The following is a 144,179-nucleotide window of genomic DNA, read 5'->3' as shown; positions in this document are numbered from 1 at the left end:
TCCTCCAATCGGGAAATCTGCGATCTGGCTCTTGATTTGGTCGATAAGGTTCCCATCGACCATTCTGGTTACGGCTCAGTCCTCTGTTACCTCCGCCTCTATTAAAATTCCGAGTTCTCCAAAAAGTGTCTGGTTTAGTGTCATTCTTGGTCTCAATGGTTCGCACTTTGAAATTCTTATTGGGAAGTTCTTTACCTTTGAAGTCCTCTTTATTTCTCCAGAAGTCGGGATCATCGTATATTTCAAAATCCTTGAGGAAGCTGGTTAATTCGTCGACTGTTCTGGGAGAGTGCGCAAGGCAGAGATTTCTAGTTCGATAAGGTAGCTGACCTATGATTAAATTCAGCACCTCGCTCTCGCTGAAGTTGTCACTTAGATTCCTATAGGCGGCGTAAATGCTCCAAGCGAAGCTCTCCATATTTTCATGTACGGGACGGGAATATCTTCTATTTCATATTGCAGTTAATTGTCTCTGCTTAGCCTTCTCGGAGGCAAACTCTTCTTTAAACTTTATGCAGAAATCAGCATAGCTAGCAAAACTGTGTATGTTACCTGCCAGCCAATGTTCAGCTTTACCTGTGAATACTCTAGGTAGCAATTCAAGTCTGTAATTGTCAGGTACTTGCATGAGCTCGAAGCTTACATTGAGCTCACGAAGATATTTCTCAGCTGACTGAGCTTCCATATCGCCCTTGAACTTGGGGATGTGTGCGATGTCAGCCATTCTAGGCATCTTAAATTCGGTTCTTCGCCGAGGAAATGTACCGTCGGAGCTATCTGCTTCTCTAGGCCGCTTACGCTTATCTGATTGAATGGTTTCCAGATAGAAAGGATTCTGCACCACTCTAGGAGGTTCATAAGAGGCTGCTTCAGGATTCAAACTTCTATCCCGTTCAATGGAATCTGGGAGAACATCAGAAGGGACTCCCGGTTGTAGCTGCAACCGTTCAATTTTATCTTGCAGTTCGCCTACTCTTCTGACTATAGACCCAGTCTGCTCATGTATTTCTTGCCGAAGATATACTTCCAATTTCTGTGTCTCTCCGCGAAGAGAGTTCACCTTTTTCGCCGGTTGCTTTGGCCATCGTTTCTGCAGCTACTTTCTGTTCTTGGACTGCCTTCTCCATAACTACAGCCTGCTCACTCGGAGTCTTTACTGCTGAACTTATGGTTTCTACAGATGCTTCTATTTGCTTCACTCTATCTGGTTCTTCACTTCCGCTTTCCGTCGTAGACTGGGCTACCAATTGTAGACAGGTATCTAAATTTTTCTCCATTTCACCACGCCAGGCAGCTAAAGGTTCTAATTGTTCTTCCACTACTTTCACTACTTCCAGCTGACAAGAGATTCTAATTTTCTCTAATTCCTTCCTAAGACTTTCTAACTGGTCTGTCTTATGTTGGGAGAAAAGAGTCTGTAATTCTGCTCTGCTTCTTTCAGCTTCTTGCTGTCTTCTCTCATTCTCCTCTTCTTTCTCTTTCATTCTCTTTTCTTCCTGACTTTCAACCAACGCACGGAGAATTTCTAACTCCCTTTCTCTCTTTTGCTCTGCTTCTTGTTTTTCAATTTCTCTTTTCTCTTCTGCTTCTCGTTTTTCAATTTCTCTTTTCTCTTCTGCTTCTCGTTTTTCAATTTCTCTTTTCTCTTCTGCTTCTCGTTTTTCAATTTCTCTTTTCTCTTCTGCTTGTCGTTTTTCAATTTCTCTTTTCTTTTCAAGAGACTCTATTAGCGACCTAAATTCTTGTGTCTCTAGTTTTCTTTTAGCTTCTTCTTCTGCTTTCTCAAGTGCCTTTTTAGCTTCTTCTTCAGCTTTTTCATGAAGCCTTTTCTCCTCCATAGACTCCACTACTTGTCTTAGCTCCATTACCTCTTTCTTTCTAGCTCTCTCTAATTGAGCCATATGGCCTCCTCGATGGCGCAGTGGTAGCGTCGTCGCCTTGTAATAAAGGGGTCCCGGGTTCGATACCCGGTGGAGGCACAAGTGGTTCGGATCCCACTTTAAACTGTAGGTCCAGCCTTACTGTGCATAAAGTGGACTTAAAACACTAACTCAAACCAAACCTAATTGAGCCATATCTTTCTTTCTCTGCTTCTCTTCCTCTACTCTTTCCTTTCGTCTATGTTCTTCTTCCTCCGCTTTCTCTTTCTTTCTCTCTTCTTTATCTCTCATCAGCCATTCTAATAACCAATGGTCTGATGGGGTCGTACTAGGAGCACTTGGTTCTTGTCCGAAAGCAATCAAGGGTCCTGATGAGCAAGTCTTGCATCTAGACTCTGCAGTGGACACTGAGGTCTCTTCTTGCCCCTCACATCTCCAATGGAACTTCTGGAGACATTGGCAACACTGGAAATACTCCATCTCTCCTCCGGTATCCTCACAGCATCTGAACCCAGTCTCTTCATCTACGGTTTTCCTCCCTCTGCTTCTTAAGTTCATACTTGACGCGTCCCTTTCCATTTTGGCACACCGTCTATGGTTTCTTCCACTACCGACACTATATCTTCACCTTCGTGAATTCTTTGGACGAACACTAACACTGACACTTATGAGCCCTTTCTAGTCCTTGTAGCTAATAGGCTCCCACTGGCTTGCTGGTTTCAGTCTTTACAATCTCTCGGGCCCCACGTTAAGGCGCCAAAAACTTTATGCAACGTCCACCCACGCAGTGCTCAGCACCACGGCGCAGGAGTACTGGTACTGGCTGCGTTCAACACGCTTAACACTGCAGTTGGGTGGTCGGCAAAAGTTTACTCTTATGTGCTAACTGATTCAGTCGTAGTACAAAGTCTCAGAAATATCTCAGGGCTTGCTGGGTGTAAGGAAAGACTAAACCAGGTTTATATATAGATGTAACAGTTTATTATAATACTATCACAAGGATGTCCGTTAGCACACTTACACACGTGTCTTGACTCTTACCCTTACCACTCACGTGCATTTACCACTACCACCTTTAGACTCGAAGAGATAAGGGGGGAGCAGGGAACATCCAACTCATTCCTCGCAGTGAGGCGCCAATGGGGAGTATGGGGACCTAATTTTATTTAGGGCCTGGTCGCCGCAGTCGTCACGGGTTCCCCTGAAAGAGAGAGTGGGTTGTCTGGAAACCCAACGCCACACTACCCTGGCGGGGTGCCGCAGGTTGATAGGGGAAGGAAACCTCTCGCAGCAAGCGGAGCGATTCCTCTCACTCTAAAGTGGAGTTGTTCTCTCTCGCCAATAAGCGGAGTGGGGTATCTCTCACTCGAAAGTGGAGTGGGTTCTCTTGCCAAAGGCAGAGTTCAACCTCTCTCGCTGGAAGGCGGAGTGCGGCTTCTCTCGCCCGCAGGCGGAGGACAACTTCTCTTGGGTGTTTGGCCTCTCGCAAGAGCGGAGTGCAACTTCCTTCCTTCCTTCCTTCTTAAAGATGCTTGGACTCTCGCAAGAGCGGAGTTATCCTTCTTCCAGGTCCGTTGGTAAGAGAGATCTTATCGGGAGCCGACCAGAAAGCCAACTGAACTGCGGGCCTCGCTGCGCTGGCTTTATACTCGCGGTGGCGCATGGGTGGTGAAAATAGTAACTACAAGTACGCGTTGCTAACTCATTTTTTTACATATTGCAACCTTCGTACTGAGAAACATCCAAGAAGTGACATCAAGAAAACACTAGTGGGAAAATCACTAGATGCACGGGTCAAATATAAACTAAAACTGTGTGCATTCAGACAATACAATTAATAAAGAGCCTCGCAGGACTTTGCAACGAATTGAACAGAGTAAATGACAATAAATGATAACATTTACCAAATACAACGACCACGCAGGGTCTAATAATGAGCGAAGTTAATAAACGTAGAGGTGGATCCGTTAACATTTACAGAATACAGCGACCACGCAGGGTCAAATAATAATAAGCGAAACTAATAAACGTAGAGGTGGATCCGTTAACACATTTAAACATTTAGCATGTATTCTTCATCCATACATTCTTAACAAAATATATTATTGCGACCACGCAGGGTCGTTACAGCGTATTTCTTGCATTTTTTTTCTTCCAGAAGGCCAAGGGCACCTGCAAGGGGGTAAGGGGTTTGCACATCGAGTTACACCATCTATGGTGAGTGCACAGTGTTTACAATTAAAGAAACAAATATTCTTCCATGCGTGCATGTACACTAAACGTTATAAAGTATGTATTTAATCAGCGCAATGCTTTTGTACCTAAAACCACTTAATACGAAACATTATTCCTCTCGGTTGAATAGTTATCGTCCTTTAAAAATGTGAAGTGATACATTCATGGGCGTGTATATAGTTCACGTAAGTCAACTTTTGGTATGAGTAGGGTTGCTATATTTCATAAGTGAAAATCCGGAACACTGCTGACCAGAAGCTTGTTGGGGAGCGGAGGGGGGGGGGGGGTTGCTGGACCCGACAAAGTTGTGTGTATGTACATATCAATTTACACTTCTTAAAAAAACAAAACAGAAATCCACTTCGAAGTATATCATTAATCTTTCAATTCCTTTTCGGCGGCATAATGAACGAAGCTGCTATCTCACAATGTCAAAACTTTATTTGAGAACTGCGGACTGAACAGTGCGGGCACCCAAGCACTGACTGTTTACAGTAAACAGCTTACTATGCAATGGAAGATATTTGCAACTGAAATTCAGTGCTGCTAGCAGACGGCGGAGCTGTTGTGAAGTGAAATATCTTTGCAGCATCTTCTTCTAACTCGATAACTCTTTTATTATTGAGAGGGAGCGGTTCAATGTACAGTTAGATTGTTTAGTAAACTTAGCATTTTAATATTACGCATTTAAATGTAAAGTTCAGGAAATATAGTTTTAATAATTTCTTCTTTCCCACTCGATTCCAGGACATTTGTGCATCCCGAAGAAACTATTCGGAACACCAGGATAAATGATATCATTCCGGGATTGTCCTCAAAATCCGGAACGTATAGCAGGCCTAGGTATGATTATGCTATCATCAGAATCCAATCTATCCGCAGGCCATCCAATATTTTGACACACTGTTCCAATGAATGAGGGATAGCCATTTCACATTTTTTGGAATAAGTTGTTGCCATTCTGCAATGTGTTGACTGTGTTCAGACAAACGTGAGTTCAGTTCTACTACAAGATGGTCCAATAATAGACAACGAAGGTTTACCTTGCAATATTGTTTGTGCTCTCAGCTGGCCATTATTCCCTCAGATTTGACGGCTGGGTGTTCTAGGTCTCTTCATTTCTTCATCATAGTCTCTAAGTAGTTTCTCTGCTTTGGAATAAATTTCATTAAAGTTCTCAGAACTCTTTCTTAGTTCTTTTTTTAAAAATATCTCTATTAGAATACTGACATGTTTACAGTACTGAACAGTCCACCTTCTGAGGTATCCAACATAATCTTTCACTGCATGAAAACAATTTGGTTAGAACAAATTAAGATATTTCAAACTCCCTACAGGTTACACAGTGAAGAAACTGAAGAGCTTGCTGAAATATTTCTACTAGTAAATTGTGTCCTCCTCCGTGGCCGTGCCGTCTAAGGCGCTGTGCTTTGGTCTCCGACTGCGGGATGGGATGGGTTCGAGTCCGCCTGGGCTCAGTCTCTAGGGTCTCGGCCTGTGTATAGGACCGGTGGCAACCCACCATCGTGAGGAAATTGGGGAGGTTCGAGTGAGTAGCGTAATCCGGTGTTGGAAAATATCTCACGTCACCCCATTACGGGTTGAAGAAATCCACACCTCAAGGTAGGATTGTGGGAGGGGAGATAGGCCAAGGCTGTCGAGCCACGGATTATTATTATTATTGTAAAGTCTGTGAAGTTACTACAATTAGTGAATACAATTCCACGTCACGCTACTTAGTATTGATACTTTTCTGTCCATCTTGTGTCAAACAACTTAGGAATGTTACGGTGTTTCTCTGATTTTCTTGCCCTGCGTTTTTAAAAACCAAATTCCTTTAAGATGACTCGAGGGGGAAAAATATAACTGATTTTGGCAGTCCTAATGCAGTTCCTTATCGCAGAAATTCCGAAACTATGAGGAAATTGCAGACATTTCGTCTGCAGTCCCATCTGGTGTGTGGAATTACGTACGGAATTACGTATGTAATTTCGTTCCCATCCGTATCCCGTCCTTTAGGTTTCCAATTTGGGAGAATAAAATAAGTCCGAAGAAATTTTTATGAACAAGCGGATAAAACAGGATATCTGGTAATTTTACCGAACCAAAAGGTGGCGGGTTGGACTCGTTGAACCCCCCCCCCCCCCTTAAATACGCCCATGGATACATAAGTTACATCTCACGCGGCCGCTATTACACCTGCATTCTCGTGACCTAGAGGTCGCTTTTCGATAATCGATTTCAATAGCGTGCTCTGATTGATCGACAGTCAGACTTGGTTCGTGTTAATTAGAACCAATCCTAAATAGAAATTATTTGACCGAACCTTGGATCCAATGAGAATAATGGCGTTGCGTCGGCTACGTGGCGTTGCCTCTGACGTCATTTCCTTCTAAGAGTCCAATTCAAGGACTTGTTCATGATTTATTTTATCGTGTACAAGGCACTTAAATTAAAGAAGTTGTAAAGGAGCAAATGACATGGTGCCCTATTAAATCAGTATTGTTTGTAGTTTGCAATAATTTGGATCTGAAAACTTTCTTTCTCGCTTCGCTCGCAATGGGGTCTATTTACCGGATGTTTACATTTCTGTGCTTCCTTGGCGCGGGCGGGAACTTTACTTCCAGTTTTCAATAGAATAACATGGAGTTCAAATATGCAAAGGCAGTGTCTTAAGAAAAGGCGACAATCATTGTGTGGCTTTTGGTTTCAACATGAGGTTGGGAACAAATATTTTTTCTCGGGTATCTATGCATAGTTTTCAGACAAATCCGATACGATAAAACCAGTAGATTCAGGCAGTAAAGCGAAAAGACTGGACATAAACACGAGGGAATAGGCTCTAAAGTCGACACTACATCACCGGAGTAATTCAAATGAAAATATTTTACGTGTTTTGAAAATCATAATTCTCTAACGCACATGTGTTGACTATATTTAAAAATTGGAACTGTTTATATTCATCCAGAATTCCAAAAATTATAATTTTATAATTTAATGTAATAAATGTAAACTTCGTTAGTAAAATTTTACTAACTTCTTTTAGTCTTTTCTTGAACGACAGTTGCAAAAGTTAATAATAAAATACAATAACTGTGCATTTCAGTATTGTAACTTGTGCTGGATATACACTCGAATAGCATTAATAAATAAATAATAATAATAAATTTAGAATAAAATTTGTTTATTTCATTAGTTTAGTAAATATTTATTGTATAACATTTATAACAGTTGTAATTATTATTATTATTATTATTATTATTATTTCTACTATTCTACTTTTATTACTGGCCTTTAACCCCTACAAAAATTTCTGACGACGCTCTCTTCAACACATATGATAATACTCGTATTAAATGGGCTGTGTTTGACTGCACAATGTCGAAAATTATACATTTTACTGTTGTAAAATTGAAGTATTTCAATGTTTATAATTTATGTAAGCTTTATTTCAACCTGCAGAAGGATTAACACGAAACTGTTGGTAGAAGATCAACATTGTCTTGGAAAGGACTACTATTTTTCCGTAAATCTTCATCCAAAGGATTCGGGAAATTGCCAATCTTTTTTAGGTACCTTTGTTTCTCTATATCACTCAAAAAATTCAAGTGATCCATTTTGTATCCGATCTTTTATAAGAAAATAAACTCGGTGACGATCTGTATTCCACTTGTTTACATTGGAAAATTGCCCAAACCCGAAGTTCTTTCCCCGCCATCTATAATCGAATTGTCTGATTGATTATTTTTTGTTTACTCAGGAATAACCCCCATATCATTGTTTTCTGTAATGCATTGTAAATTACCAGAGTGAGAAGTAAGACCAAATATGTACTTCAGACTGTTGCTGTTAAACAGTTTTGTCTTAAATGCATGAACAATTGTTTTTAGAAATAGGAGCGTAGACATTTGAAAGAAAAGTTATATCATTTTTGTTCTTGGTTTGTTATGAGGTGGATGAATTGATTATGTAATGTATTTAAAAAATATATGTCATATACGTATATGTGTATTACAGAAACTTTGAATACGTACACAATTTAGTGTTAACATATTGCATATGTATTTTCTTACTTTACGTCGATCCATGTTGCATGTGTGTAGAACATAAGTTGAACATGAAAATTTTGCATGTCATATGTACAAAAATAATTATATTCAGAATGCATTCATCATGCATTTTCTGTCTTTTAAAAATACAGTTTGTGGCTTGTTTTCCATTATTAGCTAATGTGAAATTGAACGTGTTGAAAAAATATTTCAAATCCTTTATTTCAACACGAATGCTATAGCACTGACTTCTAGCCCCTTTTTGCACGATTTACGGGGATAATGACGTCTTTGATACTACTACTACTACTAATACTACTAATAATACTAATATTGGCACGTTAATCATGGTACTTGCCACTGTTTTATTTAATCAGGATTAGTAATTTTTTTACTTATACCTGCAACCATATGCGTGCTACTTCATACTGCATTACTGTGGCTAGTGTTACATATTTATACCGAGTGTAACCAACTTTTAAAAAAATACCTTTGTTTGTATATGTGTGTGAGCATATGTGAAGATATTAAACTCCCATAAAGGATTATGCGAAAAAGTACAGTATATAAACAGAACATGAGAATCAATTATCAATCAAGAGTTACATATAAAGTATGTTATGTTACATAATTATACAGGGTGTCATTTTAATCGCCCCCACGGACCACGGAAACGTGTAGAGGACATGAAAACAAACAACTTTTCTCCGTAACATTTTTCTCGTTGGTGCGTCGTTTCGGCGCTACAGTCGTTCAAAAAAGCCCGTATTGCCGCCTGAATGCTGGCAACCACACACAACATTTGATTGCATTTGTGACGTCATATCCCGTCGTGAAGCGATGCGTTCCAGGGTTGCCACGAACACACATATTCTGTGAAAAATGACATAGCTACAATCAGCCACATTATGTACCGTAAAATTAAACGAGAAAACACGTTCTGTAACCTACCAGGAAGTAAATAAACGATACTAAAAATGGTAGAATGAAAATCGAATTCAAGTAAAAGTGGTCATATCGAATTTTGTCTCAGCTTACATGTTAGATATTTGCAAATGTAGTTACCAAGTTGGCATCTACAATTTAGTCTTATACACTTCGTCCTTCTGATACTAGTTGTCTGTGACACACTGAACAGATGACAAAGTAGAAATGATAGAACTCAAAATTCCAAAGGTAAGCAATCCATAGGTAAATATAATGTATGTGGCAAAAATGGTTGAAAATACAGGGATATAAGTAGTAGTAATACAAGCTCTCCGACGACTGTGTTTATCTATGCACCGGATACACATGTAATACAGTGCGTTCATTTCGATCTGCAGCCGAGAGATCGGGAGAAACGTGGCGGCGGCGCTGACGGAGATGCCGACATTTGAGGCCTGTCATGCCCGCTTATTTTTGTGGACATCTTGCAAAACGAGCACTAACCTGTGTTATAACACGCAAAAGTTCTTCTGTAATTCTTCCAAGTTCCACCCTTATATACACAAATAAATACGCTTTAGAAATTATATTAAGAGCCACAGATAATACTCTGTAAAACATTTTAATCATAGTTTTGACCAGTAACGTCCTGCTTAAGTTTATATCCTTGAAAGAGTTTTGTGTCGATGGGGATCGTTTGGAGGTTTCGAATGTGCAACACTGTATCAAGATTACGCTGCAGACGAACCGTTAAAAGCTAATGGTGTTCGTGAGCTTCCTTGCAATCCGAAATCTCCTAGCTCAAGTTTTTTGTTCCTTCGCGACTACAGAGCTGTGAATATAGTGGCAGGCAGATGTAAACCAAGAGCGTGTTAATTTCGTACTGTGCGTAAGAGTGTTATTCTTGGTTACTTGCCGTTACTTGTTTGTGTTATTGCAGTGTGTATGTGTGTTGTGTCAGTGAGACGATTGGAATGCCAGCCGCAAGGTCCACGTTAGAACAAAGATTTTTTATGTATGACACGTACGTGAAAACAGACTCGTGTCGAGAAGTGTGTAGGCAATTTGTACATAAATTCCCAGGCATTTCACCTCCACACAGAGATACGGTTAGACATCTTGTCCTTAAATTACGAGAAACTGGATCGTTAAATTTTAAAACGCCTAAGCAAAAACGACGGATTCTAACTGAAGCAAAACTCGATGATATTGGTGCAGCTTTAGAACGTTCTCCAAACAAACCTCTACGCCGTGTTTCACAAGAGCTGGGCGTGTCAAAATCATCGGCACATTCAGCCACTAAGCTACTAAAATTAATACCGTACTCTTATAACACAGGTTAGTGCTTGTTTTGCAATATTTATATAAATGTCTGCATACGTCCATAAAAATAAGCGGGCATTACAGGCCGCAAATGTCGGCACCTCCGTCAGCGCCGCCCGCCACGTTTCTCCCGATCTCTCGGCTGCAGATCGAAATGGACGCACGGTAGTTTGCAACTGTGAACAGGACAGTTCATTCGCTACTGAATCATCATTACATTGTTACTGTGGTTGTACGTGTTTTAGCCGAAATGTAACAACGTGAACCTCGGATACTTCCCTTATCAGCACAAAAGTACCACATGGCATCTGGACACAAACCTGTAGATATCAACCTTGCAACGAGATTTGCAAATATTTGACATGAAGCTGGGCGTAAACAGCCACATCTAAACAGCCACATGTAAGTTGTAAGTCCAATGAAATTTATTGTTGTTGATATTTGATATGTAGGCTGAGACAAAATCCGATTTTGACACTTCATTTTGAATACGATTTTTTACCATTCTCATATCGTTGGTTCACTTCTCCCTCCCCGGAGATGACTGCTGATCTTCTGGCTGGTAGGCTATGATGTTCGGTCTTCTGGACGCGTTTCTAGCTTCATTTTACAGCTAATAATATGGTTGGTAGTTTGTCATTTTTCACAAAATTTGTGTGTTCCTTGCATCCCTGCGGCGTGCCGTTTCGCCGCAGGAAATGACGTCACAGATAAGATCAAATGTTGTGCTGGGTTGCCAGCATCCAGGCGGCAAAACGGTATTTTTTGAACGGTTGTAGCGTCGAATCGAAGCACCAACGAGAAAAATGTTACTGAGAAAAGTTGTTTGTTTTGATGTCCGAATCTGGGTTCCGTGAGCGCCATTAAAATGACACCCTGTATAATCCCCCTCCATGTGGAACTGCCTTGACGAGGCAAGGGGGCTTAGTAGGGAGGGCATTATCATCTCATCATTTCATTCATTCTTCATATCCATATCTCACGTTTTCATCATTCCATCATGTCATTCATCTCCATCCCTTTGACCTCCCTATAACTAAGGGTCCTGCTAGAGGAGACAACCTCGATAAAAAAAACCTATCCCAATGTGTTTGTTTCACGTGCCGATGGGACAGTGTTAGCTGCAGGGTAGTTGCAGTCGCGAAGGTGGCCACAGGGATTTAGGCTTGGTCCTTGCATAGCCTTCATTTTGGGGGGTAGGCCTTCGTCGACATAGAGGGCGTGTCGAGGCTACAGTTTATGGACCCTCCTTAGAAAAACTTACTGTTTCTGGGAACAAAATCACCTTCTAACGAGGGAAAACCCCCAAAGCGTCGGAGACTTTGAGCCCGACAAGTTTATTGGAAAAGACAAGTAACGTCACGTCAGTGCCACGTTACCTTGTAATTAGCATTGTCGAAAAGACAGATAGTAACGATGAATTTGCCAACACAAAGAAAAGTGGAGCAACTTTAAAGGACCTATCACCGTTCCTTATCAAAAAGCAAGTGAACTATGACTATGCCGCTGGAAGTGATGTCCCTGATATAAAAAAACTGCGCAACGGAATCCAGAGAAGTACAGATCGCCAGACTAACAACCTCCTTAAGCTTAGAACATTGGACGACTTTCCTATTCAGGTCGAACCTCAACGTCAACTGAACAGTTGTAAAGGTGTCAATCACCATTTGAATCTGTTGAACGCCACTGAGGAGAAACTCCTTCAAGAGCTACCAAATCAACTTGTCACCGCAGTGCAGCGAATAAAGACGCGAAAGTCCAGAGAACTTTTACCAACTGCTTCACTTATACTCACTTTTCAAACGACTACTCTTCTCGGTAAGGTACGGGCTGGTTATTACAGCCTGAATGTCTGACCGTACAACTCCAACCCGATGCGGTGCTTCAAATGTCAACACTTTGGGTACACTCAACCTTCCTGCAAGGCCACTACTGCCATATGTGGCAAATGCAGTGAGCCCGATCATGGGACAAAGCTATGCTCATCTGGACCCAAATGCGTTAACTGCAAAGGCGAGCACCCAGTCTGGCATCGTGATTGCCCAACCTTCTAAGAGGAAAAGAAGATCCGTCAGTTGGTCGTCGTAGAGAAAATCTCTGCTGGTGAAGCAAAACGTCGTCTCCGTGAAAGTGTATGCACTACTTTACCTGTGCTATTCGCTAGAGCTGTTTCTAATGCTCTTGCCCGTCGCAGTATTGGCGTTCAAACCAGCGACATGTCCACGCAGACAACAACGCTTCGCGAAGTAGCTCGCCTCGCTTCGAGGAAGCCAGCAGCCTCTACTTGCTCCAAAGCTGCCAAGCGGGCGCTGAAAGCACCCGCCACCACTTCCCTTTCACCATCCCCTTCGCTCTCTGTGACATGATAGTGAACGAAGCCGCGGATGAGGAATTTACAAAGGTGACAGGGATATCGAATAGAGTACGCCTTAGAAGGTCAAGCTAATCCTTACATCATGGCCTCTTGTCTCCAATGGAACCTTAGCGGTTTCCGCACGCACATTGAAGAACTGCAACTTTTAATCTCTGAATTTGACCCTGCCCTTAGTTCCCTCCAAGAGACACATTTTCGCCCAAACGAATCAGTGATTCTAAATAGGTACACGCTTTACCGCACCGACAAGCTTCCTGAGGGTCGTCGTGCACACGGTGGTGTAGCGGTCGGTATTCGAGACTCCATCCACTCGACGCCACACATTTCTCACCACTCCACTCCATGCTGTAGTCGTGCGAGTATATTTACCGGAACCGATTACCATCTGCTGCGTGTACATAACAAGGGAGGAGCGTTTCTCTCTTGAGGATCTTCGCTCTTTATACGACCAACTACCTACCCCTCTGGTTCTTCTGGGCTATTTTAATTCGTACCACCGTCTATGGGGATCAGTTCGTACAGAGCCCCGGGGTCAGATTCTACAAGAATTCCGTCAGGTGTCCGAGTTAGTACTCCTGAACGATGGTACTACCACATAATTCAGCCCATCTTGTGGGACGTATTCCGCACTGGATTTGTCTTCTTGCAGTCCCAGTCTGGCTCCAACTCTTTCTTGGAGCGTCCTTAGCGATCTATGTGGGAGTGATCATTTTCATTTACATCTCGTTTTTGACCATCTTCAGGGATGAACAGAACACCTTCCTCACTGACATCTCAGTCGAGATTACTAGGGTGTTTTCGAACAAGCACTGCAAGTTGATATCGATCTTGCGTCGACTTTGCCACCTATCTTCGCCCTTAACCACTTCGTTTCCCGTGCCCTTGATGCCGCACATGCTTCGATCCCACATCCCAGTGGACCTGCGAAGTGTCGTACAGTCCCCTGGTGGTCTGTGGAAATTAATGCAGCCATCAAAGACAGCGATAGGGCTCTCGATCGTTTCAACAGAAGCCACACTGCCCCGAACTTTGAGCAGTTTCGCATGTGTCCGCCAGCTGATTCGAGCAAGTAAGAAGGCATGCTGGGTCTAACACGTGTCTTCTCTGACGAAGCAGGTAGGCTTCGTCGAAAACCGTTTGGACCAAAGTACGTCGAATCCAGAGAGGTACATCGACTCCTCCACTGAGTGCACTACAACATGACGGCACGTTAGTTACCGACTCTGGAGACATTGCAAATATTTTTACCACAGAGTTCTCGAATGCATCCAGCTCGGAGAATTACCAGCCACGTTTTCGCCGTGAGAATGAACGACCAGAACGATCTAAACTTGTTTTCCGAAGCAATAACACCGATCGCTACAACTCTCCATTTAGCAAATGGGAGTTCGATAAAGCGCCTCGGGATTCGAAGAACACAGCTCCTGGAGTGGACAGGATCCACTACGAGATGCTTCGTCATCTACCCCAGGCTGTTAAACATTTCCTTCTCACGGTCTTCAACAGGCTTTGGTTGGAGGATTCTTTCACCCGTCCTGGAAAGAGGATATTATTGTTCCCATGCTGAAACCAGGAAAAAATCGCACAGCCTTGAGTTACAGGTCCATTGTCTTAACTAACAGTGTGTGCAAATTGATGGAGTGCATAGTCAACAAGCACCTCACCTTGTTCTTGGAGGAGAACATCTTGATAAGCAACTATCAATGTGTATTTCACTCCAATCGTTCCACGCTGGATCATCTAGTTCATCTGAAAACGCATATTCAGGATGCATTCATCAATAAGGAACATTTAGTTGCCGTTTTCTTTGATCTCCAAAAGGCCTATGACATGACGTGCCGATTTGCTATTCTCAAGCAACTCCACTCTTGGGGTGTCCGTAGCCATATGGCGTACTTCGCCCAGAACTTATTGTCAGATAGATATTTCCGCGTACTTGTTGGGAACTCCTTTTCGGACATTCATTTATAGGAGAATGGTGTCCCGCAGGGCAGCGTACTTAGTGTGACACTGTTTGCCATAACAGTTGATAGTGTTATGGCAAACATTCTTGCTCCTGTACATGGTCTCCTCTATGTAAATGACCTGACAATATTTTGTCGCTCACGGAATCTCGCGTCAGCTTTTTGTTAACTCCAACAGACTATAAACCGTTTGGTTGCGTGGTCCTCCCAAACTGGTGTCACCTTCTCATCCGAGAAATCCGTGTTCGTCCACTTTTGTCGTGAACGTAGCTACCATCTTGATCCTGTCCTGTACATGGGAAGATCGCTCCTGCGTTTCGTGAACGAGGTTCTATTTCTCGGCCTCCTTTTCGATAAGAAATTAACCTGGCAATCCCATAAGTTCTCTTGTCTCCGAGTTCTCAACCTTCTACGCGTTTTATCTCATACTTCTTGGAGTGCTGATAAGAAGGTACTGCTCCGCCTGTACCGTTCACTTATTATGTCGAAGCTCGATTACGGATGTGTTGTCTATTCGTCTGCCCGTCCATCCCGGCTTCGAATTCTCGACACTGTTCATTATGCTGATATACGGGTGTGTACCGGTGCTTTCCGTACCAGTCCCGTTGAAAGTTTGTATGTCGAGGCATCTGATCTGTCGCTGCCTCAGCGAAGACAACGGCTTATTCTAAATTACTTCCTTCATCTTCGCTCGATGCTCTCGCATCCGTTTTATCATACAGTCTCCGACGAGAGAAGGCTGGGTGTGTACAGGCTACATCCTCGTGCCATGAGACCATTCGGTGTTCGTGCAGACAAGATCCTGTCAGCACTTGGTGTTGACAGTGATATTTCTGGCGTTTCTTCACTCATAGCGCCTCTCCCAACTTGAGAGTGTCCTGCACCTTGGATCGACATGTCACTTACTGCTCTTCCAAAGGCAGAAACACCAATGGTCGAGTACCAGCAGCGGTTTTTTAGAGCTTCGCTCTCAGAACCCCAATTTTAATATATTTTACACGGATGGGTCCAAATCTGCGGAATCAGTAGGATGCGCCTTTGTGGTGGACTCTGAAAGTCAGTCTCGTCCTACAGCCTGCCTGTTCCATCTACACGGCAGAACTGTACGCTGCCCTAAAGGCATTGGATTTCGCAGATATTCACGTTCTGAAGAAAGTCTCTGTATGCACAGATTCCACCAGACATCCCGTATGCAGCGTATCTTTCAACGGCTAGTGTCAATGCTGAAGCGTGCTTCTGTTGGATCCCTAGTGACGTGACCATCAAAAGGGAACGAAACAGCCGATGGTGCCACCTGCTGCCAGCAAGGGACCTTGAGAATGTTTTTTGCTGTTCCATTCTTAACACTTGGGATAGGAAAAGGGGGAACTAGCTTCGAACTATCAAGACCGTCACTGGTGCTTGACGTTCCTCGTCCCGTCCCTTGCGCCGAGAAGAAGTGATCTTAACGCGGCTCTGAATCGGACACAGCCGTCTAACGCATCGTAATTTGCTGCAATGACTGTACCCTCCGTTGTGTCGGACTTGCAACGTTGTTTTAATCACCTCAGAGAGAGTTTTAACCTTCCCAAGGACTTGTCATCCAGGTTGGGCAATGATGTCAGTGTTTTAGGCAACGTTGTTAGATTTTTGAGAAGAGCAGATCTCTTCCACTGTCTCTGAGGTAGTTATTAAACTATCCCTACCTTTTCTTAATGTGTTGCGTTTGTCCAAAGCAGGTCCATTTAGAACCTGCATTTTTTACCTTTGTTGAGGGGTTTTTTACACCCCCTTTTTTATCTTTTAAAATTTGAGATAAGGGTTTTAGATAAGATCTTCTCCGCATTCATTGAAGGGTGTAGAATGGCCTGATGTGCAGACACACCCAAAAAATTTATTCAATCAATTATATCGTTCCTTTACCTGTCAGGAATCACCTCCTGAAGTTTGTCCCTATAGTTTCTGTTCACCCTGTATATATCAAGCAATTTCATGTGTTGTAAATACAAAAAATGTTCGAAAAAAATATCGAATCCATGACTACAACACAAGACGAAATCAAAATTACTTCCAGGGACATAGTAGACTTAAGATGTAAAATTTATCACCCGTAAATGCTGGAATATTTTTTTACAATAAATTGCCAAATGCCATTAAATCTATTACTCCCCAAAATAAACAAACGCAGGCAATCAAAACCTACCTCACAAACAGAACCCTGTACAGTCATGGAAAAAAGTTCTTCCCCATAAGGCTTTAATAGGAGCAAGTAATGCAGGAGGGTAGGCAACACATATTGCACCCTTCGATGATCGGGTGATTTTGCCTGTCTTAACACCGAGAAATGTGTTCCACGCGAAGGTCAACATGACAGGAAAGCAAAGAGGGTCACGTGACTATTGGTTATGTGGAGTGTTGTGCTTCTCCACGTCCCCAGTTCTTGATCCACATTGCAGAAAAAGTAGAGCTGCATGCACTATATGAAAATAGGTTGTTTTCAACTACACGCTTAATTATGATTTTCCCAATTGTAAATCTATCAGACGTGTCTCCCGATTTAGTCGGGACAGTCTTTTACTTTGAATTCCTGTTTGTCATAGGCGTAACTTGACGGGAGCAGAAAGGGCATTTGTAACCCCCCCCAAAAAAATCAGGTTTCTTAAAGCTGCTAAAACAGGAATTAAATACTATGATTTGACGCGTCCAAAAAAAGTATTATATTGAAAGATTTTTCCCAAATACGTAGATAGAAATTTAATACTTTGAAAGTGTCTCAGATTTGTTTATTGTCACAACTTAGTGTGGCACAGGTCTACTACAAAAGTGGAATTTCGTAACAGAAATATGAACCCACTCCTTTTATTTCGTAGCCGATTTCATCTTGAAACTGAAATTAAGAATGTTAGTTAATAATGTCATTGGTAAACAATAAAAAAATGTGTTAGACCCAATTCTTTAATACCAGAGGCGAAGATATAGTACAAGCAATGCAAGCACTGCTTGCATTATTCGAATATCATTTAATGTACTTAATGTTTTAGCTTTATTTCGTTTCCATCGCACTCGATTTAGGGAAAAATTGCGGCCTCAAACTCCCTCAGCAGCTCTGTAGCAAGCACCAGCCTCAATGCTTGCGGCTGCTCTGCGGGAAAATAACGCACCTGAAGGAGTCACATGGCGAAGCTTGAAATTCGAGTGGAACCCGTCCACAACGCTTATACCAAAAGCTCTGCTTGCTGAGCTTGCGTTATTCCCGAAAATAGCCGAGCTCAACCGAAAGCAGAAGGATATAGTATTGCCACCAAAAACTAGGAGTAAAGAATATTTGTCTTCATGAACACGTAAATAAGATCGCGAATATAAAAATATTTCTTAGTCATAAAATAACCAAAATAAGTTATTATCATTGTTCTAAATTCCATATATATATATATAATTTTATATTACAATTTATTTTAGATTTCGCGAATTGTAAAACGCGTAAAAAAATGGATATTGGGAGTTCGGGCGAGATGGTAAAGGGCGGGGGTTTGTGTTTCCAGGAAGTGAGATGTCTGCACCCCAGAGTTTCCCCAGGTAGGGAGGGAAGATTCGACGAACCTTGGTCTGCAGCCTGTGTCCAGCTCGGTCCAGCTCAAATTACGTCAAAAGTGTTGACCGCACCAGTGTTTGCAACTGCCAAATTATTTACACAGTAATTCAAGTGAGCTGTTTCACAAATTTTACAACCACATTCAATAAATTGACTGCTTTTGAATAAAACTTGGGGTGAAAATAAAGCTATCTAAAAAGACCTCTCTACTGATATTTACACAGCACAATTAAATCGTATACATTGTACACATTATGAACACAAGAACATGTTATAAGTTTTATTATTATGACACAAGTGGTGCTCCCAGGATTTTTTGTAGTAGTCTCCTCATTTTGTCATCTTTTCCTGCCTTTGACTTTCCTTTTCTTAGGAATACTGGGCCAAAGGGGGGGCAACCCTCCCCCGGCCCCGCCTCTGTATGACACTTTATTACAAAGCCTTATGCCCTTCAATATAGGGAAAGGCAAAGGAACAAAAAAAAAAAAGCTAAAGTATGCAAGAATTACAGAATAACCATTTTTTGGCATGATTAAGCAAAATAGGCATTTATAGGCACTATAAAAATGCGTCTTTGGACTAGAATCACCATGAACGAACTATAAACATTATAGCCTATGTTTTACTGCAAAGGAATAAAAAAGGCAAATAGGCAAAATTCCGCACCCTATTCATTAGTATTATTCTCGTTGTTTCGCCCTCTGAGACTGCTGGAACGCATGTAGTCTGTTCAGTTCCTTTTCGATTGATTGATTTGCTTTATTTTACATCGCTTTCTTGCCACTTTTGGCTAATCGCGAAGATGGGTATGAGCGATCATATGATGATTTTCATGAAGGGACACTCACAAAAACACCATGTCCAGGCCGGGTTCGAATCCCGGACCGCTGGCGTTGTGCTAACCACTCCACCACGGAGGTCGACCAGTGCCTTTTCGAGTTATGCATACGCGATACAGACACGCATAGTGAGAACTTCGATTATTAAGTAATATTTACTTTCGTGAAATAACGAAGCGAAAGTGTAAATTCAACAATGATCTTGCAAGAAAATATCCAGCTTTTAAAGGATGGAAGAAGTGAATATGAGGTAAAGTGCATAAGGGGGCTGTCACCTTTCCCTGCTCTCGAAAGAGTGCTAGAAATGTTCGTGGCATTAAAATCATATTTCTCTACCCAATCTAAATTACGTAATATTTTAATTCGGTTTGTGAAAATATGTTAAATCGAATCTTGTTACATTTGCATTCACTTGAGGGGATATTTCATTCTAATATCAAAGAATTGGAAAATGTGTAAACTTCTGTGCTTCAAACTGTAGATATTCTTTGTCATTTGTTAAAGAACAGATTAGAAGATTGCTTTCTTTGCTTAAAGGTAAGAGGAGGTTATTGAAAGAGATCATCTGAAAAGTATCTGTGGACAAAGTGTTGGTAAGGTTGTTTTATTAATAATTAATAGTAGATGGTATCACCGCCAACGTCTGTCGCTATTTAATATTCGCAGTTTATTTGCACGTACTTATAATTAATTTGCACGTACTTAGAACTTATTTGCGCGTACTTAGAATTTATTAGCAAGTACTTAGAATACTTTACATTTATGTATTTGCATGTTTATAACTTTTTATGAATATATATTTATTTATTTTATGAAAAATATGTATATAGCAGGTAATTAGAGGTACTAAATGTTATGCATATGGTTTTATATTCATTACTGCAAAGTATGTAATGTATCAATCGATAATAATTAATGTTTATAATATTGAAAATAAGTTTTCTATGGTTTATGAACCGCTATGAACGGTGGTAATGGCTGTAGGTACAGGTTCAATTACGATTGGGGACGGTCCCGGTACTCGAACCCGAGATATGTAATATTATTAATTAGCACTATGTAATAATTGCATTATATTATGAAACACGATGGTGCAACACGCTAGACAGAATACTGTCTTAGAATCTCGACTCGGCTCTGATGCCAGACAGAGAATGAATTAATATTCAGCGCAGGTAGAGGAGAAAGGAATTTTGGGGAAGCGCGCTCAAGGTCAAATGACGTCACAACGTCAGAACAAAGAAGGAATCTGATTGACCAATCAGAGAACGCGTCGGTAGATTTTCAGAACCGGTTTTTTCAAGGTTAACCAGTACGCAATAACAGGGGAAAGCTATGCAATACTGTAGGGCAGGGGAGGGATTCAACCAGACAACAAAGAATGTCTGAGAATGCGCAGCAAGGGTCAAATCTCTGAAGCTATGCGGTTTCCGCCGCCAATTAATATTCCGCTCAGGTTTGCCTTCAAGGCACAGGACGCTTTAGCGCAGGTTTTTTTTATCTGTACTATGAAGAAGGGAGAGCTATTAGGGACGGGGGCCTACAGTTTTCACCATTTGCTTTTATCACGGGGTAACGAACCTAGGACCCTTTGATTATTGATTTAGGTAGTAAATGTATGTTACTGTGTGCTATTTAACTTAATTTTGAGTTTATTTTTTACCAAACTTTGACTTTATGTCGAACATTTTCACAGCTTATCCTTATTTTTACAAAAATAACACTATTTGTACTATTCAGGCAACATTTTTTATTAAATTTTGGACTCGCAAAGATATTTTTACAACTTTTTAACTTATTATTTTACAATTTTATGTTAATTTTTACCAAAATAACACTATTTGTACTATTCAGGCAACACTTTTATTAAATTTTGGACTCACAAAGACATTTTTTCAACGTTTAACTTATTATTTTACAACTTTATATTAATTTTTTACCAAAATAACACTATTTGTACTAATCAGGCAACATTTTTTATTAAATTTTGCACTCACAAAGACATTTTTTCTACGTTTAACTTATTATTTTACAACTTTATATTAATTTTTTACCAAAATAACACTATTTGTACTAATCAGGCAACATTTTGTATTAAATTTTGCACTCACAAAAAACATTTTTCCAATTTTTAACTTATTATTTTACAACTTTATGTTAATTTTTACCAAAATAACACTATTTGTACTATTCAGGCAACATTTTTTATTAAATTTTGGACTCAGAAAGATATTTTTACAATTTTTTTAACTTATTATTTACAATTTTATACCTATTTTTTACTCAAATAACACAATTCTATCTGTTCAGGAAAGACTTTTAGTTACATTTTCGACACACAAAGTGTGTGTTCTCCACTTCTATCTGTTTATTTCACAAGTTTAGGCTTATTATTACCAAAATAACACAATTCAATCTGTTCAGGAAAGACTTTTAGTTATATTTTCGACACACAGAGTGTGTGATCTCAATTTCTATCTGCTTATTTCACAAGTTTAGGCTTATTATTACCAAAATAATACAATTCAATCTGTTCAGGAAAGACTTTTAGTCGCATTTTCGACACACAGAGTGTGTGATCTCCACTTCTATCTGTTTATTTCACAAGTTTAGGCTTATTATTACCAAAATAATACAATTCAATCTGTTCAGGAAAGACTTTTAGTCGCATTTTCGACACACAAAGTGTGTGTTCTCAACTTCTATCTGTTTATTTCACAAGTTTAGGCTTATTATTACTCAAATAACACAATTCTATCTGTTCAGGAAAGATTTTTAGTTACATTTTCGACACACAAAGTGTGTGTTCTCAACTTTTATTTGTTTATTTTACAAGTTTAGCCTAATATTTACTCAAATGACACTATTTATATTATTCAGGCACCATTTATATTACATTTTGGACTCTCAAAGACACACACACACACACACACAGAGAGAGAGAGAGAGAGAGAGAGAGAAAGAGATTTTTTCCAAGTTTACAGGATTATTCTCTAGTTTACTCAAATAACACAATTTAGATGTGTTTTGAATTATATTTTGGATGCAAAAGTATGTTTTGACAAGTTCTACCCTTTTATTTTACAAGTTTAGGCTTATTATTACTCAAATAACACAATTTAATCCAGTCAGGAAGGATTTGTTATTATATTTTGGATGCACAAAGAGAGGTTTTCCACTTTTTTATTGATTTTTTGCAGGGTATGTATTAATTTTTATTTATTTTGTTTTGTATCATATATACATTTACAAATTTTTAACTTAGAGTTTAGTATTTATTTAATTTTTTTCAAAAACACTAAAAAAAGTACTTTTAGCTAAAATGTAAGCCACAGAATATATTATTATTATTATTATTATTATTATTATTATTATTATTATTATTATTATTATTATTAGGGTTTACTGATTTCCACTATGCTATTTTTGGTTCTGTATTTCTATATGTATTTATTTAGGGCAGGTTACGCCTGCCACGTAGGAAAGTTTGTTTATTTTAGAGTTTGCTGAGTATTTTGTTACTGCTATACTAGGTAAAAGTTTTCTAAATATACCAGATAGAGCTCTATATACTTTTGTTTTTGCTATTTTGGAGATGATGCGATCAGCACCACTCTCCATCTGCTTTTTATTTTATGTACCCAATATTATTTTGAGGCTTAGTGAATTCTAGAGCCTATTTATGCAGGAGAGAGGACTTGAAAATTTTGATCTCAGACAACCCACAACTATTTGTCAGAGTATTTTAAAGGATATTTTATACTTATTATGTGCCACTAGACTATCAAAGCTTGCTTAATTTTTATGTCTGTAACGCATTTATTGTATTTCTAGCTAAGGCTTACGGGATAAAGTACACGAAATGTTTAACATTTCAACTATTTGCTTTTATACGAGGGCAATTTTTTAGTGTAACGAAAATTATGATGTGTCTATGAGGTCTGAAACCCCTTTACCGAGGGTCCATATTTGGACGCTTACTAATATTGTTTTTTCCCCTTACATATAACAATTTAACAATATAATTACAATACGAAGTTAACAGACGGCTTAGGGGCCTAGGTCCACTTGCTAAACTTTTTTTCTATGCTAGAAGAATAATTTAACCTTATAGCCTTTTTCAAGGTATTTTTGAAGTATTTCTGGTTTTTTGGGTGCATCAACACTTGGGTTATTTCCATTTGGTTTATTATACGAGGCTACAATCACTATCTGAACACTGAAATCCTCTGATTGAAACTAAAAGCTTAGGCTGTAACTAGAGACTTAGTATGTATATCGACAATTTATAGGACAACACGAACCTTACAAAGGATTATAGGTGATGTAGGCCCACACGCCAGAGCTTTGTTAACCTGCAAGAAGCATTTACAGCTAATGCTACGAGGAAATGAGGTTGATTTTTTACTGTTTCAAAAGAATGCTATCTTTTTATACACCCTATATTTGCTTTTTCAAGTAACTACATGTGCCAGAAGCACTTACAGGCCAACTCTAACTAGACTTCGACTTATTCTATATCAGGTGCTAAATTTATAAAGAACTATATTTCTGAGGAAGCACGCAAAAGCAGATTACCAGATTAAAGTATCTGAAAAACAGATTTTTCTATGCAAGTATATTTTTATTGACTGGATTATTTAACAGATCAAACAGGAAGACTGCAAATTTCATTAAATGTAGGTCTATTGTATAGGTGGTTTCAGAGATATAAAAAGAACAAATATAAGATTTCGCTTTTTTTTTTTTTCTTCTGAGGCTAATCGCGACGCTAAGGGTAAATGGCCAGGAAATGTAACGGAGGAGAAACAATCCCAAAAGTTATGGGCTGCATGTAAGTTAATACCACAGAGATATTACAGTAGGTGTAGGTTCTTCCACCAGAACATTTCTATCATAATAATACTGGTTATGCTGTACTGTTAGCTAAAGATGCTGATATTTGAGAAACTTAAAAGCTTATTTGCAAAATTTTAGATAAATAATAATCTGTTAGACTGTAAACATATTTTATATCCATTCTGCAAAAGATCCGATGACAAAATTTAAAAATTGTTATCGCCCAGACAGGGGCTCGAACCCTGGACAGATAGGTTAAAAGCCTAACGCTATACCAACTAAGCTATCTGGGCACAAGGTATTCTTTTTTTTGAAAAGTTAGTTATGTTAAGAAATATATTGAAACACTTGAGAACACTTTTGGTCTGGTTCGACAGACAAGGAGACAACATTTCTAAATTTTTACAGACTGGGTGTATTTTTCCACTATAGAGGTCTTCACTATATGTAATTCGAAACGCTAAAGTTCAGCTAGCTTCCAAAATTGAGGTAAAGATTGTGTTTGGCGAGATTAACAAGTTACAATTATATCCAGTTACGGACAAATAAAGCTAAAACTCTTAGATTTACTGTACTAGCCAAGTTTTAGTAACATTTTCTTCACTTTAGTACAAATACCAAAGAAATAGGTATATTTTATTTATAATTTGACAAAATGTACTAGTATTTAATTTACAAAGTTAGGTAAAAAGCAGTATTTTTAAAAAATATTGTTACTGCCTTCAAATTTTATGTTATTTAGCCACTAACAACTGATTTACACTGTTTGGCATCCTTTAAATAGGAAAAGAAGGAATTATTTGTTTAGTATTTTTACTTTATATTTATATTTATTTAAGAAAACAATTCTACAGTTTAACTTAATTTTAACAAATTGTTACTAATATATATATCAAAGTTATGTTATTTAGAGTGTATCAAGGCGTATAAAGTTAATATTTGTACTTATCAGTTCAACTAACAATTATATTTTACACACAAAAGATGATGTTTACAGTTAAATTACTTGAATCAGAGAATAATATTTTACAGTAATTGATTCATTCAGCACTAGTCAGTACTTTTATGCTTCAGAAAGTTTTCTTAATTTTCTATTACGCATGCTATTTTGGGCTATTTTTAAAATGTATTTCTAAGGCAAACTGGTTTAATTTTCTGCTTATAATGCAAAGTTGACATAGTTTTCGCACAATGCATTGTACATTTGTTATATTCTCTACTTACAATTCAAATATTATGCTTATTTAATGTATAACTAACTAACTCTCTAGCCTTCTTAAACCCGAAGGTTCATGGCTGCAGCAACACATGCCTTTCATCTGTCCCTGTCCTGAGCAAGATCTATATACTCCTTTTCTTCCCTACCAATTTCCTTTTGGTCCATCTCTACATTATCCCTCCATCTTTGTTTTGGTCTGTCTATTGGTTTTTTACCATCAGGTTTCCCAACAAGAATCCTGTATACTCTTCTTTCCTCTCCCATTTGTACCACAGGATCTACACACCTAAGTCTTTTTGATTTAATCATTCTAATAATATCTGGACATGAATACAAATTATGTACTTCCAAATTATGTATTCTTCTCCACTCATCTGTCTCCTCATCTGTTTTAGGTCCAAATATTTTCCTAAGGATTTTATTTTCAAATACTCTCAATTTATGTTCCTTTTTCAATGTAAGGGACCAAGTTTGTTTACTGTATTTAACTTTTATTTTTTGTAATTAACAAAAATTAAAAGCTTATACTGTAGTTATTATATCTGTTTCTATCAGCTTATTTTGAAATTAATATTATTAGGTATAGTCTTTGATTTATAACTATATTGCTTTTTTTATCAATTTATCTAAGAGTACACGCAGACAAACACATGTGTTCACACTTTTATGTAAATAGATATGCCTTTTTTCAATATTTTAGTATGAAGATTGCACTTTAGCTATTTAAGCAAGGGTAGGAAAGGTAGGATTTCTGAGAATTTGTTGCAGGATTTTGTTGTCCAAGTATAGATGAGAACTGAGCTGGGAGACTGTTTTGAACCTTTTCATGAGAGTTTGCATGTGAACTGTATGCAAATTGAGCATTATTGACTGTGCATGCTTCTAAGTTTTGCTGTTATTTTACATCAAGTCTGTGAGACTGTAGTCAGTTTTCCCATTTCAAGTAGTTTTTATTGATTGTATTTGTATATGTTGTGGGGACTTAGCAGTTTTATGTTATGAGGCAGTTTGTTGTAGAATATTTTTACATGATTGTTTTGAGATATTGAGTGTCTGCTGTTTTACTTGTAATTATTTTCCTTCTTGTGTTGTGTATTTGACTATATTTTGTCCAAGTTCGTAGTATTTAGAATAATTGTTATTGACTTGTAGATGTAGGGAGTAATAATCCTTTGCAAGATGCCCTATACTTTAGTCTGAATATTATTCTTAGTGTTCACTTTTGAAGCCTTAGTATTCTGGTAGTATTATTAATGTAGAGGTAAATTAGGCTGAAACGTAGGCATTTTTTCTGATAAATTATACTCACTTAGTTGTTTCAGCAGGTAGAAGTTGCATGATGGTTTACTGCTGATGATGTTTATTTGTTCTTCTTATGTAGTACGTATGATGTAGCTTACTTGAGTAACTGGAATTTTCTACTGAAAAAAGGATTGCTTGTCTATTTTATTCCTATGTTGTTGAGTTTGTCCATAAGCAAGCCATGTTTTTTACTCTATTCTATGCCTTGGAAGAATCTAGATATATTGTGTTTGCAGTTTTATGTTTCTCTAAGGTTTCAGCTATGTAGTTTTTAAACTGTGCTATGGGTGTGACTATTGATTTCTCTTTCTGGATGCCATGTTGGTTTCTGTGTATTCCTCTTGCTGCTTGAATTTGACTTAGGTTGTTTGCTTGTTTTCTTAGATCTTTATTTGTTCAGTATTTTTTATTTTTTTGAATTTTAATTATTTTAATTTTACATTAACTAATATATTTTACTTTAACAAAATAATTTACTCTAGTATAAAAACTTCTACTAACAAAAATGTACTATTATAACTTTTAATTTTAGAAAATTGTATTTTTAAAACTTTAACTTTGAAAAATTGAATTTTAATTATTTTAATTTTACATTAACTAACATATTTTACTTTAACAACAAAACAATTTACCCTAGTATAAAAACTTCTAATAACAAAAATGTACTATTATAACTTTTAATTTTAGAAAATTGTATTTTTAAAACTTTAACTTTGAAAAATTGAATTTTAACACACTTTGACTTTAACAATGTACTTTGAATTTTTTTATGTAAAAGAATATTAAAAAAATAAAAAATACTGAACAAATAAAGATCTAAGAAAACAAGCAAACAACCTAAGTCAAATTCAAGCAGCAAGAGGAATACACAGAAACCAACATGGCATCCAGAAAGAGAAATCAATAGTCACACCCATAGCACAGTTTAAAAACTACATAGCTGAAACCTTAGAGAAACATAAAACTGCAAACACAATATATCTAGATTCTTCCAAGGCATAGAATAGAGTAAAAAACATGGCTTGCTTATGGACAAACTCAACAACATAGGAATAAAATAGACAAGCAATCCTTTTTTCAGTAGAAAATTCCAGTTACTCAAGTAAGCTACATCATACGTACTACATAAGAAGAACAAATAAACATCATCAGCAGTAAACCATCATGCAACTTCTACCTGCTGAAACAACTAAGTGAGTATAATTTATCAGAAAAAATGCCTACGTTTCAGCCTAATTTACCTCTACATTAATAATACTACCAGAATACTAAGGCTTCAAAAGTGAACACTAAGAATAATATTCAGACTAAAGTATAGGGCATCTTGCAAAGGATTATTACTCCCTACATCTACAAGTCAATAACAATTATTCTAAATACTACGAACTTGGACAAAATATAGTCAAATACACAACACAAGAAGGAAAATAATTACAAGTAAAACAGCAGACACTCAATATCTCAAAACAATCATGTAAAAATATTCTACAACAAACTGCCTCATAACATAAAACTGCTAAGTCCCCACAACATATACAAATACAATCAATAAAAACTACTTGAAATGGGAAAACTGACTACAGTCTCACAGACTTGATGTAAAATAACAGCAAAACTTAGAAGCATGCACAGTCAATAATGCTCAATTTGCATACAGTTCACATGCAAACTCTCATGAAAAGGTTCAAAACAGTCTCCCAGCTCAGTTCTCATCTATACTTGGACAACAAAATCCTGCAACAAATTCTCAGAAATCCTACCTTTCCTACCCTTGCTTAAATAGCTAAAGTGCAATCTTCATACTAAAATATTGAAAAAAGGCATATCTATTTACATAAAAGTGTGAACACATGTGTTTGTCTGCGTGTACTCTTAGATAAATTGATAAAAAAAGCAATATAGTTATAAATCAAAGACTATACCTAATAATATTAATTTCAAAATAAGCTGATAGAAACAGATATAATAACTACAGTATAAGCTTTTAATTTTTGTTAATTACAAAAAATAAAAGTTAAATACAGTAAACAAACTTGGTCCCTTACATTGAAAAAGGAACATAAATTGAGAGTATTTGAAAATAAAATCCTTAGGAAAATATTTGGACCTAAAACAGATGAGGAGACAGATGAGTGGAGAAGAATACATAATTTGGAAGTACATAATTTGTATTCATGTCCAGATATTATTAGAATGATTAAATCAAAAAGACTTAGGTGTGTAGATCCTGTGGTACAAATGGGAGAGGAAAGAAGAGTATACAGGATTCTTGTTGGGAAACCTGATGGTAAAAAACCAATAGACAGACCAAAACAAAGATGGAGGGATAATGTAGAGATGGACCAAAAGGAAATTGGTAGGGAAGAAAAGGAGTATATAGATCTTGCTCAGGACAGGGACAGATGAAAGGCATGTGTTGCTGCAGCCATGAACCTTCGGGTTTAAGAAGGCTAGAGAGTTAGTTAGTTATACATTAAATAAGCATAATATTTGAATTGTAAGTAGAGAATATAACAAATGTACAATGCATTGTGCGAAAACTATGTCAACTTTGCATTATAAGCAGAAAATTAAACCAGTTTGCCTTAGAAATACATTTTAAAAATAGCCCAAAATAGCATGCGTAATAGAAAATTAAGAAAACTTTCTGAAGCATAAAAGTACTGACTAGTGCTGAATGAATCAATTACTGTAAAATATTATTCTCTGATTCAAGTAATTTAACTGTAAACATCATCTTTTGTGTGTAAAATATAATTGTTAGTTGAACTGATAAGTACAAATATTAACTTTATACGCCTTGATACACTCTAAATAACATAACTTTGATATATATATTAGTAACAATTTGTTAAAATTAAGTTAAACTGTAGAATTGTTTTCTTAAATAAATATAAATATAAAGTAAAAATACTAAACAAATAATTCCTTCTTTTCCTATTTAAAGGATGCCAAACAGTGTAAATCAGTTGTTAGTGGCTAAATAACATAAAATTTGAAGGCAGTAACAATATTTTTTAAAAATACTGCTTTTTACCTAACTTTGTAAATTAAATACTAGTACATTTTGTCAAATTATAAATAAAATATACCTATTTCTTTGGTATTTGTACTAAAGTGAAGAAAATGTTACTAAAACTTGGCTAGTACAGTAAATCTAAGAGTTTTAGCTTTATTTGTCCGTAACTGGATATAATTGTAACTTGTTAATCTCGCCAAACACAATCTTTACCTCAATTTTGGAAGCTAGCTGAACTTTAGCGTTTCGAATTACATATAGTGAAGACCTCTATAGTGGAAAAATACACCCAGTCTGTAAAAATTTAGAAATGTTGTCTCCTTGTCTGTCGAACCAGACCAAAAGTGTTCTCAAGTGTTTCAATATATTTCTTAACATAACTAACTTTTCAAAAAAAAGAATACCTTGTGCCCAGATAGCTTAGTTGGTATAGCGTTAGGCTTTTAACCTATCTGTCCAGGGTTCGAGCCCCTGTCTGGGCGATAACAATTTTTAAATTTTGTCATCGGATCTTTTGCAGAATGGATATAAAATATGTTTACAGTCTAACAGATTATTATTTATCTAAAATTTTGCAAATAAGCTTTTAAGTTTCTCAAATATCAGCATCTTTAGCTAACAGTACAGCATAACCAGTATTATTATGATAGAAATGTTCTGGTGGAAGAACCTACACCTACTGTAATATCTCTGTGGTATTAACTTACATGCAGCCCATAACTTTTGGGATTGTTTCTCCTCCGTTACATTTCCTGGCCATTTACCCTTAGCGTCGCGATTAGCCTCAGAAGAAAAAAAAAAAAAGCGAAATCTTATATTTGTTCTTTTTATATCTCTGAAACCACCTATACAATAGACCTACATTTAATGAAATTTGCAGTCTTCCTGTTTGATCTGTTAAATAATCCAGTCAATAAAAATATACTTGCATAGAAAAATCTGTTTTTCAGATACTTTAATCTGGTAATCTGCTTTTGCGTGCTTCCTCAGAAATATAGTTCTTTATAAATTTAGCACCTGATATAGAATAAGTCGAAGTCTAGTTAGAGTTGGCCTGTAAGTGCTTCTGGCACATGTAGTTACTTGAAAAAGCAAATATAGGGTGTATAAAAAGATAGCATTCTTTTGAAACAGTAAAAAATCAACCTCATTTCCTCGTAGCATTAGCTGTAAATGCTTCTTGCAGGTTAACAAAGCTCTGGCGTGTGGGCCTACATCACCTATAATCCTTTGTAAGGTTCGTGTTGTCCTATAAATTGTCGATATACATACTAAGTCTCTAGTTACAGCCTAAGCTTTTAGTTTCAATCAGAGGATTTCAGTGTTCAGATAGTGATTGTAGCCTCGTATAATAAACCAAATGGAAATAACCCAAGTGTTGATGCACCCAAAAAACCAGAAATACTTCAAAAATACCTTGAAAAAGGCTATAAGGTTAAATTATTCTTCTAGCATAGAAAAAAAGTTTAGCAAGTGGACCTAGGCCCCTAAGCCGTCTGTTAACTTCGTATTGTAATTATATTGTTATATTGTTATATGTAAGGGGAAAAAACAATATTAGTAAGCGTCCAAATATGGACCCTCGGTAAAGGGGTTTCAGACCTCATAGACACATCATAATTTTCGTTACACTAAAAAATTGCCCTCGTATAAAAGCAAATAGTTGAAATGTTAAACATTTCGTGTACTTTATCCCGTAAGCCTTAGCTAGAAATACAATAAATGCGTTACAGACATAAAAATTAAGCAAGCTTTGATAGTCTAGTGGCACATAATAAGTATAAAATATCCTTTAAAATACTCTGACAAATAGTTGTGGGTTGTCTGAGATCAAAATTTTCAAGTCCTCTCTCCTGCATAAATAGGCTCTAGAATTCACTAAGCCTCAAAATAATATTGGGTACATAAAATAAAAAGCAGATGGAGAGTGGTGCTGATCGCATCATCTCCAAAATAGCAAAATCAAAAGTATATAGAGCTCTATCTGGTATATTTAGAAAACTTTTACCTAGTATAGCAGTAACAAAATACTCAGCAAACTCTAAAATAAACAAACTTTCCTACGTGGCAGGCGTAACCTGCCCTAAATAAATACATATAGAAATACAGAACCAAAAATAGCATAGTGGAAATCAGTAAACCCTAATAATAATAATAATAATAATAATAATAATAATAATAATAATAATAATAATAATAATAATATATTCTGTGGCTTACATTTTAGCTAAAAGTACTTTTTTTAGTGTTTTTGAAAAAAATTAAATAAATACTAAACTCTAAGTTAAAAATTTGTAAATGTATATATGATACAAAACAAAATAAATAAAAATTAATACATACCCTGCAAAAAATCAATAAAAAAGTTGAAAACCTCTCTTTGTGCATCCAAAATATAATAACAAATCCTTCCTGACTGGATTAAATTGTGTTATTTGAGTAATAATAAGCCTAAACTTGTAAAATAAAAGGGTAGAACTTGTCAAAACATACTTTTGCATCCAAAATATAATTCAAAACACATCTAAATTGTGTTATTTGAGTAAACTAGAGAATAATCCTGTAAACTTGGAAAAAATCTCTTTCTCTCTCTCTCTCTCTCTCTCTCTGTGTGTGTGTGTGTGTGTGTCTTTGAGAGTCCAAAATGTAATATAAATGGTGCCTGAATAATATAAATAGTGTCATTTGAGTAAATATTAGGCTAAACTTGTAAAATAAACAAATAAAAGTTGAGAACACACACTTTGTGTGTCGAAAATGTAACTAAAAATCTTTCCTGAACAGATAGAATTGTGTTATTTGAGTAATAATAAGCCTAAACTTGTGAAATAAACAGATAGAAGTTGAGAACACACACTTTGTGTGTCGAAAATGCGACTAAAAGTCTTTCCTGAACAGATTGAATTGTATTATTTTGGTAATAATAAGCCTAAACTTGTGAAATAAACAGATAGAAGTGGAGATCACACACTCTGTGTGTCGAAAATGCGACTAAAAGTCTTTCCTGAACAGATTGAATTGTATTATTTTGGTAATAATAAGCCTAAACTTGTGAAATAAGCAGATAGAAATTGAGATCACACACTCTGTGTGTCGAAAATATAACTAAAAGTCTTTCCTGAACAGATTGAATTGTGTTATTTTGGTAATAATAAGCCTAAACTTGTGAAATAAACAGATAGAAGTGGAGAACACACACTTTGTGTGTCGAAAATGTAACTAAAAGTCTTTCCTGAACAGATAGAATTGTGTTATTTGAGTAAAAAATAGGTATAAAATTGTAAATAATAAGTTAAAAAAATTGTAAAAATATCTTTCTGAGTCCAAAATTTAATAAAAAATGTTGCCTGAATAGTACAAATAGTGTTATTTTGGTAAAAATTAACATAAAGTTGTAAAATAATAAGTTAAAAATTGGAAAAATGTTTTTTGTGAGTGCAAAATTTAATACAAAATGTTGCCTGATTAGTACAAATAGTGTTATTTTGGTAAAAAATTAATATAAAGTTGTAAAATAATAAGTTAAACGTTGAAAAAATGTCTTTGTGAGTCCAAAATTTAATAAAAGTGTTGCCTGAATAGTACAAATAGTGTTATTTTGGTAAAAATTAACATAAAATTGTAAAATAATAAGTTAAAAAGTTGTAAAAATATCTTTGCGAGTCCAAAATTTAATAAAAAATGTTGCCTGAATAGTACAAATAGTGTTATTTTTGTAAAAATAAGGATAAGCTGTGAAAATGTTCGACATAAAGTCAAAGTTTGGTAAAAAATAAACTCAAAATTAAGTTAAATAGCACACAGTAACATACATTTACTACCTAAATCAATAATCAAAGGGTCCTAGGTTCGTTACCCCGTGATAAAAGCAAATGGTGAAAACTGTAGGCCCCCGTCCCTAATAGCTCTCCCTTCTTCATAGTACAGATAAAAAAAACCTGCGCTAAAGCGTCCTGTGCCTTGAAGGCAAACCTGAGCGGAATATTAATTGGCGGCGGAAACCGCATAGCTTCAGAGATTTGACCCTTGCTGCGCATTCTCAGACATTCTTTGTTGTCTGGTTGAATCCCTCCCCTGCCCTACAGTATTGCATAGCTTTCCCCTGTTATTGCGTACTGGTTAACCTTGAAAAAACCGGTTCTGAAAATCTACCGACGCGTTCTCTGATTGGTCAATCAGATTCCTTCTTTGTTCTGACGTTGTGACGTCATTTGACCTTGAGCGCGCTTCCCCAAAATTCCTTTCTCCTCTACCTGCGCTGAATATTAATTCATTCTCTGTCTGGCATCAGAGCCGAGTCGAGATTCTAAGACAGTATTCTGTCTAGCGTGTTGCACCATCGTGTTTCATAATATAATGCAATTATTACATAGTGCTAATTAATAATATTACATATCTCGGGTTCGAGTACCGGGACCGTCCCCAATCGTAATTGAACCTGTACCTACAGCCATTACCACCGTTCATAGCGGTTCATAAACCATAGAAAACTTATTTTCAATATTATAAACATTAATTATTATCGATTGATACATTACATACTTTGCAGTAATGAATATAAAACCATATGCATAACATTTAGTACCTCTAATTACCTGCTATATACATATTTTTCATAAAATAAATAAATATATATTCATAAAAAGTTATAAACATGCAAATACATAAATGTAAAGTATTCTAAGTACTTGCTAATAAATTCTAAGTACGCGCAAATAAGTTCTAAGTACGTGCAAATTAATTATAAGTACGTGCAAATAAACTGCGAATATTAAATAGCGACAGACGTTGGCGGTGATACCATCTACTATTAATAATTAATAATAATGGTAAGTGTGCTGTGATTTTTGCGGTGTCCTCTTTTTTATGGCTTTGTCCTCCTATTTCGTCATGCTCTGTCCTCTTTTTTGAATGTTTGTGTCTGGTCACCCTATATAAACAGTACTGATATCATTATATTAAAAAAACATAGAATGATTGTGACGGTCCTGTGAATCCGCACAATATAATTGTATGTTTATTGAAATTATTAATTTCATATTATACAAATCACTTTATATTAACTGTTCAAAAAAAATGTATAATAATTACTTTGTACTACGTTAATTATGTTTTATGTTATTTATTGCGCTATACGCTGTATAAACGAGATATTTGGAATTCTAACGTTGCTATAGCAACGAGAATCAATAGTCATTGTGTGGTAGTGTGTCTGAAAAAATGGAAATATAGGTAATAGTGAACTGCATATTTCTCAGTTATTTCACTAATATATAGACCCATAGAAGTTGTACCTTCACCTTCGCGTTTTAGTTTCAAATATTTATGAACTAAATGTAATCGTGCAAATGATTGATATTGTGAACGTCACAGTATAATTGGTGGTCCAGTATTGTGGAACATTATCAGCACGATCTTGAGTGATGTGTTTTGCGTGTTAACTTACACCATTATTCTCGTGAATCTAGTTTGTACATAAATTTATATTATGTACGCGTCAAGTAATCCTTATAATCTGAGATCCAAAACAAGTCTTACAGCTAGATCTATCAATTGTGGTGATGAACCTGATGAATCACAAAATAGGAATGGTGCCATGAATATGGTGAAGTGCTGCAAAGATCCCGACAAGGAAAGGTTGGTAGCTTGTGAAAATTGTGGCCATTGGTATCATTTACAATGTTTGGGTTTGTCCGATAAGCATTGGGAATTATACCAGTTAAATGAAAATTATTTCTGTAAAGATTGTGATCCATCTTATGACCCGTTCAGTATTGAAGCTTTCGTGCAATGGAAAAGAAGTAAAGAGAATGTTCAAGAAATTGACATTCGTCCTTCTGTGTTGGCAGAGACGTCAATGGGGCAAAGTAATGTTCCTTTTCAAATGTTTGATCTACTTGCAGAGTTAAGGAAAATCAGCGAGTCACAACAGGTGGAATTTACAAAAATGAGGGAAACACAAAAGCTTGAGTTTACAAAAATGAGGGAAACTCAAGATTCTATGAGGCAAACTCAAGAGTCTCAACAGCTTGAGTTTACAAAAATGAGGGAAACTCAAGAGTCTCAACAGCTTGAGTTTACAAAAATCAGGGAATCTCAACAGGAAATTCAAAATTCACAGCAACTACTCAACCTTGACTTCCACGAATTGAGTACATCGTTACGGAAGGAATTAGCTGAAGTTGCCGAGTCCTGCAAATTAGCAACACGTTCATTACACCAGGAAATGGAAAGAGAAGTGCAAGGACTAACAGAGAAAATCAAGGAAGTCAACACTACTTGTGCAGAGAATTCTGATAAACTTGCTGGATTGAATAATCAGATTACAGAATGCCAGAACAATGTTTCAGGGTTGTCTCGGCAAGTTCATAGACTTGAAGTCGTTGTGAGCAAGGACGAAATAACGAAGCGCGTAGAAGCATGTGAGGAAAAGATTACTAAGTTAACATCAAATATTTCGACTAATGTTGACTCAAGTAATCCTGTACAAGTTTACAGTTCTCATGTGAATGGTAACTGTCAACCTGGTATTCCTGCACGGAACCTAACCTCTCCTAAATCATCTAATTCTTCAGCGTGTGATGTTTCTGATGACGAACACAATCGCATTGCTTCACAAAGACACAAACGTTCTAGAAATAATCGCATGAGAGCTAGTAATACTAACAAGTTATGTCAATCAACCCGTTCTTTATATTCTGATGGTTCTGGGCAGGAAAGAAAAAGGCAAGTTAACCAAAAGTCATCAAACCCGCAGAATCATCGATGTGATTATCCTGACAATTGTGTGCGTTCGTTTACTCAAGAACCTCGACGGTTGGTAAGATTGAATGAACTTACTGTTCTTCCTAAATATTCTGGAGATCCTGAAAAATCAAGCCCACGTAAGTTTATTAAAACTTTATCGTCCTACTTAGACTTACTGCAAGTTCCTGACATGCAAAGGCTTGAATGTATTACTAATTGTTTCCAAGGACCTGCAGAAGGTTGGTATAATACTCATGTCGATTCGTTTACATCGTACAAACAGTTTGTTGACGAATTTCTGAATCACTACACGTCTTATTCGTTAACTCAGGCTCAATTATCTGAACTTAGAAGTCGTAAATATGATCCTAAATCGACGAGTAGTATGGAAGTTTTTGCTATTCGTACGCATTCAGCATATTATAATTTAGTTGATCGTCCGAATGATGCAGAAGTTATTGACATTTTAATCAATCAGTTGCCCACATCTATTGCACAAACAATATTAGCTGCTAGATTAGTTAAAATGGATGATGTAATTGCGTTACTAAAGAGGTTGGATTTAGTGAATTCAAGATCGAACAAGAGTTTTAATGTTCATGATAACGTACGTGAAAAAAATTTCCGACATGATGGGAATAATTCTAAAAGTTTTACCGACAATAATAGTGCAAGGGCAAAACTGAGAGTTCAAAGTGTTGCTAAAAGTTCATCGTTTGTGAACGATGATGAACCTAATGGAAATCAAGGTTCAAGACGTAACGTAAGACCTAATGATAGTGTTCATTTTGTTTTTCTAGCGATGAAAATAAAAGAATTAAGATTCCACGTACAGATGTTCCGTTTGTTGCTGAAAACCAACAATCAAACTCCAGCCAGAAGACGATGATATTTAATAGAAATAATAATTTTGGGAAGCCTAACCTAACTAACAGACCATATAATCGTTACAGACGTAATGGTGCAGGAACTCAAAATTTCCGGCAAAATAGAAGTCCACAAAGCTCTCGATACTTCAACAATAATGGTAGATTTATGAGCAACAGTTTCAATGCCAGAAACGAGCAAGAACAACAGCAATTTACACTGCATCCTAACTCTCAGTTCTCTAGCAATAATTTCCACTCATTCCAACCGTGCAGTGTATGTGCCAATTGCGGATATTCGTCTTCTCAGTTGTCAACGGGAAACAGTTGCAATGCAACTGCAGTGGCGAATACTCCATTGAATGAAAATGCTCCATCTTTCAATCCAAGAGAGACTTCTTGTAAACAGTTCATTTCTTCTGCCCCTGAAGCAACATTAAACGAACGTCGCGGGTGAACGTGGACCAGTTTGCTCGCACTAACATAATGGAGGGTCCGTCTAAATCATATCGTAGTGATAATATAAGCACAACTTGTCAGTATGCTGTATTAAGTAATTCCGTTTTATCTGAAGTTGATCATTGTTATCCACTTTCAATATTTTTCCAGTTAGATTGGTACGAAGATGAACCTACTTGAACTTTAAATGATACTGACATACCTACTCCTATTACTGATCAACCTCTGATCACAGGAACAGTTTGCGGTATTACAATACAGTGTGTCATCGACAGTGGAAGCCAGTGTAATTTAGTCAGTTATGAATTATGGTGCAGTATAAAATCAATTATTCCGAGTGCCAAACTGGATACAGTGGATCAACTTAAGTTATTGCCGTTTGCAGGACATCAGAAGTTTCGTGTTGCTGGTCGGAAGATTATAAGTATTTCAATTAACTCGGAAGTTTTTTCTTTGGAGATGTTTGTATTGAAGCAACTGCATGCTGAATTAATTCTCGGAATACCATTTTTAAGGCAATACAAAGCTATACTCGATTTTAGAAGAAACGAAATTAGTTTGATGGCGTCTACTGGTTCCGAACTAGTTCAGCCATTTAACTCTAGCAAAAGCACAACTGATAGGGATCGCTGCCAGATGCAGGAAGTTACTATAGTCGAAGAAGCAGAAGATTTACTTATCGTTTCTCTAGATCAGATCACAACGAAGGTACGGTCATGTGAATCACTCAGCACGGAGCAGCAGTCTCAGCTTGAGAATCTAATAATAGAATATCATAGGTTGTTTTCTGATCGACCCCGATCTGCATTCGTAGAACCTTATCAAATTGAACTAGACACAAAGGAACCAATTAAGGCACCTATATATCCGGTACCGTTCGCCAAAAGAGCATCGTTAGAAAGGGAACTAGAAAAATGGAAAGCCTGGGGAATAATTAAAGAGATGTCTTCGCCTTATTTAAATCCTGTACATATCGTACCAATATCTAACGGTGAGTGGCGTCCAGTGGTGGATTTTCGTCGCCTAAACCAACATGTAATTTCACCACTTACCCATGTTGAACCGATAAACGAGCTACTTCAACATTTTAAGGGTGCAAGATATTTTTCTTCGATTGATCTCTCCTGTGGATATTTTCAAATACCACTTACGCCCGACTCATATAAGTACACAGCTTTTTCGTATCGAGGACGACAGCACGTGTTTTGTTACTTGCCATTTGGTATAAAATCAGCTGTTTCTGTTTTTGTTGAAAGAATGAATAAGGTGTTTGGACCAGAGACTCATTCATTTCTGATGATATATGTGGATGACATTTTAATATTTAGCCCAACAATAGAGAAACATTTTGAACATCTTGATTATGTTCTACAGACATTGCAGAAGACGAACATGTCCATAAAATTTGCCAAATGCAAATTTTTCCAAACGGAAATTAAGTTTTTGGGTCATGTGGTGTCTGGTTCTGAGATTAAGGTCGATCATGATAAAGACTCAGCTATTCTACAGTTTCCTGTTCCTCAAAACAAAAAGTCACTAAGCAAATTTTTAGGACTGGCAAATTGGAGGAATCGTTTTATACAGGGATTTTCAGATATCGCTAGTCCATTATATCATCTTTTACGCAAGAATGTGCCATTTTATTGGACACCTCAGTGTCAAGAAGCTTTCTTGTTACTAAAGAATGCTCTAATTTCAGCACCAGCATTGAGTCAACCCGACTTTGAGTTGAGGTTTTGTGTTTCTGTTGATGCAAGCCAGAAAGGATTGGGTTGTGTACTTTGGCAAGTTGATAATGGTGAAATTCGTGTAATACAATACGGCAGTCGTGCTCTTAGAGGAGCAGAGATTACATATAGTACACACGAATTGGAATGTTTAGCTATATTATTTGCTCTGGAGAAATTTGCTATATATCTTAAAGGAGCTGATTTCAACTTATATTCGGATCATAAGTCGTTGTCTTGGCTTAAAACTGCACAATCACTTAATTCTCGTCTTACGAGATGGGCTCTCAAACTGCAGTGTTTTGATTTCACGTTATATCATGTCCCAGGAGTTTCGAATAATATTGCTGATACGTTGAGCAGATTTCCGCCTTGTACTACTTATTGTGCACTTGATGATAAATTATATATCAATCAAGTAATTGTGGAAGATTCACAAGATGGTACTTCTTCTATTTGGCTAAAAGCTCAACGAGCAGATGAAAAATGTAATAATATAATTTCTCACCTGGAAAATAGTACAACTGATAAAGACTTTTCAAAGTATCTTCTTCACGACAAAATTCTTTTTTATAAACCCAATTCAGAAGAAATTTGTAAACTTGTAGTGCCACGTGAGCTTATACCTTTGGTATTGCACAAAATGCATGATCTAAATGGACATTTTGGTTATCAGAAGGTTTTATCAGCTTGTAGAAGGGCATATTTTTGGCCGTACATGAGGAAATCTATTAGAAATTACCTGAACGATTGCTTAGAATGTGCACGAACCAAGATTGTAGGTCGGCCATTGCGGAGAGATGAATATCACGTCGTTTCTCAACAACCGCACGATTTCCTCTCTATTGACTTAATCGGAAAATTACCAAGATCACATACATATGAATATCTTCTCACAATTGTAGACGTTATGTCAAAGTTTGTTATGATTTATCCGTTAAGAAAAGCGACTGCCAGAGAAATTATCAATCGTTTTGAAGAACAATATTTTAAACATTACCCTGTATGTAATATATTATTATCAGATTGTGGGAGCCAATTTACATCAAATGAGTGGAAAACCTACATGGATTCAAGGAAAATTAAGCATATTACTACCACTACATACAATCCGAAATCTAATCCTATTGAGAGGTACAATAAGGAGATTGTTAGATTACTGCGATTATTCTGCAATGATAATCACACCAGTTGGTATACAAAAATAAATTCTATTATTCAGTTACTAAATCATTCTTGCTCTTCAGTTACCGGATTATCTCCTGGTGAACTTTTCTTACATGAAGATATGAAGGACTCAATATTTGAAGAAATCGGCTGGCCGGAGCAAATTAAATCTTTGCCATGGAAACGCAAATTGTTTTTAGCGGAAATCAGGACTAGACAATCTAGAAGAAGTAGAAAGATTAAGAATGCATTGAACTCGGTTAAACTTCAAACAGGAGATTTGGTTATGATAAGAAATAGGCAAGTTAGTTCTAAAATTAACAGCCAGATTCATAAATTGTTCAACTTGTATATTGGGCCATTCCTTGTCAAGGAAATTAAGGACAATAATGCAATTCTTTACACAATGAACCAGCAATATTATGACAAGGTGAACTTTTCAAATCTTCGAGTGTTTAACTGTTCGGAAGAAAAGAGGAATCAACTCTTGTCTGAGAATTAAATTTATGAGAGTAGATACTGGAAAAGGAAACCCATTCTCTTTATCATATTGTACAATTGAATGTTGTATTATGTTCTGATTTGTTATTACCTGTTAGGCACAAATCTGATTATGTGCATGTTGTTGTCGAATGTCAGATAATATTGTCCATTTGTAACTTTGTTTTAGTTATGTTGATAAACAACGGACTGATTTGTAAATGAAAACTCCTCCTCGCTGTTTGGTAGTTTTCATTTTCCCGGAGGAGGGGAATGTTGTGACGGTCCTGTGAATCCGCACAATATAATTGTATGTTTATTGAAATTATTAATTTCATATTATACAAATCACTTTATATTAACTGTTCAAAAAAAATGTATAATAATTACTTTGTACTACGTTAATTATGTTTTATGTTATTTATTGCGCTATACGCTGTATAAACGAGATATTTGGAATTCTAACGTTGCTATAGCAACGAGAATCAATAGTGATTGTGTGGTAGTGTGTCTGAAAAAATGGAAATATAGGTAATAGTGAACTGCATATTTCTCAGTTATTTCACTAATATATAGACCCATAGAAGTTGTACCTTCACCTTCGCGTTTTAGTTTCAAATATTTATGAACTAAATGTAATCGTGCAAATGATTGATATTGTGAACGTCACATGATCGAGCAGTTCTTTTCCAGATAGTTAAAATAATACATTTAAGTTTGACACAAATGCATAAATAGGGAATAGATTTATGAGATACTTAAGTAAATTTAATCCGGGACTTGTTTCTTGCAAGGCAATAACGTTAACTGATGGACACAAAGCGAGAGCATTTTAGATATTTCCGATGTACGATATTTCCGTATGTCTCTTTCTTTCTGTAATCATTGTTTACACAAATACAACAGGTGTTAATTGGGACTGGACCTGCGGTTTTATGTTAGATACTATGTGCCTCCACCGGGTATCGAACCCTAACACCTTGATTAAAATGCGACGACGGGGGGATTTGCTTTGGTGTTTCACATGAGACAGTGCAACGAAAAATGTGAAAGAGACCTTCCCTGATGGCGCAGTAGTAACGTTGTCGTCTAGTAATCAAGGAGTCCCGGATTCCATACCCGTTGGAGGCACATAGTGGTTCGGATCCCACTTTAAACTGTAGGTCCAGTCCCGATTAGCCTTTCTGTGCATAAAAGAAAGAAAAACACCCCCGGCGTATGTGATAAAATATACAGCAAGACGTATGAAAAGTATATTCGGAGACAGTTATTTTCAAATCTTCCTCCACGGACCGTCATTATTCTGGACCAACAGCTTCCCACCAAGTCATGGATTCTTGTATTGAATAGTACCCGTTGACCACTAACTTTGTTGCGGCGTGTACTACAGCAGACGCTCGATACGCGCTGGAGCTTTCTTCTACTGCTCACCATGCGGCATAAGCCCCATACTGAACTCTTAGTTCGACAAACGAACAAGTGCATCGTAAGATACAGCACCTTACAGAAAAGCGGCGCGACAGTCTCGGGAACAGAACATTAAAAGTTACGCAGAGTTCAAATACTTTCAAATTGAATTGTTGAACTCTAGCTCAAGTGGCTAGCAGTGGAACATCGTATTCATTCAGTAAACATATAAAGAGAACACTTATTGCACATGAAGTCACAGCTTCCGCAGGAAACTTCAGCACAAATCCTATGACCTTCATAGGCAAGATCAACAACAATCAAGATCCCAAGACCATAAAAGCCTAGAGTGAAAAACAAGAGACGAGAGTTCCTACTTTGCTTTTCGGGAAATCCTCCTGCAATTAAAGTTTTCACCTGGGATCAATCTGTCCAGAAAGGCAACTTTCCTCTCTATGTGGAGTCTTTGATTAACTTTTGGATATTTTTTGCCCTCGATCACCATAATTATTCCATGCTGTCGCAGTACGCGTGCTAGATAGATGAGCTTAAGAGAACAGAATCCAACAGTATTTGATGAATTCCTTAAAGTGGGATCACAAGCAAAAGAACCTGCGCAGAACCGTGTGCATCATACTCGCGCTTGAAGGGGAGGGAAGCAGGTTTCCCCTTAGGCCGAGCTGAAGGGATGGATGGAAAGATGTGCGAAGACTTCTGGCAGAAGGGTCTTTTGTTTGTCGTCGCTTTATGAAGGAAAATTTACTTATTTTAGTGCAAGAAACCTAGAGGCTTTTCTTGACAAGGCTCACGAGCAAAACAGTGCGTTAGTTAAGGTAACTATAGGAACAATAGGATTGACAGAGAACCCAGCGCAACTACTTCTACTTTGTCTCAAGAGTCTGTGGAGCAAGCGAACGAAAACTAGTCCTCTGCACAAGTAGTGACTCGTGAGGGGACGAGATTACAGGGATGTGACAACACGACTGCAGCTAGCAGCAATTTGCAGCAGTACTGCTTAGCTCCACCCACTCGCTTTCTTCCCTTCTCTACCGTTATGTGCGGCGTTGCTCCCAGACTTCTTAGACGTAGTATAGGTGGATGGTTACTGGGCCAGAAATAGTGCCGGTCGTCGAAGAATTTTTCGCTGCAATGAAGGTACCCAAACTGAAGAGACCGAGAAGAATCTGCACCGCGAAGATTGATTCAGCAAACAAACATCTTTTGTGAAGCATGTCAAATCCTACGTGTATCGCCTACGAGAGGATTTGGAAAACCGACACACGAATAGCGGCAGATGCAACTGTTGCTCAGTCTGTAAGAGACATCCAGGAACTTGGACGTAATAAATGCAGTAATTTCTTCCAAGAGTATCTAATACATCGAACAGTGCCGTTCGATAATTTACTTAAAACAAAAATCTTCTCCTCTTCAGTCGTCGTCCTGTGAGAACAAACTCGCTCGAACAGAGAGAGCTCGTCCCCGTAAAACATGATATCAACTCGATCTCAGTTATGTATATTGCTTGCCAAGTGACGAATGGCCTCCTTTGTCAGTAAATGGATGTCTAGAGAAATTGCTAGAAGAAATTTACTTAGCTCCCTGAAATACGAGTAGATATGCTTGTCATAGATGATGCAGCAGTAATTAACTTTCTTTGCATCTGACATACATCACAGTTCAAGCTAGTTCGACTAGTAGACGTTGTTTTTGACATGTATCGCACCACGAGCCTCACAATAGCAAAGAGGAAAGACAATTTGAAGGGGGTGTAGACGAGCAAAGAAATGTTCTCCAAAATTTGCTTCAGTTCCTTCACGTGGATGAGGAAAAGAAGGAAAGAAATTTTCTGTAAACCTCAGTCTCCTCGAATCGTTCTATCTACCTGTGCAGATTAAGGGAAGGCCACTGTGGACACAAACACAGATATACTTTCACCGTGCTCTCATGGAACAGCAGACGTTGTCACGTACACAAACTGCATTGTTGTTGATTGAGGTAGAGGATCATAGATGGCCGCATGCAACAAGAACGACGCTTATATTTGATGATGCATAAAGTAGTTTAGAAAGTGGACCAGATATGGCAGCACTCAAGAAAACGTCTACCATTGTAAAAAGAGAAAGGAAAGCGGTGATGTGGTGAAATAATGATTGTAGGTATTAATAATAATTATAATGGAAGAAATAAATGAACTTAGCACAATAACAGGATATAAATAAGGTGGAAAGGGTAATTAATATTCAGTAATAGCATAAGTGATCATTATATAAAAGTAAAGAAGTCGAATTGTAATTACGATTCTGGGTCTATTACGGTTCCCACGAACTGAGAGTTTCGTGCGGCTTTTGGGTTGTTTTCCCAGGTGTAGCGCCATTTCACGGCAGGCACCCAAGCACTTTTGGTAGGCGCATCTATTGCAGATCAAAGTTAAGGTTAGCGCTGGCCAGGCGGCGATCTTTAACTAACCCCTTTCTCTTTGTTTGTCTGGGAGATCGATTTTCTTAATATTTCCGTCAATTTGGATAAGATCGACAAAGAAAAGAAAGAAGAAAAATACAAAATATGTAATAATTACAAGAAGAAGAAGCATTAGTATTTACAAGAAGAAGAAGCATTAGTAATTACAAGAAGAAGAAGCATTAGTAATTTCAAGAAGAAGATGCCTTAGCTATTATAAGAAGAAGCAGCCTTAGTAATTATAAGAAGAAGCCTTAGTAATTATAAGAAGAAGAAGCCTTAGCGATTACAAGAAGAAGAAGCCCAAAGAAGAAGATTGGCTACAATTAATAAGAAATAAAAATAAATGAAAAATATTGTATGAAAAGATTTCCAAAGTTATCTAATATTTGTACATGATTATTCAAGAATATATTACGAATTGTACCCTCCGTAGTGGGTTAAATCTATTGTTTCTTTCCATATATTCGTAGTGTTAGTCACCCTGATCTGTGCCCAGAGGTATATCATTGTTTCTACCCTGTGCTAAGCTGACAGATGCTCACGTGAGAGGACGTGGCAACATATTTCTGCACGCATTACATGGTGTTGCCTGCATATTCTAGAAAGGTGCACTCCGAACGATGAACACAGTCGTGATCGTCCTTGCCATCAGTTTCGCTTAGAAGTTTGGATGCGAACGTTTGATGGTGGCAAGCGGAACTAGCAAAAATTTGGGATCTGGATGCCACGAAAATGAACGAATCTACGGGTGAAGCAAAGTGAAGTAATACCTCAGCTCTCCATGCCATAAGTGGGTGGAACGTTACCCACAAGACAGAACTATCGGTTTCTCATTTAGTTTCGTCTCGTGAAAATGCTATCTAGTTCCGAAAACAGTCGCTTATCTCGTCTATTGACCAACACTAAGTTTCGTGCGGAAGGAAAAGCGTTCTACATGGGTGGCCTGGAAAACCTTTCAAGTACCTGGCACCTACGCTCCAGTTCTTGCTAATGGCACCACCCGCTAAGAATACTTTCTATGTCCAAAAGGAGCTCAGTACTATCGGTGGAGACCCGAGAAGAACGTCAACGATGCTCGAAGAGTTAAAAAGGAAGAGAAATTGAACATATTTCCTCTACAAGAGATGCTCTGCAGTAACATCATCTTCGAGTGGCTTACCAGGTTGGCCAGGTGTGGGGTAGAGCCCTGGAAAAGTCTCCAGAACTACCCACGCTGGTTAAAGACGGCGAATGAAAGCCGAAATGGCTAACACTACCACCAGAGAGGGAGCCATGGGTGTAAATTTTATTTTGAAGTGCGGCTATGTGGATAAATGTGCAAGAGATTTTCCAGCAAGAACCCGACCCTCACGACGTTCGAGCTCAGTTGTGAGCTCCGTAGGCTGAGCTTTATGGAATTTAAGAACGAGGATCATAAAGTGAATGTTTGCGTGTTCGATTCCTTGGTGCAACTTGTCCTCCTAGTCTCTCAAGCTTCACAAGAGATCAATTGCATCATTTTTCCTACTGATTCCCTGTAAACCTTCCATGTACTCAACTATGCAGATGCGGTGGCTGTGACGAAGGACAATACATCCTTTTCGCCAGCCGCCGTAGCGGAGTGGTTAGCACAACGCGCTACGACGCCAGGGGTGCCGGGTTCGAATCCTGGCCTGGACATGGATGTTTGAGAGTGTCTGTTCCGTCAGTTGCAAAACAATGAGTAAAAGGTCAAGCAGCGCCATCTCTTGGCGTTGAGTATTAACAAAAACAATAGAACATCGTCGAGCGTACAGCAGAGACAGATACCTGCACGCGAAAAGATCGCTTCTCACAACGCTACGCACTTTCATGTATTTTTATGTATAGTTTACAGTTCACTCATGCTTTATATACAATAAAGCCGAGTGTTTTTATCATAATCTCAGCGGTGAAGGATGCACAACAGTCCGGAACCGCAACATTTTGGTACTCCAAATCCGGATGCAACGAGATTGAGCCAAGACCATCTTAGAGGCTCAGGCCGCAGCACTCAGTCCTGACGTCATCATCTGGAGGCGATCATCTTAACACTGTACAAGGAAGACAATATTTTATCGTAGAGAATTTAAGTTCGTTTGTTTCTCTTTTGTAAGGACTGGAAGCTCAGAGATAGTTACATTTTAACATTTATCATCACCGTAAATATAGTTAGAAGAGATAGAAGAAAATATTAAATATTTACACCAACATTCTTCGTTCAAGAAGCAACTTTGGCCACCACAAAAAAATCCTAATATCACACAAATTCATGTCGAAAATCGTTACAAACTTCCTGGTGGAAAATTTTTAAAAAATGGGTGTATTTGTGAAATATTATCCGTAATATTTTAAAGTTTTACATAAAACTCGTTACAGTTTTTGTAAAAAAAAAGGGCAAAAAGAAATAGAATAAGTTAAACCCCGCGTGTTGAGTTCAGAGGAAATTCGCCGAGTTGCCTAACCAATTAATAAACTCACAGAAGAATCGCTAGCACATTCATTATTATTATTATTTCATTGTCTTTCCGTTCTTGAAAGGACGACGACACATAGTACTTTGTAGTACCAACACTCAATTATTTTTTTAACAAATAAGGCAAACAGCAAAGAAGTTTAGAGTGTGGAGAGTTTCCTTCTTTTGTGTCGGCCTTCAACAAAATTATTTACCTTTTTACTTAACAAAGCATTTGTTGAGGACCACAAAATTATTCTCAAAACCTTTTCGCATTCGTGTCCATTATTGCAGCTCACCACCACTTATCTTCATCTTCTCTCAACTTCACAAGACTGAGATTGAATGCCACTTCCCGCTGGTTTACTGCTTTCAAGAATTCCACTTCATATTCACGGCTTATCAGTTTTTTGACAACAACATAACTGATCTGCACAATATCCACAACCACCTCTGAAGGACACAACAATCCACCTCTATCCAAACTTTTTATAAAATCCAATGAATCGTTTGGAAGATCTTGCATACTCTTGTCCAAAACTAGAATGTTGCTGCAGTCATCACACGTCAATTTTTTTCCTTGTAATGTAAGAGCAATAGCCTGCTAGGTACATCAAAATAGGAAGATCTCTCTTCGCTTCCACAACATCCGCAGCACAAATTTTCGAACTCTGAAACATAGCCAAGTCTGTAACTGCCAGGGTCAATTCAGATGTACCATGCTCGTCAATTTGATTTACAAAGATGTCACCATATTTTAGTGACTTCAGTTTCAACTTCATTCTGTTGGCAAGACGCAGTTTTTGTCCCGTCTCAAAAATCTGACGGAGAGATACGTTGTGCTGCGCGCCAGCCAACTGTCGGTATTGGCCAAATCTCGCTTCAAGTGTGTCTGATTGAAATTTTCCTGGCAAAAGGTATTGCATTCCTAACTCTTCTGTACAATATCTGGTTATTTCAATTAGCCCATGTGTGGTTATTTTCAGGGCACTGGAAGTTTCTCTACTGAGTTTTCCTGACAAGATGTTCAAACTTTCCCACTTTTCCAACCAATCAAGGAATGTATGTAGGTACGTACAAGAGTCTCTCATCTGAGGCTTCGTTTGTCAGAGGATACTGTAAAATGTTTCTTAACCTCGCACCTTTCCATCGAGACTTGACATTAACTACTTCCCACCAGTTTAAAACAATGTTAATGAACTCTGCAGTGTCTTCATAGTTCGGCAAATTGTGTTTTGGCCCTTGTTGCTTTAAACCTTCAATTATCATATGGTTGAAAACTTGAGCAACAGTTTCACGTTTTGTCTTTCTAGGGAAGTTGGCCACAGAGATTTTAATTATAAATTATGAGCATATTTTAGGATATTATCACTTTCCATACTAAAAAGTGTTCTTAAAGTTGCGAATGATGCAACATAAATATCACACAGCTTTTCAAAATCTGGGTAGAGAACACACACATTTTCATTTTTCTGATTGATCCAGTTGTTTCTAATACACTTAAATAAGTGCACAGTGTCTACAAGATAAAACAAAGGCCTCTTCTTATCACTTGGGTGAATATACACAAAGTTCTGTTAATGTTCAACATTAAACATGGACATAGCTTTCCTATTTATGTTGTTATCTGAAACAACACATATAATCTTAATACCTAAATTTTCAATCCCCAATATGACATTCTTAATTACGCAATGCAATGGGTCAGCAGTTAAAGTTTTCACGGGTAATATATGTACAACTTCCTTGTGCTTAGAGAGCACACTCAGGGGGTGCTCGTTGCTATGTGAAGTACGTATGCATTACGTCATCTGGGAGGATCGGGTTTGACGGTGCTCGTTGCTATGTGCAGTAAGTTTGGTGCGGGGTACATTTAGCTATTAACACGTCGCAAAAATCGGAACAAGCAGGTTGTTGATTTTGTAGCGTTCGATTTATTTTTATTGTATTTGTGTACTTGTAGACTGCAATCATGTCTAATTGTGCTGTAGCAAGCTATGAAAACTATAACCAGAAAACTAAAGGAACTGACATAAAATATCATAGATTTCCAGTCGATAATTGCGTAAGTAAACAGTGGATTCATGCTTGTATTCGAAATGTAAAAAATGCAAGTGTGCAGTGCCAATTATTGTGAAGAAGACTATGTGCGAGATCTAAAAGCAGAATTTCTGTATTTTCCACCAAAGAACGTGCAGAAGCCAACTGCAGTGCCATCGCTAAATTTACACCCAATTACTTTAGTACCAAATAATCGAGGATATGGTGTAGTTCTCCTAAACTCTTATCTTCACAATATGATTCGCTTGTAGGACGTGTTGATAAGGTTTGCAGAGATGTACGCTACGAAAGATATGAAATAAGGAGACGTGCCCTAAACAAGCTAAAGACTATGCTGCCAGAAAAGAGAAAAATATATAGACGAAGGTTTATACACAAACTGCAAGCAATGTTTCGTTGTTGGAAAACATATTCGATCGTTTACAAAGGAGAAACACACGTCTGCGTAATAAAGCAAATAAATTAAAGATTACAAACAACCTCTATCAACCTGCTTTAACTGAATAAAGAAGTTCAAAATCTACGTACAACGTAACCTAACCGACAGTGCCACAAGAAAAGTCATCAATATCTTGAAAATGTGTTCAACTAGTGCGAAGTACGTAGTGAGCCTAACCGATTTGTTATGTACATTTTATGTAAGTCAGATTTATAATTATTAACAATTTCATTTGACACAGACCGATGTTGATTGTGATTTGTATGTTCACATTATTGTGGAAAACGTTGTCGGAAATGGGCATTCGAAGATCGCGTACTAACTTTCACGCTATTCGAAATGAAATTCACTTAGTACATCTTCAATTCGAGTTACATAGCGTTGTATGCACGATGGTAAATATTGCATGAGTGAATATTACACCCATCATTGAAATTTTTGCAACTTTGTTCAATTTTGGTATTTCACAAATATATTGTGAATAATTTTGTACCCTTGTACTCAATATAAACCAATGGATGTTACATTATTTCTTTGAAGTACATTTCTGTCAAAAAGAGCAAGATCTAAGATTAGTGTAATGCAAGTTACTTCGTTAATGTACAAATGTGTGTCGCATTTCAGCCTTGGAGTATATTTTCCGGTTATACAACTCAGACACACATGGAAATGGAAATGGAAAATCTCTGGACAAAGTCCTTTAACGAATAATGATTCGTCCAGTTGCACGGTCAATCATTGTGAGTTCATGTAACTTTTCTCCTTTATTGTTTAATTAAACAAAGAACTAAGATATTTTCATCGATATTCTCAAAGCGTTTCATTTACCATGTGATCATAAATCTATTTCTATAGGCTTGAATTAGTAGGTTAAGACATTTAAGTTTGATGTTCCTAGTACTCATCAAGTATTTCGAGTAGGTTAACTTAGTTAAATTAGTACTTGTACACTTTGGCTCGTCTTCTGCACGCGTTTGTATGTAAAGTTCTTAATACGAAAAAATACTTTTTAGAACTATGACAACGATAACTTGCAGCCAAATTTGAACCAGAGAAATTAAAAATATCTGCAAATTACAAACTGGAATTGCGTTTTTAAAGTCTGAAACTACTATCTTACAAACTATTTCATCATTCTTCTTCCACATAAAACTTTCCAAAAAAAAATTTGCGTGTGGAACTTTGATCCGTACGTAAATTATTGTACAGTAAATAAATATATGAAGAAGGTTGGGAATTTTTTCGAATTTAGAGTAACTTTCAAATGCAGAGTAAAATTGTATCTAGATTGTATATTGCTTCTTTCATTTGATAATTTGAAAAATAAAGTTACATTATGGAGAATGGTAAAGATTGGATTTTAAGTATATCAGTATAATTTTAATACTTTCTGATGTTATGTAAAATTTGAAATGGTCCTGGAAATGATTGCAACGTTCTGAATGAATAAGAAGGAACTATTCAGTCATAAAACTAAATATTAGGCTTTTGTACTGCGTTGCGTTAAATGTTGTAAATAGATTATACCGGACTACTATCGGATTAAAAATTACGGATATTCAAGTTTGGACTCCAATTAAAAGTTAATCAGTAGAACCACATAAAAACGAGTTACATCAAAATTCAGCTTATTCAATTCTGTGTCAATCTATAGTTACCAATTTATTTTTGATTATGCCTTCTATTTTTATCATCGTGAGAACAAAATAGGATTATTTTTTAGTTAGGCAAAGTATCGCTCTCTTTGAGATTCTATAAATAAAGAACGGGTGTTTTTTAATTTATAGATTATATATTATATAATTTATTTATTTATTATCCAAACTCTAATATCCATAATTTATAATCCGATAGTACTCCTATGACGTTCTGTGAGGACCCTAGTACCTCGGAGGCCTCTGTCGATTTCCTTGGCGTAGTGGTTAGTACATTGCGCTTCGACGCCAGGGGTCCCGGATTCGAATCCAATCGGGTAAGACATTGATTTGTCCTTAATGAGAAAATTGAGAATTTAGTAAATGTGATAGTATATGTGAAAACAAATATTGATTGATTGATTTGCTTCATTTTACTTCGCTTCTTGTGCCACGTTTGACTAATTTGCGAAGATAGGGATGAGTGATGAAATGATGAATGAACACTCACAAACATCCATGACCAAGCCAGGATTCGAACCCAAACCTCTGGCGTTGAAGTGCGATGTGCTAACCACTACGCCAAGGAGGCCGGCTTGTGGAAACAAAGAAAGAGATCGAAGGGGGGGACTACCTCTTATGGGTTTTCCTTTCATATTTAAAAAAAGAGAAAAGCAAAAATAAACCAAATCTGTCAATCAATTCTTTCTTTGTAACACTTTCACTATGCAATTCTTCTTTAGCATGCAACGTTTCTTATTAAAATCATAATACGATTTATGAAATGATGAAATCTGAAATTCTAATGAGAACACGGACAACCTTCTTTGTAATATATCGATCAGGTTTCAGAAACATGAATTTTTACAATACTTTTGCATGCGCAATTTTCCCTCTTTTAAAAGTAGCATGTTTTAATTATGTTACTAATCATTAAAGAAATACCTCAATACCATTCCGAAGTATGATAATTAATATTTACCCCTCAAAGTAATGAAACACTTTCCCTCTCTGAAACTCGCATAGAAATGATAGCGGCCGTTTGCTTCGGCCAAGCCCCGAATGTACATAACCGAAGGGGTACCGAGCATAACCGATCCTCCCACATGACGTCACGCGCTCGTGCATGATCGGCAATTTTCGGATGGCGCTACCTTATATATTAAGTTACCTTGGAGCACACTGTTAATCATAAATACATGAGCACTTTTTGCAGCTTCAGAACTATCATATGCAGTGCCAATAATTGAACCTACCTTATAATCGATGTAGGATTTGATATGGATTTCATCCAATATCAATGAGAAGTACAACTCATGATCTTTCAGGTGAGCCACTTTCTCTTGCATATGCATTAGAAAATTGCGTTCACTTTGCTCTGCGATTGGACTTGCATGGATATCTGAACATAATTTCTTCAAAGTATTTGCATGGGGTCAAATAAAATATCCTGAATCACGGATGAACCTATATGCACATGGAGACATAAAATTCAACAACGATGAGAAAACAATAATCTCAGAATCACGTCTCGGCCGTTCTTTACGAACATTTAACAGCTGTATTTGTGATTTTATAAAATGAAGCACTGACACTCTGCTTTCATGTACAGTCTCTTTTACATTGTCAAGAAGGATTTCAATGGCTTCCAAAACATCACTAATATTACATGCTGATTCTACATTGTCGAACATTTCCAGGAAATGTATTGCATCTTCAATAGCATGTGTAGTTGATACCTTACGTGAAAATCGCTTTTCATTAATTTCAACTCCACGATAAAACATTGACACAGAGAGTGAGTCATTTACAACAACATACTTAACTGCATGGGCTTTTCAGAGAGGTTGAGGGATGAGAAAATAATGCAACTTTCCTTTCGCAAAATATCCCACTGCAAAGAAAGATGGATTTTGTTAATTTGATCCTTAAGGTCGAAAATGTGTGAGTTGCGTCATACTCTTTTTTTTTGTCCCTATACTGTCTGCAATTGCTCTTCTTAATGCTTCTGCCTCCCTCTTTCATTTCTTCTTTTCTGGACATTCTCGCGCCTCTTCATATTGCGTTCCAGAAGACAGGTATGATGGACATACAGGGAAAATTGATGGGATTGCACCTGGACGGATCCGAGGCCTTGCCAAAACAACTCTGAAGACTTTTCCTGTACGGTCATCCACATGCACAGTCTCCAATTTAATGTCCTCAGTCTTGAAATGTGCTTGGCACACCTGGAAATAGCATAATGAAAAATGGCATTATAACTGGGAACATAAAGGTAAAGTGGGAGCTTTAGAATGAAGTGAACTATTAGGTACTTGCTTTATACAAGCAGAACTTAAGATACAAGGGAAAGCAAATCTTGCAGAAATTGTGACCGTTTTTTAAATATAGAAATACAAGTGTGTGGTTACCATGAATTTTCAGCAAATCACGACGTGAAGTTAAGAATGCCAGGAATTGGCAGAAAAAGGACCATAGCGGGACATTCATTTCCCCCAGCATAGAATGAACAAACTGGTAAAGTTCTTACAATTTATTAACAATACACATCTACAGTATTTAGTTACTTAACCTGTCCTCAAGTAGACATGTAATACTTTTGTTGAAAGGAAAACAATATTCTCTCATCGAGGTCACATGACAACAGAGCCGACTCGGTGACTGAGAGGTTAGCACAGCGCGCTACAACGACAGGGGATCCGGGGTCTGAATCCGACCGGGGCACGGATGTTTTTTGTTAGTGCTACATCAATTTCATCATATCGTCATTCGTCCTCATCTTCGCCATTAACAAAAAATGGTAGAAAAGTGACGCTAAATAACAATAATCAAACATGACATCAGCAAGTCTCAATACTAGTAGTAGTTATACAATTTTTTAAAAAATTTTGAACCAATAATTTTTACAAAGCGGTTTAAGGATTCAGGTTACGGTTGGTACAGTGATTACCGTGCAAATTGTCCATCACCATGTTCGTGCACTTTATTTGACCCAATAAGAGCTTCAAGAATTAAAAGAAAACTCAAAACAAGCTGTTGACAACTTCTGCTCCATCATACATAAAAATCCATGGCTTAAAAACACATCGGATGTAAGATAAAAAATAAATGAAAATAGTAATGGACAATTTGCACGGTAATACTCAAGGATCCCACTACAGAGAAAAAAAGATTTGCTTAGACTAACGAAAAAGGTTAGGTTGACAGTTTGGGGTTGAGCAGTTTGGCGATTTATTTGTTTGCAATAACCAAACATCAGTAAAAATTTCTAAATCATTTTGTTTAGGAATACCAAAACAAAACTGCCACATAAAAGTTTGTAGAGCCAAAATGATTTATGCACATGCAAGTAAAGAATTTGATTAAATATATTCAAGAAAAAGAAAGTTAAACGAAGTTACTATGTTTGCTTATTCGCATAGCTCGGTAAAAAGTATGTTTTTTTTGTGTGCAACCGTTTATTTGAAACATAAACAATATATTCTTGTATAATTATACAAGAATATATACCAACAAATTGTTTGTTGTTACACAATGTGGATTTAAACGTAACAGATCAACTACAGATAAAATTTTTCACATCAGACAGACACTTGAGAAAAAGTGGGAATATAATCAAAATGTCCATCAGCTATTCATTGATTTAAAAAAGTATATGATTCGGTCAAAAGAGATAAATTATATAATAAATATATTAGTCGAGTTTGGAATAGCTAAGAAGCTTGTTAGTATGATAAAAGTATGCACCAGTGAAACAGAAAGTAAAATTCGTGTGGGTATTAATGTGTCTGACAAATTTACAATTCATGATGGGTTAAAACAAGGAGATGCATTATCTCCATTGCTCTTTAATTTTGCCTTAGAATATGCTGTTAGGAAGGTAAAGGAAACTAAGGAAGGACTAAAATTAAATTGTATGACTCAGTTGTTAGCATATGCAGATGATGTAGACTTATTAGGGGATGATATAAATACAATTACGAATAATGCTAAAATATTTATCAAAACTGCTAAAGAGATAGGTTTGGAAGTTAACAAAGAGACAAATAAATATATGCTTACAGGCCGAAACCAAGTGTTAGGTAATAATCAAAATCTAATTATTAATAACAACTCGTTTGAATCAGTTTCCAAATTCAAATAGCTACTTAGAAGTAATATTAAAAAATGAAAATTATATTAAAGACGAAATAAAAAGTAGGCTTAATTCAGGAAATGCATGTTATTTCTCTCTTCATAAACTTTTGTCTTCTAGTTTAATATCTAAGAAACTAAAAGTTAAAATATACAAAACAGTAATATTGCCTGTAGTATTATATGGGTGTGAAACTTGGTCCCTTACATTGAAAGAGGAACACAAATTGAGAGTATTTGAAAATAAGATCCTTAGGAAAATATTTGGACCTAAAAGGGATGAGGAGACAGGTGAGTGGAGAAGGTTACATAATTTAGAACTACATAATTTGTATTCATGTCCAGATATTATTAGAATAATTAAATCAAGAAGACTTAGGTGGGCAGGCCATGTGGCACGAATGAGAGAGGAAAGAGGAGTTCACAGGGTTCTTGTTGGGAAACCTGATGGTAAGTGACCTATAGGAAGGCCAAGACGAAGATGGAGGGACAACGTTGAGATGGACCTAAAGGAAATCGGTAGGGATGGAAAAGAGTATATAGATCTTGCTCAAGATAGGGACAGATGGAAGGCCTGTGTTGCTGCAGCCATGAACCTTCGGGTTTAAGAAGGCTAGAGAGTTAGTTAGTTAGTTAGCATTTAAATATAAATAAATTTGAGGAAAATATAGTCTTAATCATTTCTTCTTTCCCATCCGATTCCAGGAAATGTCTGCATCCTGAAGAAACTATTATATCATTCCAGGATTGTCCCAGAAAATTCGGGACGTATAACAGTCCTAATAATGAACAGGCTATCAAAATCCAATCTATCAATCAGGTCATCCAACATTTTGACACATTGTTCCAATAAATGAGGAATAGCCGTTTCACATTTTTGGAATAAGTTTTTGGTAATTTGCATTGTGTTGACTGTGTTCAGAGAAACGTGAGTTCAGTACTACTACAAAATGGTTCAAAAATGGACAACAAAGGTTTGCCTTTTAATATTCTTTTGGGCTCTCATCTGGTGCATTATTACCTCACATTTGACGGCTGGGTGTTCTAGGTCTCTTCATTTCTTCACCATAGTCTATAAGTAGTTTCTCTGCTTTGGAAAAAAAATCATTAAGTTCTCAGAACTCTCTCTTATTTTTCTTTTCTATTAGAATACTGACATGTTCACAGTACTTGAACAGTTCACCTTTTGACGTGCACTGCATGATAACAATTTGGTTTGAAGAAGTGGGGATTTCAAAGTTCCCACAGGTTACACAGTGAAGAGACTGAAGAACTTGCTGAAATATTTCTCTTTTGCTAGTAAATTGTAGTCTGTAAATGTACTACAATTAGTGAATACAATTCCACAAGTCACGCTACTTAGTGTTGATACTTTTCTGTCCATCTTGTGTCAAATAACTTGAGAATGTTACGGTGTTCTTGCACTGCCTATTTAAAAATCATATTCCTTTAAAAAGACTCGAGTGGGGAAAATATAACTGATTTTACAGTCCCAATGCAGTTTCGTATCACAGGAATTCCGAAACTATCAGGAAATTGCAAACATTTGGTCTGCAGACCCATTTAGTGTGTGGAATTACATAATTTCCTTCCCATCCGTATCCCGTCCTATACGTAGAATAAAATAAGTGCGAAGAAATTTGGTAACTTTTGCGGCGAAAAGGTGGCCGCGGTGGCTCAGTCGGTATCCAATTCTTGTGTATTACTCTTAGACTGTTGCGGAAATTCTGGTGTGGAGACTGAGAATTAATTTTTTGGAGGAGGGAATATCCACTCTTGAATGTCAACAGTAAGTCTTAATTTGGCTTGGAAAATTTGGTTGTACGATTGAGTGTTAAATTTAAAGGGGGAGATAGAAAACTCTTGCTAAGATGTTAAATCTCAGATTGTCAAGGGATTTCTGTAGTGGAGAAAGAGTTCGAACATTATATTTTGGAGATTGTATTTAGCGATATGGTATCCACACGTTTTCGACCCCGAAGCGGAAGAGAAGCTGGAAAAGACTAAATATCTCGGGATCCTAAGAAAGTTTTGACACTCCATTAAATTAATATTCTTGAAAGCCTGCAAAGAAATTGATTTAAAAATGTTCTTGCTCGCTTCGCTCGCAATAATGTGTTTCGAGAATGCGTGTTCGGCGCTTTACTGAGGTAAATGTGAAGTTTTGTACTATGGCTACATTACAAGACATAAGCGATATTCTTGATATTCGTTAATAACACCACTTCTTAACATATAATACTTCGAGTTGGTGAACTGCTTAATTTAAAGCAGATGCATCATTTGGAAGAAGAATACATGGAATTCGCATTTCTAACATTTTGTCACAGGAAAAGTTTACTTTAATAAGTTAAATTTGCACGGAAGATAAAATCCACGTAATTATTTTTTTTGATTGATTGAGTTGGTGTTTTAAGTCCACTTTATGCACAGTAAGGCTACTTGGGACTGGACCTACAGTTTAAAGTGGGTTCCGAACCACCATGTACCTCCACCGGGTATCGAACCCGGGACCCCTTGATTACAAGGCGACGACGCTACCACTGCGCCATCGGGGAGGCCCCGTAATTATTGTTATGGGTTATTTAAATAATAATATTTACACCAAGAAGACGGGAGGGGGGGGAGAGTTCTTTGAAAGAGGAACCGTATTATATTATCGCCCTGAGCTTAAAAATTTCTAGTTCTGTAATGTCTCGTGAAACAATAATTGTATCGGTCATTCAGCTGTAGCGTGTTATTTGGTTTGCCAAGGTAGAATTTCCTATATTTATCTTAAATTGTGTAACAATTTGTGTTAAATACTCGAATTGTGAGTTTTATAAACCCACTCCAAACACTATTTATATGCATATTTACATAATTTAATTTACTTAACCAATCATTGTATTAGCTAGTTCTTTTCGAAAATCGAACAATTATAAAATATGGACAGTTTAACATGGATTATGATGAACGATTTTTGGTGCGGTCTTGAGTCATGTGCACCCCTGTTTTTGGAGGAAAGGCAGATCAAGAATATTGTTCAGTAAAGCTAAGGAATTAGTTACTTTCGGTAGACACAGTGTCGTAATTAAATTCTTTGTGGGGATTACGTTATGGTTTGAATAATGGTGCGAATGATATGATTTGTGAGGGGACACATGATATTATTTGGGGGACGCATGACATGATTTTGGCGGGAATGGGCACCCCTGCTGCTTTATGGTAAATATCCTCCCCCCTGCTCATAACTCCACTACACACATTTACTTCCAAGCCGTCATGCTCCGAGATATTAAGAAAGATAAAGCAATCCAGGGATATCCACAGGGGGTGTATTATACAGCAGACTGCGACATCGAGATTTTTTGGGGGATTTTTTTTTACCTTCAAATAATATAAAATTCAACATTTATATATTTTTCTAAAATATATGTAAAAAGTTTTCACCTTAAATCCACCATATTGATTCCATTAGATGAAGAAAATAAAGTATATAGGGGTAGGGGTGCCCACAGGTTGACGCATGTTGTGTCCACTCAACTTTGGAGCTTGGGGGGGGGGGGTTATTATAAAATATAATCGGTACATTACAAGACATTGACGATATTCTCGATTTTGATTAATAACATCACTTCTTAAAATATAATGCTTAGTGTTGGTATACTGCTTAATTTAAAGCAGGTGCATCATTTGTATGATGTACTTCTATTAGCAATATTATTGTATTATTGATTTCCTGTATGCTGTAATAGTTGTATTAAGTGTACTTAATATATTAACACCATAGACAAGTTAACACCTTGCACGTTTCCCGATAAAACAGAAGAATAAATATTATCAAATTCACATTCCTAACTTCTTGTCACAGGACAATGTTACGTTAACAAGTGAAATTTGCATTCAAGATAAAATCCACGTATATTGCTATGGACTACCAAAATACAAAATACGTAATTATATTTACCTCAATCAGAGGGAGCGAGTTCTTTGAAGGAGGAACCGTATTATATTCTCGCCCTGAGCTTAGAAATTTCTATCTAAGCCTCGCGACAGGTTAAGTTTGCAGCAAGTTTTATGCATTAATCCACGCGAGAACGGCGGTCAGCATCAGCATCTCCCGTGCCAATCTTGCCTCAACCCTCGAGCTGTTCATGTCACAGGCAGCGAGAAAATCGGCAGTATTGCAGCGGAACTATATTCTGCGGCCACGTTTGGGTCTACATGCAGAAGCGCCGACTTGTCAAAATTATTGGGGGGGGGGGGGTTGATCACTGAAATAAATGAATGACTCACTTCCTCCCGTTTGTAAAAATAAAAATTACGTCTTCGTATAGCAGTTTTTAAGCAAATGAAATGTAACATGAAAAACGTTTAGAAAATGTTTCAAAGTCTCTTTATACCGTGCGTCCATTTCGATCTGCAGCCGAGAGATCGGGAGAAGCGTGGCGGGCGGCACTGACGGAGATGCCGACATTTGCGGCCTGAAATGCCCGCTTATTTTTATGGACATATGCAGACATTTATATAAATATTGCAAAACGAGCACTAACCTGTGTTATAAGAGTATGGTTTTAATTTTAGTAGCTTAGTGACTGTATGTGCCGATGATTTTGACACGCCCACCTCTTGTGAAACACGGCGTAGAGGTTTGTTTGGAGAACGTTCTAACGCTGCACCAATATCATCGAGTTTTGCTTCGGTTAGAATCCGTCGTTTTTGCTTAGGTGTTTTAAAATTTAACGATCCAGTTTCTCGTAATTTAAGGACAAGATATCTAACCGTATCTCTGTGTGGAGTTGAAACGCATGGGAATTTCTGTACAAATTACCTACACACGTCTCTACACGAGTTTGTTTTCACGTAGGTACGTGTCATACATAAAAAAACTTTGTTCTAACGTGAATCTTGCGGCTGGCATTCCAATCGTCTCACTGACACGTCACACATACACACTACAATAACACAAACAAGTAACTGCAAGTAACCAAGAATAACACTCTTGCACACAGTACGAAATTAACACGCTCTTGGTTTACATTGCTCGCCACTATATTTACAACTCTGTCTTCATCTAGTCGCGAAGGAACAAAAAACTCGAGCTCGGATATTTCGGATTGCGAGGAAGCTCACGAAAACCATTCACTTTTATCGGTTTCGTCTGCAGTGTAATCCTGATACAGTGTTGCACATTCGAAACCTCCAAACGATTCCCATCGCCACAAAACTCTTTCAAGGATATAAACTTAAGCAGGACGTTACTGATCAAAACCATGATTAAAATGCTTTTTTATCTGTGGCTCTTAACATCGTTTCTATAGCGTATTTATTTGTGTATATAAGAGCAGAACTTGGATGAATTACAGAAGAACTTTTGCGTGTTATAACACAGGTTAGTGATCGTTTTGCAATATTTATATAAATGTCTGCATATGTCTATAAAAATAAGCGGGCATAATGTTGCCGCAAATGTCGGCTTCTCCGTCAGCGCCGCCCGCCACGCTTCTCCAGATCTCTCGGCTGCAGATCGAAATGGACGCACGGTATCTTTTGTGTATGCGCATTTGTTTTTTAGATAACAATTGACATTATTATTGAAAATTATGTATTTACATTAAGAGGCCAACCTAACAGTTTTATGCCGGCCTCGGTAGCAGAGCATGTTGGGTGGTCGACTCAACTCGCTTTGATCCGGAGGTCTCAGGTTCAAGTCCCAGCGAAGGCATGGGTGTGTTTTAATGTCCGCTACAGACCTATAAAGAAAGAACATGTGACGGGTGTAAATAACCTTAGTGTTCACGTACCCATGAAAATAACGAATATTTACAATATTTAACAGTTTTATTTAATTATTTACATAAATGCTAACGCAAATCGTATCAAAATAGTTTTACTTTTTTGTTCTTTCTACAACATTTAACTTTTTAAAATTAATTTTGCAATAATAGAAAAACACATAGCATGTGCACTTAGATATAAATGACATATCTACGCAACAAAAACATATGAACATGATTTCAAAATAAAGCAAAAGTTGCACTACGCACTGTGTTATTTTTTATGAACTCGTGGGATGAATGGTGGAAGCGATATTATTATTGAAACACTAGCTTTGCAACCGGCGGCATATATTTTAGATTGAACAAATGAACCCCGCCCCGTCTACCTTGCGGTTCTTTGCCGATAAGCACAACAAATAGCGGCAAATTGCCTTTCATTCAAATGTGTCCGCCGTTCTTTTGCAATAATGCCTTTGTTGATCATAGCCGTTCCCGCTTTCGCAATACATACTTTTGATAAGCTTTCCCTGCGTCGTTTACTGCAAGCCAGTGTTAATAAACTCAAAGACTAGAATTATTTACCCCTTATTCCTTGGACTAGAGGAAGAGATTTCGAGGATAACTAAATATCGTACATATCAATATTGCCTGAAAGTCGTGTTTACGACCTCAAATTGTTCAGAATTCACTAAACAACATGCTGGTATAATTGTCATAACAATACTCATAATTATATACTTAGTATATAGTAATAAGTCATGTGTTTTGCTGTCTCCGGTCATAGCCCCCCCCCCCAAAGTTGATGATTTAGCGGTCTCAGCTCCCCAAAGTTGATGGTCTAGAACATTTCAAATGTGTATTTAAAGTTTTCATGTGGCACAATTGAGAGTAAACTTTACAAGAGAAACAAAGTAATACATTAGATCTTCTTAAGCAAAATTATTTGGCGGGCTCTGCCCCCACATCGTTAACATTGGGGGGGCTCGAGCCCCCCAAGCCCCATGGAGTCGGCGCCTATGTCTACATGTGTGAAATGTTGCTGCAAACTTAACCTGTCGCGGGGCTGCAGCAAGTTATTTGTTTGGCCATGTTGAATTTTCTATCTTAAGTTGTGTAATAATTTATGTTAAATGTGTGGATTTTATAAATCTTATTCTTTATTCTCCAATTCACAAACACTGTTTAAATGCATATTTATATAATTTAATTTATTACATATAAGCAATCAATGTGCTAGCTCTCCGTTATTTCGAAAAGTGAACAATTAATAAAATATGGACAGTTCAACATGTTATTGCATTCAAATAAACATCAACTATTATGCATTCATTCAAACTATTGTGGGTGATTTTGATGAATGAATTAAGGTGGGGGGGGGGGTAATGCATTCATGATCTTGGGGTGATGGACATCACTGTTTAGAGAGGAGGGACAGATAAATTCAGTGACGTGCCCTGAGGAGTAGCTAGTCTAGCAGAGATAGATCAATCAATCTCACATCTCGAATTATATTCAAATCACAATATTTATTGTCTTGTTAAAGCCACCACAGCTCGTACGCAACACTTCCTTTTCCACGCGCCTCTCGTCCATCGATGTTCTCCGCGGGCAAAGCTGGCTGGATACCCTAGCTCGCTCTTCTTGCGCCAGACCAGTTTTCAGGTAGAAACGGCCGGCCCAAGGAAAAGGAAGATTTCTACCTCTACCTCTCTTGTCCCCTCGCCCCCCGCTGCAATGGTTGAAAGCCCAGGCTTTCAGGTCCCCCAGTCTATCTCCTATAGGATAGATAGGGGATTGGTTTCTCATAGATTTTTTTGTAAATCCTGTAAAGAACTCAGGGTAAAATTTTCTGCAGTACTTATGTTCTCTATATTTACACAACCTTTTACACGTTGTACAATATGTGCGTATGTATAATATGGGATGTAGTTTTATTATTTATGAAATGGGAACGTGTTATATGCAGACAATGATGTTATGCTTTCTTTCTTTTTTTCTTTTACAAATATGGAATATATAATGATTAAATTACAAAGATATGCTCAGGCTCTATCTGACTCTCGTTTTAGTAGTGTTTTATTTAAATATACTACTCTTGGTCTCTAACAGTCATAAATACGGATGTATTTATTTGGGCAAGAGAACGCGTGTTCATATTGTTGTTGGTTTCGTTTATTTTACTTCGCTTTTCTGCCACATTTGGTTATCGCGAAAATGAGGATTGAGTGATAATATGATGAAATTGGTTAAGGGACCTCATATGAACAATCCAGGCCAGGATTCGAACCCGTGATGAGTGCGCATTCTTGTCCTATGTGTTGCAGTGAATAATGAAATAATTTGGAATAAAAAATGTATCTCAGAACTCAAAAAGTCAAATGAATATCATTGAAGAAACTACAAAAAAGTGTCTTGTGTTTTGTTACCTGTCACCAAATCAACCAAGCGTGGGGGACTGGTTATCATAGCGCGCTACGACACCAGGATTTCCGGGTTCGAACCCCGACCCAGGCATGGGCGTTCCCTGTGCTCGTCCCTTCATCAATTTCATCGTATCTTCGCAATTAACCAAATGTGACAAAAAAGCGACGCTAAGTAACAAAAATGAAATCAAATCATTGATTGATTGCTCAATTTGGTTCATTTTACTTCGCTTTTCCGCCACCTTTGGTACAACAAAATAGATGAAGGAACACACACAAAGAACACAAATGGCCAATCCGAGATTCGAACCCAGGATCTCTGGCTTAGAGTCCAATCAAATAGTTTTTTACTTTCGAATGTGGGTGGGGTTACGTGTACTTTTTTCTAGTACTCATTCATAATTTTGCAATCTTTTCCTGTTATTGACATTCTCCTTTTTTGTAGGAATACTGGCCCTAAAGGGGGGGGGGTTACCCACACCAACCCCCCTCCCCTTGAGCACGCCACTGACTGCTACCCCAAGTGTCGACGTCACCGCACGTCACTGGATAAATTATAGTGTTCAGTAAAGTTTAAAAGAAGTTACTGTCAGTGGACACGCTGTCGTAATTAAATACTTGATAGAGATTGTAACATGTTTGGGGGGACGAATGACATGATTCGGGGCCGGGGGAGACGCATTATGTGATTTGAAGGGCCACATGAGAAGATTTGGGGGGGGGGGGGAATTGCGCCATTGGCCTTGGGGGTAATGGCCAACCCTCAAGCAATCGTCATGTTCGTCACTTGACGGTTGCGGTTACTGGTTAGGAATTTTATGGAGTCCAACCTGACCAAAATTACCCGTCATCCTAGGATTTGAGTACAACTATTTTTTTTTGGACGGTAGGGGGTCCTTCCTGGAACTTTCGCATCCCAAAATGGATCTCACTTATCGCACAACACTTAGCAACCTTGTGTTCTGACGTCACGGGAGAAAGCAATTTAATTTTAGGCTAAATGCCTACGTTGTTAGGTTAGGCTAGCTAGGGTTAGCTTAGCCTAAATAATATTTTTTCATTGTTTTATACTAATGGAACCAAACCTAACAGACATAACCTAATCTCGTAGGCATGCTTCGTCTGACGTCAGAACACAAGGTAGCAAGACTGTTGTGCGACAAGGCAGATCCTCTCAAAATTTACAGCCCGACCGCAACCGTGGGTGCTGTAGTGGCTGTTAACCCTAATGGTTCATTCACTATTTGAAATACAATTAGATAAGCAAATCAATGGAAACAATACACATACTCAACTCAATATCATTCATTTATTGTGCTAACATTTAAGCAGGAGGTATCTGAAGTACCTGAAGCTCTTAAATGGCAACATGGTAAATATTAAGGTCAAGTGAATTGAAATAAGACACATTTTTGTCACATTTTACATAAATATTCGGAGCGATTTTACAATACAGGGAATTTCTCCATTTTGTTTGAAATTCGGCATACTCACTAATTTTGGCCCCCTAATCACGAATCTGCAGTCAAAATTTGGCGCTCACACGTGGAAATAGCAAAATAATCGAAATTAAGTTCTTATTTCCACACCCTCGATTTCCGAATTTCCCGCCGGTTCCGGGCTCCGCCCCTGGGGTAATCGACCTACCGCCCCCAACCGCTATCGCGGCCCCGCCTATATCTATAGACTCCCTGTTAAGGGCATGTTAGAAAGTGGCCGGATTCACCTGCCCCAAATAAGCGCCAAATTTTTACGTGAGCGCCAAATTTTAAGTGCAGATTCGTGATTAGGAGACCCAAATTAGTAAGTAACCGAAAATTCAAACAAATTGGAGAAATTCCCTGTATTGTTAAATTATACCAAATATTCTTTATTGTATATACTTACTTTGTAACATCGACAAGAAAAGTATTTTACAAGGCCTCCTACCAAAGCAGATTCTTCCCTATGACGTCATAACTGCTTCACGCGCTTCGTAGACTTCACTTGTTTGCGCAAAGACCTCTGGGATACGTGGGACGCCATCTAAGTTATTATCAAGAAAGCAAAAATTCTGACATTATGGCGGAAGTTTTAGTGATATTCAAGGGCATTAGAGATGCTTTGATGTAAAGAGCTGTTAAAATCAATATTGTGCAACGTATAGTGAATATTTGCAGTGGACTATTTGAGGATTAGTATCGGGGTAAGACACGTAGTTAGAAGATACAGACTAATTGTTTGTATAACGGTAGAGAGATCCCGCTCAAGTACCTGTAGCCAAAGTGGGCCTATTACGCATACAAATGTGCATTCATTCTCTTTTCTGGTTCAGATTGTACCTTGGCTGAAAGCTTCTTTGAATATTCTTGTATTTTTCTGTAATTTTGTATTACTACTAAATAATCGGATACCATGAGTGATGCTAGAAAATCTGTTGACAGATGTTCAGCAGGGGGTAAATGTATACAGAATGTGATGTTTGTGTAACTAGGCATAATCGCGGCGTTATTACACTTCGTACTTTGTTCAGCTTGGAAATTAAAGCAAGAAAACAAGTTATTTTGTCAGTATCTGTTTTGTTTACCCGACTTCACGCCAAATTAGCACAACAAATAATCTTAGACTACCGAAGAAGTGTAATAAATACTAAATATATTTGCATTTAGGAGGTGATTGTTTTTCGTAACTATTATTTGTTAAATACAGTACTTTAAAATTTAGATGAAAAGTAAATGTGCCTGAGCTGCACAAACTTGGCTGAAGATTAGGAACCGTGGTAGAAATTTTAGGAAAGCTTTTTTATTTATTGTTAAACTGGAATATAAATACATTTTTCACATAAAAATATTAAGAGGTTGACTGTTGTTGGCGCGAATTTGCTAAAGACTAGCAAACTATCAGTTAGATAGTTAGTTATCCTAATCCAATTAAGCTTCAGCAACCTAATTTTTGTTGCCAGACAGTATTATAGTGTTAAAGGTTTTTCTTATTCACTTGCATTTTGACTTGCAAGTAACATGATTTGCAAACAAAAAGAGTGTGTTGTAATTTGTAAATATGTAATAACTAGGGTGACCATAATATTTTGACCCAAAAACTGGACATCCCAAGGAGATAGTTTACTTCTCCCCTACCCTTTCTGAAAAATCTCTTAGGCCTCATTATAATATTATTACTATTATTAACGGATTGTTATGATCTATTCAAGGACGAATTGCATAAATGATACAGCATAAACAACAAATAAAATATGATCTCCCGTTGTCAAATTGTTAGGCCCAAGTTCCTTTTGTTTTATTGTGATTACATCATGGTATGAATGCAATTTTTACATAGTTCTATTTCGATTTACGTCTGTTAACACATACTGGGGAGTTTTAGCGATTGCTTAAAACTTTGTTCGATAAATGCTTTGGTGGTTAGGTTAGGCAGCTCAGGTTTGGTTCTCTTAGCATTAAAATAAAGTCCCTAAATGCATTCTACCAAGGTTCCGATTTACTTCTACATTCATTCCCACTAATCTGCGATATTTACTGTCGCTTGTCAATGGATAATACCTTGTCCATGGGATGCACGCATGCCCACGTAAGGTAATTTTTAAGTTTTATTTTTCAACTTTTTTTTCGAATCCAAACTGTGCTCATTACTTCAAGGAAGGTTCAAATTTCGTGTGACAATGATTTCCAAAATTCTATGATAATTAGCCTTTCTGCTAGGAGAATTTGAAAAAAAATCATAAAACAATGGGAACCGTTACCGAATGTTTTATTTTCATTGGAAGAAAAGTTACTGAAATGATTATTATAATTTCATCAAAACGCTCAACAAACATTTCCATAGTAGGTTCATATATGCAGTTTCAGAAACAAAAATGTAGGCTATATTTATATTTTTTTTTATTTGCTTTAATCAAATTGTTCAAATATTTTACAGTACTGTTTACAAGAAAAAACCTTTGTATGAAAAACATATATCTATATGTATGGTGCCAAAAACCATGGGTAATAGTCCCGATTGTTTTATGATTTTTTCAAATTCTCTTAGGAGGAAGACTAATTATTGAAGAATTTTGGCAATCCTCGTCACACAAAATTTGAACCTTCGTTAAAGTGATGAGCACTGTTTTGATTTCGAAAAAGTTATTTATTTTGAAAAGAACCAACTTAAAAATTACCTTACGAAAGCATGCGAGCTTCCCATGGACCATGTATTTTCCATTGACAAGCGACTGTAAGTATCGTAGACTAGTGGGAATTAATGTAGAAGTAAATAAGAACTTTAGTAGAATGCATTTATGGACTTTAGTTTGATATTAAGAGAACCAAACCTGGCCTGCCTAACCTAATTACGAAAACATATATTGAACAAAATCTTAAGTAATCACTAAAACTCCGCAGTATGTGTTAACAGAAGTAAATCGAACCATGTTAAAATTGCATTCATAGAATGATGAAATCACAATAAAACAAATGGAACTTGTGGCAAAAATCGTGATTTTTATCCACCCTGGTCAGAACTCTGTGCTATCATAAAGAAAAATGTACATAAATCCATTATGAACTCACCATCACTTTCATTTTGTAGCTGTCAGGGCATTTTTCCTTTTTTTTTTTTTACTTCTGGAAACTATCACGAAGCAGATTGTAATGCAGTTCATTAATAAACTCGAGTTTTGACTCCAATTAGAAATTAACCAATACACCTACATTAGAGCGGGCAACATCAAAATTTAGCTTATTCAATTCTGCATCAATCTATGCTAACCATTTTTTTTAGTATGCCTTCTATTTTGTTATCGTCGTGAGAACAAAAAAGGGCACATTTTTTTAGTTTTGCAAATGATCGCTCTCTTTGAAAGTCTGTAAATCAAAAACTGCTTGACCGATCGTTATGAAATTTTAGTAGGGTGCAGACGGAAAGATTTTAAACACAATCATTAATTTTGAGGTTTTCAAAATTTCCCAAAAGAACGTTTTTAGCAATCTTGGGAAACAACGTTTTCTTAGTATTGGGTAGTCCTACAAATTCAGTATTGTTCTTGTTTTGAAGCTCTTTGCATCTGTTTTTAAAATGCATTATCATTGTCAATTCACATTGCGAAACCAATTTTATACAGATTTTTATTCAGCGGATTAAAGCTGTACGGGAACATGGCAACACTGCAAGCATTGACTCTCAGCGTCTGCCGGCAGTTTCCACGATTCAACGGACATCGCTGTGTGTCGTGTTGCCACATTCTGTGAACAGCTTTACTCCACTGAATAAACATCTGTATAAAATCAGTTTCGTAATGTGAATTGACCATGATAATGCATTTTCAAAACAGATGCAAAGAGCTGCAAAACAAGAACAATATTGAATTTGTAGTAACACTGTTGAGCCTTGTTTCCATGTTAATAAAACATTAAATGCTGACAAAGGCAAAATTTATTGTATATAAAAATATACATTAAAAACATAACATTTCCACCCTCTAACAGGGTCTTCTTCAGACGAAGATCCACAGTAAATTGATGACAGATCCAACAATCATCTTATATATACATTCCCAGAACAGGGTTCCTGCACAAAACAACATGAAGGCACCAATCCTTATCAGAGAACATTTCCTGTCATGAATTCCTGTGTGTGGAACCTTCTGACAGATAATTGACACTACCTGCCAGGTGATTGGCAGGTACCTAGTGAGAGTCTGTGCCTTATCAATTCCTCAAGGTCTAGATGTGGACAGATTCCTTATCTCCTCGACTCCTTCTCTCCTCTTTTCTTTCTTCCTTTTTCTTTCCTCATTCTTCTTTCCTCCTTCTTTTCTCTGATCCTTTCCATTTTTGTTGATTTTCAGTCCCCATTCCTGTTCATTATTTCTTCATCTCCTTTTTTCTCTATTTCCTTGGCCTCTTTCCACTTCCTCACTAGTCCTCTCTTCTCCCTCCCTATCTTCTTAGCCTTCTCCCATTCTATGTCGTGCCTCGTTTCATTTGTGTGCTTGAGTATAGCATTTTTCTCCCTCTTTAGTCTTACCTCATCCTTATGTTGCAATGTCATGGTGAGCTATATTCACTTGGTCAATGCCTTGGATCTCGGTAAGGTAACAGATGTATTTTATTTCACAGTAACACATTTATGCAAGCTAAAAACAACTGAAAACATTGATATAATCAACATAAACTTCATAAACCATGCAACATATTTCACTTTCTCGAGGGGTTACAGAGGGTCAAGGATTGTGAATGACACTTTTCTAATAATCTACTGTTGTCCCACTCACTCCCATATAAAATGTCTAGAATGTATTCCTTATACTAAATTGGCCAATAATCATCTTCAAAACATAAAGTGACAAACTCACCAATTATAATCTCTGAGCTCAGATCACCTTCATACATATTGTTTTAGGATGAGTAACCTCACAGCAAGAGGGTAAGTAACTTTGCCAAAGTGACCAATGTCCAGCTTATTTTTCTGGCAGAACCTGTCTGTGCTTCACAAAAAAGAAACTGCAACAGGTAAGATGTTTGCAAATGCAACAACTCTTATGTTTGAAGATAAGAATGCTTGTAATATACAGTACCAAAAGCATGATTAAAAAAAGTCTGATGCCCAACAAGTACTTCTTGTGCATCACAAATTGAAATTTTTGCTAAATTATGCACACTAGTTTGAGCTCTGGGACTACTATATGATTATTCTGTTGCCACCAGCCATTCGTTTACTGTCATCTTGGTTACGGACTGCTGCTACCATCAAGGTCACATGTGTAAGGTGCTAAGGGGGTTTTGTATGAATGTTAGGCAGGTCAGATTTAGGGTTCTTAGCATTCAAATAATGTCTCTAAAAGCTCTTGAGATCAGGGCCAGGTTTTTTTTGTGTTAATTTTTCAAAAATTTCGTGAAAAATATATAAAAAATTGTTTTTATAGTTTAAAATATGGCAGTAATTTCGTGGTAATTTTTAATGCCATGCACTTATACATAATGTTACTAAATCAATGAATGGTTTTATACAAGCCATAATATTTGCAACATTTATGGGAAAATAAGCTTAAAAATAATAAATTTCGCCTTCTGAAAATCAACCTTACTCAGTTATATTTATATTTTAGAAAGAGTGGAGTGTACAAAACAATCTGTGTCTCATTTATTTTCATTCATGAAACATCAACATACAACAAGTGACAACATTTTGCTCCTTCATATTTCTTCTCATATCTGACACTACAAGATTGTACTGTGAATAAAATTCTCATTCCTTTCCAGCCAACATCTTCAATTCGAATATATTTCTTAAAAATAAATTTGTAAAAAATGCAATTTTTTCGTTTTTAGAAAATGTTTGCAGAAACGGTCAATTTTCACGAAAATTCGCGACAAAATTACAGCCTGAAATCAGTCACGTTTGTGTTAAATAGTGCATATACTACTTGTCGCATCTCTCCGTTACATTTCGCGTTTTTCGCTAATAACAACAAAAAACCTGACCCTGCTCATGATTAGGTTAGGCAGGCCAAGTTTAGGGCTGTTGGTGCTGGTATCAAGCATGACACCCCTTGTTTCCACAGAAGTATGTGGCATGCCTTGTCGATGGAAAGCTGGAATATTTGCTTACCTTTTATATCTTCTTTTTGACGAAAAATAGGATTTTCAATAACTGCAAACAGTGCTAATTACTTTGAGGAAAGCTTCAAATTTACTTTCACAATCATTTTCACTATTTTGTGATTTTATTTCTCTTTCATCTGTGAACGAAGAATGCCTTGTCAATAGGAAGCGTGGATGCTTGCATACGGTACTTTTTACATCTTTTTTCACCGATAAATTGTATTTTCGTAACTCCAAACAGTGCTACTTTCAGCATGGCTAGAATTTATTGTAACAATTGTTTCTACAATACTTAGTCTTTCTCCTATGCAACTTTGAAAAATCATTTAACATTTAGAATCGTTACCAGATAAACAGAATGAAAAGAGTTAAAGTGGTAAAAATAAAAACAAGGAAAAGGACCTCACTTTTGTAGGTCAGCCTGACATTTGCAGTTGCCAGTTTGTTCATGTCTTCTTATTTTATCCCTTTTTAACGACTTGTGCATTTTATTCACTCTTTAGGAAGTATTTTATTTTGTATCCACAAACATGCACACACTCCAAAAATACATATTTTTTTCCTTTTCATTTCTTCGTTTGTGGTGAAGCTAGGCAGCAAGTTGAAAATTGTTCAACAGAGGTTTGTTAACCCTAGAACACTAGCGTGTTCCCATATTACATTGTACCTAGCGCTACGTAAATGAAGAAATCTATTTTCAACGGAACTTCTACATCATGAAAACAAAATTACTATTCTCTTTTAACGTTATTTTGTTTATTTTCCTTGTATTGGTGTGTTAAAATGTATATGCATGGTTATATTAAACATAGAATATTGTAAACGAATGTCTTCATTGACAAGTGTGTACGTACGTTAAGAATGAAGGAGAAAAGTTCAAACATTAATAATAATAAGGAACGAATGCTATTTAAATATCTTACAAGAAAATAGTGCATGCTTCTAAACTATATTTTTCAAAATCTAACCATTTACGAATGTCAAAATTACGTGAAATATTTTTCTCGTTTTACTAGAGCTACGTAAAATTCATGTACAGTGCACAACATAACAAACAAAATCAAGATGATCATCGTTTGCACCCTCCATACCACAGTGCTGCCTTACGCCTGACAGACTACTTGAGGCATTGCTAGGTGGAGGGGTGAGTAGGTGTGAGGTAGGGAAAGGAATTAATGGCACACCACACGTAAATTTTACGTACGCTAGTGTTCTAGGGTTAAATGTGTTATACAGTACCAAGTAAGCAGTGTAACCAACTAATCCTAATTATGGGTTCAAGAATTGGGGCTGTGCAAGCACAGTACAGTTGGGAGCTGAGAAGACTGGGAGGCTGAGGAATACGAAACTGACCCGCCTGTTGTTGCTGTGTGCAGCCAGCTCGTCTGTGGAAGTCTTCCTTTCAGAGTGGCAGCACCATAAATGAAAAGGGCATGGTACGAAAACACATTGCAAATGAATGGAGCATATAAGTAACAAGTGAAAGCAATACTAATAATGGAGGAATTTTATTTTGATGATTAAACTATTTGTGCAATAACCTGCTTTCCACTCACCTTTCATCGTCACTATCTAACAGGGTTTGTGCCAATTCCGATCCTGAAGATGAATCGCTGTCACTGATGTCGTCTTCATCACTGTCAATACCACGTAGTGATGTAATGATTCTATCCAGTGTCCTCCATCAGACCATCTTTCTGCCAGTAGTCATGTTTGACAGTGATGACATGCCTGTCATATCCTTCCCAGTCAGCTGGCGTCACAGATTCCACGGCACCCCTTGTCACTTCCTTCAACCTTGACAATGTCAAATCTCCTGTTATATTTTTTTCCCTTCACAAGTAGTTATATTTTAGCCCACGCTAGTTCATTGGCATTCAATTCGCACATGTAAGGAAGCAATCTAAGCACTGAGTGGCCATTCATCTTCAGAAGTTCATCCACACGAAAAATCTTTATCTGGTGGCCTGTACTTTTCGATCAGTTGGAATATTTCAAAATTTTTCATGCTTTCGGAAAATGGCACTTCATTTAGTCTCGACCAATCTATCATCTTCTGCTTCACCGAATATATAGTTGGAGGCTTATTCACACACTTGCCCTGGGGAGAGCTGGCAGACGTTTTTCCCCTCACCCATTTATCGAAGTTAACGGAATTCATCTGTTCATGATAGTCTCTGGTTGCCTTTCCTGCCCTTGCTACATTTATAAAGCCGTGCCTTGAACCAGCATGAACTAAAATCAACCTATTAGAGGGACTGGTGTTGGTTGACACTCCTTGTACTGAGTCACTTTGCCAGCATTTCCCAAAGGTGAGATTGTTGTCGACACATGATTCGTCGATATATACTATCACACGATTCTCTGATCTGAAATTTTTAATTGTCCTTAGATATTTTGGTGCGCCAATGAACAATATTTGCACATTCTATGATAATTTTTCTATTGCTTCTGCATTTTTTCCAACTGAAACCCATATCATGAAGCAGACGACGTAAACATGCAATTTCCACAGAAAATTAATGGCTGAAAGAAGTTTCGGTGCCGTTGGTATTGTATTTTTCACAAGGTAAAATTCTTGTATTATTTCTCTGGTGCCCCTTCGATCGAATTCATCATAATGGAATCTGTATTGCTTGGCTCGTCGTCGTTTCTTACCCGGTGTAGACAGTGACATCTCGCCTGCATCATGGGCTTCTTTCCTTATTTTTGTTACACTCCGCACAGATACGCCCGTGTAATTAGACACATGCAAATTTGATTGCTGTAGCAAGTACTTCAGTTGTCCTTCTTTGGCCTCTTCATCACACTGCTGTATCACGTTTCTTATTATCTCCCTAACTTCACTGTGAGTAGTCTGTCCCATTCTTCGCAAAGAAGATATACTCGCACTGCAACAGTGGAACAAGAGCACTGAAGTTAGCAAGATGCACCCACACAGATCCACCTCACAGTGAAAGTTCTGATTCCATTATCAGATTCTCACCCTTTCCTACAGGAACTTCTGCATGTCTGACAACACTGAATAATTGAACACCAAGTCGAAGCTCCCCTCCCCGTTCGCCCCGAACCTCACCCTGCACTTGCAGTCTTCTCAGTTCCGAACTGTACCTGAATTCAAGTGCCACAACGGGCCAGTCTTTGAGTTAATATTTCATTCGTAATAGTTTTTTTTTTTTTTTTTTGTTAAGGTAAAAAATGAAAAGAATTATTTGGCAGAAAATAGGGGATGGAAGGATCTTGAATTATGATCCTATCTCATAATTGGCAAAAATGAAACCGTTTTGTGTCTTTTAGACATATGTCTCTGCAAATCTTTAGGTACAGAGTATGTGCAGTGATGGAAACTCGACCAAATTTAAATGGAATTCACCATAACATCTTAATGGTCCTACGAACTTCTTCAATGGGTTCGTATTGTTTTGAATAAATAAAATCATATACAATTTTTATCCTTATACTTTTATAGATCATGGCCCAATTTTTATATTTTGATTTAGAGCAGTTCAAAGACTGTATTATTGTTGCAACAATATTTATTATTAATAATAATGTGAAGATTCAGTATTCATTTATATTTAATCCATCAATAATATGCTTTATATTATACTGCCGATCAAAATTTGTTAAGCTATATATATTTTGTCCAGTTCCCAAATTGTCATCTTCTCAACATAAATACTTTCACTTTAGATGAACTCCTAGATTTTGGCAAGCACCAGCTAAGCACGTTTTTTCTTTAAATTTCATTTCCTTTTGAAAACCACTATGACATTCCAAACTCTGAAGAATTAAATATGTTTAGAATTCTTTTTAGAGCATTCATGTGAATCTTTCTGTGGCTGCTTCTGGGTATTCAGAATAGTTTTGTGGATGTGTAAGCCAATTTAAACTATTGCGAATACGTAGACAACAGTGAAAGCAAACCACACACAGATAAGCTCTTAAATGAAAGAATGTGAAGTGGAATTACTGTTAGTAACTTTTGCGAATCATAAACGCAATAACTAAAATTAAAAAATTGTCAGGTTTCAATTTTGCATTGATATTCCATGTAGAAGAGGGGATAATGTATACCGCGTTTGTTACAACCTGTCCCGGTTCCCGCGCTAGTTGCTCCCTGGCTTTTCTCGGTGCTGGGGAAAGTCAAAGCCAGGCAGCCAATTAAAATACGCAACGTGGCAACTACGTCTACGTAAGCGCCTGTCTTCTGGCTTCCATTCGCTCCTCGCTGCTCAGCAGACGATTTTTTCCTCGTTTCTCATTGGCACCGAAACTGTCGAGCGCTCCCTAGCGCGGGAAAGGGGACAGGTTGTAACAAACGCGGTATAACTGGCAGGCATGTGAATAGCATTTTACCTTGCAGGTATTGTATATGCTTTATGCTTCCATGAGTGGCAGGTTGTAAGATTCCATATGGGTACAATTGTTCTAAATTGCTGCCAATGGCTTTCGACTCATTAAAGATGCCAAACTGTTCAGTTATATTTTATTTTGATGTTGCACCTTTAATAATTATTAGACAGGGACATTTCTCTCCTATTTCATTGCCGTTTTTTCAACAGTGAAGACTCCAGTAGTAAATAACCAGGTAATTTAATGAACTTTCGTTCGGAAAAGAGAAATTTGCATGTGATATTTAGGAATATAGGCTATATAAAATTGGGTTCTCCACCCACAAAATAGTCTTGCTCGTCGCCTACCTCTTCGCTCCTTTTTTGGAGAATTACTGCTTTTCAGTCGCTGTTGCGGTTAATCTGATTTTATAAATAAGTGACATTAGAAAAAACTTTTCGAAACTGATATGGATTTTTCAAGAATGTCACAGATATTGTCAATTGTAATCAACATTACATATTATTTGGAGATGGGCATATATAGTTCGGAAGCGGTGAAATTGTCCCCTCTCCATAGGAATCGAACCCTGTCCCTTGAATGATAAGATGGTTGCATTAACCACTACGCTATCGACAGTAAACAGCCAGTTTTTGTAATATTAAATTGTTCTCGGAACCATCACTAAATTATTCCAAATGAGCAGTTAAAGGATGATACAATCCATTGAGAATAGTCTTAATTCTCTTTAAAAACTATGCTCCGTTTTTCAAAATTTCTAATAGCCTCATGGTTCTTGGAAATGCATGTAAAGCAATTCTAACTCCTTCCAGGGCCAGCATACAATATACAACCAAAACCTACAACCAAAATATTTCAGAAGTCTGTAAAAATCAAAGATTTTTGTTCCTTAGTCTAAAGTACAGGTGTTCTATAAAATCACAATTTCGTGGTACTACCTATGAGCAATTAGCAGAACATGTTGAAGGTTAAAACCAAGAATTATGGGAGCTTGTAAATTGGCATTTCTTTTGATGGTTCGACGTTCATTATATTTAATTACAAAACTCTGTGTGTTCAATGTCAAATACCTATGAATGTGGCAGATTTTAATCATATACAATAACATTCTCTATCATAATTCCTTTTGGTTCACTTTTCATTGAATTTTGATGCTGTGGCGAATTTATATTGTTTCATAATAAAATAAAATTTCCACTCCCTGACTTCACTCTATAATTAAACGAATATTGCATATGAACTATAGTTGATTGAAATACACGATTGTAATTTAGTACTTGTTGAGAATATGATTTAAATAATATTGGAAACTTTTAAGTATGCCAAAACAACGCATGAATTTATGAAAAAATGACATTAGTTGCTTTATTGGAACCACCAAGCCAAGATCATATAAACCCACAATGAACTGGGCGCACACAATTATTTTTATCTGGTGCGGGACACACTGAAGCACTGGACCTCTGGCAAGTGCCCGAAATGCACCCCCTCCTTTCTCGAGTCAGTATGATGTGTTGCAGAGCATCGTGCGATGACATTTTTACATTCCGTTTTAAATGTCTTACTTTCACACAGAGGTGATTACTGTTGAACTTGTTACTGAAGTGTGCACAATGCCTAGGATACGAGGATGATAATCATGAATGAAGGAATCATGTGTATTCTTCCCCGGAAATCTAACACCTTATTAAGTTTTTAATTTTGGTGGTTTTACTACAATCGCTTCTCATGTAAATGATCAAGGAAAATGTTATTCTACTGCTTAGTGCTTACCTCAAAAAATACCTTTGGTTCTTCCACTCTTCCCCTGCAACCACCTTTTCGTAATCAAAATTTGACATATTAATAATGATACGACGTGGTGGTCGACGGATACACTGGACCAAGGCGATTCACCATACATAACTGGCCAATCCAACACCAAATTTCAACTGAAAAGTTCCAGACAAACCATGCGAAATATGTACCTGCTTTTACTTAACCTTCATATTCTTCCATTAAAGAGGTTGCAGGCATGAGGCATGCAGAGAGAGGGAGGCCAGAAATTCATGAAAGGACATTTGGTTCCTCCACGGTACCTGTTTCACAGAAATGTGTCAGGTAGTATCTATTAAGAAATGCAGGCAGTTCTCTGAGTGCACCAACCTCTGCCCACTCTAGGCCTGTTCCCCCTGGCACTGCCGTCAGCCCCCCGATGGCATCAGGTAAAACTATTTTGTTTAAATTGTCTGCAGTGAAGAGTGAAAATGTAGACAGCAGATATAATTTTGCTCACAACTTTGGTGAAGGATAAATGCACAGAAAATGAACAAGCAGCTATTTTTTCATGTTATTTATAAAAAGATGTCTAGCAGCAAGTATTGGAAGATTCTCTTCTCTCTAGACTTCAGTATGTTCTTTCACAGGGGACCTTCTTTATCTGTACCTTCGCTGACCCCTGTTAGACAGAATATGTGACTTTGACGTCATCAACATATTCCTTACACATCTACGTCAAAGGTCAACAGCTCCCAAATTTTGGGAACTGCTTCGGCCGGTGGTTGAATGTACTAGAAGGCACTATGATTGATGTAAATATCTGTATCATCAAAAATAGTATGGAGTGTATAGTAAGGGATGATTTCAATAACAGTCAATTATCACTTCAACCGATGTTTTAAAATAGACAGAAAAAATGTAGTATTTGTATGATATTTCTAAATTCTATGTAACTTAGTCCCCCCCCCTCTTCAAACTCAATTTACCTTAATTTAATACTGTTGAACTTTTGAAAAAGGGACTTGCTTTACAAAGCCACCCTGATAACCCGTGAACCCCGCCTGGAGATCAATTCTACCAACAGGCCTGCCCCCCTTCCCGGAGTATTGTTACAAGCGAGCACGCCTGTACAAAAGTTGGTCGAACTCGAAACAGAAGTAGCAAATCCCTAGGGGAAAGGGGGGGGGAGACAATTCACGTTCCACTTTATTTGAAGAGACCAAACTGCCATTCGTAATCTGCTTAGGGGTTTGTCAGTCACGTACTTCCTGTTCTTGCTGTTAGCAGAAATTTGAATCCAGGTTCATTTAATGAGTGCAAACATATTTTCTCAAAATTTCTTCAGAATCAAAAATAAGTTAGAAAAATATAGTCTCATTTTTTAGGGCGTGACTGGAGGGCAAAAAGATTATATTGCCTGCCCCCCTAACCTCCCGGTTCCGCCATCCCTGACACAGCGGTATTTCTTCTGTTTGGTGATGAAATACTTTTGAGAATACGTATTAATCTCCTAATGGCAGCCTACATCATATTTTCCAAGTAATCACCCAGCATGGTACTATATGCACAGGGAACTAACTTTTAATCAGCACCTTACCGTTCTTCTTTTTCTTTGGGGTTGAAAGTGTACTTTTTTTTACATTAAAGTCACTATTAGCCAAAAGTGGCAGGAAAGTGACCTTATTGAATGAGTCGGTGAAGATGAGTGTGCTGCTACATCTATATATAAAAATGGATATATTTTTGTTCCGGCATAACTCTCAAATGCCTGGAGCGATTTCAACCAAACTTGGTACACATATCACTTGTAATCTGGAAAGAAATACTGTGGGGGTAAGACACCCCTGGCACCTTTAGGGGTGGGGGTGGAAAGGGGGTGACGTAAAAATAATCGAAAACGACCGATATTAATGTGGAATCCACAGTTTTTGGGGTTGCTAAGATGAATAGTGACACTCCCAATGTCATTAAAGTCCAAGACACCCCGAAGGGCAGGGGTGGAAAGGGGTGACATGTAAAAATAATCGATAACAACCGATATTAGTGTGAAATACGTAGTTTTCGCCCTCGCTAAGATGAATAGTAAACTCCCAATGTCCTTCAACTCCAAGTTCATTTTACACTATAGTAAGAATTCATTATTTGCCTGTCTAATAGAAGTTTTGGATAAATAGAACCCGAGCAATCAGCTAGTAGGAGATAAGATTTAATGTAGCTTGGAGACCCCAAAGCTAGTTGAAATTGTGGTTACTGTTGTTGAAAAAAGGTTGGATTTAATGTTTTTTTATATGTACACATATGAGTGGGCCTTCCAATGGCATGAAGTAATGCTGTCGCCTTGTTATCAATGTAGTCAAGGGTTCCGGGTCAGGAGAGATTGATTGAATTCAGTGGTGGACAACTTATCCAAACCTAATATTATGTTTGTCAACAAGCTTAGATGTAATCAAACTATTGCTCTTTATGATTGTGCCATAATTTGTTTATTAATATTAAATTTCAGGGGTGCATGCTAATAAATGCGAAAAGTTTAAAAGCTTAGAAAGTTTACAAGTAAAGTTGTTGGGATCTGGCAATCGACTTATTTAAAATAATAATTTGCTGGGCTGCAGTTCATGAAGGGTAAGAAATGTTGCACCAGGTGGCCAAAATACATCACTTCGTGACCAGGTTAATGGCCAATAAGTCAAATTGTACATGAAAGCGAGAATGCAAGTATTTTTAAGGGCTTGTAGTGGCTTGTAATCAAGTGGTGCCAGGTTTAACCTTTTAACATAAAAGCCCGAGTATACTTGGGTTTTTAATATCCATGAAAATATAATATCCTGAGTATATTTGGGGTAACTTCTTTTTATCCGTACACATTTTAAAGGGACGATTATACTCGTTTTTCTATGTTTCTGCATGTTTCCGCTAGATAGTGCTGTTGAAGTTGTTGTTTACTTGTTTTTCCGGTAGATGTCACTAATAGTGCTGTTGAAATTTTATTTTCTTTGCCTTTCCAGTAGATGTCACTAATCTCCTTCTTTTGGCGTTTATTTTCATCTACGGCGTAGGTGTGAAAAAGTCAGTTAGGGTGCCTTTGTTTTCTTCCGTGTTTCTTGGTGGTATTCTTCTTTTGTGAAAATGGAGAGTGAAGAAGAGCTTGATATTGAGTTTAGTGGTTCAGATAGCTCCTAAGAAAGTTCAGAAGAAAGTGATGTGTCAGATTGATCGGAAACTGACTTTGCAAGTGCCAGACAGTGGTGTGAAATTGATACTTCTGGACAACTCCCAACTGCCCAGCCAAGCTTTACTTTCACAGGTAAACCCAAAGTAAATTTCGAAGCCACATATTGAGGATGTTATGCACTACTTTTGTCAGTTTATTGATGATGATTTTGTAGGAATTTTGGTGACTGAAACTAACAGATATGCAAGGCAGACACTGGCACGAGAATAGAAAGACACAACAATGCACGAAATGTATATTTTTATTTCACTCATACTGTACAGAGTATTGTAAAGAAACCTACCTATCAAATGTACTGGACTAAGAATAAAATTTTAGCTACACCAAGTTTTCGACAAATTTTGCCGTTTCATAGATTTGTGAATTTGAAGAAAAATCTGCGTTTCTCTGATAATAGTACATATGACTCTGAGAGTTATCCTCAACCAAAACTGAATAAAATATGGCCAATTTTTGATCACTTATCTACCAAATTTAAATCTGCTTGTACTCCAGAATGAGATGTGACAATTGATGAAAGTCTGATGTTATACAAAGAACGGTTGGGATGAGTCCAATATATACCTATGAAATAAGCCAGATTTGGCATCAATCTCAGCGTCATATGTACATTCATGCTGTGTGAATCGGCAACTGGATATGTCTGGTCCCTAATAATATACACAGGCGCTGGCACTAAATTTCATGAGGACTATAAAGATTTACCCATGTCATCACAAGTTGTCATGACACTCATGAAACCCCTGCTGAATATGGGATACTGCCTAACTGTAGACAACTACTACAGTTCTCCCCAGCTTGCCGACATTTTGATATCTAATAGAACAGAGGTGTATGGCACTGTGCGTCCCACAAGAAAGAATATGCCTCCATCGTTTCAAAGGATGAAACTGAAGAAAGAAGAGACTCTAGCATTCCAACGAGGTAAACTTCTTGCACTGAAGTGGAAAGACAAAAGAGATGTCTCGATGTTATCCAGTTTCCACAGTGCGGAAATGGAAACATGCAGACAAAGGAACAAAGATGTTGTGAAACCTGTGGTCGTGTTTGCATATAATGATACAATGGGAGGTGTTGATAGGGTAGATCAGTACATTGCAAACAATCCATTGCCACGAAGGCGAGGTAAAAAATATTATAAGACAATATTTTTCCACCTCTTAGAACTAGCTGTGTGGAATGCCTTCGTACTCTACAGAAAACATGGAGGACGGAAGATTGTCCTTGACTTTCGTGTCGCTGTCATTGAGAAAGTGGTTGCTCATCATCAAAGAGAAGAATTTTTGTCGAAAGCAGCTGGTCGCCCCTCAGCAACTGCAACACCAATGCGACTTGTTGGTTGCCATTTTTCTTCAGTGATTCCTCCAACTGAAAAGAAGCAAAATCCTACAAGAATGTGGAGAATGTGCAGCAGTGTTCGTGATGCTAGAGGGAAGAAGGCTAGAAGAGAATCCAGATACATGTGTGAGGAATGCAGTGTAGCTTTGTGCATTGATCCATGTTCCAGGGCTTATCACACAGCCAGTATCCAGGGTGGCGACAGACCTGGAAAACCGGGAAAAGTCAGGGAATTTGAGGTGTCAAAAAAAGTCAGGGAAATGTCAGGGAATTTCGTCTTCATTGACTTTTTATTTTATTTTATTTATTTATTTATTTAAAGATATCGTTATGGAACTCTGCACGGGAACAGGAAATCTCATTCGTAAGTTTCGGCTTCAACTTTTAGGCCCCATTTATGCGCAACACAACCACAGCGCCAGAAACCAGTGATGGCAGGAGGAGAGAGAGAGAGAAATTTCTCTCGCCCGGGCTTCTCGGCGGGAATTTTAAATTCTAACACCCTTTGGAGGAAAATTGTTATACCTCTGGCACTATGGGAGCAATCTACTTCGGATAACTTTTGTTTTTCAGCTAAAACATCATCGCATGCAACCGTGTACAATTCAGAACACCGGACCGAGGAAGGGGGCTTGTGGAGTCACGTCCCCCGAATTTCAATAGAAAAAATAAAAATCTGGAGTTTGCCCCCTCTTCTTCCACTATTTTGGGGAGAAGCCGCGAACTTTAGTATTCCTTTCAAAGAATGGATATTTTTCAAGAGAATGAAGCATGTTTCATGTTCTTGGGTGCACAAGTTGAATAATAAGCCAAAATGTGATTTTTATTTTTACGAAAAATAGGTAATTTGCATTTTTGGAGGTAAATTGTTATAACTCGGGCACTATGGGAGCAATCTACTTCGGATAAGTTTTATTTTGCAGCTAAAACATCAGAGCATGCAACCGTGTACAATTTGGAACGCTGAACCTAGGAAGGGGGGTTTGGAGGCGTGGCCCCCGAATGTCAATGAAGAAACCATAAAAATTTGGAGTTTGCCCCCCCCTTCTCCCGCTGTTTGGAAAGAAGGCGCGAATTTTAGTGTTCTTTTCAAAGAATGGACATTTCTGAAGAGAACGTAACATGTTTCATGTTCTTGGGTGCCATACAAGTTGAATAATAAGCCAAAATGTAATTATTATTTTTTTTTACAAGAAATAGGTAATTTGCATTTTTGGAGGAAAATTGTTATAACTCGGGCACTATGCACTATGGGAGCAATCTACTTAGGATAAGTTTTGTTTTTCAGCTAAAACATCATAGCATGCAACCGTATATAATTCAGAACGCCGAACCGAGGAAGGGGGGTTAGGGGGCGCGACCACCGAATTTCTATGAAAAAAGAAAAAACAAAATCTGGAGTTTGCCCCCTCTTCTCCCGCTATTTTGGGGAGAAGGCGCAAACCTTAGTATTCTCTTCAAAGAATGGACGTTTCCAAAGAGATTGAAACATGTTTCATGTTCCTGGGTGCCATACAAGTTGAATAATGAGCCAAAATGTGAAACTCTGTTCGGAAATATGGCATGGATATGTTGCGGAGAGGGGGGGAGCTTGGTCATCAATATGAATTTCCCAGGCTTGCTTCAGACCTGTGTCAGAGTTTCCACCCAAACATAAGAGTATGAAAGTCCAAAAAGCACATTCATTTCGTAATTAGCACCATGATACCATATGGTATCATCGGGGGAGTAAAGGTTAAGCCTCTAAATATTACGTGGAAAATGCATTGAATTATTTTTTTCTTGTCCCTATGGGAGTAGTAAGGGGACTTGTCAACAGATGGAGGGGATAAGAGCAGGTGGCGCCGTCCGATAGTTGTCGGACGTCGTAGTAAGGCATTTTGTTGGGCAAACTGAAGGAACATGGAAACAAATAGGTTCCATTGATACATACGATTTTTGTCGAATATCTCCACCCGACAGAGTATCTCACTACAACATGCGACAGAAATTGCATGGACTGCAACATCCAACAAAAATCGAATGCATAAACAAGAAGAGCTTTAGACTGCAAATATGCTGCTGGAATTTTATTACTCTTCTGGCTCACTTCACCTTATTTAATGTAGCAGTGCTTACGAAGGTTTTCTTTCATCATCCTGACGTATTACTGTTTTCGCACAAGTTAACAGGTTTACAATGACATTGCAATATTCTTATATATCAAGAAGGATCCAACCAAATGGAATATACGTATATTGAATACTATCACGAAAAAGTGAAACATAAATCTGCATTAGTGAACGTTATAAAAATTGGCAAGTGCATGCTCCCAACCTCAAATTTACTGCAACACTAGTATTGCAATGAAATTAACACCACTCTCTGTCCTGTCTGTTTAAACTCATGAGAGATGGTCATTAATCTCTCACTGAGTGTCCAATATTATGAAATAAAATACTAATAATAAATACGTAAATATTTTAATATCATATTTACTCGAATCATTCAATCATAAAAGCAAATCACTTTCTTCAAGAATTGACTTTTCTCTGCCAGCCCTGCTAAATTTTCACTTTCTATCTACTGATTTAAACGAGGGGTGGCCAGAAAGTAATTTCCAATTAGTAGGGACATTGATTTTTCGCAAACGCGAAAACCGTGAAAAATGGTAATTGCTGCGAAGTTATGTTTAGGAATGTGCAGTGATGTCTGGACACATTTTTCGCCCGTTCGAAATAATGCGAATTTGTCATAAAATGCGAATTGTTGGCGTTTTTAGCGGTTTTTTTTAAAGAAATGTCCTAAAACAACGAAAAATTCCATGAGATCCAACATTCTTGTAGGCCATGTTTGTGTACATAGAACATGCAAGTTTTCCAACATTTTACTCAAGAGTAAACTGTAGAGTTATATGTACATGGAATAATTCCGACAGCCACATTAAATTATGTATTTCCCACGATTTTTTCAACTTAACAAGTCAAAAAAAGATAATGCCAATTTTTAGTCCCATAATATATCGGTATCTGTCACGTGAGATTGATTGATTTTAATTTTTTGGGTGCGTCGCCACTTACGGTCATTATTCACCCTTCAGTATGTACGGGGAAAATTCCATTATCTAAAATCCTTACTTTAAAATTAAAATAGGGGTATGGAAAATAACTTTCCCGAAATAACATTCAAGATATCAAACTCTCACGAAGAGGCATAAGTCATGTGACTTACAATTTGAAACAGTAGTTTAAAAACACCATGAAGGTATAATTTCAGATATTTGCCAGAAAATGCGCTAAAATGAAAATGTGAATTTTGGGGAAAATAACACCGTATAGTAAAAAATAAAAAATAAGAAAATACACCAATTTAAAAAAAAAATAACAAAATATCAAGGTCCCTACCGATTAGGCATAAATAAAACAAGAATATCAGTTATAATTTATTAAATTAGTAACAGTGAGTCCTAACCTAATTTTCGGCATAATCACTACCGTTGTTCTGGCATTTGTCATAGCATGGCACTAAATTGTATATGCCCATGTTAATGTGTCTGACAGCAAAGATTGGAACTATCTCCACCGCAGTGTAGCTGTCAAATCCTTGCCCTGCCAGAAACCTCTTCAGTTAAACAAAGAGATGAAAGTCGGTACATTCAAGGCCAGGGCTGTACAGGGAGTGGTCCAAGATCTCTCACCCGAAGTGATGCAAAGTACCCGTGTGTACTCAGCTGTATGGGGTTGTGCACATTCGATTGGCCTTCCGTGAATTGTCTGCACCATCGTCAGACCTTACTATCACTCACGACGTCCGGTCTGCACACCTCACACGATTGCTGGTGGCTCTGTGCCAAATTCTGAGCGTGCAATGTAGGCTACATCACAGTCGGTGGGAGACTGTATGAGAGCTGCAATCTTTAACCTAGAACTGTCCTAAAACGGCTGCATTGCAACTGTACCAGATTACATCTACATGCCACTTCTTCCTGTCTTGTATGTGTGTGTGTGTCGCTCTCCGACCACTAGTGCTGCGTATAGGCACCATTGGAGGAGCTTTTTTCAGGATGCCCCTCGTATATGAACTTTCAGAAACTTTTATTATTAGAGTGTTCCTGTTTTAATATGTGGTTAGCTAAATCAGGTACCTATACAATGCAATTCTATAAATTCCTTGCGTTCAATTTCTAATACCTACATACCCTTTTCGTCAGCATTGATGGTATAACTGCATGTTGTCAGTTTCACAGTACTTCACTTGGATATACTGTACTGAAGCAGAAATCCCATTGATAATGTAAGGAAATATGACACTTTATTTTGTTCGATTCAATTGTTTCACTTATATGCAAGAGTGAAGTTGTTTGGTTTACAGAGAAGAGAGAAGTAGCTTTATGCATTGAAAAATGAGTCCGCACTCATGGTTCTTGCAAGCAGAGGGTTCCAAACCTCAGTGGAAATATCAACATATAATACCGAGAATGTATAAGGAGACTCATAAATTGCAAATTGTATTTCTTAATCAATCACTCTTCACTCTTATCTCATGTAGTCGTAACTTTAAAAATAATCAAATACTTATTTTATTTTAAACTTACTGCGTATGACAAAATTCCCGTAATCCTTCGCTAGCTTGTGAATTGTAATAATTTTCCAAATTCACTATTTTGCAGTTTCAATTCAAATCATAGAGAATAGAGAAATTATGTCAATTTCATAGAAGATAATATTGGTACTTAACAAAACCATACGTGGATCTGTGTGAGTTTATTATTTCTATTTGCAAAAAGATCGATTTAGTTTAGTTTGTAATTGCCAGGGAAAAATGTAAATTTTGTCCTGGAAAACCTGGAAAAGTCAGGGAATTTCATTTCTGCTTGTTTGTAGCCACCCTGGTATCATATAAACAATGTATTTCACGTTTAGTGGGTACACTTACATGTTTTAGGACTAATGACAAAGTCCCTATAATATAAACAATTGTTTTCAAGTTCACTAATTAGTGTTTCAGTGCTGTTTTGTGTTTATTTTGATTATTAAAATAACTTACCTTGATTTTTTAACAAGTTCTATTTGTAATATTTTACTCATTGATAGCACGAGTATACTCAGGATTTTATTTTAGGGGCTTTTCAGACGCATGTATCTCATTGTTGAGTTGTCAACAATCAACATTATTATAACCATTTATCATGTTCTTAACTGATTATTTCAACCGAGTAATAAAAAAATTACATTAAAATCAAAACAATTTAAAAAAAAAAATCTATGTTAAGAGAGGTTAATATCCAGTGGAGGCACATTGCACAATTGTTCGGATCCCACTTTAAGCTGGAGGCCCAGTCCAGATTAGCCTATCTGTGCATAAAGTGGACTTGAATGAAATGTTCAAACACACATTTTAGCAAACACAAATGTAAAAGGTTTTGAGGCTAGATTTTCAATTTTAGATGTAGTTGAAGGAATTTTAGTATCATTGAGGTGTTTTTTCCAAATATGCAGTTATGTATGACAAAAATTGTAGCGAGATAAGTATTTACCATAGAAAGGTGAGATCAGTTTAGTTTTTCTTCCTAATGACATGCCTTTCAAAGCAGGCAAAATGTATACATTTTTCTTCCCCTAAAAAGAAGGAAAAAGGGGTGATCTTCCACATAGTACACCCAATTGTCAACCTCACTTCCACATAGTACACCCTGAACTGCATTTTGCAGACTAACGAGGCTCTGGCATCTTGTATGACCAGTATAATTCTGTGTGTTGTCCTGTCTTTTGTCCTTGTGTCTGCTGAGTGCATCCATTGGAGGCTCAGTTTTTAACCGAAGTCAGAATGTTTTAATATTTTAGTTACATGGCATTACAGTTGTATTATTTTAGTTATGGTAAGGGGCTGGACCCTGTATAACGTGACGGGTGCAAAATGGCCTAAGTGCTGATGCACCCAAAATTTTAAATTCATATTTGGAGAAGAAGAAGAATGATAATTTTACACAAAAATTCTTCTTCAGGTCATTATGGCCACTGCAATGAACTAAAGTGAGTGAAAAATTCTGATATGTAGCACTGTAACCTTGCTATAACCATGAGAATTTGCTTTGCAAGTTGTTAATAACTTACTGAGAAATATATTATATAACCTCATCACCCATTTCCTGATTCAACTTGCCGACATTATCACCTGCAAGAACTTCCACTTTGGAGACCAGCACTTCTGCAAATATGTTGCACAGCCACGGACACCATAATGACACCTATGCCAACCTGTACGTGGGCAGGCTGGAACAAGAGTTCCTAGACTCGCCATCCCAGAAACCACTCCTGTGGCTAAGATTCATTGATGACTAGGGAACAGATTTTAAGGTGCAAAATTATGGCCGGGAAAGGGATAAAGAGGTTCTGAAAATGTTTTCAAAAAGGTGCAAAATAGGTGCTGATAAAATGACTTTACCAGGTGTAGAAGTATGAAACCGGAATTTGTTTGCAAGAAGTAAACGGCTGGTGTTTGCAACTGAGAAACAATATTTTATTCAAAGTAAGCTCCATTGCGAGTTACACATTTCTCCCACCTTTCCGACAGGTTATGAATGCCACGCCAAAAAAAACAACCTTCTTTTGAAGCAAACCAGTCCGCGAGCCATGTTCGTACATCTTCATACGAATTGAAGCACTGTTCTGCAAGAGCGTGTCCCAGTGAGGCAAATAGATGATAATCTGAAGGAGCCAAGTTGGGAGAATACGCCGCATGCCCTAGTATCTCCCATTTGAACGCCTCGATCGTTTCCCGGACCCGTTTTGCTGTGTGTGGTGAGGCGTTGTCATGGAGCAGGATGACCTTGTGTTACCTTGATTCATATTCCGGCCATTTGTCACGTAATGCTCGATGTAAATTGATCATTTGCTGTTGGTAGCGATCTGCGTTAACGGTTTCACCGGGTTTTAGCAGCTCATAATAGATGACGCCCCGTTGATCCCACCAAACACAGAGCAGTGTCTTTTTTCCAAAGCGATATGGTCTTGCAGTGGATGTCGATGGTTCAACTGGATTCACCCACGATTTACGACACTTAGGATTCTCCAAATATATCCATTTCTCATCGCCGGTCACTATGCGATGGAGAAACGACTTACTTTTGTATCTGGCGAGCAGCATTTGACAAGTGGTCTTGCGGGATCCTTGCTGTCTTTCATTCAGTTCATGCAGAATCCATTTGCTCGCTTTCTGCACCTTTCCCATAGCTTTCAACCGAAGAGAAACAGCTTTCTGCGTCACATTCAATTATTCCGCGAGCTCCTGCTGCGTTTGGGTATCATCTTCATCGAATAAGGCTTGCAATTCGTTGTCTTGAACTTTTTCGGAGGTTTCCCACGTTCCTCGTTTTGCAAGTCAAAATCGCCACTTTTGAATTTCTTGAACCACTCGGAACACTGTGTTTTCCCGAGAGCATGTTCGCCGTAAGCTTCGATGAGCTTTCGATGGGATTCTGCGGCGGTTTTCTTCAAATGATAACAGAACACCAATGCTGTCCGCAAATCGTAGTTCGTAGGCACAAAACTCGACATGTTCCGGGTGTGCAACACCTTCCTCTGTCTGGCACTCGGGTTACTGTGTTCCGATATAATATCCTCGGGAGTGGCGGGCAGCAGCTGGCGCTGCTTACGCGATCTTCCGCGCCCTCCACTACTGGCTAGCACCATCTATCGGCCAATTCCAGTTTCATACTTCTACACCTGGTATTCAGGTCTAAACCAGTTACATTAACATTTTTTATTCAATACTATAGTAAATAACATAATTTATGGTAAACATTGTATAATTTATATTATACTATTTTATCGCTCTCGTCCTGCTCTAAATGAGTAGGTTTTTATGTATCTGCTCAAGAAGAGTGAATATAATTTAATTTTCTGTCCAATTTTTTAACAAAACTTGAAATAAAAGAAAGGAAACAGGTGCTGAAGCATCAAAAAAAAGGGGGGTTAAAAATGGGATACATGTGCTAATCTCTCGAAATGGTGCAACAAAGTGTGTTCATTTCACTTGACTTCATGTCCTAAAATTCATATCTTAAACGATCGGTATGAAAACAGCTATATTTTGGGAAATGTGCAGCACCTTAAAATCCTCCCATCCAACCTTCCTAAACCAGCTCAATAACTTCACCACCATCAAATTCACCTGGTTCCACTTCAAAGACCAAGTGACATTCCTAGATGTACACACTGTGGGAGATCACTTGAACACACCCATTACATCAAACCCACCAACAGCCTCCAAATATGTCCGCTACTCCAGCTCTCACCCCTACCACACCGAAAAAGCCATCCAATCAACCATGGCTACCCCATCAACCTCATTAACAAACAAACAACCATAGCCACACACAGACCAAACAAACCAAAACAAAATGCTCTGCATTGATCACCCAATACCGCCCATTAAGATCAACCCTACTCATCACTCCCTCCATCCTTCACAGTGATCCCGACACCAGGAATATCTTCGAGACAAACCCAGAGTCATCTTCCATCTGCACCAACAACACTCAAGAACATCTTGGTCCGAAATACACTGATCCCCCAAGTGCATATATTCTATGCAGGTATATTTAATAAGCGTAATGAAATATGAAGAAAGCACTTGAATAATACCATCCATTCCAAAAACCAAGCTTTTTTGCAACTGCTACTTGTGTCGAGCTTGAATTTTAAGTCGAAAGCTGTATTTTAAATTAACAAATGGATGTTTTATATGCTAGAGAGGTAAATCAAACCTGTAGAATAAGAAAAGTGCTGCCAACTAGTGCATTTTCATTGATTTGAAACACTTGAGGAGGGGGGAGGACCAATTACCCTAAATCATAAAAAATGTAATGTATTGCAAGAAGATGTGTGTTGTAAGTGTACATGTAGAACATCATAACAATAGATTCCCTTGTTATGTATTGTATATGTATTCTGCAACCAGTAATTGTGCCCTGGTGGCTCAGATCCCACTTTACACTGCATGCCCAGTCCTGATCAGCTCATCGGATCACAAAGTCGACATAGAACAGGCTTTATTTAATTATTTCTTTATTTTCACATTCAAACATATCTCGTAAAGTCATTTAGTCAGAATTATCCTTCAAAATCCTGCCATATTGCACAATTCAATGCTTGACAGTACAAGGAACACAAATTGATTGGTGCTGTGATGTTAAGAGGTCCTAGATTGAAATCCTTGCTATAGGGTTCCCTAATGAATGTCATCTAGTATCAATTCATTGTTCAAGGAAGTGAAAAGGAATGTATCATTTTGAGAGATTAATAATACTTATATTATGTGACATGTAGTCACTAATTTTGAACAGTGATATGGGGCATGTCACAAGTTACGTTACAAGTTACTCTCGTGACCATCAGAGATAGTTTTCCAATTATGTTGTAACATTTAGTACTTTTATAGCATTCATTCATTCATTCATTTTTTTCTGCCTAATTGGCAGGTTTTTCACTGCAATCTCCAGCTTTCCCTATTCTCTGCCTTACGCTTCGTAATAGCATACGACACAGTTAATTTAATATCATCCATAAGCTGATATCTCCTTCTTCAATGGACTTTTCCTCCTTCAACCATTCCCTCCAATGCATTTCTTAGCAGGCAGTTCCTTCTTAGACAGTGTACTAACCAGTTTCTTTTCCTCTTCTTGATGATCTCCAGTATAGATCTTTTTTCACCAACTCTGTTTAGTACGACTTCGTTTCTTACCTTGTCCGTCCATTTTTCGCCATGTCCACATTTCAAAAGCTTCAAGTCGTTTTTCTTCATTTCTTCTCAACGGCTAGGTTTCTGAACCATATAGTGCTACACTCCACACAAAACATTTCACTAATCTCTTCCTTAGACCTATGTCCATGGGTCCACAAAAAACATTTTTTCTTCTATTGAAAGCTTCTTTTGCTATTGCGATTCTCATTTTAACTTCTTGTTCGCTCTCACATTAGTATTCCTTGGTTTCCTTTCTATGACCATTGCCTTTGTCTTGTTTACATTAATCTTCATCCCATACTGCTCACAGCTGCTGTTTAACTCTCCTAACTCTATTTATGGTTATTTCATCCTCAGCGAATAATGCCATGTCATAAGCAAATCTTATGCAGTTTATTCTTCTTCCTCCCAATTTGACACCTCCTGTGCCTTGGAAACAATTTTCACTATATCTTCTAAATAGATATTAAACAAAGTAGGTGATAGGCAGCATCCTTGTTGTACTCCTCTTCCAATTTCACAGCCTTCTGTCATTTCGTCTCCTGTTCTCACTTTAACTTGTTGATTCATGTATAATTTGCTTAGAAGTCTTCTCTCTTTCCAATCTACACCAATTTTCTTCAGAATTTCTGAAAGTTTAACCCAATTCACTCTATCAAAGGCTTTCTCCAGGTCTACAAATACTACAAACACCCCCTTTCCTTTCTCTGAATAAAAATAAAATTTCAACCTACTTATTTTAATGCTTTTGAGTTTGGGTACTCCTTGTTGGCGCAGTGGTTATGTAGTTTCCTTTAAACTAAGGGGTCCCAGGTTCGATACATGGTGGTTTAGATACCACTTTAACTGTAGGTCTGATCCCATTAGCTTATCTGTTCATAAAGTGGACATACAAGAAAAATCCACAACGATTTGGAGCTTATCGTCATTTGTAAGCCTAATAGACAGCTTGTTAATTATGTCCCTCATTTCGGTTCACTACACAACACAGCACATATCATTCACAAAAATACAATCCACTCACTACTGTATTCACACGCTGTCTCTAAATAAATTCCATGCTCCAAGACCACTTGACGCGATCTAGACTAGAACTAGTCCTTCATTTCGGTAATTTTTAGATTCACTCATAAACCATTCCCACTCAGCCAACAATGTTCTACTCCCCACTGTATCTCTAGTTGTTTGAAGGTCAACGACCTCTTTTTCAAATACTCCTCAAGCGTTCAATGATGTTCTTGTCCTTGCATGTGACACTTCCCCCTTGCTGCGATAATTTTGCTTCAAAATTCCCCCTTCCTGGGAAAATTACATGCTGGGAAAAATTGGTTTGCAACATTGACCCGGACTGTTGAGGAAGTTCAGAGGGTTTTTCCCCCACCATATGCAACCCTGTTCTCTCTCCTGTAACAGTTTTGCTCCACAATTCCCAATCCTGGGGAAATTGCATGCTGGGAAAAATTTTTTTGCAACATTGATCGGGGTCCTGTCAAGCTTGACCACGGTGACCCCCGTGGAGTTGCCCGCCCGTGATGGGCCATATATCTCGCGAATTCAAAGAAAGCAGGCAATGTTTCCAACTTCTCTAAGAAATCAGGTTCATCTTCTTATTGAAATGAACAATTTTATGCACATTTTCTGATAAATATTTTTTGTGTATTTTATTCACTGAGTCTGGGCTTCGCAGATAGCCTACATAGCCCTGAATATAATACGCCTCTGCAAAACAGTCTCTGTGAAATCTTGTGGCCAATCCCCTTTCTCATAGATTTCATTGCATAAGTGCAGTATTTCTCTTTTTCCATCTCCCAGGCAATTGATAAGTTCAACAGGAATTTCATCAGTGCCCGTTGCTTTCCCATTCCTCATTTCTTTGAGTGCTTGCTCAAATTCTTCATTCAGGATATAGTATCCTTTCTCATCATGCACGTCGTCTTCATTTTCTACATTCAGACTGTCTGGGCGATTCTCTGTATTCAATTTTCAGAATATGTGGAATGTATTCAGTTTATATAGTCTTCAAATGAGAAATTGTATGGTTGAAAACTATAAACTTGGATCGATATTAAGATGAAAACACAGTGTTTATTTAATTTTTATATTCATGTAGTAAAAATGTGGACATGACTGTTGAATTCTGGAATTCACGCTAATCATATTTCAAATTGAAATTGATCTCTTTCATGTGTGTCAAAATTTATTATTTACATTTCAGTTGCTGCAAAAGCTGTTTGCTCACATTCAAGCTATTTCCTGGTGTTGAACGCATAGCGATAGCAAACTGGATATGAGTGCTGCCGTTAAGCCTGTCCTGCCTCCGTCAGGAAATCAGGCTCCCAAGGTCACAACAACCTCCTCGGCTATCACCACAGCTACAACGGTCAGCGGGAAGATTCCCAGCACCCCCTCGGTCACAACCAACAGTCCTGCCAAGTCTTCGCCTAACACCAACCATGCGCCGGTTCAGGAACCAAAAGCAGCACCGACGGGAGGGACTTCCACGGTTCCGACGGTGGTACCAAGCAACCAGGTTGTGCCACCTAAACCACAGGAAAAGGGAAAGGATCTGACAATGAAGCCGACTTCCAATGGGGTTGAGAATGCCGAGAAAACTGAGAAACCTCAGCCCCCTGCTGGCGAAAAGAATTTGGACAAAATTGAAGAAGCAGTGGCACCAGTTCCAACTGTCAACAACTCAGAAGTGACAGCCGTACAAAAACCTCCTAATACCACCACCACCACCACTACTGTTGCTGCTGCCGCTGCTCCTCCAGCTGTTGTCTCTGCTGTTGCTGCTACCACTACCACCACAGCTACCACTGCCCCAGCAACAGCAACTCCGCAGGCACAGGCTGCTCCAGCAGGTAGGATTTCATGATTGCTTCCCACTGGCATGACAGATTTTTTCAGTTTGGTTAAAGAAAGATGTTCTTTCTATATTTTTTCCTAACCTAGTATTACTTTCCATACATGAAAGATGTAAATATCATGGTTCAAAGGCCATGTTATCTTCTCTGCTTCCTACTCCGTTATTCAGCATGTTATGATACATCTCACTTTTGTATGCAGTGCATAAATTGCTATTTTTAGTACAAAATAAGAACACATAGCAGAATAATTCAAACACTGTCTTGTATCGATAATAATAGTAGTTTTGTGTTCAATATAAAGGCATCATTACTGGCTGTGTGGATGTTGGATGCCAAATAATATTTTTTTTAAAAAAATAAATCTCAGATTTTACTTTTTAAAATGGAAATTTATTATAGATTAGATTAGTCAGTAATTAATCAGTTTTTTTCTTGGTATTTCGTTCAGTAATTGTGACCCTTTGACTAGTTTCTGCCCCCTGATATTTTGCTTTATCTGGTATCAGTAGAGCCACATATTTATGGTGAATAAAAGATTAAGATTTCGGTACGTAAACTTGGCATGTTTCACTATCAAAAGCAGTATATAAAATGGCATTTCGGTGTTAAAATGGAGAATAAAAACCTAAATTTGATGTAAAAACTATTTCTTACGCAAAATTAATATTTCACTTTTAATAGTACATTTACGTTAGAAATCAAGGGGTTTGATACTCGGTGGAGGCACATAGTGGTTTGGATTCCACTATAAAACTGTAGGTCCAGTCCCAATTGGCCTTACTGTAAATAAAGTGGACTTCAAACATCAACTCAATCAATCAATTATATAGTTAGAGTATTACGGTTATTCCTGTGGAAAGTCCAATTTTTCGTCTCAAATATTTACATCAGAATTTTCCCATGATTTGCATAACTCACAGGATAATTCAGACCTCAGAAGGTGTCGCATCGGTAAAATAAACCCTAAATTTCATGTTTAAGAGTTTCTTTTGCAGTTCATTTCTCATCATTTCCTGACAAAACGTGGTAGCAAAATGCCCCTTACACCTTTCAAAAACATGAAACATTAACATTACAAGGTGTTATTTTTACATTTTGTGTTTTCATCAGAAACGAAATATGCATGCCCTTAGGTATCAGCAATAGTTTCCTATTGGTCTGTCCCTAATTAATTGTAATTATTTTCAGTTCCAGCTGTGCAGATCAATGATTCTTCTGAGGCAAAGGAAAGAGTCGTGAATCATGCCGAGCTTCCAGCAACACAGCCAAGTAGGAAGTCTGAAGAAGAGAGCAAAAGTACAGAAGCATCACAGCCAGCAGTTAGCAAACCCTCTTTTACACAGCCCTCGGCTGCCACTCCTCCAACCCCTCCAGTTCAGTCAACTCCCCCAAAGGCTGCCTCACCTCAGAAACCTCCACCTGCCGAGAAGCCTCCAGAGATAGGGAAATCCTCGGCTGCACCTGCTTCAGTACAATCTTCGGCTCCTTCCACACCTAAAGTTGTTGCCTCTTGCCCGGCTCCCGAGGAGCCACCCCCTGCCTTAAAGACCACCCTGCCAGAAGGGAAGAAGGAATCTCCAACGAAAGATGTCCCGGAAGCCACCCCGCCAGCAACTAAGTCAATATCAACGCTGCGGACAACCAAAAGAAAGAGAGAACCACAGGTAATATTTCTGGCCTCTTGTTGTTCCTAAGAATTGTGTATAAAATGTCATCATCTTTTTTCATGTATTCATCACCAATTAGTACAGCACTGACTGCCTTGCCAATTCAAAGGAAGAGATCATTAGTGTTTAGCTACCATGTATATCCTACTACTATTAAAACTGATTTTTTGAGAAAAAAAACAACTGGTTTTCCATCGTTAGAACATTGTTTTACTTTGAGAAACAATTTTTAGTTTTAAAAAATGTTTTCCAGTTTTTAGCTTTAGAAAAGAAAAACTGTTTTCCAGAAACCAGATGTATCCAGAGCCACGGTGGGCTAATCGGTAGGGCATCTGATAGCCATGTCGGAGACCCAGGTTCAGTTCCTGGGGTGGAATTTCTCCAGCCTTGCCCCTGTATAAAGTGGCTCTGGGACTCACCCAGCCTCAAATCAATTGGTAAGGGGGGGTAAAGGCAGCTGGAGCATGGTGCTGATCACATCCCCTAAATGTGCCTTCGTGACACAGTGCTATATGCATGGGAAACTTTACCTTTATCTTTACCAGACTTATCCAGCATTTTCCAGACCACTAGGATATACAGACCCCCTTCCCCCCCACCATCTTCAAAATAAATGAAATTGTTCTTGATGCCTCTCAGAGTCTGTGCCCCTCTAATTTCTCTCTGGACTTTTGGTAAATTTTATATCGGTATGTCTACGTATTGGTAAAAATTTCATCAGTCTCTTCCTGAGACGTGTCACAACCAACTGTTGGCAAATCAGTGAAAAAGGTGTCAAGGCCTGTTTCACTGTTCATACTGACCTGGAAAAATTTGCAAAAGTTGGAGGAGGGGTGCAAAGGTCGTGGAAGTGTCATGACATTTTGTATAAACAATCATAAACCTGGAAAAATCAGGGAAATTAAATGAAAAGGCAGTATTTGAACCTGAAAAGATATTCCACTTTTCCTCACAACTTGTTTTTGTTGCTGGAATATTTGTTGTATATATTTTTTTTTTGCTACTTATTTTCAACAACGTTGAATAAACTTGATTTGTTTGATTCACATGGCAAGTATGGCCTAACACTTATTTATTAGTATGTTACTCCATTATAGAGTAATGTAGAAAGTTCTTTAAAATTACATGGAAACCTGGGAAAAAAATGGAATTTGGTTTTGCAAAATTAATTTGAACACTACATGAGAGACCTTACTTTATTGAACAGCTTCCATTGTTATTGATCAAGTATAGTTGTAATGGAGATATGGACATGCTAGTTGCTAAAGCATAGGTTTGATTTTTGTGCATTTCTTGTACAGGTTGAATCTCGTGCAGAAAACAAAGAGAGTAAAGCAAGTAAAGAGAAGCCAAGGGCAGTGGAACAGAGTGAGGAACGTAAATCAAAGCGCACCCGCACACAGACGCAGCCTTACCAAAGCCCACTCCCTGAGATGACGTACATACCGAAATTTAAACCGGCAGTCAAAGCACCAGAAGACAAACTCATAGTATTTTACAAGTAAGTGTTTGGAATATTTATCATTGTATCTGCTGTGCAGAGGCATCAAGTTTAGGATAAAGGTTTCTTCTAAGTTAAAATAGAGATCAAGTAAATTGCCTAAGATAGTTCACCTGATACTGAACTATGAAGTGATTTAGCATAGAAGCTTCAATTTTAACTTCTCAACTAACCATAAATTAATTTTGTGGTGAATTGTTCTCCAAGTAAAGTCTTTGTAAGTATGACTTCCGAGTAGACTGGTATCGAGAGTTTTCTGACTTCTTTCTAAATTATTAAGAAATGCCTGTTTTAAATAATGCTTCACTGTTAGGGCTAAGCTTATACTAATGCCAATGTAATGATATCATTTGGAATTTATTCACCAATACCAGCTAATATCTCTCCAGAGTTTGGGTATTTTACCACACAATACTTTTGTGGAATCTAATTATCCTGGAAATGATGCAAAATTCAGTTTTTTCATTTCTTTTGCATCAGTATTGTGTGAGAAAATGGATTATGTGATTAAATAACAGCTATTGAATATTCCAAAATAATCCTTTGAATATTTTAAAATAGAACCAATAAATTTATGCATATAATTGCAGTAGAATGCTTACCTATTAAAATTAATCAGTATTCTGAACAAGTAGCAGTATCTGAGAATCAGGAAGAATATTGACACCAGTGTTGGTTCATAGTTGTACCTAATTATCATATATACAAATTTGATTGTAAACATTTTTTTGTTGTTGATATACGAGGAGTGACACAAAAAAAACGAAACTAAGTGTGTAACTTGAAAAAGGAGTGGGGTTGGCAACAACTGTTGTGGTGACGTCATCCCACACACTTCCTCTATCCATGCGACCAGTTTTGACTCAACCGGTCACGCCAGTTGGGAGTACTGCATCAGTGAGTGAACACGTGCAACTGCATTCTGCCGGAAAAATGTCTAATGTAGAAACTGAACAGCGAGTCAACATCAAGTTTCTTGTGAAACTGAAGAAATCAGCCATGGAAACATTTCAAATGTTAACCCAGGCTTATGGAGATGAAACTTTGTCTTGTGCACGTGTGTTTGAATGGCATAAGCGGTTTTCGGAGGGAAGGGACAGTGTGGAAGATGATGAACGTGCTGGGCATCCAAGGTCAGCAATTACAGACTAAAACATTGCCAAAGTTCGTGATGTGATCTAGAGGGACCGAAGATTGAGTGTTCGTGCAGTGGCAGAGTTGGTGAACTTGGATAGGGAATCTGTTCGATGCATTTTAACTGAGGAATTACACACGAGAAAGATTTGTGCGAAGGTTGTTCCAAAAGTTCTGTCCGATGACCAAAAACAGTGCCGTAAAGATGTGTGTGTGGACATGTTAGAATGCATTGCAAACGAGCCAAATTTGTTGGAATCTGTTGTAACTTGTGATTTTTACCTATGACCCTGAAAGTAAGCGCCAGTCGATGCAGTGGAAGTCTCCAGGATCCCCAAGACCAAAAAAAATCACGCATGTCAAAATCAAAATTCAAGTCAATGTTAATTGTCTTCTTCGACATTAAGGGAATTATAATGATTGAGTGGGTTCCCAATGGTCAGACTGTTAATCAACACTATTACATTGAAGTACTAAGGAGACTTCGTGAAAAAATTAGGAAAAAGAGGCCACAGCTGAGGAGTGATGGATGGCTGTTGCACCAGGACAATGCACCCGCTCACACGGCCCTATCTGTAAAGCAGTTTCTGACCAGCAAAAACATTACTGTGATGGGGCATCCACCTTATTCACCTGATTTGGCCCCCTGGGACTTTTTTTTTATTTCCTAAAGTTAAATCTTGCTTAAAGGGAACCCATTTTACCTCAGTTCAAGAGGTTCAGGCTAAAATGGAGAATCTCCTGAAGGGCCTTTCACAAACCTCGTTCCAGCATTGTTACCAGCAATGGCAGCACCGAATGCAGAAGTGTGTGAATGCTGAAGGGGACTACTTTGAAGGTGATAATATCACGGAGAACTGATTCTGTAAGTACACTCACTTTTTGGGAACAGTCTCATTTTTTTTATGTCACACCTCGTATTCATGTTTATAATAAAGCGTTCTACAAGTAAATGTCAGATTTTAGTATAAGCAAGACTCTAATCTTTTAAATAGAATTCATGTTCTGTCGTCTTAACTCATTTCTGTCAAGTTGTTTTATTATCAGTCCGTGGTCTTCAAAGTAAACAACTCATGACTGTTGCTTCAATATCGTTAAAGTTCTTGAAGCATCTACCAGGGAACAGATGTTAAATTGTGTGCTAGTTGGGATAAGCTTGTAATGGTATGAACTTGAGAACTTGAGGCTAACTTTGGGATGGGGGGGACAGAGTCGTAAAATTTTACATCCCATAAAAGTAGTGTCCAGGATTATTTGCTATATAACTGTTACATTTGCGAAATCGTAAATATTATTGTTTATTACTTAGCTCCTCAGGTCTTGTTAACAAAAGTATCCTTAACTTGTAAATTTTAACAAACCTAACAATTTTTTTTTTTTTTTCTTTCTTGTATGTACGCATTGCTTGCATGATAGAATTATTTTCCTGTAGTTTACGGTTATATATTATTGGGACAAACAGCAAGGAAAATGGCAATAAGATGGCACGAACATGATTTGGACATTATAAATCTAAACCCAAGAACAGGTTTGTCAACTCATATCATCGAAGAGAAGCATTTGATTAAAAAGAGAAGGGTTTTAAAAAGATTAACGGGAAACACAGAGTTGAATGTCTGGGAAGCCTCGTTCATTGCAGAAGAACACTGGAATAAATTAAATAATGAAAATGGTAACATAGATCCAGTGTGGAGTTTTCTTTTTCACAAATGGAGTAAGCCACCATCTTTAAAATTTAATGTAACAGAAAACATCAAGAGACTTTGTGAAAACAATGATGAATTTGAATTACCTGATGATATTTGGGATTCATAATTTAAAAAAATAGACTGTTTTTTTCACAGTTAAGTTGCTATATTACAACAATGTAACATTGACAACATCCATTATATAACAGATTCTTTTTGTTTAAAAATTACTAACCATTGTTATAACTGTATCTTTAGTCAAAATGAAAATAAATGTCTGATGAAAGGAGCGTGTGTTCTCCTGAAACGTCACAAAGAGAAAAAACTGTTTTCTTATGCTTGTAATAACCGTAAACTACAGGAAAATAATCCTAACAATTTTGGGGGAGCAAGTGCCTCCCTCCCCTTGCCGCCACCAAGTTACACCTGTGCTGAAGGTGGTCCAACAGGCTGTGTGTTGGACTGATTTTCAAGAACGAGTTCCATCCTCAAGGCTAGTTTTCATCTTTTATACCATTGTTTCATTGTTCAGTCTTTGGTCTTTCACAACATAAATTTTAGTTGCAGTTGTGTGTGTAGAAAGGCCTTTTATGCAATAATGATGCAACAAACACTTGCATTGCAAAACAGAGTAGTACTTTTCTTGCAAGTGTATAATAATTTCTTAAGCAAGTAACAGCCTTGTATGAATGGTGTCAATGAGTCACCAAAATCAATAGGCAAATAAAGTATCCAGGAAAGATACATGGAATAATTATGTATGAATTTAAATACTGTGGACCCTCGAATTTACATTTTTCAGTGGAACAAGCTGGAAAACTTAAGTTGCAGAAATTTTTAAAATATTTTGCTATGTTTGGACCATCAAGGTTGAATGTATAATACAGGAAAATGTAAAATCCAGAAATGTAAAATAAGGGTTTCACTATTTTGTTCCACTGATAAGTTCAGTGTGAAACAAAGAAGTTTGTGCATTACAATGATAACAGATTTATTTGCCTGGAATTTGTGTTGTTAATAAAAATGCATACTAAAACACTTGCAAACTGTTATATTACTTACGGTGCACCCAAGAAGGATTGGAACTAGTAAGGCAGAGCAGAAAGGTTTCTGTCAACAGTGTGAAAATCCAACAAAGAGCGGTTGGGCTCTGTTGGAAGTATTTTGTGGGGGGAGGGAGAAGAAGAAAGACTCTACACTTCTTGTGTCAGTTGATCCTATTCCTAGATTTCAACTTGGCCAGCGAAATGCACAGAATGTAGCACTGGGCAGAATTCAGCATTTCCCATAATCTCCAGGTCAGTGACATGGCGCTCCTCCATTCATATACCAGAAGACTCAACTATCTTGTTAGTTGCCATTCTGTGTATTGTAAGAAATTCATATATTTCATAATTAAGTAACCCAATACACCCCGTTATGTGCATGTAAATCTTTATTTTGGATACTTGTAACTTGTTGTTGTTCCAAATTAATGCAGTACTTCTTTTTTTTTTTTTTTTATTTGCAGAAATGAATTTCTTGCAGTCCGTAATGCAGAAGGCAGCTTTTATGTTTGCCAAACTATGCAAAACATTTACAAGACGAGCCCACGTATTCGAATTAGGTGGCTGTCACAGGTGCAGACAGATGCCAAAAAGGGTGATGTATATTCACCAGATTTTTATGATTTTACAGGTGAGCCATAGATTTTAAAAATAGGTAAGAAAAGAAAAAGTGTGTTTGTATAACAAACAATGATGTTTTTGTGTCTGTGGATACATGAGGGTTAGTGAATGACAGAAGCCTATCTAAGGTCTAAAACCTGAATTTCTAGGTGCTAAAATCTGCCCAAATAGGCAGGCAAAAAGGCACTAAATAGTTGGAAAGAAGTCATATACCTACCATGAGCAAGCATTAAAAAAGATGTCAAGGAGGTGATCACCTTTCAATCTTATTATGTTAATTGAAGATTTATCCAACATTATCACATTGTAATCAAGAAGTCCCGAGTTTGATTCCTGGTGAAGGCAAATTCCTTAGTGGTTCACATCACACTTTAAACTGTAGCTCCAGCCCTAATTATTATCTTTCTTCTTAATCTACTTGTGTGAAAACCTGAACAGAAGGACACGAAAACACACTTAAAACATTTTTTTGACCTTTTAAAGCATTACATGTACTTGTAGGCACTATCCTTTGAAATAGTAATTCAAGACACAATTGAATTTATGTATAATGATTGTATTTTGTAGTGAAAATCTGAGTCTGTGTACAGAGATGGAATACACACTTTGGGCAGAATCTGGACTCTGTTTGTATCCAGTTCCATCATGTTCAGACTACCATGCAGCGTCAATGACACTTGTACACATCATATTCTTTCTTCACAGATTTTGATTGTATCCTGACCAATTTGAATTTGGAGAAACAGGAACGAAACAAATTCCGATTGCCGAAGGAAGAATTACTTCGAACAGAGAGCATTCTGAAGAGAGCCCTGGATGTGGAGAAAGGTGTTGCAGAGAAGCCTTCCGTCACGGAGGAGCATCCTGATGGGTGTAAGTAGTTTTTTTTTCTTTTACTTATATGGAAATTACACATGGCCAGGCCAAATCTTGAACCTGGAACCTAATCCTGGGCTCCTGAGGTTGTTTCTGGATGTCGCATTGCACAGTAGTTTGGACCCACTTTAAACTGTACGTCCAGTCTCAGATTGATTTTTTCAGCACAAAGTGTACTTAAAACGTACTTTGACATATTTATGAATCTGATACCTGCAGTAGGAAGATTGTGAATTGACTACTCAACACTCTTGGCCACCAAGCCTCAGTGTTCTGCTATTTTGCAACATTTGCTGGCTAGTCTAGATTTCTGAAACTAAGGTGTAGTGAAGATAATGCGGTACAATTTCATTGTGATGACATTTTACAGTTTTTCAAGAGTTTTAATGCCAGTTCATGAAAATCTAACACAGTTGGAAGAAGGGTTTAGTGTCCCATTTGACTATGGAAGAACACTTTGTATAAATTTACAATACTGGAAGGATCCGATTGCTTTCAAATTTCGCATACTCGCTAATTTTGGCTCGTAATCAAGAATCTGCAGTTAAAAATTGGCAGTCACTTCCAGAAATTGTGAAATTACGTGCACATATTAATGCTATGATTGTCGATACACTATTATGGTAGCCATGCTTGATGATGTGAACAAGTGAAGTTCGCTATTCGTTACACTGTCTACAACGTTGCCACACTGTTACTTTGTTACTTGGAGATCATTGATCGCGGAAGAATGGAGGAGGAAAGGAATGAAAAGATCGTTATGCAAGGAGAATGATGACAATGACGATGAGAATATGGAAGGAGAAGAGATTGTGGAATGCAGCTTCGAATAGAGGTAAGTTTGGCAATGGTGCGGTTACTACAATGTTGTGCGATAAGTGATACCTGTTGCATGGAGCGTAGATTTGCATTTGAGAAAAGAGCATCTTGCATAAGGTGGAAAAAATGTTTGCCCCACAAACCATTCACGGTAGGGTTAGGCAAGCATAGTAAAAATTAAGGGTCATCATAAACATAGTTTTGAAATGCTAATCATTGCAAAAAATAGTTGTTTTCTTCATAAATCAAGGATGTTTACTCCATTCACGGACCCACTTATTTCGTCTTATTTTGCAATTTCTAGACGTGACCACCAAATTTCAACTGCAGATTCGTGATTAGGAGGCCAAAATTAGTAAGCATGCCGAATTTCAAACAAATTGAAGGTACTTCGGGTATTGTAAATTCGCTCCGAACACTTTGTACGTATTTACTTTGCAATAAGCATGACATGAATTAAGTCACAGTTAGTAACAAAAGCATTCAATCTCTTAGCGACAATATATCTCTGAAGTGTCAGTAGCCAAATTTTTATATTTGTTAGTTAAAGCATTTGCAGATGTCTGCAGAAAAACTATGCTGGCACTTTTCACCCTGAAACTTTGCTGTGATGCCAGGGGATCTTGCATTATGTATTTATAAACAATGTAATTGTATAACCAATAGCTAGAGGCATGCATATTTAGTTTCTGATGAAAACACGACATGTGAAATAACACATTGTAATGTTAATTTTTCATGTTTCTGCAAGGTGTGAGGTGGAATTTGCTACCCTGTTTTGTCACAAAATGATGCGAAATGCACCGCAAAATAGACTCCTAAACACGAAAATTAGGGTTTATTTACCAATGCGGTACTTTCAGAGTTCTGAATTATCGTGTGAGTTATGCAATTCCCGGAAAATTGATTCATTCTGCTGTACATATTTGAGAAGCAAAAATGGACCCTTTAATACAGGAATAAACTTAATACTCTGGTAACTACATAAATGTGCTATTAGTAGGGGCATGCATATTTCGTTTTTGACGAAAAACGAAATTTGAAAAAACACATTGTAGTGTTAATTTTTCATGTTTTTGAAAGGTGTGAGGTGCATTTTGTCACGAAATAATGCGAAATGAACTGCAAAAAGCGAAATTAACTCCTAAACACGAAATTCAGGGTTTATTCACCGACGCGACACCTTCCGAGGCCTGAATTATCCTGAGAGTTATGCAATTCCCGGAAAATTGATTAATTCTGGTGTTAATATTGGAGAAGCAAAAATGGACTCCTTTACACAGAAATAAACTTAATACTCTGGTAACTACATACATGTGCTATTAGAAGTGAAATGTTAATTCTGTGGAATAAGTGTAGTTTTTAAATCAAATTTAGGATTATTTTCACAATTTTAAAACCAATATGTATTTTTATATACCACTTTTCATCCATTTTTTCACCGCTATAACACCGATATTTTATTTTAGTTACCGCTTTTGAACCCGAAATTGACCCAGTTTTTGTACCGAAATTTTGCCTTTTTATTTACCAAAAATATGTGCCTCTAGCTATTAGAAAGGATATGTTTATTTTGTGTAGTAAGTGCATTTTCTAAATCAAATTTAGGATTATATTCAGAATTTTAAAACCAAAATGTAATTTTATATACTGCTTTTGATCTGATTTTTCACCGCTATAACTCGGAAATTTTATTTTATTTACCAGTTTTGAACCCGAAATTGCCTCTGCTTTTGTACCGAAAGTTTGATTTTTTTATTTATTACCAGCAGCATATTTAGGGTGGAGGGCTTGAACTGCAGCTTGGAAACATCCTGATATAAAAATAATATATATATTATGGCTACTATGTAAAGTTATTGTTAGGATTGAATTGATATCAGTGCCTACTGGAAAGTATCAGTTTGAAGTTTGAATTTTTTCACCAGTACTTTCTGATATTTCTCTGGAGTTTGGCTATTTTGCTGGCTATTTTGCAGAGTCCTCAAAACAGCATGCAGAGTATAAATTTCCTGGAAATTATACAAAAGTTAAAGTTTTAATTTATTTTGCACAAGTATTGTGTAAAAATTAATTTTGTGATTAAATGACAGCTATTTTAATATTCTGATATAATTCTTGAATTTTTAAAAAGCAAAACTATGCTAAATTCTTACATATAATTGCAGTGGAATACTTAATGAAGGTTTCGAAGGATTGGTTATCAGTGGAAATTTGTAGTAGTATCTGCAGTGGTTTTAGTATCTGTTCAAAGTGGTGTAGGCATTGGCTGAGCTTTAGTTACCATGTCCACCTTTTCCTGGACAAGCCCTCTTTTTGCAGCCGAAAACTTCCATAAACGTAGAGTTTTGAAACCAGTATGAACCACCTAACAATTGTGGAAAGTGCAGATTGGAATTACATACATAGTTGAACAGAAATAATCTTATCCCACCTTATCATGAATGAAATTGGAAATACGTTACTGCATGCAATTTTTTTTTAGATAACCCATTAACACACCCGCTATTTAACACGGGTTAAAATAAATCACCATTATGATCTGTATTTTTCAGTGGACTTATCATTGTACACAGATGAAGCACAACTGAAAAAGAAGAAAGCAGCTAAGAAAGGGACAAAGGGTGACAAGGGAGATGAAGAAGATGATGATGATGATGAGGAGGAGGAGGAAGATGATGAGGACTCAGACGAAGAAGAAGAAGAAGAGCAGAAACCTGAAAAAACAAAGAATGCAGAGAAACCACCAGAAAAACAAAAGAAGACAGAAAAGTCATCAGAGAAGGAGAAGGATAAAGATAAAGAGAAGGAAGAGAAGCCAAAGGAGAAGGAGCGAGTAAGAGAAGCAAGCAAGAGGAAGGGTGATAATGCAGAAGCGAAGGAGGAGTACAAACCCCCGAGCGAAAAGAAGTTGCGAGGGCCACCTGCAACCAGAAAGGCCGACCCCACACCCAACAACACCACAGCTCAGAAATCAACCAGGTTAAAAAGTAAGTATTTTTTATCAGTTTTAGCACTACTGCTTCTGCATACAATATACTAAAATGTCAACATTTTTTCGAAATTCAGTAACATGTATCAGTGAGAAGGTACATCATATGGCACAATGAATTTTGATTGCCTAATTTATTTTACACAAGTCCGAATGGAATCTAAAGAAACCAATATTTAACTTTTTTTTACTTATTCTTTCAATTATAATTAAAATTGTTTTAATGATAACATTTTCTATATAATTAAGTTGTAAAAAGGTTCGAAGACTTACTTGTAGAATGTGTCATTCAAAGTTCTGTTGTTTACATGCCAATCTTTTACGGAGCATCATGTGAATTATAGTTCTGCAGCAAGAGCATTTCGCTCAAGTGCCAGTTCGCACAGAAGGATGCGAATTGAGAGCAGCTCTTCGCTAGTCAGGATGTCACGAGCAAGTAATGCCTGACCAGCCATGTTAAAATGTAGTATAGTCTATCTTACCAATACATAGTGATATTTGAAAGTAAATAGAATTACTTAAGTGAAATTTCGTATTTCCACATTGCACAGTTTAATGATTATATCCTATTAATTTCGAAGACTCTCTGTCTTCATTCAGTAAGGGTACAGCATCATGAATTCAACACCTTTCATATGGAAGGAAACGTGGAAGTATATCCATTGTTAATACTATTAAGAAGTGAAGTTGGAAAAAATCCTTATTTTCGCTTTGTTCACCTTCGTTACCACCATATTATTATGGGATAGATTTCTAAAAGTGTCTATAACTTCAAACTACTGCATCTTTTTGAAAAATTTTAATTCTACAAGCAAGAATCAGTAAATAACGGAGGCAAAGGCCTGATTGTCAAAATTTGCCACGTGTTAGCACATGGCAGCAATTAACATGCTATTTCTTGAAAACTATACACTATATTTCAGTTCTGTCTTTCTTTTCATTAGTTTACAGAACAATTCATCCATTGTTAGTATATTTAACAAGCAACATTTGAAAAAGCCCTTTGTTTCCCCCTTTTGTTATATTGAACGTTGTAACTTCTCAACCACTGCATCTTTTCAAACAATTTAATATCTAATGTAAGAATGAGTGAAAACCAACATTTTAAGTTACATCCAACAATTAAGGGTCCAGGGGGGAAAGCAGGGGCAAAGGCCCAAGGTTTAAAATTGTCTGCAATTTCACAAATTTCTGAACCCCGCATTTTTTTCCTTTTTTTTTCTCATTTTGCACCACATTCATTACATATCCTCAGAAAGTGTACATATCCTCAGAAAGTGGTCTTTTGCCGTGCTTCCCCCCAAAATTTGGTCCATCCAGCATCCATAGGGCCGATGCTAGAAGCTAAATTCCGGAAATTGTCCCAAAGCTTTAAATACTGCCACTTTATATAACGTTATTTTTTACTCAAGAAATATCAGTTGGACTTCAACGAAACTTTGCACGGTTATAGGAATGTTCCACTGCTACTTACTTCCTTTTTTTTCATTCACTTCGGTCTATTGAGGGGGCACAGCTTTTTAAATGTCAATTTAAAAAATGAAAAAATTAACTTTCTTCTTCCTTTAACACTAAAGGCCCAATGTATACCTCTGGTAATAGCCCTGTCTTTAAGAAAGAAAACAAAACCGATTTCATCTGTACAACAATTAGTTCTGGAGTTTGATTTTTTCCACGACAAGTTTTGAAAAGTGCGCACTTGAAAAGGTGAAAGCTTATATGAGAATACATGCATGCGAGAGGTTCGGCATCTAAAGGTTACAATGATGTTCGATTGTTTGTATCTTATTATTTCACAGAATATGATTATATTCTTTTTTCATATGGATTAATGATGTACAGGTATTCGTTGCAGTGATTAGATATTTTGAATTGCTTAGGCAGCTGTGTCATCATGTGTACACAGGGGTTCCATTTTATATTTCGGTCTAGATATTGCATACTTTCATGTATATCTTATTTGGGTCTTACATGGTAATGTACAGACTTATTATTTCAAGTTGTAATTGCATTTATGTAGGTAGTTTTTCTTCCATGTATGGGTTGTAGGTTGACAGTGTTACTTACGAGGCTCTGCAATACGAGAGGACTTAGCGTGTGGCCATACCATCTACCAATAATACCACTACGAGTGTGGTACACTCGAGTGTGGGGTAATCGGGTGATTACGAGCAAATGAAAGTGGTCCCATGCAGGAGACTAGTGTGAATGAATGAGTCAGGATTTTGTTGTTTATATTTTTTAACCTGCCTGCACCTTTTACAAATTTAACAACGCTTTAAATCTGCACTTGTGAAGCTTCTGAAGAAAGTTAGCACATAAAATATCAAAACGTTGAAAGAAGAATAGTGACAAGTATTGTACTTAGGTACTCTGACCTTTTTTTAACTTATTGTATAAAGTGCAATGGTAATACGACCTTTACAAAGATATTCTACTATCTACTATTGAATAACAAACATACCATGATGAACCAGATTTTAAAAAATCATTGTCTTGTAAAAAAGCTTTTACCTCCAACTTATTTGAAGTACAATCATCTTGGATGATTTAGTGGAAAAGCAGGAACGTTCAAATTAGAACTAATTTCAATATAATATACTTGCATCAAAGAAGATATATTGGCATTAGAAACTCTCCAAAATTATCTGTTCTGTTCAATGTAGTGATTGTTCTACATACAATGAGTAAGCTTTTTTTCAGTGAAACTGACATATATCCAGTGATATAATATCACTGGAACCAATCCATACACAGTTCAAGAAAATGTGAAAGGTTTAAGTAACTTGAAAATAGTCTCTGTTTAAAAAAAAAAAAAGGAAAGAAAAGAAAAGCCCAAAATATAATTTTCATGTGAGTAACTTCTATCTGTGGGGCCATACTAGAATTAAAGTGGGATGCATAAAGTGTTGACATCTTCAAATTCTAATAATTCAGGATCTATTAATGGTATAACATCAGGGTGGCGACAGACCTGGAAAACTGGGAAAAGTCAGGGAATTTAAAGATATCGTTATGGAACTCTGCATGGGAACAGGAAATCTCGTTCGTAAGTTTCGGCCTCAACTTTTAGGCCCCTTTTATGCGCAACACAACCACGGCGCCAGAAACCAGTGATGGCAGGAGGAGAAAAAGAGAGAAATTTCTCTTGCCCGGCCTTCTCGGCAGAATTTTAAATTCGAACACTCTTTGGAGGAAAATTGTTATAACTCTGGCACTATGGGAGCAATCTACTTCGGATAACTTTTGTTTTGCAGCTAAAAGCTCATCGCATGGAACCGTTTACAATTCAAAACACCGGACCGAGGAAGGGGGGCTTGGGGGGGGGGGGGCACGTCACCGGAATTTCAATGGGAAAAACATAAAAATCTGGAGTTAGCCCCTTCTTCCCCCACTATTTTGGGGGAGAGGGTGCGAACTTTAGTATTCTATTCAAAGAATGGACATTTCTCAAGAGAACGTAACATGTTTCATGTTCTTGGGTTCCATAGAAGTTGAATAATAAGCCAAAGTGTGATGATTTTTTTTAAATGAAAAATAGGTAATTTGCATTTTCGGAGAAAAATTGTTACAACTCGGGCACTATGGGAGCAATCTACTTCGAATAAGTTTTGTTTTGCAGCTAGAACATCAGAGCATGCAACCGTGTACAATTCAGAACGCCGGACCGAGAAAGAGGGAACTTGGGGGGTGTGACCCCCAAATTTCAATAAAAAACAAAAATCTGGTGTTTGCCCCCTCTTCTCCCGCTATCTTGCGGAGAAGGCGCAAACCTTAGTATTCTCTTCAAAGAATGGACGTTTTCAAAGAGAAAGAAACATATTTCATGTTTTTGGGTGCAATACAAGTTAAATAATAAGCCAAAATGTGAAACTGTTTTTTATGAAAAATAGGTAATTTGCATATTGCTCAGAAAATTGTTATAACTCGGTCACTATAAGAGCAATCTACTTAGGATAAGTTTTGTTTTGCAGCTAAAACACCAGAGCATGCAACCGTGTACAATTCAGAACGTCGAACCGAAGATGGGGGTTTGGGGGGCGCGACCCCGAATTTCAATGAAAAAAACCTAAAAATTTGGAGTTTGTCCCCTCTTCTCCCGCTATTTGGGAAGAAGGTGCAAACTTTAGTGTTCTTTTCAAAGAATAGACATTTCTCAAGAGAACGTAACATGTTTCATGTTCTTGAGTGCCATACAAGTTGAATGTGATTTTTTTTTTAACGAAAAATAGGTAATTTGCATTTTTGGAGGAAAATTGTTATAACTCTGGCACTATGGGAGCAATCTACTTCGGATAAGTTTTGTTTTGCAGCTAAAACATCATAGCATGCAACCGTGTATAATTTGGAACGCCAAACCGAGGAAGGGCAGTTTGGGGGCGCGACTACCAAATTTTAATAAATAAAAAAAACAACATAAAAATCTGGAGTTTGCCCCCCCTCTTCTCACACTATTTTGGGGAGAAGGTGCAAACCTTAATATTCTCTTCAAAGAATGGACGTTTCCAAAGAGATTGAAACATGTTTCATGTTCCTGGGTTCAATATAAGTTGAATAATGAACCAAAATGTGAAACTGATATGGTATCATCGGGTGAGTACGACTGGTATCATCGGGGGAGTAAAGGTTAAGCCACTAAATATTACGTGGAAAATGCATTGAATTATCATTTTTTTCTTGTCCGTATGGGAGTAGTAAGGGGACCTGTCAACAGATGTAGGGGATAAGATCGGGTGGCACCGTCCGATAGTTGTCGGACGTTGTAGTAAGGTATTTTGTTGGGCAAACTGAAGGAACATGGAAACAAATAGGTTCCATTGATACATGCGATTTTTGTCGAATATCGCCACCCGACAAAGTATCTCACTACAACATACGACAGAATTTGCATGGACTGCAACATCCAACAAAAATCGAATGCATAAACAAGAAGAGCTTTAGACTGCAAATATGCTGCTGGAATTGTATTATTCTTCTGGCTCACTTCACCTTATTTAATGTAGCAGTGCTTAAGAAGGGTTTCTTTCATCATCCTGACGTATTATTGGTTTGGGACAAGTTAACATACGTTTACAATAACATTGCACTATTCTTAGATATCAAGAAGAATCCAACCAAATGGGATATATATTGAATACTATCACGAAAAAGTTAAACATAAATCTGCATTGGTGAACGTTATAAAAATTGGCAAGTGCATGCTCCCAACCTCAAATTTACTGCAGCACTAGTATTGCAATGAAATTAAAGCCACTCTCTGTCCTGTCTGTTTAAACTCATGAGAGATGGTCATTAATCTCTCACTGAGTGAAGTTAATGTCCAATATTATGAAATAAAATACTAATAATAAATACGTAAATATTTTAATATCATATTTACTCGAATCATTCAATCATAAAAGCAAATCACTTTCTTCAAGAATTGACTTTTCTCTGCCAGCCCTGCTTTCCATCTACTGATTTATACGAGGGGTGGCCAGAAAGTAATTTCCAATTAGTAGGTACATTGATTTTTCGCAAAGGCCAAAACCGTGAAAAATGGTAATTGCTGTGAATGTATGTTTAGGAATGTGCCACATTTTTCGCCCATTCGAAATATCGAAATAATGCGAATTGTTGTCATTTTTAGTGATTTTTTTTAAACAAATGTCCTAAAACAACAAAAAATTCCATGAAATCCAACATTGTTGTCTTTTCTAGGCCATGTTTGTGTTCATAGAACATGCAAGTTTTCCAACATTTTATTCAAGAGTAAACTATAGAGTTATACGCACATGGAATAATTCCAACAGCCACATTAAATCATGTATTTCCCACAATTTTTTCAACTTCTATCAAAACCATTTGCATCACAGAGCAAAGTAGCAGGGTTCTAACAGGAGTGCGTATCTACCGTCACACGGGAGCCACATCTTCGTATTTGTCGCATGAGATATGTTTTGAATTACCAATCTAAGTGTGCACCATCGGCATTTGTCGAGCGAGTAATAATGGAGCTCAGTTGTTAGGGCATCTGACTACTATGTGAGTGAGATACCCGGGGTCGATCCCATGCGGTGGAGAACCGGGATGTTTTCCACCTATTCAAACTGCTCCGGCGCCCACCCAGCATCATATGAAGGTGGTACCTTGAGGAAACTTTGAGGGATAAAGGTAGCCAGGAGCGTAGTGCTGATCACATCACCCCTACCTTCAGCCGTAATCAAGAAAGTGTGGGTCCCTAACTCCACACCCCTACTATATAACTTCATGGAAAAGTGCAGGGGAGCACTTTACTTTTACTACCTCAAAAATCTGTTCCAACATATCAAACTGTCACGAAAATATGTAGACCATGTGACATACAATTTAATATCATAGTTTGAAAGCACAATGGAGTATTACGTTTCGGTATATTTTGCAGAAAAATGTTCTAAAACAAAAACGCGAATTTTGGGAAACGTAACACTTACAAATCAAAAAAAGATAATGCCAATTTTTGGTGCCATAATATATCGGTATCTGTCACGTGCGATTGATTGATTTAAATTTTTTGGGTGCATCGCCACTTATGGTCATTATGCACCATTCAGTATATATGGGGAAAATTCCATTATCTAAAATCCTTACCTTAAAATTAAAAAAGGGGTATGGAAAATAACTTTCCCAAAATAACTTTCAAGATATCAAACTCTCACAAAGAGGCGTAAGCCATGTGACGACCAATTTGAAACAGTAGTTTAAAAACACCATGAGAGTATAATTTCAGATATTTGCCAGAAAATGCGCTAAAATGAAAATGTGAATTTTGAGAAAAAATAACACAGTATAGTAAAAAATAAAAAATAAGAAAATACACCAATATAAAACAAAATATCAAGGTCCCTACCGATTAGGCATAAATAAAACAATAATATCAGTTGTAATTTATTGCATTAGTAACAGTGAGTCCTAACCTAATTTTTTGCATAATCACCACCGTTGTTCTGGCATTTGTCGTAGCATGGCACTAAATTTTGTATGCCCATGTTATATGTGTCTGACAGCAAAGACTGGAACTATCTCTACTGCAGCGTAGCTGCCAAATCCTTTCCCTGCCAGAAACCTTTTCAGTTAAACAGAGAGATGAAAGTTGGTACATGCAAGGCCAGGACTGTACAGGGAGTGGTTCAAGATCTCTCACCTGAAGTGATGCAAAGGGCCCTTGTATACTCAGCTGAATAGGTTGTGCACATTTGATCGGCCTTCCGTAAATTGTCTGCACTATCGTCTGACCTTACTATCACTCACGACGTCCAGTCTGCACACCTCACACGATTGCTGGTGGCTCTGTTCTAAATTCTGAGCATGCAATGTAGGCTAGATCGCAGTCGGTGAGAGACTGTATGAGAGCTGCAATCTTTAATGTAGAACTGTCCTAAAACGGCTGCATTGCAAATGTACTAGATTACAGCTACATGCCACTTCTTTCTGCCTGCATGTGTGTGTCGCTCTCCGACCACTAGTGCTGTGTATAGGCACCATTGGAGCTTTTTTCAGGATGCCCCTCGTATATGAACTTTCAAAAGCTTTTATTATTAGAGTGTTCCTGTTTTAATGTGTGGTTATCTAAATCAGGTACCTATACAATGCAATTCTATAAATTCCTTGTGTTAAATTTCTAATACCTACATACCCTTTTCGTCAGCATTAATGGTATAACTGCATGTTGTCAGTTTCACAGTACTTCACTTGGATATACTGTACTGAAGCAGAAATCCCATTGATAATGTAAGGAAATATGACACTTTATTTTGTTCGATTCAGTTGTTTCACTTATATGCAAGAGTTAAGTTATTTGCTTTACTGAGAAGAGAGAAGTAGCTTTATGCATTGAAAAATAAGTCCGCACTCATGGTTCTTGCAAGCAGAGGGTTCCAAACCTCAGTGGAAATATCAACATATAATACCGAGAATGTATAAGGAAACTTATAAATTACAAATTGTGTTTCTTAATCACTCTTCATTCTTATCTCATTTAGTCATAACTTTAAAAATAATCAAGTGTTTTATTTTAATCTTACTGCGTATGACAAAATTCCATAATCGTTCCCTAGCTTGTGAATTGTAATAATTTTCCAAATTCACTATTTTGCAGTTTGAATTCAAATCATAGAGAATAGAGAAATTAAGTCAATTTCATAAAGATAATATTGGTACTTAACAAAACCATACGTGGATCTGTATGAGTTTATTATTTCTATTTGCAAAAACATCGATTTAGTTTAGTTTGTAATTGTCAGGGAAAATGTAAATTTTGTCCTGGAAAACGTGGAAAAGTCAGGGAATTTCATTTCTGCTTTTTTGTAGCCACCCTGAACATACAAAGCTATTACAAGGTTACTAAACACAGTCAAAAAAGTTTTGCATCACCCGAGAAGTGATGAAAATAGCATCCGCAACATGCCGAAGCCGACAAGAAACGATGAAGCAGAGCTCATTGTGCGAAGTAACGCGGTCAACGTGCAATACCAATTACCACAGATGACTACCGGAGTCGGCAAGCACATGCGTGTGTTCGAGCGTAGCACCACGGTAGTCAGCTATGGTTAGTTAGGTGGTCCTTGTGTCCAGTTAGCGAAGGCGAGCGAGTGCAGCTGTGTGCAAGGCATGCCTAGGTGTACAATAGCGCAGTTTGATCGCCAGGATCATCATGCGACTGCAGACTGGCATGTCACAATGGGCTGTAGCTAGGGCTGTTGGAGTGGCACAAAGTGTTGTTTGTAGGACCTGGAGGCGGTATACAGACACAGGAACAGTAGCAGATCGTCAACGGACACATCGTCCACGGGTCACAACACCAGCACAAGACCGCTAAGTATGACTCTCAGCTCTGCGACAGAATACCATGACGGCAAGGAACATCACTCATGCCCTCCAGGCAGCATCTGGTGTGATGTGTCAAACCAAACTCTGAGAAAGAGGTTTACGTTCCAGAAGACCTCTCCGGCGCCAGTAGGTATTGCCACGGCATCGGCGCGACCGTGTGCATTGGGCCCGTGCACATCGAAATTGAGGAACCGGTAATTGGGCTCATGTGCTCTTCGCCGATGAATGTAGCGCTTTCGTGGTGTCCAGGGGGTCCATCCATACCAAGGAGGAGGAATCATGGTGTAGGCAGGGATCATGCTCGGACGTAGAATGCCCCTAATTTCAATTAGAGGGACACAAACAGCTGTTCGTTTTGTCAGGAACATTCTCCAGACAACTGTGGGACAATTTCATCAGGAAATTGGTGACAAACTTGACTTGGTGGATGACAATGCCTGTCCACACCGTGCACAGATGGTGCAAGATTATCTGCAGGCGGCGAACATCAACATCCGTCACATGCTCTGGCCAGCGCAAAGTCCCGACATGAATTGCATCGAACATGCACGGGCAATGCAAAAAAATGCCATTGCAAACCATCCTGTGGCTCCCACCAATCTTTGTGAAGTTCAACTTGCGACACAGGACGAATGGGATCGCTTACCGCAAGATCACCTTGATCGTCACATCCTCAGTATGCCACTACGTGTTTAAGACCTTCCTGCAACCAGGGGAGGACACGCCTGGTGGTAGAAAATGTTTCTGGTGGATCCGCTATGATGAACAGTCTTCTTGTGACAGTTCCTTGTTTCTTCGCCTCCATCATGAATTCTGCCATTTTCTTTTTAAACACATTTCTGAGAAAATTTTCCTTTTTTTCTTCCCTTTTCATTCAACATGTCTTGTTCTTCATATTTTCTTTTTCATTCCCACTGTCATTGTCAATAAACCTTGTGCTTCATATATATTTTGTCATTTTGCATCCTGATGCAAAACTTTTTTGACTGTGTTTATAAAAGAAATAGACACATTCAATGTTACATAGAACCAAAGCTGTTAAACGGACCTTCAGTATGCATAGTAGCATTAAGTTGTTTCTAGAAGTAGTAGTAATAATAATAATAAATAAGTCTAGCATTGAGTAAGTTTGATTAATACCCTATGTTTCGACAAATTTCACATGTGTCTTTTTCAAGACTTGTATATAAGGAATTAAAGGCAATGTAATGTCAGTTGTAGGAAATAATAATTTACATTCAAAACCCAAGGCATAGAAATTCAAGAATGCGATACCTCTCGTCTAGATATTTCACACCTAAAATATAGGCCTCCCAGCAGGTGTGCATATCTTTTCCTCAGCGTGTACATTTTGGTCATCATCAATACCTAAAATAATGACACTTTGGATTTATTTTAATTTCTTAAAATATGTATGTATGTTACATCTGTTGTTTATTATTGGATAAATGTAAAATGGCCACTGTATGCTGTATCTGAAATTTTCTCCATAAATAAATCTTTATATATTGCCAATATTGGTATCTTTGGCATTTGTATTGCAGGGGCTGAGCTGACACTCGTTAACAGTTCCCACAGAAACTGATAACTTGATCATTGTAACAATTTAAAGTTGTTCAGGATGTTTATAAATGCTAATTATAAGTATTCCATTGGAACTATAGCATACTAAGCAGCGGCGGCTCAAGGGGTAGAGCCGCCGTGCCATGGCACTACCCTCAGAAGATACGCATACGTCGCCAAGTAAAGTTAAATGAATACATTGATAGTTTACAGACAAGGAGATTCGAATCTTGAAATCGGTCAAGCTGACGTGACGACCGCCCTAACCTCCTCACTGCATCGCCAGCTGTTTCGTTCGTGCCCTCGCGAGGCAACAGTCCATGCTGCGGAGGAGCTGGCCTAGCCCATGGACCTGACCAAGTTGTCACACGTGCAGAGGGTTGAAGAAGTCTCAGCGAGGAACATTTCCACCATGAGCCGAGAACAAAGTGGCAGGGGGCGGGGTTAGCCCATAAGAAACCGTGCCAGTCTTAGCCTGGCCTGGCGAGGGAACTTTCGCAGTGTTGACACGACACAGTTGCCACCTTCAGAAAAAAGTCGCTAAATACGACTGGTTTTGTAAGACCCGTTGGGGGAAGTAATTTCTAACTACTTTTGGAGAAATGAACCTAATATTTTTCCAAAGTTAAATGAACATTTTTGATAATAGATAGATGCACAAAGAGAGACATTTTTTAAAACATAAAAGTAAAAAACCCTATGATGATGCAAGTGTCCTTTGGCATTTTGACAATTTATTTTCATAACAAATATATTTTCGATATCCAGTTAGAATACGTGTGCATGGAGGAAGAGAAGGTGATAGGATTTGTTTCTCCTTTCCTCTTGTAATTGTTATATTTTTAGGGAAGTGTCCTGTAGTGTATAAAGATAGGTTAGTGAGTGAAGATGAATCGGATTAGTACGTTATTATGTAAACACATGTTGTTTTCCACGTTACCAAACGACGATAAACATCTTGGCCAGTGACGCAACCTCAAGGAGGGGGCAGGGTGGGGCATTGCAGAGTTTTTTTTTTTCTATTTACTTGATCACGTTGGCACTACCCATGATAGTTGACGCCGGCTGCCACTGAAACTAAGTATTCCATTGGAACTATAGCATACCAATTCACCGGACTTATGCTTAAAATTTTCGCAGGTTCATATATGTGAGACAATCAAATTGTTAAAATAACTGTAATTTAATTCAAGTTTTTTTTTTTCTTTTTTTTTTTTTCTTCATCATGCAATATTAGTGAAAAGTTAATGCAAAATAAGGACTTTCCATAATTTCCAGGATGGCATTTTGAAGATTCTGCAGGATACACCGACTCTTGAAAACTGTTTACAACTATTTGTGATAAAATTGGAAATTATTCCATTGGTCAATATTGATACACTGGTACTATTTGCATAGCGACAGCACTTACTAGAGATGGGGCAGATTAAATGGTACTCTGTCATTATCAGTAAATATTCACGTAGTTCAAAGTAAACGTCCAATTATGCAATTTCTTTTTCAAAGGCAAAACCTACAGCAGTTACCTAGTTACATGTTCTAATTTAGGATGTGAAAGAAGCTTGTATGTTCTTCAAGGAACATGTTGTAATTTTAGATAGGAGCCTTAGAATAGCTGTATTCAGTCAGAAAAATATAGGATGCTCGCTCACCATGGCACCTGAAAGTTTTCACCTGGAGCCTAAGTTTTTCAATGCAGTTTTAAATTTTCTTTTAATATCTCGAGTTTACTTAAGAAAATTTTCATTAGTAATGAGTTTTTTTTTTTATGTTTGTGTATTATGATTATCAAAATATCAGAGTAATAAACATGCCATTATAATCTGTAGCAATATCGTAGAGTCAGCCATATATTAGAATGTATTGCATAGTTATTCATGCTGTTATCAGTTTAGCCTTCTTTAGGAAGGTCACACTGGTGCAAGAATTAATTACTTTTATTCCAACCTTGGAATAATTGTAGGGCTCAGGTGTAAAACATGGCAAGTGCCATTTTGGTTATTTTTGATTTACAAAGTAAAATGTGCCATCCTTCAATTTTAGAGTGAAATTGCCATCTCGTACAATTTGCATTGGACTGACTCAGTGAAGCCTTGTAAAATTGGTAAACACAACACGATTTTTTTTTTTTACAGTATGGCTTCTAATAACCTTTTTTCTTAATGAACTCAGAAATTACCAAAATGTCACTTACCATGCTTTACACCCGAGCCCTTCAATTAATAAAATAATATGATCATATTTAATAGCTTATCTTTGTTGGATTCATGGCTTTCTTAGCCCGTATTTGAAGAAGAAAAAACAAAAAAAAAAAGGGGGGGGGGGCTAGTGCCTGATTTATTTTTAGTTTTGTTTACACCCTGGAGGTATTGGCAATTATATATCAGTACTTTATCAGTATCATCATGAATTTCATAAGTCCATACCATTCTCACATTATGTGGAAATCAACAATTTCATATTTTCTTGAACTTCTTCTTCGTAGGTGCAAGGACTGTCCAGAAAGCCCAGCCTGTATCGAGGACCAAGGAGAGAAGAGCGGTGACCTTGAACAAAGGTAAAAAGAAGCCAGGGAAAAAGGCATAAAACGTGTACATGACAAGAGGTTACACAGATTCCCACTGTTCGTTAAATGCGAAAATTGGGGTGAGAAGCAGCACGTCTTCTCAGACTGTCTTCTAACAAGAACAGTAGCAAGAACACCCTGCCACTCATTACTTCGTTCGTACCTCTTTGCTACAGATCTTAGGAGTTTTGTAATATAAAAAGAAGTGTGCAGCGTGAGATATGCTAATTATGAACATAATGTGTAGAACACTTAGCACATTTTCTCTTGTGCTAACAATGAAAAGGAAGGTTATTGTAATGTGGCTTGTTCACAGTTGAAAAAAAATGCAAAAAAAATCATTAAACTCCCAAGAATTCGTGACCATGTAGCACACTCAAGAGTTCTGTGCAGACATTGCTAACATGGCATCCATTTAGGATTTGATATTGTTAATGTCGTCGTCGTTTTCTGCCGTGTTTGGCAAATTTTGATTGGACAAATTTAATTGTGTCATTCAATGTATTTTAACTGATAACGTTTACAGTAGCATTACGTTGTCCTTGCTACAGAAATCTGTTTGTTGTGTTGATGTCTGAAAAAATGCATTATCATCAATAATAGTATTAATATTTTGATAGGTTCAATGGGCATAAAACTTTTTTTATATATAAATATATATGTCATATTCTTACAATACAAATAGAAATTTTGATTGTCTGTTTTATGCAAAAGATTTTTTTTCTGCAGTTGTATTTAAGAGCTTTATAATGTTTTAAATTTAATAACTAGGTTATGTATTTTTTGGTAATTTAAAATATGAGGTGCTTTGTACTATCTTTCTGATGCTTTTTTTAGGTTCATTGTTCAAACCATGGCCTGAGATAATTATATAAAAAAAAATATATATAATTCTAAAATAGTAGTTCACTACGAATGTAGCACCGAACTACTTAGGAAATTTCATATTATGCAAATCGTTCCAGTGTCCAGTTTGGAAGTGTGTGAATGATATTTTTTATTGTTCTGTTTTATGCATATTATGGTGAAATTATGAAGAAGAAAAAAGTATATATATGTGTAACAAAGTTATACCTTTTATATATATGATAAGAACAATTGGACTCTAATAATGATGCGGGAATCACAAAATTTTGACTATTACATATGTACATTGGGGTTTTGTTTTTCAATTGGAGTCTCCTTGTACCTTGTATATTTAATGATAACAATTGTTAGCACTGTTTAGGAATTTATGTTGTCGAAAGCAACACAAACTACTCGAACCCAAATGTGTCTGGTGGAGCCTCGTCTTTTTTTTTTTTTAACACCTGTAGATTGTATTTTATGTAGATGAAGACAGACATTGTAGAATGTGCCATGTTTCTATGAATAAAAGTTTCAGCAAGGAACGATTCTGTGTTGCTGTGCATCACGAGATCAAAATTTTCAATGAAATTGGATGTTGTAGCATATACAATGTCTGTATGGGATGTATTTCTCCTTAAGTGATAGTCATGACTTGACACCATAGATCTGTTTCACAGGTACAGAAGAGAAAATTTAATAGTAAAAAAAAAAAAAAGAAATTTATAGATCACGTACATGTATAGATTATTTTTATACTGTCACAAATTGTACTGGTAGTATTGAGATGCGCATTCATGTGTATCTGTTGACTACCACAAAAAATGTTTATTTAAGATTCAGTGCTGTTTAGAAAGTAACTTTGTATTTTTATTTTAATACAGCTCTTTGGAAATGGAAAAAAAGGAGGCAGCATCACAATCTCATTATAAATGGGGCACTCTTAGCTTAATCTCTCGGTAGTAGAATATATAATGTACTACTTTAGATAGACTGTTTTAGGTAATGGTGGAGTAGGTGTTTGCTATGTAAGAACTGTGGTGAGGTGTTTTCTGCTAATCGTCGACAATTTTCATTTCTATGTTCATACTTCATTCGTTCACAACTACTTTAGTTACCAGTACAAAATAATATTAGTGACCTGATCTGGATTAATAAAGGTATTCAGATAGCAAGAATTGTTTCTTTGGATAAGAAAACTCAATTGAAATTTCCACTGCAAGTTGATACAGTCTCCTGTGGGTTTTTTTCTTTTGGACATTTTCCACTTCCAAACATGTTGTCCTGTTGTGTTGAGAGATAACTGTTGAAATTGGCAAACATTCAGGAAAATAAATTGGTGCAGGTAACCTCTGAAAAATAACAATTGCATGGTCTAGCACCTTAGAACTGTTAACATTATGTATATGTACCATCAGGTCACTTCCAAGGAATGTTAGTTGGAGAAAGTTATTTCAAAGCTCTGTGTATCTGATTAAATTAAATGGAAACTTAAGTAAATAGTCACCACTTTAAATAATGAGTAATTTTTCTTTGTTAGTACAGATTTTCGAATCCTTGCATTGCTGCTTGAGAAGTTCCTTGTGCATAAAAGTTAATCCTACTTTATTTTCAGTTTGTTCAGTTGTGATATTCAATGCGTCAAAAGTCAAGACTCTCTTCCTTACTTCATGTCTAGTACAATAAGGTATATAAAGGTCATACTTACATACAGTACTTGTCATTCTATTCTTTCAGTGACATGAGTAGGTGTTAATAAAATTGGTGTGTTGATCGTTGAGACGTAATCATTGGTATGTACACTGAAGTGCCAAAAGTCATGGGATACCTACCTAATAACAAGTGGAATCCCCTCGAGCAGCAATTTGACGTGGCAAGGACGCAACAAGTTGCTGGTAGTCTGCTGGAGGGATGTGCAGCCATGCAGTCTCGATTGCCTTCCACAATTTGGTCATTGTTGCAGGTGGAGGATCCTGGGCATGAATAGTCCGTTAGATGACATCGCACATGTGCTCAATAGGGTTCATGTCCGGCGATCTAGGAGGCCAATTCATGCGTTGGAAGTTGCCAGAATGTTCCTCAAACCAGTCGCGCACCATTACAGCCCAGTGACATGGCACATTGTCATCCTGGAAAATCCCATTGTTGGAAGGGTACATGAAGTCCATAAAGTGTTAGAGATGTTCACCAAGCAGCTAAACATATCGATGAGCATTCATTGTCTGGTTCACGAGGACCAGAGGACCCAAACCTTGCCAAGTAAACATGCCCACACCATGACGGAGCCACCACCAGCTTGCACAGTGCTTTGTTGACAACTTGGGTCCATGGCTTCATGGGGTCTCTGCCACACCCAGACCCTACCATCCGTGCATACCAATTGGAAATGAGACTCATCTGACCAATGTACACGTTGCCAGTCCTCTAAGGCCCAATGCACATGTTCCAGAGCAAATGTGCATCACCGTCGCCGATGGACAGCGGTTAGTAGTGGCACACGTGTCTTGTCTTCGGCTGCGATACCCCATGGAAACCAAATAGCGTTGCACCGACCTCTGAGGCACATTTCTGGGACGTCCTGCATTGACTACTGCTGTCAGATCATGTTCTCTTGCTTGTCTGTATGCCCGGACGAGTCTGCCCAGAACTTCGCTGGTTTCACATTCATCACTCATGGGCGACCACTTTGTTGTCCTTGATGGGTCGTAATGCCTCCAATGCGGTACTCAGGGTCCACCCTTGACACTGTGGAGCGAGAAAAGTTCAGGGTCTGGACGACTTCCGAAATCGCATGCCCCATTCGCCTTGCTCAAACGCTGATAATTCCCATCGGGTTGCCATCACCATGGTACATGACATTTCACTGCACTCTCAGAAGTCTACCTGACAACACTGCAACTGCTTTGCGACGTTTGACTGGTTTGCCACGATGTTACAGTGCCATCAACTAGTTCCCTCCCGCTATCCCATGACTTTTGGCACTTCAGTGTACATTTCAAATATAACAGGAAAAACCTCCATTTGGACGGATTCTTGTGCAAATAAAAAGAGGTTAGAAAGCACTATGATGTAGTGTTTTACCACGGTAGACGATATGAACTTGAGAGGGTAATTCTACATGTTGTAGGGGAAGTAGGTAGAAACTTGCACAAACAAAGCTGTAGGCTTCAGACCATGATTTTGTTTATCACTCGCTTTGTTGTGTTTGTGATTGCTCTTCCAACTCTCGAACTCCCCTCTTAACAAATTACCATGAATGTTGTTTGAGCAGCAGAAAATTGGTATGAAACCTCTTCCACCTAAGAAGTGGAACTAAATTCATTCAGTCAACACATGTACACTTGCATGTGTTCGTGACTAAGACAGCCAGACTATAACCAGAAGAAGAAAAAAGACTTGTAAACTTGTCATGAAACCTATAACAGCATTTGCACAGGGCATCTAGTGCAATAGGCAGTGCATCATGTGAATGAACGACAAAAGTCAGGATTTCATTCCAACTTTTTTTTAACCTGCTCTTACATATTACAAACCTTGTGAAATGTCCTGAATAAAGTCAGTGTGTGGAAGACGAAATGTAGAATGAAGAATAGAGCAAGTGTTGTATGTAAGTACCCTGACCGTATAACTTGTTGTATTTGAATATGATGATAATTCCAACCTTTACAAAGAACCTTGATGCAAACTTAATGTCTAGTGGTTATAGAAGAAAATTACTACAGGCCGATGGGAAAGTCGAACAATTTGATACTCAGATGTTTATTTTTTTTGTCATGTTTAATAGTTTTTGTCTCTGTAGGTATGAATCGCTCATCATGGAAATAATGAAACGTTAAAGTTGAACTGTCACGGGCAGGCAAACTTAGTAAGAAATGCAGAAGGTGGAAGTATTGGTGGGAAATAAAGACAGGGCATTGAACAGGTAAAGATCAGAGCAGAGTAGTCGACAAGGGAGTTTTTTCACATTTGCAACAACAGCATAAAATCAAAGACTTCATTGGTAATGGGTAAATCCAATCAACAACAAGTCTTTATCCATGGAGAGGGGTAGGAGACATGCTGAAGATACAACATAACCACCTTGTATTTTTCTGAATAGGCAGCAACATTCGTAGATTGTGATCCATTGTACAGCATGTGTTCAACAAGCAGCTAGCATGGTCTGCAGTATGTTTTTGTCTCGGCACTTCATGAATAAGAATGTTTTGTTAGCTGTAACTGGATGTATCATACATCTGATAAAGTATGACTTTTCTTTGGTGATCAAATCATTTGAGCTGTTTTTTTTTCCTTCACCTCACCAAGATCACCAGATCTTTTGCCACCAGGTTTTACATGTGAGGATATCTGAAAGGAGGGGTATGCCAAGTAATCCCTACACAATTGAGGAGTTTAAGATTGACTGCTATAGCAATTGAGAATACACCAGTTCAAACTCCACAGAAAGTGGCTGCAAACCTTGTAAAAACAGTACAAGCGGTTATCTAAGAAGGTGACCATTTTGATCTTGAGCATTGTGTAAACAACCATGTGAAATATGGACCATTAGTACTGTGTGTGCGGGTCGTGTGACATTGTAAAATGTCCTGAACTATGTCCTGGATTACTCAACTAGTTCTCGTTGCCCAGTGCTTCTTAACCTGAAATCAGCTGCACTGTTAGTTAAAAATCTAACATCACTTTCTAAGTTTGTGATTTTCGTTTGCTCTTCTATTCGACTCTAGACATTTCTAAATTTTTTCCTCGTGTCCTTTAGTGGAGAGGTGAAGCATTATCCATTGTTGGTGGGGATGCATTGAATCAGTATAGGCTAGTCTATAGAGAAAACATTCCCATAAATTCGTCCTCTGCCAACAGGATTAAGCTTACTTTGGAAAGTCGTCTTTTCCACCCAAACAAGAACAGTGTGATGGCCTCTCATGAAAGGCTTTATAGTTTGCATATTGACCATTATCATTTATGTTTCATGTTTTTTTGATATAGTAAATTTCTAACATAAATAAAAGAATTTAACTGTTGTTTCTGCACTTTCAATAATCTAGCACTTTTGTTAATCTTTGACCTAGTCTATTCTAAACCCCATTTTGTTTTTCAAAAGTCATATATCGTATAGAATCTGTGTTCTGAACTGATCATTTAATGCCAGGTAATGTGACAGTTACTGGATTAATACCATTAGTGTGTTAGCGTGAAGATAATTTACTTTATATAACGTATTTGCAAATGATTCAATTCAGTGTTTAAAATATGTCTGAAATATTTGAGTGTGTGTGACAACTTGCAACTACCTCAGTACTCCTATACTCCTTGCCTTCTGGCAGAAATTGTTTGGGAAGGGTGGCAAGATGCCGAAAGCGATACCTAACAAAATTTATTAATTTAAGTGAAAGCTTTGAAAAATGTGATTGTTTCCAGACCTATCTAGGAAGAGGCTAGTTGAACAAGGTACAACTTTTACATTCACTTACAAATCTGTTTTGAGCTGTCACGAATTGAGAATATCATGTAGCAGAATAATGAATTTTTACATTTCCACATGCCTCCCCAATGGTGCAGGGGTAGCGTTGTCGCCTTGTAATCAAGGGGTCCTAGTGGAGACACATTGTGGTTCGGATCCCACTTTAAACTGTAGGTCCATTCCCGAATAGTCTTACTGTCCATAAAGTGGACTTAAGACACTAACTCAATCAAAATTGCATGGCCACCTTGCATATCTTCACATAAATCTCATTGACTGACTTGTTGCTAGCAACATAATTTCCAGTAATAATATTGCTCAACATATTTTTAAAACTGCAGATTATCTTAAAAAGGAACACTCAAACGCATATCCACACTCTTTCAAGATCTTACAAATAGAGAAGAAGCAATCCATTCGTGGACAACGTTTGTTTACAAAGTTGTCCACAACTGACATAATCGGGAGTACTCGATTGATTTTTTTACTTTTGCTTCTCTGCTCAGCTAATCAGGAAGGTGAGGAGAAGTGGTGCTAATGTGGAATTTATGCAAGGACAATCTAATACACACAGGCAGCATGCAACACAAGCTCCACAGAGGATGATGCTGGCTGTGAGTTCAGGCACCAGAGCCTCATTAGTTGACATTTGGGTCTCTTCTGAAAGGGTCACTTCCATCGAGTGTGTCACTGTCTTGGTAAATATTGTCGATCCTGGCACTTTAGCTTAGAATTTAATTTTATTAGTTCCTTATCTTTCGATAAAATATAATATCCAATTAAAATTTAACCCTCTGGTGGGTGCTTTGGAGGACTTGGTCACCCCACAACCACGTGTTTTTTCCTTCTTTTTTTTTTTAGGTGTGTTTCCATTTGTTTGCACCTCCCCGATGGCGCAGGGGTAGCGCTATCGCCTTGCAATCAAGGGGTCCTGGTTTGATACCCGGTGGAGGCACATAGTGGTTCAGGTCCCACTTTAAACTGTATGCCCAGTCCCGATTAGCCTTACTGTGCATAAAGTGGACTTTAAACAACAATTCAATCAATCAACCATTTGTTTGCATTCTTGGGGTGACTACTCTCTCTCACCGAGTACAAAACGGTGTAACTAAATTATTTTTTTTTATTTGGTTATTTTTGTATAGTAGTTTTATCACCAATCACTTTCATAGCAATGAAGTTTGATTTTTATTTATTATTTCTATCAATCTTGCTATTTATCAGATAAACAACAACTTCTTATTGAATGCATGAAAAGAAATAATAAATACATATTTATAACAATTTGTAAACTCTGACACAAACATAGTACGTAAGAACCTTATTATTGCATAAGTGAAAATAAATATAATAAAAATGTTTAAACTAAAAGATAAATATATTATGTAAGAACAACAACTTATTGTATGATTGCAAAGACAAAAAAATAAACGTTTGTTAACTTAGACACAAATAAAGTATGCAAGAATATTATTTTACAAGCGAAAATAAATATAAATATGTATAAACTCAGAAATACATATTATGTAAGAACAACAACTTTTTATTGTACAAGTGAAAATATATTATAAAATAAACATTTGTACATTCAAATACAAAAATAAAGAATGTAAGAACATGTCTAAATAAAGGTATTCAATTATAAATGTAAATGAAGCAAATTTTAAGACTAACAACTGCTGGGGTAACAAAGTATCCCACGTGCCTGCTGTTACAAAAAAATTGTGCCTGCCAGAGCGTTAATATTCCCTGATACAAAATGTAGGATTATTAAAATATATAATTAAAATTATATATTTATATAATCCCATGCACAGTACTTGTAGCGTTACCCCCACACCCCCTATACGCCTTCATGGCGTGGTGCTATGCACAGGGGAACACTTTACCTTTTTTACCTTTTTTACAGTACTTGTAGCCTATCACTAGGGTTACCAGACGTCCTGTTTTCCCCGGACATGTCCTACATTTTAGCCTTATGTCCGGCATCCGGGAGGAATTTGAAAAATATAAATGTTCTATATTTTGAGCATCGCATCATAATATTAATTAGGAAAATACGTAACAGGAAAAAGTGATGCATGTTTCAAGTCTATGGACTGCGCTTCCAAACTCAACAGTGAAATTTATTTTGATTGTCATTGCACAAAAAGAAGAAAAAGTTTGTCCTATTAAACGAACTGGAAAACTGAAACAATTAATGAACAAAGTTTTGGGACTACTTTCAGATAATGTCATTGTTCAATGCCTGAGCAGAATTTCTTGCCTTAGGGTTTATACTGATGGAACAAGGTGTTGCCCATTATTATTCAATACAGAGGCTGTTCAGCGTATATGTGACCAAACGCGATTCCTTCTCCCTGCACTTTTAGAATTAACTCATCCAACCTTGGTCGGGCATGTTTGTCAGTGTAGTGTGTGAGCTGTAAAAGAGTGGTAGTGTTTTCTCACTGGGCCGAAAATCTCGCCCAAACTTTTGGGAGGAGTACGCTGTATAACTTTTCCAAGCGTTTGCGTTTTCTGGCTAGCCGAAAATGCTGCCAAAACAGTTGTTTTTCGGAAGGTTATGTTGTAGCCCTTTATGATGCAAAGTTCAGTGTAAGTAGTGTAAGAGTAAGGATTGTGACTTTCCTTTCACTTTATTCAAGAATGTGATCGGCAAGTATAAGGATTGCATGGCCCCAGCGTTCGGTTCTCCAACAAAGGAGACGAGAACACGGCCGTGCACAGAAGCCACCACCAGTATGCAGGTGCAAGGTGCGGTTAACAGTTTCCAAAGACATAGTTAGATGATTCGCCATCTGTCTTTGGGTCGGTGGATTCTCTTGCATGGCCATTCTGCGAAGTTTCGCCTGCATACTGGTGGTGGCTTGTGTGCACGGCCGTGTTCTTGTTCCCTTTGTTGGAGAACCGAACGCTGGGGCCATACAATCCTTATACTTGCCGATCACATTCTTGAATAAAGTCAAACGAACGTCACAATCCTTGCTCTTACACTACTTCCTGATCATTGACAGACTGAACTTTGAATCATAAAGGGCTACAACATAACCTTCCCAAAAGCGACTCACTTTTGGCAGCATTTTCGGCCAAGCTAGAAAACGCAAACACTTGGAAAGTTATACAATGTACTCCTCCCAAAAGTGGCTCAGTCTGGGCGGGATTTTCGGCCCAGTGAGAAAAAACAACCACTTTTTTACAGCTCATACACTACACTTAACAGTTGGGCTGAAAAGTTCGTAGGCTAACATAGTAAAAAATATTTTTTTGACAAAATTCCATTTTATTATTCAATATAGTTGCCTTCGAGGGCGATACAACGATTATAGCGGTCATACAATTTTTCGATGCCATTTTTATAGTACGATTTCTCTTTAGCCTCAAAATAGGCCTCAGTTTCGGCGATTACCTCTTCATCAGTGCTAAATTTCTTCCCAGCGAGCATTCTTTTAAGGTCTGCAAACAGGAAAAAGTCACTGGGGGGCAGATCTGGAGAATATGGTGGATGGGGAAGCAATTCGTAGTCTAATTCATATAATTTTGCCATCGTTTTCATTGATTTGTGACACGGTGCATTGTCTTGATGAAACAGCACTTTTTTCTTCTTCAAATGGGGCCGTTTTTTCGTGATTTCATCCTTTAAACGCTCCAACAACGCTATGTAATAATCGCTGTTGATGGTCTGGCCCTTTTTGAGGTAATCGATGAATATAATACCATGCGCATCCCAGAATACTGATGCCATAACCTTGCCAGCCGACTGTTGCGTCTTTCCACGCTTTGGATTCGGTTCATCACGTGCAGTCCACTCGGCTGACTGTCGATTGGACTCTGGAGTGTAGTTATGGAGCCATGTTTCATCCATTGTAATATATCGACGGAAAAATTCGTGATTATTATAATGTTGAATATCGCTAAACATTGCTCCGAATCATCAAAACGTTGTTGCTTTTGATCGATTGTGAGCACGCGCGGCACCCATTTTGCACACAGCTTTCGCATGTTCAAATATTCATGCATATGTCCAACACGTTCCTTTGATATTTTTAAAGTCTCAGCTATCTCGATCAACTTCACTTTACGATCATTTAAAATTATTTTTTGGACTTTTTTGATGTTTTCGTCGGTAACAGCCTCTTTGGGGCGTCCACTGCGTGCATCGTCTTCGATGCTCATTTCGCCTCGTTTAAATTTAGCAAACCACTTCTCAACAGTTGATTTTCCTGGTGCAGAGTCCGAATAATGTTTATCAAGCCAAGCCTTGGCTTCAACAGTATTTTTTTTCGCCAAAAAGCAATGCTATATTAACACACGAAATTCTTTTTTATCCATTTTTTCACAATAACAAAAGCTGCTTCACTCACAATGCTATATCTCACGAACTAATTATCCGGCAGCTGTGAAATTTATAGACGTATCTTTTGAAGGTTAGTACTAAGTAAAAATCACATGGATTTAATTCTAGTAACGCCATCTATGAGTCAGCCTACGAACTTTTCAGCCCAACTGTTACAAACGTGCCCGACCAAGGTTGGGCGAGTTCATCTTGAGCACGAGGGGAAGGAATTGCGTTTGGTCAAATATACGCTGAACAGCCTCTGTATAAATTGATTGTAAAGCGGGGGTATAGAGAACAAAGTTATTCAGGGTGTCTGCCAGTCAAGAAAGTCATGGAAGTCGAGAAAAAGTAAAGAAATCAACAAGTAGGTCAAGACATCAATAAAGAGGCAATAAATAAGAGTTTTTGCCATCATAATGACTGATTGGTTGATTTAGTTTATTTTACTTCACTTTTTTATGTCACTTTAGCTAATCGCGAAGATGAGGATGAATGGTGGTAAGATAAGATGGATGAAGTGAAGGGACAGTCGCAAACAGGGACAATTGACATTTTCTTGTTTTGCTCTAAGAACTGAATACTTTCGGTTTCACATATACAATTATAGAACGTTCAGCACTTGTAGCAAATCCTATTGAACCGGTGAGACCAAGAAGGGAAAGATTCCACTTTTTGAACAAAATTGGCTGCATACTTTGACTACGTATCAGAGATAAAATAAAGGTTTTATAAACAAACCACCTATGGAATATTGTTAGTATGGTTATTATGAATAAGTTTGTAATTGTAAGTTTCTTCATCCGGCATTTAGTTTTGGTTGATATCGTTTGTATTTTTGGGGGGGGATTTCCCGAAAGTAAGGTCGAGTGGAATCTTTCCCTTCTTGGTCTCACTGATTCTATTATAATTGACTATCTTGTCAAATAGTTGGACCTCTCACGAGTCGATCGGGAACCACCTCGACTTATTTAAGACACAATAAACCGCTATAGATCTCAACAAGCGTTCGAACAGGATTAAACGACGAAGCGACCCAAAATACATCAAACACACAACCAACTTTTAGTATTATATGTACATGTGAAACACCATAAGTCTGAAAAAATGCCGAATATATGGCATCTAAGAAAGACACAGCCAGGGCGCCAACTTTTCAAAAACATTAGTTGGTCTCAAACGCTTGAATTATAAGTTCACAAAAAAATCACAAATTATTGGTTTGGCTCTGACCCATATAAATTGGTCCCAATGTACGCAGAAGCCATTAATTGGGCAACGAAATATTTGTATATAGCTATGGTGCATTATACTTAATTGAACAGAACTGGAATAATGATCGCTGGTTGAGATGAGTCATGACCGAAAGTTTGATAGTTCAAAACAAGGGATAATCCTTCCTATCCCCTTCAAATCGCACCCTGCATTAAAATGAAGAGATGCATGTTTGTTAGCTACTTTCAAATGCCAAACTTCTGACTATCCGTTCCATCAGATTCGAGATGAGCCCAAAACGAGGTCTAGAGCTTTATATGTTTAGGAATTATCTGTTTCTAAAATAACCATAAATTCTAAAAACTAAAGAATAAGATGTATTTAAGTAAACTTTCCATTAAAAACAGGAAATTCATCTGAGATCTTCTAAAATGGAATTTCCCCTGCCCTCCATTTATCTATAGGCCTACCTGTGTGCGTGAGTGTATGTGTGTGTGTGTATATATAGTCTATACATATGTGTATGTGCATGTATGTATCGAGGACGAATTTTGTACCCCCCCCCAAGTGAAAAATATTCCTACGCCGCTGAACGCACCTATGCACCATCCAATTTCAAAAGTTCTGCTGTACGAAACCAGTACGTACACGTAAATTAGTCTCTGAATCACAGAGAGGGGAAATGAAGGAGGGGGCAAAGCACATTGGTGCCACGGAAATTGAAATTCTTTTGATGTAGATTAGTCCCGGACACACTCTATACCCGGCCCTGTTTCGTACCCATCAATAGGATAAAACAGTCACATGAAATGAGTTTTTTTTTTCTTTCTCCGATTGAATATTCATGAAGGCTTCCCCCACACATAATCGGTGGTTCAGCACACGCCTATGCAACAAAGAACGGCGTAAGTTGCAGGTAAGAGAAAATGGAATACAGTGGAATTATAAGAAACGTGCACGCGCATTACTTTGATTTTCAATGCGTGTTTTAGCAATAGGGTATCAGAAAGACAAATTCAATATGCTTTTATTGTACGAGAATGTTTACATCGATGGTGATATTTTCAGGAAATATCTCATTTCCATATTTCCTTTAACACGCAACGTACAAATACAGACATCGATTGAAATGGTTTGAATTTTTATTTGATACCAGGGTAGTGGGGTTGTTTTTGACATGATAAATGTATGTGTGTGTGATATCCGTGAAAGAATTAATGATTATACATTGGCATTAACATTGCAAAATTTGCAAAATGTTAAATCATGGAAGCACCCTCTTAACTAACCCCAAGGTTCGACCAAACATGTGCCGGCCCCTGTGGCGGAGTGGTTAGCACATCGCGCTACGACGCCAGGGGTCCCGGGTTCGAATCCTGGCCCGGGCAAGGATGTTTGTGAGTGCCCATTCATCATTTCATCACTCATCCCCATCTTCTCAAATTAGCCAACAGTGGCACAAAAACCGAAGTAAAATAAAGCAAATCAATCAGTCAATCGACCAAACATGCCCAAAGTTGCATTTTCCAGTTCAAAAGCGGGGTATCAAGGAAATACGCGTAAGTACACGTATGAGCATCTTTATGTTACTACAGTCGCGTTGCGTGAGTTTTTCAACAGTGTCATCTGCCAATAGACAATTATGGTCGAGACAAATAGTGGTCGAGCCCTGTTGTCACTTTTCATTTGAGGTGGAGAGGGGAAGAAGAAACCCAACAGTTCTGGTGTCAGTTTTCCGTTAGGCGACAGCATGGCAGAATGTAGATGTACGTATTATGTTTGCCAACATATTTTTTTGGATCAAGATTTGTCCAAATCACGAATCACACCAAGGAACTATCCTGCTATAGTCCTATTACCTAATCAGTCTCAGTCGTAGTTAAATCCAGCCTTGGTTTGCAGATAAATGAATTTCTGATATCATTGCCCTAGGAAGGAAAAAATTTTGGGGGGTGGGGGGGTCACTCATAATTGTTCCCATGCGCATCGCAAGAAATTTGAATAATAGAAATAATAACAATAATAATTATTAATGAATAATAATAATTAAAATTTCATTATAAATAACTAATTGATACAAACGTATTATTATTATTATTATTATTATTATTATTATTATTATTATTGCTGTCCTTATATCCTTGAGGAGACTTTTCTACTATATCCATCAGAAGTGTGAATATGCAGCACAAATGTTTTTATTATTATTTTTACGTTTCATGCAGTGTGTACTGAAATGCACAATTATTATATTTTGTTATTAAGTTTTAGGTACCTCAAGAAAAAGTTTTAAAAGTAATTATGGAGAAATTTTAATCATAAAGTTTATGTTGTTTTACCATTCACATAAAACTTAATTTGTGGAATTTTGAAAACTGTGGAACCACTTACTCTTTGGATTAAATGGTAAAACATATCATGGTGCCTGTATTGTAACCTCATTTTTTCGATCTAACGCCATTTTTCTTTGGTTATTCTGTTCGAATACTAACTAATTGGACATTATTTTCGTTATTAATAATAAAACTAACAAACGTTCTGCTATTTTGTAGCTTGCAATAAACGATGTCAATTCGGGGCGACGGGGGGGGGGGGGTTCTATGGACAAGTTCGATCCCACTTTCCGACGCTCAAATTGTTCCTATATTTACCAAATAACATTATATACAACCACTACATACTATACAAGTATGTCCTTTATAGGACCGCATAGGCTATAGGTTAAATGTATGTACTATATCGACCGCTGGGTGAAGGGTAGTGAATGTAATGCGCAACGAAGCTGGATATCCTAGGTTTGAACTCTTATAAAGGGGATTTTAAACCCTTATCGAACAGGGAATTTAAAAGTTGGAACGGGAATTTTGGGACAATCACAAGGGAACTTTCAGTCTGATACAGGAACAGCACTGGAAAGATGACAACAGAAGTGAAAATGAAGGGGTCGCGGTATAACGTAACGCGACGTCTACTTATTTAACGTGCCTGACGTCATTCTGATTCTACGTTACGAGGGTAAGGTCAAACCCACAAAACAATTAAACACATAAACAAAAGGCAATCATTAACAACCTATTTACCTTTTGTCCCAGGGTAAGTGCCATCAGTTGGAGCCCAAGAGATTACATAGGGTAGAACACCACAGGGTTAGTTCTATATATATATACTGTAATTTCTATAAAAAGCACATGCATAAACATTACATCATTGCCCCTTTCATTCTCACAGTCACACTCGCATTCATTTCTCGGCAATCCAATAGACATGAGTAATTAATACAATAATAGTTCGGCGGCATGTTTAAAGTTAGCTACATTAATTTAACTGTTCTTAATAAGCGATGAAAGGAGGTCGGATGGGCAAATTCTCGCAGACTGAAATTTGTTCATATTAATTGTTTATGACCGGAGTCTAAATTTGTATGCGTTTGGTTGATTTAGTTTATTATTTCTCGTCGCGGCGACGATAAGTAACAAAAATGTAAATACAAGCAACACGATAACCAGCAATGTGGTCTTTGTTTGACACGAACGTTCCCTTGTGCTTCTGCGATGGCCTGTTCCCATTAGTTTATCCTCTTCGACGTAATCCGGGTTCGAATCGGGCCATGCTACTGCTTGCCACTTGGAATGGACTTTTTTGAAAAATATATATACCATGCGTCGTGACACTCGTTTTTCTTTATACGGCGCTACAACTCTCTGTGAATTTTGGCCAACTCAACAATACTGTGCTACTGCTTTTTTGTTCTGCTTGTCGTCTCCAATTTCTAACTTTTATCCTCCGTAAATCATCTGATACGTCGGCTTCCCATTTCTTTTTCGGCCTTCCTCTTAATCTAGATGCAAATAGTTTCCATTTTTCGTATTCTTTTAAGCTTTCGAGCTTCTTCCATGTCCAAGCTATCCTTCGAGATTTTACTTCTCACTATATTATTTTGTTTTATCAACATATCCAGTTCGTTATTAGTTTTCGTATATGTTCCTTCATTCACCAACGTCGATCTGCTATGGCACATGCACCGCGAATACTTTTCCAGACTGGAAGGGAAAGGCGTGTGCAGTCTGTTTCTTATTATTCGAGTGCCGTGTGCCTCATGGGACTTATCTTCTACTTCTATTTCTTGTCACTTATCATATTATTGCGCTATACCGTCCGCTTTATATTTCTCAACAAGTGAAGGGGAACTTAAGAAGATGCACTTGTTGCGATGCGAAACCACTGCTAAGAGAAGGAAAATCAGAGCAAATGTTAGTAAGTTCCGCTCTGTATTATTACCATTATCAACATGTTCATTATCGTCGTGGTCACCGATGAGTTGAGATATTGATTGAACCAACACATACTAGAAAAAAGCTGAAGTATGCAAAAATTACAGAATATCTATCTTTTCAGAGCGGGACCCACCTTGAAGGATATTATCCTTCACAATTGCAAATCGCTCACTTCCACGAGAGTGTGTGTGTGTGTGTGTGTTTTTGTGTGTGTGTGTGTGTGTTTGTTTGTTTGTTTGTTTGTTTATTTGTTTTTTATATTGTGTAGTAGTTGTGGTGTGTGTGTGTTTATATTGTGTTATAGTTGTGATGTGTTTGTGTGTGTCTTGTGTAGTAGTTGTGATGTGTTTGTGTGTGTCTTGTGTAGTAGTTATGCTGTCTAATGTGTTTGTGTTCGTCTTCTGTAGTAGTTCCTCCATTCATATTGGGGGTTAGGCGTAGAGCTGACAACTCTGCACTGTAAAAAGACATGTCAAGAAACAGAAATATAAGGCCATGGATGTTCCCAAGGTAAAATATTCCGGAGGTAAAATAGTCCCCCGTTCGGATCTCCGGGTGGGGACTACTTTGGGAGGTCCCTGGACTAAGGATAAGATCTACGTTAGGAATAAGGATATTAAATTAGGCACCTGGAATGTTCTGAGCCTTTACCGGCCTGGGGCATTTCAGTGTACAGTTAATGAGATAGTGAAGTATAAATTAGATGTAGTAGCTGTCCAGGAAGTTAGGTGGCCAGGAGAAGGGAATTGTAAAACTAAAAATTATACTTTTTTCTATGGTGGTACTGAAAATCATAATTTTGGAACAGGCTTTTTCATAAATAATAGAATTATCTCGGCTCTTAAAACAGTAGAATTTATTAATGATAGGATATCATATGCAGTTTTACAGGGTAGGTGGTGTAAAATTATTTTAATAAACATACATGCACCAACGGAAGATAAAGATGATAATACTAAAGATGATTTTTATACAGAGTTAGAACAGGTCTTTGATAAATTTTCTCAGTATGATATGAAAATTCTGTTAGGTGACTGTAATGCACAGATTGGCAAAGAAGATACATTTAAACCCACGATTGGTAAAGAAAGTCTTCATGAATTAAGTAATGATAATGGTATAAGATTGATTACTTTTGCAACCTCAAAGAATTTAATTGTGAAAAGTACCACTTTTAAACATAAAGATATCCATAAATATACCTGGTCTTCTCCAGATGGTAAAACTCATAATCAGATAGATCATATTCTCATTGATAAGAGAAGGCATACTAGTATAATTGACGTTCGTACACATAGAGGTGCTGACTGTGCCAGTGACCATTATTTAGTAATTGCTAAATTAAGAGAAAGACTCTCAGTGATAAATTATAAGCAACAAAATCTAAAAGTTATAAAATTTGATACAGGAAAGTTTGCTGATGAAAGAATTAAGAAAGATTACCAAATTAAACTGTCAAATAGATTTGAGGTTTTGCAGGATTTAAATGATGATGAAAATATAAATGAAACAGACGTAAATAAGAATTGGGAGCACATACGTAATGCAATAGAATCAGCAGCTAAAGAAAGTATAGGATACCATAAACCAAGAAAAAGTAAGCCATGGTTTGATAATGAATGTCATAATCTAATAGAAATAATAAATCAGGCTAGACTTAGGTGGTTAAATAACTCTGATGATACAAATCTAAGCAATTATAATAGAATAAAGCGAGAAGTTAACCGCACGTTTAGAAGTAAAAAAAGAGATTACTTGAAAAGCAAAATTAACGAAATTGAAACAAACAGCAAAAATAAAAATATCAGAGATTTATATAAAGGTGTAAATGAATTTAGAAAGGGGTGGCAACCTAAAGTAAACTTGATAAAAGATAAAGACGGTGATTTTCTAGCTGACCCAAGCGATATTCTAAATAGATGGAAGAACTACTTTAATGACCTTTTAAATGTCCATGTAGGAGATAAATCAGAAATAAATGAAGTACACACAGCAGAACCTTTAGTTCCAGAACCAAACTTGACTGAAGTTAAAGATGCTATTAAAAGGCTAAAGAATAACAAAGCACCTGGCATTGATTTAATACCAGCTGAGTTAATTAAATATGGTGGAAATTCATTAATATGTCAAATTCATAAATTAATTTGTTTAATATGGAATAAAGAAGAAATCCCTCAACAGTGGAAAGAATCCATAATTGTTCCTGTGTTTAAAAAAGGTGATAAAATGAACTGCAATAATTACCGTGGAATTTCTCTACTCTCAACAACATACAAAATATTGTCTAACATTCTTTTAACAAGACTAACCCCATATGCTAATGAAATTGTAGGTGATTATCAATGTGGATTTAAACGTAACAGATCAACTACAGATCAAATTTTTCACATCAGACAGACACTTGAAAAAAAGTGGGAATATAATCAAAATGTCCATCAGCTATTCATTGATTTCAAAAAAGCATATGATTCGGTCAAAAGAGATAAATTATATAATATATTAGTAGAGTTTGGAATACCTAAGAAGCTTGTTAGTATGATAAAAATATGCACCAGTGAAACAGAAAGTAAAATTCGTGTGGGTAATAATATGTCTGACAAATTTATAATTTATGATGGGTTAAAACAAGGAGATGCATTATCTCCATTGCTCTTTAATTTTGCCTTAGAATATGCTGTAAGGAAGGTAAAAGAAACTAAAGAAGGACTAAAATTAAATGGTGTGACTCAGTTGTTAGCATATGCAGATGATGTAGACTTACTGGGGGATGATATAAATACGATTAAGAATAATGCTAAAATATTTTTCAAAACTGCTAAAGAGATAGGTTTGGAAGTTAACAAAGAGAAAACTAAATATATGCTTACAGGCCGAAACCAAGTGTTAGGTAATAATCAAAATCTAATTATTGATAACAACTCGTTTGAACCAGTTTCCAAATTCAAATACTTAGGAGTAATATTAACAAATGAAAATTATATTAAAGAGGAAATAAAAAGTAGGCTTAATTCAGGAAATGCATGTTACTTCTCTCTTCATAAACTTTTGTCTTCTCGTTTAATATCTAAGAAACTAAAAGTTAAAATATACAAAACAGTAATTTTTCCTGTAGTATTATATGGGTGTGAAACTTGGTCCCTTACATTGAAAGAGGAACATAAATTGAGAGTATTTGAAAATATGATCCTTAGGAAAATATTTGGACCTAAAAGGGATGAGGAGACAGGTGAGTGGAGAAGGTTACATAATTCAGAACTACATAATTTGTATTCATGTCCAGATATTATTAGAATAATTAAATCAAGAAGACTTAGGTGGGCAGGCCATGTGGCACGAATGGGAGAGGAAAGAGGAGTTTACAGAATTCTTGTTGGGAAACCAGATGGTAAGAGACCTGTAGGAAGGCCAAGACGAAGATGGAGGGACAACGTTGAGATGGACCTAAAGGAAATCGGTAGGGATGGAAGAGAGTATATAGATCTTGCTCAAGATAGGGACAGATGGAAGGCCTGTGTTGCTGCAGCCATGAACCTTCGGGTTTAAGAAGGCTAGAGAGTTAGTTAGTTAGTTAGTTAGTTAATTTGACATTTTACTTTTGCATTTACGGAAAAACATGTTCCGGTCGGAGCTTTACCTGTACGACAAAACACTACTCCTTTTAAGTTGTTGTTGTTGAATGAATGTTAATCTATATATTGTTAATTTTGAGGTTAACGAGGATCACTGATATATAATTATGTTGACAATTTATAGCGTCGTACAATCTGAATATTAAATACTTTGGATGAATGGATAATTGAACGCTGTACGGTTTTACATGTTAAAATGATAGTTGATGCAATTTAATCACCGTAATAAGCAATGTCTTGGTAATGTTTACGTAATTAGTGAGTTCATTGGATGTCACGACGGGGCGAACGAAGCTTATCCATTTTCACGTCCATTCCGGCTTACCTTTGTCGGCTCTGACTGAAGTCCTCGTGGTGGAGTCGTGGATGTTTGCGGCGTGGTCAATAGATGGCTTCCGGGCGATAAGATAGGATCTCCGCATCTTCAAGGTGGCAACTGGGTCAGACGCCCCCCAGCAGGGCCTTTCTCTGTCTCTACTCCATATTGATAGTACATAGATACGTGCGAAATAACACAACACGGAACGGAGCGACACACAAAGCGGATACTTTACGCGGGTGGTTCTCGAGAGATTGACGATGATAACACGTCGAAGAAAATCTGAGTAAAACTGGTGGTTTCCCTTCTCTGCGCGTCTATTTATTTGCTATTCAAAAGGTCTGTTACGGTACCCTCTCTGTCCAAGCGTTGCTAAATTGTCCTCAAGTCGCAGGCTCTTGTCCTGCTATCTTCGCCCGTATATTTGGAGTTCTTTGACCCTTCTCGAGCAGCACCTCGAGTAGAGGTTAGCCAAAGACCAGGCCCATTGTAACCTGCACGTTCGTTCCGAAGACAGTGCCAGGGAGTCTGTAGCTATTGTTATCCAGTCTAGCTGTTTAACCTTTAATATCGGGCTTAATTTATCTCCTATCAAATTCTGCTTTGGGGATTTCGTCGATGATAATCTGCTGCTGGGCTGTCTTTAATTTCAGTTGAATCTGACCATTGGTAACAAAGTTGAATTTTTATATTTCTTTACCCGGGGCTCGGCCTCTTCTCTCGGGAAACAGGCTAGTCCTTCGCTCTCTGCCGTCCAAGTCCCGGTGAACAGCAACAATCCAATGCATATTATTGCTTATTACGATGATTAATTGATTTACCTGATAATTAGCAAGATTTTATCGTTATAACATTCCCCTCTCCTTACACATGAATTTTTTCTGAGCTTAAGACTATACGCGAAGGAGAAATTCATCAAAACACAATTAATAATTAACGTTAAATCTTGCCTAATTGTTACACATAGGCGCTCGAATAGGGACTCGAACCCTGGAATATATAGTTGTCTTTCTCTATAGACTAAATTGCACTTTTCAATTAATTTACATTATTACATTTAACATTAACCAAACATAAAATTGCAGGATTACTCAACATTCATTTGCAGTTCTTGACTCTGTAACATTGGTCATTTAAACAAACACCTTGCTAACACTTATGAGAATTATCCTATTATGTATGCATATACATATGTAAACTTACTACATTCACACTCTAAGTTATGATGAAAATTCACTCTTTGAGATATAGTTCAGAATTATTGAGTTATTACATAAAATATTTCTTATCATCAATTCAAACCTTTTAAAATACATGTTTCTTTACTAAATAATATCTATTCTGGGTAATAAGAATATAAATAATACGTTATTAATGTTGGCATAAACATAACATGATATATGCTCAGATATTGATATGTATATAGATATATATATATAAGTTCTCAGAATATTAATAATAATAATAATAATATCATAATTGTGTTAACTTATTTACACTAGTATGCGGAATAATTTACAAGTTTAAAGGCTCTTTCGATGTTCAATACTCTAGGTTTTTTCTAGTTGTTGAAGCCACATCTCCCTCTTTTCTTGAGAACAGTTCCATTTTTTGAGGTTATCTATGTGCTGTGGGGTAATTTCCTTTCCTTGTTTACAGTTTCTTAATTTTAAAATATTATTACTAATTTCTTCTTCGCAAAGGAATGGTCCTTCATAAAGATGAAAAAACTTGCTTATCTTCTTGTTGATTTGTGAGCTTAAGTGGTGGCTTTTTACAAATACTAGATAGCTTTCCTTTATTTCTTCTCCGATTCTGCTTTGTTTCTGGTTTCTTCTTGTCTTTTGTTTCCTTACTCTAGTTTCTTTTTTGTCTGGATCGAAAGTCTCGAAATTCTCCAGACCGACTTTCGAAAAAATCCCGCGTTGCGAATTTCCCGAGTTGGAAACACTGATCTGTACCACGGAGTGGACTCGCGAGCAACTGCTATCCTGCTCCATGACGTCATCGCCTGTGGCTTGACTCCCCGATCGAGATGGCTGCTGCGCTAATGTCGCCAGGGGCGTTGTTTCTCGCTGGTCTTCCTCGTTCCTTGTTCGTGGTGACGTAATAACGATTGAAGAAGTCTCTCTCTGCATCGTTTCTTTGATTCGTGTGACGTCTTGGCGTAAGTCTTGCGTCATGTTTTTTATCTTCCTCCATTGCTGTTCTTCCGAGGTCATCTTTGTTTCGATTTGTCCAAATCTTTCTTCCACCATTCTGGAATCCGCTGCAAGTCGACGATCAACCATTCGGAATTCCTCTTCTATTCTCTTTTCTACGTCATTCTTCTTTTCTTCTATCTTCTCTCCCAGGTGTGCCAGGTGTTCATGGATCTGCCTGACTTCAGTTTCCACCGTTTTTTCCAGGTTCTCAATGTCTTTCGAGTTATCACGATGTCTTTCAACACACTCTTCTTGGGCTTTTTCTATTTTCTCATCATTCTTTTTTAATGCTTGTAGAAACTGATCCATCATCTCTCGGTGTTGTTGTTCTTTCTCTCTTCTTCGCAATTCTTTTTGCTTTTCTTTCTCTTCTTCTTCCAATTTCCTCTTCCATTCTTTCTCCTCTTTTCGACGTTCTTTCTCTTGTTCTTCCAATTTTCTCTTCTCCTCTTTCTCTTCTTCTTCCAATTTTCTCTTCCTTTCTTTCTCCTCTTTTCGACGTTCTTTCTCTTCTTCTTCCAATTTCCTCTTCCTTTCTTTCTCCTCTTTTCGACGTTCTTTCTCTTGTTCTTCCAATTTTCTCTTCTCCTCTTTCTCTTCTTCTTCCAATTTTCTCTTCCTTTCTTTCTCCTCTTTTCGACGTTCTTTCTCTTCTTCTTGTTGCTTCATCATCGTAGTGAAGAGCGCCATTATCGCTTGAACATCCATGGTGCCTTGGGTTGGTAACACTGCCGTTGGCTGCTCACTTTCAGGGATAACGGTATTCTCCGGAGCACGGTTGCTTTCTCCTCCCTGGTCGCCTTCCAGTAACGTCACTTCCTCTCCTTCCTTTGGATTGTCCATTTCTTCAATCTTCTTCCTTTGTCTAGTTATTCTCTCCATCACCCTTCTCCTCGGTCGTTATTCTCTCTCTCTTCTTCCTTGGATTCGATGCGTTCTCGCAGCGAGATATAAATTTCTCTTTTCCTTTTCATAAATAGACCCTACGGGGTTTTGCCTCTCCCCCCTTACCATCCTTGATCGATGCTTTATCCTTATCGCCGCATAAAAATCCAAAATCTCTCGCTATGTAAATTACTTTAACCATTGTTACTTCACGCCCACTATATATATTGCACAAACAATTAAATACTCAATTCACATGCTAACTATGCGTAAATACACTTAAATACTCTAAACTAGAAAATTACTGATTATAGCAACACAAAGAACTAAACGCTTCATACTCTAGTCGTCCTGCGTGGTATTTTTTTTTTAACTGCAATAAGTGATTAATATTTGATTTTCTACCTCTATCAATCTCTTGGTTCCTGTCGAAGGCATGTAGGCACATAGCTCTATAACTGAATAATTATGGCACAATAAACTCATTTTTGCGACTATTAATAACTTCCTTCCAACTATCCACACTTATTTAAACTTCGGGCCTACTCGGACCTAATTATCGCATATTCGGGCCTACTCGGACCTACACGTCGAATGTTCGGAATTACTCGTCGAACCTACATGTCACCATGTTCGGGATTACACATCGAACCTACATGTCACATTGTTCGGAATTACACATCGAACCTACATGTCACAATGTTCGGAATTACTCGTCGAACCTACATGTCGCCATGTTCGGAATTACTCGTCGAACCTACATGTCACAATGTTCGGAATTACTCGTCGAACCTACATGTCACAATGTTCGGAATTACTCGTCGAACCTACATGTCACCATGTTCGGAATTACTCGTCGAACCTACATGTCACAATGTTCGGAATTACTCGTCGAACCTACATGTCACAATGTTCGGAATTACTCGTCGAACCTACATGTCACCATGTTCGGGCGCCATCTTTTATAACGTAACGCGACGTCTACTTATTTAACGTGCCTGACGTCATTCTGATTCTACGTTACGAGGGTAAGGTCAAACCCACAAAACAATTAAACACATAAACAAAAGGCAATCA

General features: G+C 37.4%; 1 protein-coding gene across 2 annotated transcripts; it reads left to right on the top strand.

The window, feature by feature from the left end:
* The first annotated feature begins 65,760 nt into the window (after positions 1-65,760).
* LOC145985109 (uncharacterized) lies at positions 65,761-125,053 on the top strand. 2 transcript variants are annotated; one of them, XM_083118719.1, is made up of 8 exons: positions 65,761-65,944; positions 93,962-94,610; positions 95,805-96,280; positions 97,585-97,784; positions 102,117-102,283; positions 102,979-103,146; positions 106,545-106,958; positions 119,856-125,053. In XM_083118719.1, the coding sequence occupies exons 2-8, from the start codon at positions 94,034-94,036 to the stop codon at positions 119,954-119,956; spliced, it is 2,103 nt and encodes a 700-aa protein (XP_082974845.1). In that variant the 5' UTR covers positions 65,761-65,944; positions 93,962-94,033; the 3' UTR covers positions 119,957-125,053. The 2 variants fall into 2 exon arrangements, with proteins under 2 accessions (XP_082974845.1, XP_082974844.1); XM_083118718.1 differs by having other exon boundaries at positions 106,524-106,958.
* Positions 125,054-144,179: the final 19,126 nt, after the last annotated feature.

Source organism: Lepisma saccharinum, chromosome 3 (assembly GCF_977018435.1).
Source record: "Lepisma saccharinum chromosome 3, izLepSacc3.1, whole genome shotgun sequence".
Taxonomy (NCBI): domain Eukaryota; kingdom Metazoa; phylum Arthropoda; class Insecta; order Zygentoma; family Lepismatidae; genus Lepisma; species Lepisma saccharinum.
Note: the sequence above shows the minus strand (reverse complement) of the source record. Positions and strands in the feature narration are given on the sequence as shown.

Excerpts from the sequence above, each read along its gene's own strand:
- LOC145985109 (XM_083118718.1), top strand. The coding sequence starts at position 94,034 with ATGAGTGCTGCCGTTAAGCCTGTCCTGCCTCCGTCAGGAAATCAGGCT. Across the intron at positions 94,611-95,804 it reads GGCACAGGCTGCTCCAGCAG|TTCCAGCTGTGCAGATCAAT; the intron begins GTAGGATTTCAT and ends AATTATTTTCAG. Across the intron at positions 106,959-119,855 it reads GAAATCAACCAGGTTAAAAA|GTGCAAGGACTGTCCAGAAA; the intron begins GTAAGTATTTTT and ends TCTTCTTCGTAG.